The following is a 125337-nucleotide window of genomic DNA, read 5'->3' on the forward strand; positions in this document are numbered from 1 at the left end:
AATAAAATAAAATAAAATAAAATAAAATAAAATAAAATAAAATAAAACACTTGCACAAAGGTTCTTGTTCAACTCTCACAACTCTGGGAAGTAGACAGGGTAAAAGTTATCATGCCCATTTGATAGATGAGGAAACTGAGGTCCAAAGAGCAGTGACAGCTCAGGGTCACCTGGTGGCTCCATTTATTCCTTCTTCTTCATATATACGCTATGCTTTTGCTCTGTGGCAGACCCAGCGCTGGGGACAAGCAGGGGACAAGACCATCCCGTGCACAGGGTGCTCCCTGTCTACTTGGCGATTCTGACAAGCGGCAGCTGCAGCGTCCCGAAGCGAACACCAGCACAGGAACCCCAGGGGGCTGAGAGGCCCGTGGCCAGACTTTGCGGGGCGGTATTTCAGGGGAGTTCAGGGTGGGAGCTGGGGAGAGAGGGAGTTCCAGGCAGGGCCTTGGCCAGCCTCATGCTTCCTGCCTGGCCTCCTTACGGAGCTCCTTCCTGGAGGATTTAAGACTATGTTGAGCAGTTGTTTTAAATTTCCGGGCAGGGGGCTGCGAAGGAGGGGGTGTGTGCGCAGGCCGTCTGGGGTGTGGGCTGCTATTTACCAGGGCCCTTTGTGGGATGCAGCTCTCTGGGCTGGAGGCTCCCACAATTGCTTCCAGCTGGGCTGTCAGCCAGCCGGAGGAGTGGGGGGTAGCTTGGGAATGGTGGGGGGAGCAAGAGAGTAGGCCAGGGGCATGAGGGGTCCCTTCCAGCCCAGTATCCCCTCGGCCTCCTTGTGCGGCTGCTCTTGTTGGGGTATCAGGCCCGGCTGAGCATCCTTGAACGCAAATGTGTCTATAAACTGGGAATCCATCCGGCCTGGACATTTCTGAGCTTTATGGCCTTTATGCACTTAATCTTTCATTTCCTCTCCCCTGCTTCATCTCCCCGCTCACTTCCCCTCTTTCCCCGAGAGGAATTGCTTGGCTCCCCCTCCCCCACGGCCTGTTGAGGCTCCCTGGCCCTTTTGTCAGAAGCTACCTGTGTCTACAGCTGTTCAGGCTCCCTTGGTCTCTGTCTGGGTCCACCGTTCACTCCCTTTGCAACAACAGTAGTGACGACACAGGCCTGGCATAAACCCCTCTCCTGTGGCTCCCCAGCGCCCGTGGGGAAAACTCCTTAGCCAGGCAGCCGACACCCTGCAGCCTCCTCTCTCTGCTCCCCTCCGGTCTACCTGAGCTCTCTCCCTTGCTCATGTGGGGCCCTCACCCAGAATATCCACCATCTGTCTTTCCCCAGTGAGCTCAGGCGTCACTCCCAGGGCGGGTTGGGGCCTGTCCTCGGTGAGCCTGCAGCCTTATTTTCTGTAAAAGGAGAACACCATTTTGGTCTCGTTTGTCTTACAAGCTTATTGATAGATGAAGAGGGGAAACAGCTTTGGAGGTTGTCCAGGACTGTATCAGTTTGAGGGGAGGGAGGCTAGATCCATTTGGGGGGATCCTACTTTCATGGAAACATATTACTTTTACCTCAAGAAGTCATTTTGTGCTCCTTCTTGATGGAATCCTAGAACCGGATTCTGGAAGGGTGGCTGGTCTGTGGTATCCCAGCACCTGGCCAGGGTCTGGCTCAGGAACCCTCTCATATGAGAGGTTCTCCAGGTCTTTCCCTTCATTTTATACCAGGGAGACCAAGGCCCAGAGAAGGAAAGGAACACACCCAAGGTCACACAGGAAATCAGGGCAGAATTGGGAGCAGTTTCTTTAAAACTTACTAAGGCGGAACCTGGGGGCTCAGTCAGTTAAGGGTCCAACTTTGGCTCAGGTCATGATCTCACAATTCTGTTCGAGAGTTGGAGCCCCGCGTTGGGCTCTGTGCTGACAGCTTGAAGTCTGCTTTGGATTCTGTGTCTCCCTCTCTCTTTGCCCGTCCAGGGCTCATGCTCTTTCTCTCTCTCTCTCTCTCTCCACCACCCCCCCCCCCACCTCAGAAATAATAAACATGAAACCATTTTTAAAAGTAAATAAATAAAATTTACTAAGAAACTAGTTAGTGAAAAGAGCCCCTATCTGGGAGCCAGGAGAAAAATAGGTTTTAGCCTCAAGTTAGCCCCTACCCCAATCTCAAACAAGTCCTGTGAGTGCAGTCCTCTTAGAACCTCTCCGGCACCCTCCCCCACCAGGTTTCCTTCCTGCCAATTCTGATGGTGGGGGTTGGGACTCTCCTCTGCGGCCCCTCCCTCCCTCTCCTCCCGCACAAAGCTCTGGCAGAGCTGGGCCAGGCCTGGGGGGGAAGGTGGCAGGTCCCAGCTGCGAGGCCTGGTGGATCCCACACTCAGAGAATGAGCTTGCACAGAACAAAGAATGTCAAATGTCCCTTTTGTACTGGGGGTGGGGTGGGAACAGAGCCCTGAGTCGGCCAGGGAAGAATGGAGCAGGATGGGTATGTAAGGGCCAGGATGGTAGGATGGAGTGAGGGTGTGCTCTCTGGGGATCCGAGAGGGTAAAAGGTCAGACACGAGTCTCTAGTCTGCCCTCCCAGGCCCAAGAGTGCTTTGGCATCGTGGGGGCAGGGTAGCGGGGAGCCACTTGCCTGGTCCCACAGCTGATGGTCACTAGCTTTCTCATTGCATTTCTTTCCACCCCTTGAGCACCAGCTGTGGAGCCGTCTAAGGGGCCCAATCTTCAGCAAAACCCCATGTGGATGGCCTGATCACTCCCATTTCACAGCAGTGAGAAGTGACTTGTGTCTAGCTACTCAACTAGGGACAGGCAGAACCAGAATTTGAAATCAAGTCTAGCTACAAGCCAAGGCACTTATCACTTTTCCCTCGAGGGCAAAGGTCACTCCCGGCCAGATTTTAACTGGACAAAAGGATCTTCAGAAAGGTGAAGTGACTTGCCTCGGGCTACCTGCCCTCTTTGGGACAGGGACTAGCTAGGCCAGCCCTCCCACCTGCCCTGACTGGCTTCAGCCCTGAATGACTGAGAGCCTTAGGACCAAGGAGATGCTCTTCTTCCTCCCGGGTCAGTTTAAGCTCCCGGCTGTCAACTAGGAGCCACCTAGGAGCCTGGAGACTGGCTCCTTATCAGTTGTGTGGTGCCAGTCAGAACATCTATGCTCTTGGAGACTGAGTTTGCTCCCCTATAAATAGGTTCTGCCCTGTAGGGTGACTGGGGGCGGTCTAGGAGACAAGAGAGGCAAAGGTGAGTAGCACTGACCAGGTCTCCGGGCAGGTGAATTGTCCTCTTCCCTCCTTTCGTCTTCCCTGCCTCCCTCCTCTTCTTGGCTCTTTGGTCTTGAGGTCAGATCAGGCCTGATTAATAGGCCTGGGAAGCTAGTTCAGCAGGGGCTGGGAGAGACAGGGAGCAGGAGAAGGAAGGAAGCAGGAGAGGGGACAGAGAAGAGCCCAAGAAGGAGGCAGAGTGAGAGAGCCTGATCTATCTTCAGATTCCTGTCCAGAGGCAGGAATTCATTTCTGGAGGCTCACGGCACTGTTGTCTCATCCTCTAGAACCCTGGATTACCTATCCGAGAAGGAACCATCCCCTGTTCCTTACACCAAATCATTCAGATGAGACCAGAAGCGGGCCTGGGGAAGGCCCTGTCCTAGCACTGGAAGAGCCTGCTGGGACATTCCCATCTTGTGAACCCACTGGTTGAGAGGGGGCCGGAACAGGGGTGGTGGTATAGCTTTGTCCTGAAGCCAGCGAGCACCACGCGGTTCTCCCTCAAGCTGTTTACCTGGGGGTGGCCCTGGGGGTCTGGAGGAGATTATGGGAGCTCTAAGGCTGAACAAAGTCCCCCACGTTGGTGTGTCCTTGGACCCAGGTCTCCTGGGGTCTGTTCCACCTACACTCACATGTCCCCACCTTGCACTTAGGGTGAACACTTAACACTCAAGGGAGTGGGGGACTGACTGCAGGTTGTCTCTGGCGGGCTGGATGGATTCCTCGCAGAAGATGCTCAGGCCCTTTAAAAAGAAATAAATAAATAAATCGAAGACCAGATTTAAAGTCTTGCCTGAATGCTCCCAGCCCAGCTTCTCCCTCCCTCCTCCCCCTGGAGCTCTGCAGCCCCCACTGCCTGAGCCCCTCCAGGGTTGTTCACCCTTCCAGTTGAGTGAGAAGAGGGGGCAGGAATCTTGTGTTTTTGAGGGCCTCCTATGCGCCGGGTGCTGTGCTGTGCAGCTTACCTTTCTGGCTTCAGACTTCTCCAGCCTTACGAGGTTACAGCAGGCGGTGTGGTCCCCACTTGTCCGGAGCCTGGCAGGAGAGAAAGGTTGGGCTGAGAGAGGGTGGGAAACTTGTCGGAGGCTGCAGAGAGGCAGAACCAGGGCTTGTCCTCAGGTCTTCCAAGCTTGGCTCAGAGTTCTCTCCTGTGCCACCCGTGCCCAGCATCTCCAGGATCAAAGTGCCAGGGCAGGCTGAAATGGGCAGCCATCAGAGCTGGAAGGGGGCTCAGAGACCATATCACGTGGCCTTCCTCATATGGATGGAGACTGTGACCCAGAGGAGGCAATGGGCTTACTCAGGGTTCCACAGCAAGTCATTCGGGGCACATGCAAGGTGCTGGAGGCTAAAACACGGTGAACAGAAAGACAAGATGCTGGTCTCATGGAACTCTTACTGCTGGAGGAGTCTAGCAGTGCAATTGGGGTTCTGATAAGGGAAGTTTGGTAGCCTCCCATTTCACAGAGCAGCCCCTAAGCCAGAAGGCTTCCTGGAAGAGGTGATTTCTGAGAATTGAATGGTCTCTGGTGACAGGCAGACAAGAAATGGTGGGGCAAGAATGCTCCAAGCATGGGAGCTTTCTCCAGTCTCCATGCCTCACGGAACCACTGGGGAATTTTAAGAGATGAAGTATGCTCTGGCTTAGAGTTGCCAGCTAAAATACAAGATGCCCAGTGATCGAAAGTTTCAGATAAACAACAAAAAATTGTTTAGCATAAGTATGTCCCATGCAGCATTTAGGATATACTTATACTAAAAAAAAAAAAAATTATTTGTCTGAAATTCCAATTTATTTATTTCTTTTTATTTCTTTTAAGTTTATTTATTTTGAAAGAGAGAGAGAGCACATGAGCAGGGGAGGGGCAGAGAGAGAGAGAGAGAATCCCAAGCAGGTCTCTCCCTATCCACCCTCCTATCAGTGCAGAGCCCCATTTGGGGCTCAAACTCAAGAAACTAAGATCATGACTGAAATCAAGAGATGGATGCTTAACCGACTGAGCCACCTAGGCGCCCGTATTTATTTATTTGTTTGTTTGTTTGTTTAGAGAGCATAAACTAAAGAGAGGGGTAGGGGGAGGAGAATCTTAAGCAGGCTCCACACTCAGTGCAGAGTCTGATACGGGGCTCAATTCCATGCCTCTGGGATCACGGCCTGAGCTGAAATCAAGAGTTGGATTCTCAGCTGACTGAGCCACCCAGGTGCCCCTGAAATTCAAATTTAACTGAGAGTCCTGTATTTTTATTTGCCACATCTGGAAACTTACTCTGGTTGCCATGGGGAGATTGGGTTGGAGGGTCTGAGGCTGGAGGCCAGAGGCAGCAGGGAGAGGGTGGAGACACGGGAGACTGAGTCTGAATGGAGTAAGAGGGAAAAGGAAGAGGCAAGGCTAGCAGCCTGCCATCTAGGCGATCAGGTTGGGGCATGGAGGTGGTACTCCCAGGGAGGATGGTGAGTCAGGGGGCATGGAGCGTTTAGTTATGGACGTTATGGCTGACATTCCCCAGGGCCCTCCAAGTGGAAGTGTTCAGGTGACAGTTGGGGACAGGGTGAGAAGCATAGTGGCTGAAGTGTCACTGGCAGGGTGGGGGAAAGGAGATTCCAGTTGAGAGGACAGCAGGGGCTGATGTGGCGGTGGCCCCCCTTGGGCACCCCCATCACGTGCCTCAGTTGTAATTGCTGGCTCAGGGAGGGGCTTGGGGGCCGATGCCCCGTTGCAGCTGGTTCTGGTCCCTGGTAGTACCACCCCAGGTCTACCTCTGCTAGTCTCCAAGGACTGGAATTTGACTTTATCTTCCCAAAGGTCACCTTGCCCACAGCCCTACCCCGGGGATGGACATTCCTCACATTCCGTGGCCCTCGCCGGAGGTGGTGGGTCCAGGTTTCCAACCATCTTCCGCTCCTCTTGGCAGGCCTTACCGAAGGCCTACTGTGCATCCCTGGGGTCTGGACCCGGGAGTCTGACCAATCTGTATTCTGACTCTGCCTCCCACCAGCTGGGTGATCTCTGGGCCAGTTACCTCCCCCTCCTGAGCCACACTGTCCTCACCTGCAAATTGGGGATCATTCAGACAGGAGTGTTGCGTGGTCATGTCTTTAAAAGCACCTGCCTCAGCACTTGGCATTCAGCAGGTGCTCTGTAATGGCAGTTCCCCCTTCGTCTCCTCTGAGACTCAGTTTCTTCATTTTGAAAGAATAATATAATCTTCCATGACAAGCCAGGGACTGGGCATGTGTGGGCTGTGATGGCCCACGAGGTAGCTGTGCGGGAGGCCTCAGAACGCTATACTTCCCAGGGCCAGCAGAGGCTGGAAGCAGAGGCTGAGATGACCTTAGCCAGGCAGGGCACAGGCAGATGAATGAATGGCTACAGTCTCCTTGATACGGCTGCTGGGAGCCAGAGGGCCTGGTGGGAAAGGCCGGTAGAAACAGAGGCAGGGGAGTCCACAAATCTGGGCAGCTGGTCCTCGGCTTCCACTCTGTTATCTAGGGTTCTCCTCTGCCTTCCTCCAGTCCCACCCCTGCTCCAACGTGTGGTGTAAATGGGGCCAAGAGGACATGCCACCTGGAGCCCAAGTTTATCATTCTAGATCATACTCCAGGTGCCTGGCGTCTGGAGTTCCCTGCCCAAAGGGCTCTAAGCCCAGGACCTGCGTCTATCCTCCCACCAGACTGTGCTGCAACCTTAGGCCTGAGGGCTGGACAAGGAAGCTGTTTGGGGGGCAACTGTGCCTGGGAGCTTGGACAGGGGGCCTGAGTCCACATGTCTGCACACAAAGACTTTAACAATAGATGGGAAGCAGGGTGGGGAAGAGAAGGACAAACTGGCAAGAGGACTGCCATTTGGTTTTTCTTTCTTTTTTTTTTTTTTTAATGTTTATTGATTTTTGAGAGAGAGAGAGAAAGAGAAAGAGAGAGTGCGCGCCAGGGAGGGCAGACAGAAGATCCAAAGCCGGCTCTGTGTTGCCCGCAGAGAGCCTGATGTGGGGCTCTAACTCACAAACCGTGAGACCACCTGAGCCAAAGTCAGATGCTTACCGACTGAGCCATCCAGGCACCCAAGGGGACTGCCATTTGAACTCTTGCCTCAGGCTGCAAATGTGAGGGGCGGGCCACGCTGTGGAGGGGCCAGTGCCAGAGGAGTCCCAGGGTGGTGGTTGGAGGCTTTGACCCAATGACAGGTCAGTTTTACCTACAGATTCCCAGACCCACCCATGGAAATTCATATTCTTGAATTTTGGAGAAGATTCTAGAATTTGCATGTTTAATAAAGATGGCCAGAGACCATGCAGGAGCTTTGTGCCCTTCTTACAATAACCCTTCAAGATAGATAGCTGGGAGGAAACTGAGGCATTATAAGAAGACTTGCCTAAGACCTCCTGCCTGGCAATGGACAGAGCTGGGATGAGTCAGTACAATATGATATCTCCTTGTACTCTCCTGCCCCTCCCTCACCCCAAACAACCCTCCCAAACCCCAAAACCTCAGAAAGTGATAACAGCACACATACAATTTGGGTCAGAAGTCCGGACAAATTCTACTTGGTTCCAGGAAAATGAAGCTTAGAATCCAATCGCAAAGCATAAATCCTCTTCTCTGGCCTGGTGAGGGGCCCCCACCCTCTGCTGACGCTGGGGCAGCTCTCAGACCCTGGCAGGATTTGTTACCATCCAGGCACTGATGTCCCCATGATGGTCTCTTCAGCCCAGGTCTCTGTCTCTCAGCTCCAAACTCAAGTGTTCTCAAGCTGCGTAGCACCTCCCACCCCCAGACCTGCCCCTCTTCTGGCCCTGCCACACTCTCAGTGCTCAAGCCAGCCACCCAAGTGCCCATGTCCATCCTTGACTCTGACCTTTCCAGCCACTTCCAGTCCACAGGTCACCATCCTGCCATGTCTACTTCCTTAATAGCCATGAATCTGTCCCCATCTTCCCTGACCTTGTATCTCCCCTTGTTGAAGCCTCACCGTCTCCTAAAAGGACCACGGGGCCCTCCAAGCCACTGCATATATGGCAGCTGCAGTGGTCTCTAGAAAACAAGGGACAGGTCATGCCTCTGTTCAAAACCCTTCAGCGGCTCCTGTCTCCGTGCCCTCTGACCAAAAGCCAAGCTTTTCTACACTCTCCAGGAACACTGAGGGGGCTTTGTAAGTCTCCCGGACACCCCTCCTCACCCCCACCCCTGCTATTTTTCACCTCTGTGCCTTTGCTGCTGCTGTTCCCTCTTCCCTTGGCTAACGGCTACTTCCTAAGATTCCATCAGCATGGCCTCCGGTAGGAAGCCACCCCTGGGACTCCCAGGCTGGGTTAGGATCCCTACTCGGCTGCCACTGCCACGGCTATCTTGAGCACTTGCCACCTGCACTCATAATAATAGCTGGTATTACTGAGTGCTGACTCCTCGTATTTTTCTTTATTGACCCATTTAACCTTCACAAGCACCCTATGAGACAGGTTCTATGATCATCTCCAGTTTCAGAAGGGTAAAAGGTTAGGTAAATTGCCCAGATCGCACTACCTGGGGATTTGCAACCAGAGTGGCTGGCTCCAAACAGCCGACCTCTCATCCTGAGATGCTGCCTCCTGCTGCACTGGGTGGACATTTGGGGTGGTAGGGGGGCAGGGGTAGGGTAGGGAGTGGGGTCCTGGAGGGCTTCTAGTATGACTTGTGACCCATCAGGATGAGCCCAGCAGCTAGCCGAGGTGGTGGCATAGGTAGGTGCCCGACGCCTGGCGCTCCTGCCCTAGTCTCAGACCGCTGCTGGGCTGTGAGGGCCCCCGGCGACCGGGGCCTCAGGCGGCCCAGCTGGGACGGGCTTGGGGCCAGATGGGCTGCACTGCTGCTGGGAGGCCAGGGCGGCCGGCCGGGGCCGCGCGTTGCCATGGGAACGAGAGGGGGCGGCCGCCCCGCCCCAGTGGGCGGGGGAGCAGGTGGCGGGACGGTGCGCAGGCTGGGGGAGGGGCCGGAAGGGGCCCGCGGGGGCCAAGGCTGGAGGGGCGCGCCCTGGGCTCCTCCTCCTCCTCCTCCCTGCTGCCCGGCTCCCGGGCTCCCTAGGCGACTCGGCCTGTGCCTCGCCGCTTCGATCTGGGGCTCCAGTCCAGACCTGGGCTCCCACTCCCCGTGCATCTGGGGCTTATCACTGCTTCTGTCTCTCCCTCCCAGCCTCAGTTTCCCCGACTTTGGAACGGAGGCGTTGGACCAGGAGATTTTCCCGCACGCTTCAGCGCACATACTTTTTATGGCTCTGGGATAGGGCCGGGAGGATTCAGGGTTGGGTAATTTCTCATCCTCTTCTTGGATGGAGGCATGCTCTCATCAAATGACGCCTGTCGTAGGACTCAGAAGAGGGGAATGTCTGGTGGAGCTTCGGAACCCAACCTCCTTCATCACATAGAGCGGGCAAAGGAAGCCCAGAGAGAGTGAGGAACCTGGTCAGGGTCACACAGCGAGGCTCGAGTCTCGGGAGTCTCAGGTGGAGGTCGGAGGAGAAACCAGGTTTTAGCTACCCAGTGCTCCACCCATCTCCTCCTCCCTTGGAGCCTCCCTTGGTGTCAGGGTGGGGGAGGGGCAGGTTGCTGTGGGGGAAAACAAATGCCCTTGCTCTGCTCTGCCAGCCCCAGCTGCCTGGATGGCACAAAGGCTGCCTGAGAGCGCAAACTTGAGGTAGGGGCTCCCCAACTGCACCAGAGACCCCCATGGTGGTCCTGCCACCCTCACATCCTCACGGTCTGCATCCCCCATAGCTGCACAACTCTGTGCCCTTGTCCCGGAGGCCCTGCAAAAGAGGTGTGGAGGTTGTGGCCTCCCTCCACCCACCCCACCCTAGTGAATGATGAGCTGGGACCCCAGCCAGCAGTTGTGGCCCCAGAGCTGGGGCACCACTCCTCCCCAGCCCCCAGTCCTCCCTCTGCAAGGCCCTGCTTCCTCAGGAATAAAGCCCCTTCCTTCTCCCTCCTGTAGGACCCCCTTCAGAGCGCTCCCAGCCTCAACCTGGGAGGGGGGCTGTTTGAGAGCGCTGGGTTTGCTTCTCTCCCCTCGCAGGAGTCGCTGGGGACTGGTCCTGCTCAGGTTCCTAGCTGATGGTGGTGGAAGGTGGTCTGGCTAGGGGTGGAGGAGGAGGGGAGCAGTCAGAGGCAGTCTGTACCTTTAAGGTACAGCTTGCTGCTGGAGTGCCACACACACACACACACACACACACACACACCCCACAGTCTCCCTAGCACACAGTCACGCAGTCACACACACACACACACACACACACACACACACACACACAGCTCTGTTCTCTCTCTCTCTCTCCCCCTCTCTCTCCATATGCACACTCCAAGGCTCTGTTCTCTCTCCCTCCCTCTCCCTCTCTCCTCACAGGCATACACACTCAGTCACACACAGAAGCATCCACACTCTCTGCCTCTCCCCAACCGCTCTCCCTCTCTCCCCAAGGTCTAGTTTTAAAAGACATGGGCTAGGGGAGGAAGGGCAAGGGCGAGGAGTTCTGACCTAGAAAATGGACCCTGCCTCCTTCCATCCCTCCCCCAGCCCCAGGAAAGGGGGCTTTCCCTGGCTGGTATCACTGCCCTGGGTCAAGGCTGCAGAGAGAAATGAAGAACCTACGCAGGGTGCGGGGTCAGGCTCTTGGAGAGGGAGGGAAGGGGCTGCTTGGCCAGAGGCCCAGCCTATTGGCTAAGAACCCAGGAAACAGGGGGAGTCTCCTTCCCCTACTCACTCAAGGAGAACTCACTTCTAGCACAAAGGAAGCAGGTTTAGGGACAAAAGTCCTTGGGTGGCTTAGCCATAGAAGGTTGAACCAGTTGACCTTTGACTTATAATGAAGGGGCCCTTGACCCTTCTTAGGCCATTTTGCACTTCCAGTCAAATCCTGGATTAAAATTCTGCCCTAAGCTTGGGATGAGAAGTCCTTTTTGCTTAATCTTAAAATTTTTCTTGCTGTTACTCCCTGTTGAGGCCGAGAGTACTCTCCCTAAGTGACTCTCAACCTTCTCAGCTCCATGTTCTCTCACTATTTGTGGGGAGCTCCTAGTCACCCTTCAAAGCCCAACTCAAAAGTCCCTTCAAGTAGAGGGCCTTCCCTGCGACAGTCCATTGGGCAGAATGAGTTCATTCCCATTTACCCTGGACATCTGGGGTTTCCACACTTTCTACAGTTCTAACACTTCCATGATTTAGTAGGCAAGTGTATACCTGATCTGTGGATGTAGTTTTTCTCACATTTTCTCATTTATTCATCATACTCTGTCTGCCTCTGTGGTGGGGATTAGGATCCCCCTTTCACACATGGGAATACTCTGGCTCAGATAAATCAGTTGAACAGCTAAATAGGATTTGAATCCACATCTGCCTGGTGTTAGATGTTGGCCTTCCCCGAACCCTGCCTCTCGCTGTTCTCCACAGGCACCTTTCCCTGCAGGAGACTCAACAGAAGAAGAGGAGGCCTGTAAAAGGAACCGATGTCACCACGTGGGCACTAAAATGTACCCTCTTCAGTTCAGCAGAGCTTTATCAAGCGTCCCCCTGTGTTGGGTGCTAGGATATAGAGACAAAACACACACTGTCTTCCCATCCTTGGGGACAATAGGCACACAAAGAGGCAATGATGACTTAGGGTGCTTAGGGCTGGGATGCTAAGGAAGTTGGAATCCCACAGGAGGCCCTGGCTCAGACTGGGGGCAGAGACTGGAGAGATTGAGAAAGGGCTCCCCAGAAATAGTGACAAGGGAGCTTGAAGCCAGGGTAGGAACCAGCCAGGTAGTGGGGCGTGTGCAGAGACAGATTGGGGATGTCACTGAAGAATCCCAGAGGTGAAGGGGGTCCTCAGAGGCCTTGGCTTCACTGGCCCAACACCCTGCATGGCTGCAAAGTAAGACTTTCTGGGAAGGGCCCTCCTGACAGCTTTTCTTGACTCTAGGAGGGTTGGGAGTCCCAGAGTTCCCTCCAAGAGCTCCCCTAGAATCAGGAGAAGGAGGTTAACAATGGCTTAAGACTGGCCACCCCAGCTTGGGGTTCCTTCCGTATCCCCATTTTTGTGGGGGGTGTGGCCAAGGTGCTGTAGCTGGTATTGAAATTTGCTGAGGGAAATTCCTTGGTAAATAGCTGATTCCAACATGAAATGCCTGGTGAAGAAAAGTAGGGGCACCTGAGTGGCTCGGTCGGTTCAGCGTCTGACTTAAGGTCAGTTCATGATCCCACAGTTCATGAGTTCGAGCCCAGCATGGGGCTTGCTGCTGTCCATGCAGAGTCCACTTCAGACCCTCTGTCCCCTCCCCACTCATGCTCTCTCTCTCTCTCTCTCTCTCTCTCTCAAAAATAAATAAATAAACAGTGGAAAAAAAAACTTAGGGCACCTGGATGGCTCAGTCGGTTAAGCATCCAACTTTGGTTCAAGTCATGATCTCACGGTTCGTGAGTTCAAGCCCCCGTCAGGTTTTGTATTGACAGCTCAGAGCCTGGAGCCTGCTTCTGATTCTGTGTTTCCTCCTCTCCGCCCCTCCCCCTCTCACGCTCTGTCTTCCTCTGTCTCTCAAAAATAAATAAATGTTTAAAAAATTTAAAAAAAAAAGAAAAAAACTTAAAAAAAAAAGTTAATATCAGCACCAAGACCCTAGGTCAATTTCCTAGAAAAATGGCTCATGTTAGACCCAAGAGTCAGAGGTGCCCCATCCATGATTCCCCTAATGTCCAGTCATTGGTACCCCTCCTCTAAGATTTTTCTGTATCTGCTTAGTGTTTTTCTTTAAATTAACTCACTGTACAAAACTTTAGCAAAGGAAGCTGTATCTGTACTCTAAATGTTTAGCTTTCCAAAAACAGAAGATAAATATAAAAAAAAAAATCAAGGAGAACGAAGCAATTCTAGCTTAGATACTCTTGCTTGCTAGAGGCCTCTCTTTGCTCTAAAGGGAGATTAGCAAGTATTAGGTGTTAAAGACGTACCAGGTTCAAACTGGGCTTTTCTCCTTGACATAATCAGAGGCAATAACTTTCCTGAGATGAGTTTGAGGATCCCTGTTTCTGTGTGGCCCGGCTTGTGGGCCATCCTGCTCAGTGTACCTGACCCACGCTTTGAGAGAGACTCGGCCTCAGTTGAAGGCCTGTGGTTCAGAGAGAGGAGGAGACATCTCCAAGGTCATTCAGTAAGGAAGTAACCAACAAGAGCCAAGGACCCAGGATTTTGACCCAGGGTAGGGCTGGTTGAAGAGGAGCTGGGCCCAGCACTGCCTCAGGAGAGAGAGCCCTGGGCTGTGACACAAAAGCCTGCCCTCCGCTATTGCCCAGCTAGATGTCCCCGAGCACGTGCCAACATGGCTCTGAGCCTCAGATTCTTCATCTCTGTGGGAGGAACTCCTCTCTCCCCACATGCTAGTTCTATATTGCCACTGTGACTTCCCAGAAGACAGAAACCCCTCGGGACCTCCCCACAGTTTATGACTCCCTTGCAGGATACGAACGCTCACCCCCGTCCCTGCCCCCATGATCTGACCCCTGCTCCAGCTCAGTCCCTTCCAGCCCAGCCACAGCCATCAGCTGAGCACAGGGCCTGGACCATCACAGGCACACGCCATGGATACTTGTGGAATGAGTGAATCAGTGAATACTTTGCCATGTGCTCTGTGCTGCCTCCTCTCTGCATCATCTGTTCCCTTTGCTTGGAATGCCCTTCTTAGTCTCTCAGCTTTGATTCATTTTCTGAAACCCTGCTTAGATGCAACCCCCCACCTTCTAAGAAGCTTTCCCTGAAACTTCCCAGAAGGGTTCATTACCCATTAATTCAACAAGTAACTATTGAGTGCTTCCTATGTGCCAGGCATGGGGCTGGGGGCTGGGGAGACCAGCATGAACAGGACAGAGGAGGGCTCTTCCCTCCTGATCTTCCGCGCTCTTCTGAGCCTCCCAGGACCCGGCTCCTGCTGCTGCTCTCACACTGACCACACCACATAACAGTTATTTGTACCTGTCGCTCCTGGACTGTATGCGAGCTCTCAGCTTAGGTCATCTTGGGGCCCCGGGGCCCAGCCCTCGGCTTGGTATGCAGTGGGTTGCATTATCAACCACCAGGCACTGCTCCCCCCCACCCCCCAAGCTGGAATTTATAGAACAATGTAAGCATCGACGGAAGCAATGCTGGCCACCATTTACTGAGCCCTGGAGAGCCTGCTCTGTGCCAGGTGCCTGACCCACGGTCTTCACCGCTCTGAGAGCGCACTGTAAGTCAGTAACTGTGAACTGGGACTCAAGCTGGGCCCTGTGGGCCAGGCTTCTTCCCCAGTGGGCCCCTCAGCCCTCCAGGAGCCTCTTCCTGAGGCCAGATTCCAGGAGCCTCCTCGTTCTGAGCCCTGCTCTGCACACCCCCATCCCCCTCAGCACTGGCCTGGCTTCCTGGAATTTGTCCTCCTAATTGAAACCAAACACCGGGGCTCCTCGAGGGCTGTGCCCCAGAGGCCCTGGTGGGTTTCTCTTTCCTGGCCTCCTCCCTTCCCCAGCTGGGGGTGGGGTGCTCAGCCCTAGGCAGCATTTGGGGGGGAGGCCCTTCCTCTGCACAGTGTGGGGTGGGGGTCCTCCCTGCTGCTGGGGTCTGAGACAAACTCGGCTCGCTCACAGCCTGGAGACATAGAAGGAGAGGGACAAGGAGGTAAGGCAAGAGGAGAGAATGGAGAGTGGTCAACGGGGACGGCCCCAGGAAAACCCCTGTCTTTGGCCAAAGGCCTGGGAATTGGAGGGCAGATTTGTGAAAGTCGGCTCCATCCAGACCTACTGTGTGACCTTGGGCTCTGGACAAGTACTTCATTTCTCCAAGCTTCAGGTTCCTCATCTGTACACCGATGGGCATATATGGAGCCCATCTCCCAGGATTATGGGGAACAAACAACAAGATTAACCTACATAAGTACCATGTGGCGTATGGTCGATGCTCAGTGAGACCCAGCCACTGTTACTGTCATGGGCGGTGGCATGGGCACATATGGCTGGTGGTAGGCTTGTTTGAGGATGTGTGGGGTTGGAGGAGGATGTAGTTGGAAAGGTCACTGGGGGTCAGTGACTGTTTGTTGAACGAAGGAATTCATTCAACTTTCAACAAACATTCGCTGGAGGCGTCCCCCCTGCACCGAGCCCTGGGACACACTGTGAGGGAAGCAAGGCACTGCCCTCAGGCGCATATTTGGGGGAGGGGTGGGCAGATGGTCAGGCCAGTTAAAGGCCATGACAATGCAGACTGATCCATGCTATGACAGGGAAGCAGAGGGGGCTGTGGGAGCCCCTAGGAGGACATAACCCAGGTGGGGGCAGGGGACAGGGTGGTCGGGGACGGCTTCCCAGAGAGAGCTATGGAGAGCTGAGATTTGGATTTGGATTTTTTCCTCCTCTTCCTTTCTGCACTTACTTCAAGCAGCACTTGTCACTGTGGGCCAGCTGGACGCAGGTGCCGCCCTAGGCAGTGGATCTTCTGGGAAGCCTGAGTGACCGCCTGCCCTGTGCCTCCAGCACCCTATGTTCCCCACCACGTTACCCTTATACCCATTCGCTTTCGTGTTTGTGCGCTGTGAGGGCCTGTCCCAAAGATGCAATCATGCAAGTCACAAATGTTTTAGGAAATAAATAGGGGTGCGTGGTTGGCTCAGTTGGTAGGGCATGTGACTCTAGATCTTTGCGTTGTGAGTTCAAGCTCCAAGTTGGGCTTAGAGCTTATAAAAACAAACAAACAAACCTAGGGGGAGTTACTTATACTGTACTTCGGCGCCTCAGTGGCTCAGTTGGTTAAGTGTCCGACTTCAGCTCAGGTCATGATCTCGTGTTTCTGGTTCGTGAGTTCAAGCCCCGCGGTGGGCCCTCCCCCACTCACTCTCTCTCTCTCTCTCTCTCTCTCTCTCTCAAAAATAAACAAACATTTAAAAAACTCTAACATAGGGGCGCCTGGGTGGCTCAGTCGGTTAAGCGTCCGACTTCAGCTCAGGTCATGATCTCGCGGTCTGTGAGTTCAAGCCCCGCGTCGGGCTCTGTGCTGACTGCTCAGAGCCTGGAGCCTGTTTCAGATTCTGTGTCTCCCTCTCTCTCTGACCCTCCCCCGTTCATGCTCTGTCTCTCTCTGTCTCAAAAATAAATAAACGTTAAAAAAAAATTTTAAAAAAAATAAAAAAAATAAAAAACTCTAACATAACACACTGTATTAAACCCAATAGATCGAAAATATTGTAAGCATGTAATCCATATAGACAAAGTGTTAACAAGCTAATGTATCTTCTTCTTCTTTGAAATCTGGTGTGTATTTTGCACTTCCTGGCACATCCCAGTTTGGATCAGCCGCATGGCATGCACTCCATCAGTCGGTGTGGTGAGTGGTAACCATAGTGGACAGGGCTGCTTTAGAACGCGGGTTCCTACAGGGCAGGGAATCTTTACTTTTAATCTCTTCAATGTCGAGAGGGGTGTTCTCAGTAGAGGGCAGAGCATGGAGGAGGACACGGGTGTGGAAGGAGAAAGTATGTTCAGGGAACAGCACGCCATTCGGTATGGCTGCACGAAAGGCACATGGGCCATGGGACTGCATGTGTGTCCGCAGCCAGATCAGGAAAGGCCCTGAAGAGTGCGCTAGGGAATTTGGATTTGGGTTATGTGGGCAACTCAGGGCCACACTTATTTATAAGCGGAGGAGTGTTGTATTCAGCCTAAGGCTTTAGAAAGAGCCCTCTGCTGGGTAGCACCGATGAAAATTTGGTTGGGACTAGTCAGGAGGCAGGGAAGCCAAGTTAGGAAGCTGACATCATCACATAGGTGAGTGATGACGAGGACTGGAGACATAGATTGAAGGTCGGGACTCAGAGACTGATTGGATGGAGGGGGAGTGGGAACTCGAGAGTAAGTCCCGGGTTTTTAGCTCGTGGAGCATTTTCTGAGCCGGAGTTCAGAGGTGGTGCCCCCTCCCTGTCACACATGGCATTCAAGCAGGAGCTGGACAAACACTAGACTGGAATGTGGGGCAGAGGGCTTATGTGCATCCAATGTGAGCTGGGCCTGGTGACCTGGTGACTTGGTGACCTCCCAGCCTGGATGGTATCTGACCCTAGGATTTTGCCGCGGGTATGTGCATGAGACACCGTCTGTTGCAGCTTGGGCATGTCGGTGATTTGGGGACCTTTGTGGTCTAAAGGTAGTTCGTCTTTTTGGACTTTGGCCCACAACTGGAACTGGGGGTGGGATATAGGCATGATGGCTATGTGGGGGCAGAAGTTCCATCCCCAGAGACCATGGGGGAAAATAGCCCTGAGGTCCATATGGACCTATATCTTAAACTTTTTTTAATGTTTATTTATTTTTGAGAGAGGGAGAGGGAGAGGGAAAGGGAGAGAGAGAGGGAGAGGGAGAATGAGCAGGTGAGGGGCAGAGAGAGAGGGAGACACAGAATCGGAAGCAGGCTCCAGGCTCCAAGCTGTCAGCACAGAGCTGGACGCAGGGCTCAAACTCACGGACCGTGAGATCATGACTTGAGCTGAAGGCGGACGCTCGACCAACTGAGCCACCCAGGCGCCCCTGGACCGATGTCTTAGAACCAGAGAGTGAGAAGGATCCTTGATCTTCAGCCAGCACCCCCTTCCTCCCCACAATTTGACCTGTGGGAAAACTGAGGGCTTTGCCCAAAGTCACACAGCAGGTCACGCCTTCTCCGAGAGGGGGTCCATGCTGTATCCTGCCACTACTTCCCCAAATCCCAAGTGCCTATAGTATCTGCATCTCCTTGCCCTTCCTGGGCACACACAAAAAATGTTCTTCAACACGTGTGGAAAGGGATCCTGGTCCTTTTTAATGAGGAGGATACAAAGAGAGAAGTCAGGCGGCTACCCCCACCCACGGTTGGAAGATTAAATGCTCCCCAAATTACACAGCAGATGCCAGGGCCCCGGCAAGACCCAGCTTGATAGCTTTGTGGTAACCTCAGCCAGCACAATTTTATTTTGATGTTTTAACTCCTTGTTGATATACAGACCTCTCACAGGCAGGAGAAATGGCATCCAGGGTTTCTCCCTTGGAAAAAACTTATCTTTGAACTTGTGCAACACACGCCCAATTTAATCAACCTTTTGGTCAGGACGCTTGGTCTGTCCTGGGCTGGGTGACAACAACCTCTCCTGCGAGGCTAAAGTACCTGAGAAGGAGGCAGAACATGTGGTGGAGGTGTTGTGCCAGCCTGGCCACTGTCTTGCCATGGGACCCCGGCTCGTCCTTGACTCTCTTGGGACCCCTGGGTCCCCAACAACTCCTTGGACAAACAGCTCTATGGGCAATCGTACATCCCTCTTCTGGGGTCTTTTTTTTTCTGCTTTTCAAATTTCAACCTAAGGTGCCTATTTCTAGAGGAGTCCCTGCGTCTCATCTGGGCCCCCTTCAGACCTCTATACACACCTGATATTCAGAACCGGAACCAGACGGTTTTGAACCACAGCTCACCCCTGAACCCCCTACTCCCTCATCTCCATGTGCTAAAGGTACCAAGGCATGTCCCCCATGTCCTTTCCTCTCTGGCCACACTGACTCTGCCTAATGTCACCTGCATTGCTGCACCCCTCTTTGGTCTCCATCCAGATTAGTTTTTTGAATGCTCAGGTCTGCCCTGTCATTTCCTGAACCAGAAAACTGGAGAGGTGAGGACCCCCTGCCCCATTGTCTGAGGGCTAAAGCCCTAACTCTCACACCTTCAAGGCCTGGAGCCCCAAGACCACTAGCCCCTGGCCATTTTTTTGTAACCACCCTCCCACCCCCTGTAGGTGTCCCATTCCTTCAACATGCAAATATTTGTTGAGCCCTTAACATGTGCCAGGAATTGTGCTGGGCGCTCAGGAAACAGGTGATGCACAAATGCCCAGAAAGTGTGTTTTGAGAGCTGGGGGTTTGGGGCTCTGAGGAGGGGCGAGGAATTGAAAGAGGGACTGGGCTGTGGCCAGCTCTCTTCTCACGGGTTTCCTGTTTACTATTAACAGCTGCCCATCCCGCCTAGCACACAAACGCCCCAGCAAACCTTGGTATGTTTTCAGACAGGCAGCTCAGTCACAAACGCGAAGCAGGCAACTCAAAATTCTTGTCTTCAGCTGCCTTGAAAATCTGCAAAGTAACCCCCTTTAATCCCTCCCTTCCTACCCCACGCACTCCCCAACTTCTATCTTGCTCTCCCTCCTTGGAGGACATATGGCTCCTTGAAGTTTTTGTTTGCTTGCAGGGAAAAAAAATTCAGCTTCCGTGTGGAGGGTTTTTCCTTTTTTTAAATTTTTTTTATTAAGCATCAAGAGACATAGCAATCTGCTTGCAGATACTGTACGTGCATAATTAATAAAATCTCATTATTTATTTATAAAGAGACACACGAGGAACTGGAGAATTAGGGCTATCCCCGTTATATATGAAGAGGGAGAAAAAGAGTAGGAGAGAGAGGCAAATACTTTTTGAACGCTAGATCCTTCCAGAGAGTGAATCTCTTAATATGCAATGAATAAAAAGGCATCTACTCCTTGCAGAAGTGGTGCTCTGTGCCCAGGAGGCATCGGAAAGCAGAAACCTGGTTCAGGGAGCTTAAAAAAGGAACAGGACCAACTCGGTGCTGGCAGTGCCCAGCAAGCCGCTTCGGTTTTGGGTAGTTGGCAGGAGAGCAAGAGGAACGGTGGAGGGCCTGGCCGCGGGGGAAGGAAGCTTGGGAACCAGTCTGGGGCTTCTAAAGGAGGGGACTTGGGCACAGAACCCCTGGTAGGTGGGGGAGAAACAGGCAATCACCTGGCGGGCACCACATAAATAACCCGGACACCGGCTGAGGGGAGCCCCTGGTTTCTCTGGTCCATTACAAGGCAGGTAACACTAACGGGGTGGGTGGGGAATGGCACTAGGGGGTTCTAAATGCCAGCTCTGCCCTTGGACCTCTGCGTGTCAGATGCCCAGCCAGGACCGCCAATATCAATAACCTAGCTTATTATATAACAGCCCCTGCGGCCAGGCAGGCAGGGGTCAGAGCCTCCCAGCTCTGAGTTGGGGTGGACCTTCGCTCTCCTCTCTCTCTCATTTTTTCTTGAGACTTGCTTTAAAATAGAAAACAGGCTTGTGCAGGAACCGACCCCATAGAAGGGGGTGGTTTGGAGGGATTCCCCCCACCCCTCAAGTGCAAGCAACTCAAGCGCCGGAACGCTCAGCCTTCTTGGGGCGGTGGGTTTCCGAAGGGGGCGGGGAGAAGGGCTGGGGAGGGGGTCGGCCTGGGCAGCAGCCCCCGCAGGGTTACCCGGGCGCGTGCAGGGAAACGTCTCAGCAATTCCAGCGCCCGAGCGGAGCGCGCGGGGGGGTGGGGGCGCGCGGCGCGGGGCACCTTGAAACCGCCGGCGGCCGCGCGCTGATTGGCCGAGCCGCCGCCTCGGCGTTCCAGCCAGGCGCCCCTCCCCCCGCGCCGTCCACCCCGGAAGGAATTTCCTCCTCTGGCGGCCGCTATTGTTGTCCGCCTTCGCTGTTTGGGTCGGATCGCGTAACCATAGTATCCAAACTGTGTCCACGCGGGGCCCCAGCCTGGGACCCCTGTGCCCCCAACCCCCCCCCTTCCCCCCGTTTTCTTTTTTTTTTTTTTTTTTTTTTGCAGCCTACTTATCATGACTTCATCGGACTCCGGGGAGCAGGGGAGGGGGATGGGGCAGGGGGGGTGAGCTGGCCCACTTCTGGCGGCCCTTACTTCGAGATGTTTTCAATTATAATTTTTTAAAAAGTCTGCTTTGTGGGTTCGGGGCTTTAAATTCTTCCTACTCCCCTCCCTCCCGTTAAACCTTTGGACCAAACTTGAATGGGGCTTTCCCTTCCCCTTTACCGCCTGCACTCCAAACCCCGACTTTGCTGCTCAGCTGGGGTTGGGGGTTTCGCAGCAGGGGTCACCCCCCCCCCCCCAAGCCCAACCCCTCAAATCTGGGCTGTGTTTCGGTCCCTGGGCCTGGGCTTGAGCTGGGGAAAGCGAGGCTGGTGGTGGGGTTGGGGACATCGGATACTATAGCTCCCTGCACCTCTCCAGTCCCGGGGCTCTTCCTGGGGTTTGGGGGATCCTTGGAGATGGATATGCGGGAGGACGTACGGGGTGGATGACCGCCAAATGTAGGGGGTGCTAAAAGGGATAAAGGGATGACGAGGGAAGCAGCTGACAGGTTTTTGGTACAACAAGCCCCCCCTCCCGCCCCTCAAATTTTTCCTTCGGATCTCGGAGCACAGACATCGTAGTCCGCAGGAAGCGGCAAGAGCCCGGTACCTGGCCCCCACTCCTGCAAAAAATAAAAATAAAAACAAAAGCCTTATCCCTGCGAAGTGCATTCTGCTGGGAGCGGTGGGGGAGCCAGCAGCAAGTCCGCACCGGGCCGGCAGCGCGCGGCGCGGGAGCCCCCGGGGCTGGGGCCGGCAGCGGGGGGCGGTGTGTGCGCTGGGGGCGTCAAACATTCCCAGAACTCAAGTATTCTCCCGGCGCCCGTTGGGGCGGGGGCAGCGGCGGCGCCTGCCCAAGTTCGGGGCAACACTGCCCCCTAGGGGCCACCGCCGGAGGTTTGCAGCCGGGGCGGCGAGGGACCTTGACATTTTGGGTTTAGTTCTGGACTCAGTCGTACCTGGGCGGCGGCGGCAGTGACCCTCCGGTGACCGGTGACAGGTCAGAAGAGTGCTTCCAAGAGCCAATTTTGGGGGATGGAGAATGAGGTGGTGCGGTTTGTTTACTCTAGAATTTTAAACTTTGGAAGAGAGTTGGCTACATCCTGCAGGCTTTCAGTGAGGGACTGGACCTTTAAGATCAATGGATGTGGTCCTCTGATTGTGTGTTTGGGGAAACTGAGGCCCGGAGAGAGGACTGACTCGCTTAGGGACATGAGGTTAGCACCCAATCATCCTGAGGTCCTATGGCTTCTTTGGACTCATAAAGTCCTCTTTCATCCCTGACTTCAGTGCCTTCTTGCGAAGAAAGGCATGATTAGGAATTTTACAAATGAGAGATTAGAGATATCTTGACTTGCTCAGTCACACAGCTGAGTGAGAACTCAACTCCCCTGACTTTCAGTCCAGTTGTCTATACTATGAGGACTTTGGGGGACTTGAACCATAGGCTCAGTTAGCGGGCCAGTCTTCTACTTGGGGGCCCTTGTGGCGCTCTTTACCCATCCCTGCCAGACCAGGGCAGAGGTGCTTGCTCCAGCTGAGGGCGTGTGAGTCTGTTGCAACCCAGGTTCTAGGCTCTTAAACTCGGCCTTATGTCTGGGCCTCAGTTTCCCCATCTCTAAAATTGGGGGGGGGGGGCAAGAGGACCTGGAAGGCATCTTGCACCTCCAGTGTTTGGTTAACACTATGCTGTTCCTCCTCTTTTGTTCCTCACGGCCCCTCTTCTCCTACTCTCCCTTGCTCTTTGGTTCGGGTCCGCTGGGCTGGCTTCTTCCGCCAGCCCTTCCTCCCCTCCTTGCAGGGCTTCTGCGGCCGCCCCGCCCCTCCCCTCCCCTCCCCTCCTGGCTGGCGCGGAGCTGACTGCGGGAGGGAGCGGTGGGCGAGGAGCCAGTAGAGCGTCAAGTCAGCCCTTTGGGAAAACAGGGTGTGTGGGGGGGGGGGGCGTGGGGGGCTGCTGTCAGAGGCTGCAGCTAGGCGATGGCGGAGCAGGGTCCCTGAGGGATATTTGTGTCCAAGGTAACTGGTGTCCGAGTTGGCTGCTAGCCTCCTTCCTCTCTCCCTAGAGATGCGGGAAGGTGCACTGGGAGTCATTCCTACTCCTCCCTCTCCCCTACTGCCCACGAACAATCAGGCACCAAGTCTGGTCCTTTCTCCCCTTGAATATCTCTCCAGTCCTTCTCTTCCCTCAGCTGCCACCCTAATCTGCCAGACTGCTGGTCTCCAGGGGGCTCTGAACTGGCCCCTCTGAGCCTTCCTCCACACTGTCCCCTGCCACTAGCCTTCTGTGCCACAAAGTGCGTCCTCCTCTGCTTCAATCCCTGCCCTGCCTTCCACCCCAGGCTGGTAGATCCTCTGTGACCTGGGCCTGCCCATCTCTCCAACCTCATTTTTGGCCTTTGTGTCTGGGACATCTTATGTGTCTTAGTGACACTGCATGTCGCTTCAGGCGCCTGTCCTGCTCCCTGGGCTCACACAGGTTGCCACACTAGGTCCTGCCAGGCCTTCGGGATACCGAGGTGAACAAGAAAACCACTCTTCCTTGCAGAGAGCTCACAGACCATGGCAGACACAACCAGCATGGTCATATAAGAATTGTTGGTGGAGTGCAGTCTTAAGAGGACCCTCACCCATCCTGGAGGGAGATCAGGGAAATCTCCCCGAAGAAGGTGCAGCTTGTGCTGAGTCCCAGGGGAGGGGGGAGAACTGGTCAGATACATGGAGGTGAAGGGGAAAGACAACCCAGGGAGAGGAATGACAAGGATAGGCATCAGTGTGGGCAGGCACAGGCCATGAGGGAGCATGACCCTTAAGGAGTCTAGAAAACAGTGTAGCCAAAGTGTAAGAGGACAGGGTAGTGGGGGGGAGATGTAGCTGGAGAGGGAATCAAATCCAGGTGGGCTTTGCCGGCCTGAGGGGCTGGGATTTCCATATGTAGGCCCTGGGGGCCCAGGGAGGGTTCTGAGCCCTCCCTCATCCCCCCTCCCCCCCCACCCACTTGACTGCACCCTGGGAACACCCTCCCTCTTGCAGTGAGGCCCTAGGAATGCAAAAATGACTTTTTTTTTTTTTAAACCCAGCCCAGCCCACCTTATTCCCTGCCTCTTTCCCGCGAGAATCTGAGAAGATCTAAGGAAAAATCAGATACGGTTCTTGCCTTCAAGGAGCTCATAGGCTGGGATAGATTAAGAATAAACTGGGTCAAGCAAAATGAAGAAAGCACAGGAAGAACTTTCTAAAATACATACCTAGTGGCCCTGGTCACCCCCGTGTTAAACCTCTTTACTGGCTCCCTGGCGCCCTCAGGGAGGGCCCTCTCCTTTGTGTGGCGCTTAAGGCCCTCGTGGTCTGCCCTGCTGGCCTCTCCAGCTCATCTTGGCCGCGCCCTTCACACTCCCTTTCCTCCAGCCAGCTGTTGTTTGCAGTTCCCCCAATGGACCACATTCCCTTCAGCCATCAGATCGGTGCGCATACTGTTTGCTTTGCCTGGAATCCCATTTCGCAGCACCCAGGCCTCTCGCCCCTTCTTATTCAACGGTGGCTTTTCAATGTGCCACTCAGGCATCCCTCCCTCTAGGAATCCCTCTATATGATCCCCAAAGCTGGGCTGGACTCCTCCCCCTCAATTCCCCTTGTCCCTTATGCCTTTTTTTTTTTTTTTAATGTTTATTTTTTGAGAGAGAGACAGAGAGAGTGACAGAGCACGAGCAGGGGAGGGACAGAGAGAGACACACACACAGAACCTGAAGCAGGCTCCAGGCTCTGAGCTGTCAGCACAGAGCCCGACGCAGGGCTTGAACCCACAAACTGTGAAATCGTGACCTGAGCCAAAGTTAGATGCTTAACCGACTGAGCCACCCAGGCGTCCCTCCCTTACGCCTTCTTTATCCCAGTACCCACCCCAGCATAGTTGAATAATCCATAGGAGACTGGCAGGCTCCATCTCTGATTTGCTCAGGAGGTCTCCAGGTCATACATACCTGGGGCACAGAGTGGATGCTCAGTTTAGTCTTTGTTGTTGAGAATAATAGTAATAGACCTTTACTGCCTGCCTGCTGTGTGGCAGGCTCTGTGTTAGCCTCTTGTCACTTTTCTCTTTTACAGCAACCCTATAATGTTGTTGACATCACGCCATTTTGTAGGTGAGGAAACTAGGACTGGGAGAGAAGAAATGATTATCCAAACAGTGAGGGTATTTGTCAAAACTCATAGAATTTACATGTCAATTATACCTCAATTAAAAAAAAAAAAGACAGGGGCACCTGGGTGGCTCAGTGGTTAAGCAGCTGACTTCGGCTCAGGTCATGATCTCGCCGTCCGTGAGTTCGAGCCCCGCATCAGGCTCTGGGCTGACAGCTCAGAGCCTGGAGCCTGTTTCCAATTCTGTGTCTCCCTCTCTCTGACCCTCCCCCGTTCATGCTCTGTCTCTCTCTGTCTCAAAAGTAAATAAACATTAAAAAAATTTAAAAAAAAAAGAAAAAAAGACAAGAAAACCACTATAGCAGGGTGCCTGGGTGGCTCAGTTGGTTAGGTGTCTGACTCTGGATTTGGCATCATGATCGCACAGTTTCTGGGATTGAACCCTGTGTTGGAGCATGCTTGGAATCTTCTCTCTCCCTCTCTCTCTGCCCCTCCCCTTCTCGTTCAGCATAGCTGGGATTGAGGTGAACTCAGGCAGGGCAGGGGAAGGTGGGCACCATGGCCAAGGCCCGGGGTCAAAACCTGGCACTTACCCTCACTTTCACAGCCATGTGACCTTGGATAGTATAACAGCCTTTCTTAGCCTCAGTTTTCTCATCTGGTAAAATGGGGATGTTTGTAGTACATACAAAGCTCTGAACACTGTGCCTAGCTCAAAATACATACACAATGTATGTTGGGTTTTTCTCCTTCTTCTTAACTGCCCCTCACTGGGCTCTTCTTTCCAGAGAATTCCATATGTAACCCTAAATATGCATATCTCTTTGTGAAATGTGTAGTGTTGTTTGGGGTGCTAGGAGGTGTTATTCTTAATCTTTCACCACCCCCCCGCCCCGACTCAACACTATGTGTTTGAAAATCTCTCTATGTTGCCTCCAATTGCTGTATAGTTTCTTGAGTGCACACCCAAGAAAACATGGACAAGAAAACCCATGTTTTAGTATCTATTCTCCTGGTGAAGACATCTATGTTGTCTCCACTTTCCTTCTCTCACAAATAATTCCTTGAAAAAAAAACACCCTTGTAAATGTGTCCCCAGACACAGATGGTGTCCCCTTGTGGACCTGTGTGAGAATTTCCCTGGGATACCCAGGGTTGCAACTGCAATGTTATGGGACACACATCTACTTAATTTTACTAAATATCGTCAGGTTTCTAGAATGACTGAACCACTTGGTGCCCCACCAGCGGTACAGGAGCATTCCCGCCTCCCTGCCTGCCTGCCAGCACTTGGTATTATCCACCATTCTAGTTTTTGCCAATATGACGGATGTAATTTGTGAGTGTAAGTAGGTCTTTATGCACTTGTTAGCCATCCGGGCTTCTCCTTCTGTGAATCACTTGTTGTGTGCTTCACACATTTTTCTGCTGGGGTTCCTGAGCTGTCTTCCTGTTGGGTGCTCCACGGTCAGCATGGAGGACAGCCTACAACAACTGCCTCAGAGCATAGCTCTCCTCTGGGGATGGGGTGATCAGGTTGGCTTGAAGGGTCCGACCTCTCAGTCATTGGTGTCACCGTCATTTGAATTTCTGTCATTTGTGAACCTTTTTTGAGTGCTCTTCTGGGGTCAGGCCCTGTGTGGGGTCCAAGGACTCAATGACTCAGGCTGGTCTTCTGAGAACTCACAGTGAGAGAGGCAGACTGGACAGAATAAGGTTGCTCCAAAGACTAAATGAAGTGGTCCATATGAAGCGCTTCCCCATCAGAACCTTGGTCCCACCTGATGGTCCTGGCTTGGGTAACCGAGGAAAACATCCATTACTGAATCCACGGATCCACTGGGAACTTCAGGGAAGGCAGTTGTGAACTTGGGAAGCCCTTTGTTTCAGTCTCCTGAAGGATGCCTGGGGCTGAGACTAGGGCAGGGGTGCTGGAGAAGTGCTTAACTTGGCTGACAAAAATGGCCGTGGGGGTTGGGGTGGTGAGGAAGGGGAGAGGCAGAGAGTGGAGGGGGAGGAGGGTAAAAGGGGACAGGACGTGAGGTGAGGTGAGGGGTGCGCTGTACAGAGACCAGGCATAAACCTCGGAGCAGAGTGCCTGACACTCAGTTTCAAGTCTCCAGAGTTGCTCCTCTGTCTCCCTAAACCCTCAGCAAAGCCCACTGTGTTCTCGTTTGCCTCCGGTGAGCGTTTTGTGGAAACTGAGGGAGGGGTGGAGTTTCTGGCCAAGATTCATGGCTTGTGACAGAGTCAGCCCCCACAGGCCGGTGAGAACCCCAAGGATTAATCAAATATGGCAGAAGCAGGATTTTGGAATCCGAAGTGATCAGGGAAATGTAAGTCAGCCCCTGGGGAATTTGCAGAAATGTGAAATGTGGAGGAGTTAGCTTCCAAGGGTGAATGGAGGGATCCTATTTAAATCCAAGTGGGTTTTGTAGCAGATTGTGTTTTCCAAAAACGGCCTCAATAATATCTTCTATCCCATATGCTCCTCTTCAATGTGACTTTGACATTCCCCGCCTCAAATCAAGGGTCAATATGTCCTCTCTTTGAACCCAGGTAGACCTTTATGACCAACAAAGTGCGGTGGAAGGACCCTATTTTTATAACTAAGGCCAGGTCATAAAAGTGCCATGCATGTCTGCTTTGTTTTCTTGGAAAGTTCGTTATGATGGAAGCCACCTGCCATGACTGCCCTAAAACCCGCCATGCTGTCAGGAGGCCCAAACTCATTCACACGGAGAGGTCGGAGAGCTCGTGCAGAGGGGTCCTGGGAGTCAATGAAGAGAGGGGTGCTCAGCCGCCCCCCCAGCTCTGGCCCTCTGTCGGCCGTCTCCAGTAGCACGTGCGTGGGTCCCCTGAGCCAGAACCGCCGGGCTGTGCCCCTCCTACATTGCCCACCCACAGAAATCCTGAGAGGAAAGAACGTGATTGTTATTTTAAGCCGCGAAGGTTTGATATGATTTGTTACACGGCAGTAGATAATCCAAACAGATTTATACTTATTTTATTGTCAGTCTTCTCTGGCGGACTATAGTTTTTGTTTTCGGTTCTATTCCCAGCACTTAGCCTGGAATGTACTATGCTCTACAGATATTTGTTGTATAAACGAATGCAAGTTAGCAGTCCATGAGCACAGTCCAGACGGGCTGTGGGAGGCCAGGGGAGCCTCCTAACCCAGGCTGGGGGATCCGAGAAGGCTTCCCGGAGGAAGTGATGCTGCTCTGAGTTTCTGGGCAGGGCTAGGCACTCAAGAATATCTGTTCCTCTTCTCTGGGCGCTGCTTGTTTGTTTTTGGCTCAAGTGAGGCTTCTTGGCTTGGTGTGTGTCCAACGGGCCCATCCCTGTGTCCAGGTTGGGGGGTTCCTCCTTCCCTATCCCTGCTCCTGCTCTCTTTTCTCTCTCCCTCTCTGGGTCTACGGACTCACTCTTGCCTCCTCTGACTCTGGGCCTGGCTGGAGAAAATTAAGTCAATGGGGAGGGAGGAGTTGACAAATAGTCGGGCTGGTAATTGAATTTTTTTTTCTCCTCTAGCCCTCTCTCCACCCCCCAGAGAGCAGGAGGAATTAGCTCTCTAGACAGTGGTTTTCCCTACTAAGGAGCTCTGGTGTTGCCTCCCCTTCCCAGCCCAGAGCAGCGGGGAAGGGAGGGAGGGGGCAAGCTGGAGCCTTCTTAGGATCCTCTGGGGCAAAGCGTAGCACAGAGGAGGAAACTGAGGCCCTGGGAGGGGTGGGATTCTCTGTGGGCACTAAGTGGGCTGGCGCCTGAGCTGGGACTAGAAGGGAAAGGCCACCCGGAGGCAGTCCTCGCTTGCCCTGCCCCAGGAAGGCAGGGCACAGGGAATGGAAAGGGCCCGGCACACACCAGGGGCAGCCAGCTGCAGGAAGCCTGGGGTTCCCGGTACCCAGCAGGAGGCAGCCCCTTTCCCACTGGTCAGGATTTCCTCGGCTGCGAAGCTGTGCAGCTGGTAGGGTGGCCAGTCTGTGGCTGTGCAGATCCAGCCGCCCTGCAGGACCTGGTCACCCTGCAGGACTGTCTTCACAGAGAGCACCCTCTAGGGGTGAAGGTGGGGGCTACTGGGTTGGTACTGACTCTGGGCAGAGGGTTGGCAGGACTGAAAATAACCCAGCTACGGGCTGAAAAAATGAGAGGTCTCTGGGATCTCACAGAGCTGTGAGAGTTATGGAGAGTACTGGCTCTTAGCTGGCCCTTCATCAATAGCGTCTTTTATTACCTCAGTTGTAGAGACCAAGTCACTGAGGCTCCCGTAGGCTCACATGGCAAGTGGCAGCAGGGGGATTCACACCCTGGGTGGCCTGGACTTCCAAGCCCTCTCTACACACAGGCTTCTAGGCTCCGTGGGAGAGGTGGCCGCGGAGGGGGGCGGGCAGCGCGAGCCTGGCCCCCTGGGATTGGGGGGGGGGGTGGTGCGAGCCTGGCTCCGCAGGGCAGGAGGAGGTACGTGGACCGGCAGGGGCAGGGCATTCGGGGCTCCCCCGCCCCCCAGACTCAGCGGGGGTGGGCGCCTCACGGCCCTGCCTCACGAAGCCGTGGCGGCTGCGGGCTCCGGGAGCGCTTGATTTATTAAGCTAATGTTCTAGCACATTTTCCCCGTCCCGTAATGAGCTGTTTCCACCAGGGGGTGTCTGCACAGCGACTGCGGGCTTCCGGCCGCTCCAGGAGGGAGGCAGGGCTGGCTGGCAGGCGGTCGGGGGTGGGGAGGGGGGTCGGGGTGTCTGGCCGCCCAGGGAGGGGAGGGGTGAGGTTGGGAAGTCTGGCTTGAAAAATCACCCCCTGGTGGGGGGGGGTGCTGTTGGGGGGAAGCTGGAGGCTGGTCCTGCCCATGCAGCTTGGGAGAGGTCCCACATTTCTCCCTGTGGTGTCCTGGCCCAGCTTCCCACCAACCCCAGGGGCCTGGGAGGGACCACTGGCCCCAGCATTCTGGCCCGGTTCCTCCTTGCCTCCCTCCTCCACAAACTTCTGTGCATTCTGAGCTCAGCCTGCTTACTGCCTGCTTGCTATCCACCCAGAGCAGGCATTTCTGTGGCCTGATGTGCCAGTTATGTCCTTTGCAGTCAGACAGATCTAGGTTTAAATCCCAGCCCAGCCACCGTCTAACTCCGTGACCTGGGGGGCAGAGGGCAGGGGGAATCCCTGACCTTTCTGGGCCTCAGTTTCCCATTGTAGAATTGGGATAAGAAGACGTATCTCGTGGGGTTATTGTGAGGATCAGTGAGAATGCAGCTTCAGCTTTGTGCAGGGTGATAACCCCAGCCTTGACCACCTGGCCTACTGACATTGGGACAGGCCTGCTGGGCCACATAACTGACCTCGGCATGCCCTTCACGTGCACAGCAGAGGTGCTAAACGCCGTGACCCTGAGATGGGGCCATACATGCAGCTGGTAACTCCAGCTGGCCTGGCACTTGTCTACTGACGAGACCTGGTGTCTCTGTCCTGTTCAGAGGCCTGGCTTTTCTCACTTGGGGCAGACAGTTCTTGGTGTTTGGTTTTAAGAGACCTGATTCAGTTTTTCCTCATCAAACTCGCATCTCCCCAGAGCCTGGACTCTGTGTCGGATTGGGTGACCGGCTCAGTAGCAAAGCTGTCCCATCCAGCACTCGTTCCTTGTGTTTGTTGTCTCTAATGGCATTTTTTCTTTAGCACGTGCCTGGCACCTGGAAGGGTGGGAAATGGGATGACTAGCTTGGGTCTCTTGAGATCGATACTCCCTGTCATGGTGTACAAGGCCCACTGACCTTCCCCAAGAACTGTTACCATGTTTTACAGAGCAGACTGGTTGGGCCTAGTACCTAAGTGACAGAGCAGGGACCGAAACCCAGTGTTCTGGACTCCCAAACCAGTGCTCCTTTCTCACTAAAGGTTGCTGAGGGAGCCTTCTGGTCTTCAGCAAGTTCTCAGGATGAAGGTGAGTTCTCTCAGCTTCCTTCTTACAGCAGGTTAACCAGCCTTGGGCTCTGAGTAAACAGGGAATTTTGTGGACCCTTTTAGGAAGGGCTAAGTTTGGAGGAAGAGAGGCTTGCAGGGGCCTGTTGCCTTGGTTCTTCCTGAATTCAGAACCTTCCTGAATCCCCCCAAGAGAAGGGAGCCACCCAGACACACGAACAACAAGTGGGATGGATTGAGTTAAAGCAGAGATGGACGTGGCCATTTCTGTTCATGCTTTATAGCAAAGAACCGAACAGAACCTGTGTTAGCCGTTCTGTTCTCCCACGCCCCTGCTCGGCTGCCTGTCCTGGGGGCTCCCCCGGCTCTGCCCTCCCTACACACTGCTCCCCTCCTTGGTGGCATCTCTCTCTCCCCACCCTTCACCATGCCAGCCTTTGTAAATGCTGTCCCCTCCTTGATGGCTTCCCTCCTCAGGGCTGGGGTCTTTGGGAATTTAGTTCTCTCCATCACCTCCTCAGGGAGGCCTTCCCTGACTGCCCACTCCAGAGAAGCCTTCCAGCCACCCCCATCGTCTTCCTGGGTTCTGTTGTCTTTGGGTCCTTATCTTTTTTTTTTTTTAATTTTTTTTTTTAACGTTTATTTATTTTTGAGACAGAGAGAGACAGAGCACGAACGGGGGAGGGTCAGAGAGAGGGAGACACAGAATCTGAAACAGGCTCCAGGCTCCGAGCTGTCAGCACAGAGCCCGACGCGGGGCTCGAACTCGCAGACCGCGAAATCATGACCCGAGCTGAAGTCGGCCGCTTAACCGACTGAGCCACCCAGGCGCCCCTTTGGGTCCTTATCTGAAAGGACCTTGTTAGTTGCCTGTTCCCCTCTAGAATTGAAGATCTGTGAAGGCAGGGACTCCGGCTGCCTTGGGCCCAGAATACCCCCTGGGAACGCAGTGGCGAATAATCCACTTTAAATTCCGTTCTTCGTTCTTCTCAAATTCACCTGTGCCCCAGCTCCTTGCACGCTAACTTTATCTCAGGACTCCAGGGACTTTCTGTCAATAGCAGCCACTTTCCTCACTATTGCTAACACTTGTTGGTGTTTGCTGTTAACAGATACTAGGAAGTGCTTTCTGAATATTAACTTACTGAGTCCTGACGATAACCCCTCGAGGTAGCTACCATTATCATCAGCACGCCCATTTTACAGATGAGGAAACTAACGCCAGAGGCAACGGGTCCCGTTTTACATAGTAAGTGGCAGAGCCGGGGTGGAAACCCAGACGATGGTTCTCTGGAAGCCCTACTCCAGACTGCTTCTAGAAGCAGCATGATGTCCTCACCTGCCTCTCAGAATGCAGCCTCCTCATGCCTGTGGAAAATGTGGACAAGCCCTTGGAACTTGTACCTCCCCCCAAGTCCCTTTTGAACCCCAAATGGTTTTTCAGAGAATTTCTTTGAAATACATATAATGTTTGTTCCCAAATACATATGTTTGGATGAGCAAAATAGTTTCCATCTTATATACATTTAACAGAAACCAGAGTAAGAGAAAGGACAGTGTTTGAAGGAGACAGCCTCTCCTGGAACCCATTGGAACTGGATCTGGAATCTTTTGTCTCTCTGTGGCCCTCTTCTTTCCCTTCTTCATGCTCCCTCTTCATGTGTCCTCTCTGGTCCCCAAGTGGACGATAACCTCCCCATGGCTCCTGAGCACTTAATATACACCTCAGTTGCTCACCTGGGAAGCCCGGGTCCCACGGAAGAGAGAGCATCTAATCGGCTGAGCTTAGATCAGGCAGGTATAGCTGAGTCGGGGAAAGTATGTGGGCATGGCTGGGCCGTGGGGCAGCTCCATCAGCAGGGTGGGCAGAGATACCAGCTAAAGGAAGGCAGGAAACTTGCTCTCTGGGCGTCCTTTCATGGAACATTTAATATGCCAAGCCGAGGTGTTTAAATTTATGCTGTGGCAGTAGGGAGCCATTGACTGTGAGCAGATAGTGGTGTGGTCAGTGTTTCCCTTCAGGATTCTGACAGCATGGGTCCTATAAATTAAACCAGAGGGCAAAGTACTTAGGCCTTCAGAGTGCTGGGGCCTGGGGGGGCATATTGGTGCCTTGAAATGCCCCACTGAAATGCCTACCTCCATATCTTAGGGCCTTTGGGAGCACGATGGGGTGGTCCATGAGGTCAGGAGAGGTACGTTTGCAGGTGTGGGGTGTCCGTGATAGCTGCCACCTGGCTGAGGGCTTGCAGAAGCTCCTGACGGCTGGGACGTAATTAACAATTGTAATCACTCCTATCGTGACATCATTAAACTCCAATCGCTCAGGCTGGGCAGCTGACGGGTGGGCCTGGGAGTCACAGCTCATGGGGAAGGCAGGATCATTTGTCAGCAGGCAGCAGATCAGCAGTGGGGACCCGAGTCTGTGTGGTGCTGGCTGCCATCCTGGGCCAGGTCAGGGCAGGTGAGGCTGGGCTCGGACTCTGAAAGGCTCCAGACTCTGCAGTGTTTGGTGATGGGTCTGAGCTGGAAGATCTTGAGAAATCATCTAGTGGATGTGCTCAGGAGCCCTGAGTGGGGGGTGCTTATTGGGGCATAGGTTGTAGGGCTCCAGGCGTCCCCTCCTTGCTCCAAACTTCTTTTCTCTAAATGGAAATTTCCTTTCTTTCTTTCTTTCTTTCTTTCTTTCTTTCTTTCTTTCTTTCTTTCTTTCTTTCTTTCTTTCTTTCTCTGTCTTACTTATTTTTGAGAGGAAGAGAGAGAGCATGCCAGCAAGGGAGGGACAGAGGGAGAGGGGGACAGAAGCCCGACGCGGGGCTCGAACTCACAAACCATGAGATCATGACCTGAGCTGAAGTCGGACGCTTAACCAACTGAGCCACCCAGGCGCTCCTAAATGGAAATTTTCTTATTGTTGATTATACACTAATATTTTTTTAAATGTGTATTTATTTTTGAGAGAGAGACAGAGAGACAGAGAGACAGAGTGAGAGTGGGGGAGGGGCAGAGAGAGAGGGAGACACAGACTCCAAAGCAGGCTCCAGGCTCTGAGCTGTCAGCACAGAGCCTGATGTGGGGTTTGAACTCACCAACTGTGAGATCGTGACCTGAGCCAAAGTCGGAAGCTTAACAGTAAGCTTAACCTACTGAGCCACCCAGGTGCCCCTCCGTTAGTATTTTTAAATTTTAATGTAATTTTTTCATGAGTATTTTTTTAAACTCTTTTTTTTAATTGGAGAGAAAGAGAGCAGGGGAGAGGTGCAGAGGGGGAGAGAGAGAGAGAGAGAGAGAGAGAGAGAGAGAGAGAGAGAGAATCCCAAGCAGGCTCCACACTCAGCATGGAGCCCGATGCATAGCTCTATCCCACGACCCTGAGATCATGACCTGAGCCAAAATCGACGAGTTGGACGCTCCACTGAATGGGCCACGCAGGCCCCGCCATGGTTGATTATACATGGGTATTGAGAAAGAAATCCAAATAATATGGAGGAAACACAGTCTTCCACGGTCCTATTTCCTACACACAATCATTGTTCAAGTGTGGTTTATGTTCCAGTTCCCAAGTCCCCTGGAGCCACCCAGGTTCCTGCCAAGATCCCTGCCATTCTGTGGGCTATCCCACTGGGCCTCCCAAGAAACCATCCATTTTGCTTAAATATAGATTGATGCTTTTCCTTCCAGGTGTGGTCAAACTCAAGGAATATGAAGTTCCTACCTGCCTCCCAGCCTGCCCACCCGTAGCCTACCCTCCTGGGGCTGGGTCCTAGGGTAACTGGCCACTTTCATTCAGCTTAGGGACAAACCAGTGTCCCAGTTCTGCTGTTGTGTGTGTGTGTGTGTGTGTGTGTGTGTGTGTGTGTGTGTGTTGCTAAAAGCAGAGGCTGGACTGTGTTTAGTTGGGCCTTAAGCATTTATGTATGATGGCTTGGAGGCCTGGGATGGGGCTGGGGTGGAAGGGAGAGGAGAAATTCCCAAACGGCCTGAAAACCTGACAGGAACTGAGGGATCTGGGCAGAAGGGTGGGGAAATCAAGGCACAGTATGTGGATGTGGGCTGCATGGGGGTGTCCTGTTTGTATTTCCCCTTGCCCGCCTGCTGTAGTCGCAGATTGTTGCAATGAACACCCTGGGCCTCTCTCTCCACCCCTCTTGCCTGTTCCACACAGAGGAAGAAGAGTGACCCGTTTGATTGATAAAATTGCAGGGAGCCTGACATCCCTGGGCCAGGTTAGCTTAGCTTGGGGCAGAATCACTGCTTTAACATGTGGTGAATTTGGACCTGAGGGTGTTTGTTATTTAATGCCTCATATCAAATTATCCCACAATGAAGTGGTATAAAACCATCCCACAGTCTGCTCACAGACTCTGTGGATCACAGATTTCTGGGAACTTCGGGCCAGGCGTTTCTTAAAAAAAAAAATTTTTTTTTTTTAATGTTTATTTATTCTTGAGAGAGAGAGAGAGAGAGAGAGAGAGAGAGAGCGCCTGCACGCAAGCTGGGGAGGGTCAGGGAGAGGGAGACACAGAATCCGAAGCAGGCTCCAGGGCTCTGAACTGTCGGCACGGAGCCCGATGCACGGCTCGAACTCATGAACTGTGAGATCATGACCTGAGCTGAAATTGGACGCCTAACCAACTGAGCCACGCAGGCGCCCCAGGGCTGGGCATTTCTTGTTTGGGGTCTCCTCAGGTGGAGTACAGGCAGCCTCTGGAGTGGATTCTCTCTTCTTTGGTGATCGTGGTTGGGGTATATGTCAGCAACTGGTGGCCCCCCCGCCCCGATTCCCCCATCTCACCCCTCCAGCAATAAAGCTGACCCTCCTAGGGCTTCTGTCCCCACAGTGCAGCGGTGATGATGGGGCTTCCCTCCCTGATCCCAGGAGTCCTGTAAGTTTGTAAGAGGAGTGTGGCTTGAGGGACACCGAGGGGGATGGCTGACAAGGGCTTTGCAGACATTTCCTGCCCTGGGCCCTGAATTCTTGGTACATGCTACTGCATTATAATCTCATGTTAGGGGGATTTGGGAGGTGGCGGCGGTGGTGGTGAAGGAAGAGGGGTGTGTCAGGATCAGGCCTGAGGATCAGGCAGTATGGGCTACCTGGAGTGGAGAGGGCTCCCATTAAACATCCTGTGGTAGCCGGCCTTCAAGATGGCCCCGGTGACCCACATGAACTGCAGGAGTGTCTGAATCAGGGCTGGCCCTGTATAGACAATGAAATTAGACAAAAGTGATAAGGTGGCTCCCAAGACTGGATCACAAAAGGCCTTGCAGCTTCTGCTCTGGATCCTTGGCACTCTCGCTCTAGGGGAAGCCAGCTGCCATGCCGTGAGAAGGCTGGGGCAGCCCTGTGGAGAAGCCCACATGGGGAGAAGTCAGGGCCTTTGGCCAACAGCTAGCACCACCTGCCAGCCACATGAGTGGGTCACCTTGGAAGCAGATCCTTGGGCCCAGGCAAACCTTCAGGGGACCGTGGCCCTAGCCGACATCTCACTGCAACCACGTGGGAGACCCGAAAAGAGAACTGCCCAGCTTCCTGAAATCTTGACCCACAGAATTTGTGAGCATAACGAAATATTGTGTTGTGTCACTAAGTTTTGGTCTAATTTGTTACATAGCGTTTGATAACAGATACCCCCATCTCCAAATACTCCAAGAAAGATGGGAAGGTGGTCCTTCACGAAGATGGTGGAGAGGCAGGTAAAAGAAGATAGAAAGACAGATCTCTCATAACCCCTCCTGAAGCTGGGGAGAAACCCAGGACCTGATCAGTCTGGAGCCCCTCAACATGGCATTCTCCAATGTTGTGTTAATGCAAGAGGGAGTTTTGCAAGGTTTTCCACGGTGAGAGGGGGCGGGAATTCTTATAGCATGATTAGGCCAAAGTTACATTATGACAAAGAATATGTGGACTCGACAAGGGTTTTCAACAGGAAACTCGTTTTTGAGGTGTGGAATGTGTCTGATTTTTTTAGGTGCGTGGGGAGGGAGCAAAACTGTTACCATTTCCATGACCTGCCTCCCTCACTAAGGGATCCGCACTTCCTGCCTCCCCTTAGCACACAACCTGGCAGGGAAGAAAAATGCCTTTGACTCAGAGGATGCCAGGGGCTGAGGAGTTCACAAGGCTCAGAAGGGGTTGTGGGGCACCTGGGACTCAATGGGATGAGGGGAAGGGAGGGCAGAGGACTGGATTTCAGGAGGGGTGGGGGTGGGGTTTAGAGGCCAGACAGAGAAAAAAAAAAAAAAAGCATTTGAAAAAAGTCATTCTACTAGAAAAATATTTGAAAAGCATCCATCTAGTTGAACTCCCTTAGGCCTCCTGTACCCTCATGTTATAGAAGAATGGGGAGGGGGTTCCTTAAGTTGTATTTCCCACAAGGAGGTCCTGAGGAAAGGATTTGAATGCAAGCCTGTTTGAGGGGGTGATCCCAGGAAGCAGAGGAAGGAGGGGGACAGTGACGGGGCAAGCAAGGCAGCTGGTAAAGGGTGTGTTATCAGGCCAGTCACTACTGTGAGCAACCGGCCAGAACAGGCCCCACCCTGTCATGCCACCCATGGGGCCAGGACGCTGGCATTGATCCTCAGCTCCCATGGGTCGGTGGCTGGGGCCGCTCCTGGGCCCTCCTGGCCTGCCCCCCCTGCCCCTGCACAGAAAGAAGCCCGGGGAGAGTTGGGCGCAGGCTTTCAGCTTGTCCTGGAGTGAACACAAAGGGATGTGGCTGGGGCCCTGGTGCCTGTGTAGATAGAGCAGGGGGCTCTCACGGAGTGCCCGGCCTTGGAGGTCTTTCCTGTGCAGTTAGGAGGCCCTGCCGGCCCAGGCTCCTGATTGGCAGACAACAGACTCTGAAGAAGATGGCTAGCTCCGGAGGGGAGGCCTGGAGAGTGTTGTTGGATGGTTGTTGGGGAAGGGGCTCAGGTGGAAAGTGAAGAGGAATTGGTTCAAATCTTGACTCAACCCCTTACTGTCTGTGTAATCCTTATCAGGCTTATCTCCTTTCTCATCCTTAGATTCCTTAGCTGCAGAATGGGTATTCCCCCCCCCCCCGCCCCCCGCCTACCTTGAATGCTTAGAACATTGTAGCGGGTATTGATAGCTTGCCTCCAAGCCCTCCATCCGTTCCCCCTTCTTCTGACAACATTTGGGGATCCCATCTGCCCCTGCTCTCAGTCCAAATGGTTTGGGTGTATCTTGGGTGGGACACCCATGGGTCCAGTCCGTCTGAGCATGATATCCCCTTAGCCATAGTGATTGATTAGTTCAGAGGTGGGTATGTGCCCTGAGCCCATCCAATCAGAGCAAATCCCATGCTTCTGTAGGAGCTCTTAGAAAAGCATATCTTAGGGGGCGCCTGGGTGGCTCAGTTGGTTAAGCGTCTGACTTCAGCTCAGGTCATGATCCCGCAGTCTGTGAGTTCGAGCCCTGCATCGGGCTCTGTGCTGACCAGAGCCTGCAGCCTGCTTCCAATTCTGTGTCTCCCTCTCTCTCTTCCCCTCCCCAACTCATGCTCTGTCTCTCTCTGTCTCTCAAAAAAAAAAAAAGAATAAATGTTAAAAAAAAAAAAAAGCCTATCTTAGGGTGTCTGGGTGGCTCAGTCCATCAAGCACTGATTTCGACTCAGGTCATGATCTTGCAATTCGTGGGTTCGAGCCCCATGTTGGGCTCTGTGCTGACAGCTTGGAGCCGGGAGCCTGCTTTGGATTCTGTGTCTCCTGCTCTCTCTGCCTGTCTCCCACTTGTGCTGTTTCTGTCTCAAAAAATAAACACTAGGTGCGCCTGGGTGGCTCAGTCGGTTAAGCGGCCGACTTCGGCTCAGGTCACGATCTCGCGGTCCGTGAGTTCGAGCCCCGCATCGGGCTCTGGGCTGATGGCTCAGAACCTGGAGCCTGCTTCCGATTCTGTGTCTCCCTCTCTCTCTGCCCCTCCCCCATTCATGCTCTGTCTCTCTCTGTCTCAAAAATAAATAAAACGTTAAAAAAATTAAAAAAAATAAACACTAAAAAATTTTTATTAAAAAAAAAAAAGTCCAGTGGACTGGGAGCTGAGAGGAAGAGAAGCTCATCACCAAGTGGAGCCTTAGAATGAAGCCAACACATGGGAAAGAGTAAGAACAAGAGATAGAGAAAGGCAGGTCTTAATGACTTTGCTTGAGCCCCTGAATCAAGCTGTGCCTGAAGCTGCCCAGTACCCCTTGACTTGTCAGTAATATGAGCCAATACACTCCCGCTGCTGAAACTTGTTTGTGTTGGACTTTCTGTCACTTGCAACAGAAAGATTTTTTTTTTTTTTTTTAAGTAAGCTCCACGCCCAGCTTGGGGCTCAAACTCACAACCCTGAGATCCAGAATGATATGCCCCACCGCTGAGTACAGGAGGAAAGAGGGACATGGAACTCAGGGAAAGCTTGGGCTCTTCATCCAGACAGCCCGTTCAAATGCTTGCTGTTCTGGTGACGGCCTGTGTCACTCTGCCTGCCTCACCTGGCTGTGAGCGGACATCTAATTCACCCTGTGTCCCGAGCGCCTGCCTGGCACAGAGGTGGCACCAGGGTGGACTCATGGGATGAAGACCAGTGAGAATGGCATTGGTGATAGAATCCCAAGTGTGTGTCCCTCCTCCCACCCATCTTCTTTCTCATTAGTGTTCAATTTTCTTCTCCTCTCTATGGCACAAAGCCTGTGAGCAGTCCATTTTCATTCCATAAGCAGTTGGTCCCCCCAAAAGGAGGTTATTTTTCTCAGTTTCCCACCAACTGCAAGCAGATAAAAAGCCCACTTTCCCTTCCCCTGCCCCCTGAAGCAGATGGCCGTGGAGATGTGGGGATTAGCCCACCTCTGCCATTTGCCAGCCGTGCGGCCTTGGGCAAGTGTTTTGGTTTCTCTGAGCCTCAGTTTCCTCATCTGTAAAGTGAAGATAACCCATTCTTTGTGGGGTTATGTGAAGATGAAATGACGTCCATGGAAAAACTGAGCACACTGCTTGGCATAAAGTTGGTTGCAGTAAAAGGGAATTAATTCCCCTTTTCCAGCCTCGGCCAAAGGTAGGGCTTGATGAAGAAAATTTCTGTGGATTGATTCCATCTGACCCCACATGTCCACACGTGAGTGTGTCCATGTGTGTAAATGTGCACGTACACTGTGCTTATGGGTATGTGCATGCCATATTTGCGAGCATGTGAATGTGTGTGTGTGTAAACAGAAATGTATGTATACGTACGTGTGCTTGTCTGTGCACATGAGAGCGTGTGTGTGCACATGTGGCTTCCCAGCACCATTAGTGGGAGGCATAATTGTGCTTTATGGCACCAGCAGCAGATCCGTCCCCCCAGCCATTAAGCTGCCTCCCTCCACTCATGTGGGGGCAGGGAGGAGCTGCACCCACGGTGCCCTCCCTTCCCCAGCTCTGCATGCTGCATGAGCACCCGGCCACCCCCCTCTCACCATATGCCTGTCTTTTACAGTTCTTTGGTGCGTGGTGCTCATCGAGTGGCTAATTAGCTAAATGAATTAATTGACATCCATACGTGTAATTAGCAAATGGTTATAAGCAGCTATTCTCCTTGGGATGTCTAAAATTTCTAGGGGTCAGACGTTGGGGGGGGAGGGTGCTTTAGGGAGTAAATAAAATGGCCAGTGTGAGTGCTGAGGACCTGCCTGGGGGGGTTCCACATGCCCCACAGCCAGGCTGTGGGGGAAGAGGGCCTGGGAAGGAGGGAAGAGGTGCCCATGAACCTGATAGAGGGAAACCACCTAACGGCCTAACGCACTGGGAATCAGGGGGTCTGGGTTCTGGTCCCATTCGTGCGACCTTCTCTGTGACCTTGGGTACGTCTCTTTTCCCCTCCGGGCAGCAGTCTCTGCTTCTAAGGGAGATGGTTGGGAGCAGCTGGTCTCTTAGGACTCTGCCATCTCTGACATTCTTCCTTACCTTACACCAAACTTTCTAACAACAAACAGGGCTGTGTAAAGAGGGGGTGATGTGCCCCCCCTTTTTTATTCCAGAGCACAACATCACCGTGCTCTCTCACAACTGTAGTGTATGTATGTAATACATCCTTGCACTCTGTTCCAAATGCCTTTGTCCACCTTCTCTGCCTTTAAGGTCATCGAGAGCAGCACGGTCCAATAGAACTTTCTGAAATGATGGAAATGTCCTGTGCTGTCCCATAGGGTAGCCACTAGCCACATGTAGATAGTGAATGCTTGAAATGTGACTAGTGCAGCGGAGGAACTGGATTTTAAATTTATTTACTTCGTTTTAATTGTTTTTTAATGTTTTTTAAAAGTTTATTTTTGAGAGAGAGAGAGAGAGAGAGAGAGAGAGAGAGAGAGAGAGAGAGATTGGGCACACAAGTGGGGGAGTGGCAGAGAGAGAGCAGTCTCCAGGCTCTGAATTGTCAGCACCAGCCCCACACGGGACTTGAACTCCAGAACGGTGTGATCATGACCTGAGCCGAAGTCGGATGCTTAACCGACTGAGCCACCTAGGCGCCCCAAATTTATTTACTTTTATTTGTTTCAATAGCCACATGTGGCTAGTGACTGTTATATCGGACGGCACAGCTCTAGATCCTTTAAGATCCAGTTCATCCACTTATTCTTTTATGAATTCATTCATTCATCCAAAACATATTTATTGAGTGCCTGCTGTGGCTAGGCAGTATGGAGGCTGCTGAGAATAGGCCTGCACGATCCCTGCCGTCACGACGCATTTATAGTGGGAGGAGATAGGAGGGAGAGGAGAGAAAAAAACAAATAGACAAATAAAACAATTGGAAGTTATAATAAGAGCTATGAAAGAAATCAACTAGGGACTGAGAGAAGAGTCCAGGAGAGACCTTCTTTAGAGGGGGTCCTCAGAAAATGTGTCTCTGATTAGGTGTCCTTTAAGGCAGGGCGCAAGAGATGACAAGGAGCCCTCCCAGGAGGAAGGGGAGGGTGCAACGGATCCTGAGGTGGGGAGGAGAAAAGAGTTGGTGAGCTCGAGGCCGCCTGCCCGCGAGGTTGGGGCGGAAGGAGTGCGGGGGCGGGGCCAGGAAGTGAGGGGCGGGGCCTGACGCCGCGGCCCCGGGGAGGACTCTGCGCCGAGAGCCAGGCAAGGCGGTGAGGGCTCCGGGCCGCGTGAACGCGCCCCTTCAGAAGCTGGCGTGGCTGCTCCGAAGGGGAAGTGGAGGAGGCTTTGAGGGAACCCAGAGATGGTGGCTTAGGGGAGGGGCCCAGGCCGGGGCGGTGTAAGCAAGGAGAGCCCGTGGGCGCCTCCACCAGGAAGCTTTCCCTGGCTCCCCAAGCTGGACTAGGCGCCTGTCTGTGATTATTCCACCCCACACGCCCAGCTCTGTCACAGCACTTTCACCTCTGGTCATTCCTTGTTTGTTCTAGGGGAACCCACCAGATGTGGACCTTTCCCCACTGGGCCATGTCTGATTCTGTGGCCACACCTGGACACAGGGCTCAGGAAGGACAGCCTCTCCCAAGCTTAGCCTGGGTGTTCCCCAACTCCTGGGAAGAGGCTGCTCCAGGAAGCTGGCAGTGGAGGTGGGAGAGGTGGCCCAGCTCCCCGGCCTCCTCTGCTACCCCTGCGGCCTCACTTTGCAGCTTAGAGCCTCCTTCCCATCCATGGCTTCAGCTGACTCTCCCAACAGTCCGACAGGTAGGTGGGGCAGTAATCCTTGTTCTACCCATTTTGCCAAGGAACAAACAGGAACCCCGAGGGGCCAAGCGCCTTGCCCTAGAGCAGGAGGACCAAGGCCAAGTGCCTTGCCCAGGAGTCTTTGAGGACCCAAAGAGGAGTTACCTCTTTGGAGGTTACACATTATAGAGATTTCCTCCATAGCTTTGAGTCAGACGTCCTGGGTTTGAATGCCAGCTGTTAGTTTCTTAGCTGTGTGACTTCAGGCAAAGTACTTAACCTCTCTGAGCAAAGAAGCATATGAAAAGATACTCTAAGGCACGCGTCATAAGGGAAATGAAATGAAAACAACGAGATGTCATTACACATCTTTTAGAATGGCCCAAATCCCAAACCCTGACAATACCAAGCACTGACAAGTGTGGAGCCACAGCCTCTCCTCCCTGAGGAGAGCTAACCCATAAATGCCTTTCAACTGCAGCATCGAGTTAAGGCCCAGGGTTTCTGGGTGGTGCACAGAGGTCTCTAAGTCAGGTCCAGATGTGGCTTATCTTTTTTTTTTTTTAATTTTTTTTTTTCAACGTTTATTTATTTTTGGGATAGAGAGAGACAGAGCATGAACGGGGGAGGGGCAGAGAGAGAGGGAGACACAGAATCGGAAACAGGCTCCAGGCTCTGAGCCATCAGCCCAGAGCCCGACGCGGGGCTCGAACTCACGGACCGCGAGATCGTGACCTGGCTGAAGTCGGACGCTTAACCGACTGCGCCACCCAGGCGCCCCGTGATGTGGCTTATCTTAACCTAGGGAAATGAAACCAGAGAAATGAACGTATGATACCTGCTAATCCCCTACTCCCAACATAAGTTGTGGAACCCATACATAGTAATTATAATTAACGCTCTTGTTCAGAAAGGGAAGTGATGAGAGATATACAACAGTGGACAGTGACTGTTAGCAGTTCTGAAATTCCAGCAGGCAGACATTTTTAGGGCCCCCTTCCACAGAGGTGGAAAATAATCTTTGGGGAGGCTCAGGTTCTACTTCCTGGGGACATCTCCCTTATGCATTGTTCTCTGAGACTCCTCTGCAGGGCTGTCTCTGAGGATGTTCCTTTCTCATGATCTTCCTTGGCCACATCTGAAGATACCGTTGGGAAATATACCTGGATTGGGGATTGGGTCATTTTCTCAGTCAACTTTCTGCCCACAGATGGCTAGAGACCCAAGGGCGATTTTATCACTTCATTGTTACAGTCTCTTGGCCCAAGCTGGCAGTTCTTCTGAGACTAGAACTCTCTCGCAAGCTTAGCTGGCTTCTTATCTGTTTGTTTCTGGTCAGTTCCATAGCCATTAAGCCACACCCAGAGCTCTTTTCTAGATATTCTTAGATTTGCTATGCTTCTTTGTTTTCTCATTCCCATAGCTCCTCTTTTGAAATGTGGGTATCTGGGGCCAGCGTGCTTTGTTGCATGTGCTGGTTGTTTTTCTGTTGTCTCTCGGCTCCAAGTATACCCTTGTATATTTTGGTTTGTGTTGACTGGAACTCAGCAAACATAACTTTCCAGGTGTCCTTGCCTGATGGCTTCCTGGTAGGTTTTTCCAGTGGGAGAATTGGCAGGAGATGAAAAGGTGGCAGAAGGGGAAACAGGACTTTCTTTCTAATTTCAGCACTGACTAGCGTCTTTCCAAGAGCAAAGAACAGCGGTAGCTTCGGCTTTCAGCTTCTTTTGGCTCTCCCAGCCCCAGGCACATCATGCAAGACCCCTCAAAAGTTTCAGTACCAGCCAGCCATGCCTCTTAGTGAAGACTGGTCCCATCACCAGAGGCTTGGTGTCCCTCTCAGATGTCCGCACACCAGCCCGTGGTCCCCCGCTGGCAGTCTGAGTAGCAGCCAGGTGGGGTTTCTCAAACCTTAGTTCTGCTAACCGTACCTCTTCCTGTTATTCTCCAGCCCTGAAGATAGTAGCTGCTTTGGCAATTACTATCATTTTGTTATTTCAGCCTTCCAACACTATATAACACTAATACCCTGAATTAAATCTTGAGACTCTTGGGGTGGCTTCTGTTTTCCTAACTAGACCAGATACAGTGGGAGAGCCCCATCTCTAGTTACCTTTTCTGAGCTATTTTGTCCGATGGAAAGATTTACTGGGTGCCATGCCTTTAACTGGACCTTTACTGTGATACTGACACCATAGTGTACTTAGGGTTTTTTGTTGTTGTTTTTTTTTTTTACATTTATTTATTTTTGAGAGACAGAGAGAGACAGAGCACAAGCAGGGGTGGGGCGGAGAGAGAGGGGGACACAGAATCCGAAGCAGGCTCCAGGCTCCGAGCTGTCAGCACAGAGCCCGACGCGGGGCTCAAACTCACAAACCGCGAGATCACGACCTGAGCCAGAGTCGGACGCTTAATTGACTGAGCCACCCAGGCACCCCAATGTACCTAGGGGTTTTAATAAGGGGGTGATGGCAATTTTTCTGTTTTCACTTAGACTTTCCACTCAAAATTCTTCTCAGTTTCATCTTTTATAGATTGGGACTGAGAAGCAATCTTGAAAGTCCCTGTCTCGACTCTTTCTGTTCCATTTCATTCTTACTTGTAAACCAGCTAATTATTTTCTTAAAGCATATCTTTCTTGGAGTACCTTGCCAAATATAGCTAACAGCAATCAATACACACTGCTAATGTTCTATTTCCAACCTCTTTCATTGAGCTACAAGTTTATTAGACCCATGAGCTCCCCTCCTACTTACTGCGGGACGTAGTTTCACTAAGTGTTTCATCACAGACTCTGATAATAATTTATTTGCCCCTCCCTGTTCCAATGCTAAGTCAATGCCACATATTTTGGGTTGTGTTACAATAGCATTCCACTTCTGGTAATCTCCATGTCAGTTGGGAAAGGCTAGATTATGAAGAGGTAACAAATATTCCCATCGTCTCAGTGGTTTAACCCAACAACGCTTTATTTCTCACTCACGCCAATGTGTCCATCAGAGGCCAGCTAGGGACTCTACTCCATGTTCTCATTCCAGGACTGAATGCTGCAGTATTGAATTCCAGTATTGAATGCTGCACATCACCATGGAGGAGATAAAGGAAAGAGGTAAACCATGCACTGACTCTTAGAGCTTCCAACTAAAAGAAAAGATGTAACTTGGCCAAAGCAAGTCACATGACCTAACTTCAAAGGGGTCAGGCATTTGCAATTCTACTATCACATCTGGGTGGAGAACAGCACTAGTACCAGTAACCCAAAGAACAACTAGAGCAAATTGGAATCGGAGAACAGAGGGCTCTATGAAGAAAAAAAATGAAATCAGTAAACCATATGATATGATTGAGGAGTGATAGAGATAACCACAAGTGTATGAAGAGCACAGAGAGGTGAACCTGTCCAGAGCTGAGTGACAATAAATTAAGGAAAATATTATAAGAAGTAATTAGAAAACAAAAATAATTACAAACTCTAGGAAAAACAAACAGCTCTCTAAGAAAGGAAATGTAATAGTACCCAATTGGCTCTGAAAAACTCATATTCCCCTAGCTGATAATAATGTAGACACTATATATTAGAATCAACCTGTAGTCAAAGCTTTGAAGATTTAATTATGGTCACAGGACAGAATTTAATGTGAACAACCTTGACAATTAAAAAATGCATACAGGGAAGCTGAGAGGTAGAAGAGGGAGAAGAGAGCTGACCGGGAAAGGAAAGGCCCTAATGTCCTCATTTTACACAGTGGGATATCAAGCCGTACTGTCTATAGATTATGGAACAACAGAAAAGTGCTATGTGTATTACTTGACTTTACAAAGGTCACCACAGATAGAATTCTCTTGGGGTAGGGAGAGAGAAGAATTATGGCAGTGGTATATGTTAATCCATCACTTGTCATGGAAAGACACCATTGGATAATGTTTAAAACTGATAAAGTGAGAAATTGCTGTATAAGCACATTATTTATAAAATCATAGGTAACTAGGAGAAATAGGTAAAAGAAAAAGTGGTTGCCTCTTGGGAGCAGGACTGATGGTTAGGAGGAGAGGGGTAGAGTACAATTGCCTTTCATTATAAACCTTTCAGTACTGTTTAATTTTCTTTTTAAAAAAAAAATTTTTTTTTTCTTAACGTTTATTTATTTTTGAGACAGAGAGAGACAGAGCATGAATGCGGGAGGGTCAGAGAGAGAGGGAGACACAGAATCTGAAACAGGCTCCAGGCTCTGAGCTGTCAACACAGAGCACGACGCGGGGCTCGAACTCACGGACGTGAGATCACGACCTGGGCCGAAGTCGGACGCCCAACCAACTGAGCCACCCAGGCGCCCCAGTACTGTTTAATTTTCAAACCATATGGATGGATAGATTCCTTAGGTTAAAAAAAATCATTAAAATACAATGACGTTTTAAAAAGGGCATTTACAAACAAATGAAACTGAAGATCAAGGAAAGTAAGTAACATGCTCAAGGTCCTAGGGCTTAGTGGCAGAGTTGGATTCAAACACAGGTTCTGTGACTTTCAGTCTAGGGCTCATTTCACTTGCTTACACAGCCATTTAACAAACGTTTATTGGATATGATGTCGTGTTGCAAGGGCCAAGGCACATCAGTCTTACACTGTTCATAGGTTGTACACAGTCTACTGCAGGAGGGCAGATGCTTCAACTAATCCTTCCAATGCAATGTGCTTACATGATCGTGTGTGCAAAATTTGAAAACACAAGTTATTTTAACTACAATCCGTTGAGGCTGCTGCCTCTTTCCACTTTGAATTCCTCATGGTAATACTTTTGCTTGTGTTGGGTGATGTTGGAATGGCTGCGGGCTTCTGTGAGGTAACTGAAGGAAAGTTGTGTTGGAAATCCGTTGAGTGTGGGTTTAGTGGGATAGATTTATGTGGTTCTCAGTCATTTCTATGTATGGTTAATTTATTGCTAGCCATGCTACTGTATGAATGAAATCATAATAAATGCTCAAGGGGCACCTGGGTGGCTCAGTCGGTTGAGTGTCTGACTTCAGCTCAGGTCATGATCTCACTGTTTGTGGGTTCAGGCCCCATGCAGGCTTTGCGCTGACAGTGTGGAGCCTGTTTCAGATTCTCTGTCTCCCTCTCTCTTTGCTCTTCCCCCGCTCACACTGTGTCTCTCTCTCAAAAAGAAATAAACATAAAAAATTTTTTTTAAATAAACATAAAAAATAACAAATGCTCAAATAATTCAAAAGAAGGCAGAAAAAGAGGAAAAGGGGAACAAAGAGTAGGTGAGACAAAAAAGCCCAGCAACATGGTAGACTTAACCTAAGCATACCAATAATCACGTTATGTGTAAGTAGCCTAAATACTCCAATTAAAGGGAAGAAATTGTAAGATTGGATTTAAAAAAACAAGAGCCAAATATATACTATTTATAAGATTATAAAGCATATACTTTAGATATGAAAACACAAATATGTTAAAAGTAAAAGGATATACAAAGATATATTATGCTAACAGTACTCAGAAGAAAGTAGATCACAGGGTGCCTGGGTGGGTCTGTCGGTTGAGCATCTGACTCTTGATTTTGGCTCAGGTCACAATCCCAGAGTTGTGGGATTGAGCCCCACATTGGGCTCTGTGCTGAACGTGGAGCCTGCTTAAGAATCTCTCTCTCTCTCTCTCTCTCTCTCTCTCTCTCTCACCCCTGTCACTCTACCCCACTCACTCTCTCTCTCTCAAATAAAATTATAAAAAATTAAAAAGAAAATAGATATAAGAGTAAGAATATTACCAGGAATAAAGACGGTCATTACATAATGATAAAGGGTCAATTCACTAATCAGTCATAACTGTTCTAAGTGGTTATGCATTTAGAAACAGGGTATCAAAATACATGAAGCAAAACCTAATAGAACCACAAAAAGAAATGTACAAATATATAATTATAGTAAAATATTTCAACACATTCAACATATTTGATAAAACACCTAGACAAAAAGTCAGTAAGAATATAGAAGATTTGAACAACACTCAACGAACTTAATCTGATGTTTATAGAATACTCTACCCAACAACAGCAGAATATGTATTCTTTCCAAGTGCAAATGAAATACTACAGAAGACTATATCTAGTGCAATAAAATAAGTATCAATATATTTAAAAGTGTTCTGATCACATAGAGTTAAATCATAAATTGACAACAGAAAGATATCTGGAAAATTTCCACACATTTTAGGACAAAAATATGCACTTCTAAATAAAATATAGGTCTAAAAGAAACCACAAGAGAGATTAGAAATGATCTTGATCTTAATGAAATGAAAACACAATATGGAAGTTTGGGGGATGCAGCTAAAGCACTACTTGAGGGAAATTTATAGCATTAAACACTTATATTAGAAAAAAGGAAATAAATTACCTGAACTTCCACTGTCATGAAACCAGAAAGTGAAAGCAAACTGAATCCAAGTAGGCAGAAGATAGGATATAATAATCAGAAGGGGAGAAATTAATAAATAGAAAACAGAGAGGGGGCGCTTGGGCGGCTTAATTGCTTAAGTGTTGGACTCTTGATTTTGGCTCAGGTCATGATCTCACGGTCGTGAGATGGAGTCCCACATCAGGCTCTACACTGAGAGTGCAAAGCCTTCTTGGGATTCTCTCTCTCCCTCTCCCTCTTCCCCTCCCCTCCTCATTCTCTCTCTCACTCACTCCCTCTCTCTTTCTCTCTCTCAAAATTAATAAATAAACTTTGTAAAAAAAAAAAGAGGGAATGTTGGCACAGCAAAAATTAAAAAGAAAAAAAGAGAAAAGAAAGGAAAAGAAAAGAAAAGAAAAGAAAAGAAAAGAAAAGGGGGACACTTGGGTGACTCAGTTGGTTAAGCATCTGACTTTTGGTTTCAGCTCAGGTCATGATCTCACAGTGAGTTTGAGCCCCTCATCAGACTCTGTGCTGACAGCAAAGAGCCTGCTTGGGATTCTCTGTCTTCTCTCTGAGCCCCTCAACTGTTCACTCTCTCTCTCTCTCAAAATAAATAAGTAAACATTAAAGAAAAATAAATTGAAAACAGAAAAACAGTAGGAAAAGCAAATGAAACAAAAATAGGGTTCTTTGAGAAGATTAATGAATTGATGAACCTCTAGACAGCCTGATCAGGAAAAAGAAGATCTAAATTACCAACCTCAGAAATGATAGAGGGATCACTACAGATCTAACAGATATTAACTAGATAATAAGGGAATATTATGAATAACTTCATCCAATAAATTAAATTTTTTGATGAAATGGAGAAAGATAAAAGTATCAAGTTCAGTTGAGAAGGAATAGTTAAGTTAAATAACTCTATATCTATTAAATAAATTTTATGTGTAGTTAAAAAGCCTCTCAGGGCATGTGGGTGGCTCAATCCACTTAAGCCTCCAACTTTGGCTCAGGTCATCATCACAGTTCATGGGTTTGAGCCCTGTGTCAGGCTCTGTGCTGACAGCTCAGAGCCTGGAGCCTGCTTCGGATTCTGTGTCTCCCTCTCTCTGTGCCCCTCCCTCACTCATGCTCTGTCTCTGTCTCTCTCAAAAATAAATAAACATTAAAAAAAAAGCCTCCCACAAAGGTAACATATTGATGACTTTGTTGTCAAATTCTACCAAACATTTAAGGAAGAGGTAATATTAATTTATAAACTCTTCCAGAAATTAAAGAAAAGAGAACACTTCCCAACTCATTCTTCAAACCCAGCATTACCCTGAACATATATTATCTATAGAACAATATAATGAATAGAGATGCAAAAATCCTTAAAAAAAATTTTTAACAGTTATTTATTTTTGAGAGACAGAGACAGCACAAGCGAGGAAGGGGCAGAGGGAGAGAGAAAGAGACACAGAATCTGAAGCAGGCTTCAGACTCTGAGTTGTCAGCACAGAGCCTGATGTGGGGCTCAAACCCACGAACTCTGAGATCATCACTTGAAGTTGGACGCTCAACTAACTGAGCCACCCAGATGCCCTGAGGTGCAAAAATTCTTAACAAAGATGTATGTATGTATGTATGCATTTGTTTTCTAAAGATTTAATTTCTTGGGGCTCCTGGGTGGCTTAGTTGGTTGAGTGTCCGACTTTAGCTCAGGTCATGATCTCACGGTTTGTGAGTTCGAGCCCCACATCAGGCTTTCTGCTGTCAGCACAGAGCCTGCTTTGAATCTTCCATTCCCTTCTCTCTGCCCCTCCCCTCCCTCCCTCTCTCTCAAAAATAAATAAACATTAAAAAAAAAGATTTACTTTTTAAAGTAATCTCCACATCAAATATGGAGTTTGAACTCACAACCCCGAAATCAAGAGTCATACATGCCACCAACTGAGCTGGCTAGATGACCTGCTTAACAAAATTTTAACAAATCAAAACCCACAATATATAAAAAGTAAAGTACATCATTTATGCAATGCATGTTATCCTAGGGATGAAGAATTTGCTTAACATTTGAAAAGTAATCAGTGTAATTCACCATATTGATAAGTTTAAAAAGATAAACCATTTTATCATCTCAATAGATGCAGAAAAAACATTTGACAGGAGCGCCTGGGTGGCTCAGTTGGTTAAACGGCCGACTTCAGCTCAGGTCATGATCTCGCGGTCCGTGAGGGCTGTGAGTTCGAGCCCCGTGTCGGGCTCTGTGCTGACAGCTCAGAGCCTGGAGCCTGTTTCAGATTCTGTGTCTCCCTCTCTCTGACCCTCCCCTGTTCATGCTCTGTCTCTCTCTGTCTCAAAAATAAATAAATGTTAAAAAAAAAAAATTAAAAAAAACCCAAAAAACATTTGACAAGAACCAACATCCATTCCTGAGAAAAACTTGTAGCAAACTAGAAATAGAAGAGAACTTCTTCAACCTGGTAAAGGGCTTTTATAAAAAAAACTAATGTCCTAAAGTTATACTTAATGGTGAAAATTGGGTGCCTTCTCCCTAAGATCAAGAGCAAGGAGAGGATGTCAGGATCTTACCATTTGTATTTAAAATTGTGCTGGGAGTTTCTAGTAAGGGCGATTAGGCAAGACAAAGAAATAAAAGGCATAGAGGTTGAAAATAAAAAGAAAAGCGGTCTTTACTTGCAAACAACATAATCGTCTGTCAAGAAAAAAATTTTTTTAAATTTTCTTTTTGAGCAATCTTCACACCGGTGTGGGGCTCGAATTCACAACCCTGAGATCAAGAGTCACATGCTTTACCAACTGAGCCAGGCAGATGCCCCAGAAAATTTTAAAGAACCTACAAAATGCCACTGGAAGTGAGTTTACTGAGTTTCGGATCAGATGCTTAATATTTAAAAAGTAATTGATTTCTACATACCGGCAACATTCTTATTGAAATAGAAAATTTTATTTATTTATTTTTAAGTTAATTTATTTATTTTTGAAAGAGAGAGAGATAGAGGTTGTGAACAGGGGAGGGGCAGAGAGAGAGGAAGAGAGAAGATCCCAAGCAGGCTCTGCACTATCAGTGCAGGACCTGACTTGGGGCTCAAACTCAGAAACCATGAGATCGTGTCCTGATCCGAAATCAAGAGTTGGACGCTCAACTGACTGAGCCACACAGGTGCCCCAACTTTTTATTTACTTTTAACTAATCTCTACCTTCAATGTGAGGCTCAAACTCATGACCCCCTGAGATCAAGAATCGCATGCTCCAACCAACTGAGTCAGCCAGCAGCCCCTGAAAATTTAAAGTACATTTATATTAGTATGAATATATGAAATACTTAGTAATAAATTTGACAGAAGATGTGTAAGACTTGTAGCTGAAAACTACAAAATATTGCAGAGAGAAATTAATGAAAACCTAAATAGATGGAGACATATACCATGTTCATGGATCAAAAGACTCAATATTATTAATGTCAATTCTTTCCAAATTGATGGATATGACACCATCCCTATCAAAATCTGGGCAAGCTTTACTTTACTTTATTTTTAGAAATGGACAAGCAGATTTCAAAATTTAAATGCAAATGCAAAGGACTCAGAATAGCCAAACTATTTTGAAAACGAACAAATCAGTAGGACTTATGTGATTTGGTTACAAGACTTCTATGTGAGAGTAGTTGGGAAAATGTGGTATTGATCTAAAGACAGACATGCAGATCAACAGAACAAAGTAGAGAGTCCAAAGATAGGCCTCCACACATATAGTCAATTGACTTGACAAAGGTGCTAAGGCAATTCAGTGGGTAGAATTATAATCTTTTTAACAAATGGTGCCGGGGGGCGCCTGGGTGGCTCAGTCGGTTGAGCGTCTGACTTCGGCTCAGGTCATGATCTCGCAGTCCGTGAGTTTGAGCCCCGCATCGGGCTCTGTGCTGACAGCTCGGAGCCTGGAGCCTGCTTTGGATTCTGTGTCTACCTCTCTCTGCCCCTCCGCCATTCATTCTCTTTCTCTCTCTCTCTCTGTCAAAAATAAATAAACTTAAAAAAAAAAATGGTGCTGGAACAACTGGATAGACACATGTCGGAAAAAAAAAAAAAAAAGAACCTCTATCTTTACCTCAGACCAAATATGAAAATTAACTTGGAATAGATCATAGTCGAAATGTAAAAGCTTGGGGCACCCGAGTGGCTCAGTCTGTTAATTGTCCAATTCTTGATTTTAGCTCAGGTCATGATTTCATTGTTGGTTCTTGGGTTCAAGCCCGGAGTCAGACTCTTGTGATTCTCTTTCTCTCCCTCTCTCTCTGCCCCTCCACTGCTCGTTCTTTCTGTGTCTCAAAATAAATAAACTACAAAAAAAAATTTTTTTTTTAATGTAAAAGCTAAAACCATAAAACGTCTAGGAGAAAGCATAAAAGAAAATGCTAGTGACTTTGGAGTTGGCTATTTTTTTTTTTTTTTTTAAAGGGAGAGAGAGGCAGGGGGAAGGGACAGAGAGGGAGAGAATCTTAAGCAGGCTGACGCAGGAGTTGACCTCATGACTGTGAGATCATGACCTGAGCCGGAATCAAGAGTGGATGCTTAAGCGACTGAGCCACCCAGGCAACTCTTGGCAAAGATTTCTTCAGTAGAACACAAAAAGTCTATGGTATAAAGTAAAAAAATTGATGAATTAGACTTCATCATAATTAAAAATCTTTGTTCTTCAAGAGACCTTACAAAAATGAAAAGATGAGTCCCAGATTTGGAGAAAATATCTGCAAAACATATATGCAACGGAGGACTCGTGTCTACCTATGTATAAACTTATATTTAAAAAAATTTTAAATTGTAGGGCACCTGGCTGGCTCAGTCGATGGAGCATGTGACTCTTGATCTCAGAATGTCATGAGTTTGAGCCCCATGTTGCAGGTAGAGTTCACTAAATAAAAAAAAGAAAAAAAAAAATTTAATTGTGGTAAAATATACATAACATAAAATTTACCATCTTAACTAATTTTAGATGTACAGTTAAGTAGTGTTAAGTATATCCATATTGCTGTTCAACCAATCTCCAGAACTTTTTTTTTCTTGCCAAACTGAGGCTACATCCATTAAACAACTGCTCATTTCCTTCTGCCCCAGGCCCTAGCAACTGCCATTCTTTTTTTTCTTAATTTTTTTTATGTTTATTTATTTTTGAGAGAGAGAGAGAGAGAGAGAGAATGGGGGGGGAGGCAGAGAGAGAGGGAGACACAGAACCTGAAGCAGGCTCTGGGCTCTGTCAGCACAGAGTCCAACGTGGGGCTCGAACCCATGAACCGTGAGATTATGACTTGAGCCGAAGTTGGATGCTTAACCAACTGAACCACCCAGGTGCCCCTGGCAACTGCCATTCTGCCTTGTTTCTATTGATTACTCTAGTTATCTCACATAGTGGACTCATACAGTATTTGCCTTTTCGTGATTGACTTATTACACTTAGCATAATGCCTCAAGGTTCATCTGTGTTCTAGCATGTGTCAGAATTTCCTTCCTTTTTAAGGCTGAATGTATTCCATTGTATGTGTGTACCACATTTTGCTTATTCATTCATCGGTCGATGGACATTTGTGTTGTTCTTACCTTTTGCCTATTGTGAACAGTACTCCCGTGAACATAGGTTGTACAAATATATCTTGGAGAGCCTGTTTTGAATTCCTTTGGGTATTAAAGAACTATTACAATTCAATAATAAGACAATCAACCCAATTTTTTTTAATGGGGAAAGATTTGAATAGACATTTTACCAAGGAAGATACCCAGATCAGTAAGTCAGTATACAAAAAGATGCTTAACAACATTAACGGACAGGAAAATATAAATGGAGCCCACCATGATGAAGCACTGTGAATCCACGGAAATGATTAAGGTTAAACTCGCTGACCAAGTGCTGTGAGCATGAGGAGGAGTTGGGACTCTCGCATGCCACTCGTGGGAATGTGGAATGATACCACCATTGTGGAAAAACGTTGGCAGCTTAAAAAATGTTAAACGTACACCCATCATATGACTTGACCACGCCTAGGTATTCCACTCCTAGGTATTTACCTAAGAGAAATGACAGCATATGTCCACACATGGATTTGAATATGAATGCTCATACTAGCTTTATTTGTATAACAGCCAGCAAATAGAAACAATCCAAAGTCTGTCAATAAGTGAATGAATAACCAAATTGCGCTATAACCATAAAATGGCATTCTACTCAGCAATAAAAAGGGACAAATTATTGGCGTGTGCAACATACATATGAATTGCAAAATAATTATGCTGAGTGAATGAGGCCAGACAAAAAAAGAATGCATACTGTATGATTCCATTTATATAGCCTTCTAGAAATGCAGCCTAATCAAGAGTGACAGAGGCAGATTATTGTTTGCCTGGGATGTGGGGGAGGGGGCAGTGTGGGGCAGAAGGGAGGGATTACAAAGGGCTATAGGAAGTTTTGGTGGTGACAATATGTTCATTACCTCTGTTGTGATGCTTTTGTGGATATATATGTGTGTATATATATATATATATATATATATATATATATATGTATGTATACATAATATGTATGTCAAAACTTGTCAAATTATACCCTTTAAATATGTGCAGTTTATTGTATGTAATGATATCTCAATCAAGCTATAAGGCAAAAAGAAATAAATTCAAGTAGACCCATAAAGAGAAATAGTATGTAGCAATGAAAATTATGGACAGATATTTACGATAATTGTTGAGAGAGAAAAAAAGCAGATTACAAAACAATATGTCCAATATGGTCACTTTTAAATTTTTATTATTTTTATTTATTTAAAAAATTTTTAAAATGTTTGTTTATATTTGAGAGAGAGAGAGAGAGACAGTGCTTAAGCAGGGGAGGGGCAGAGAGAGACAGAGACAGAATCTGAAGCAGGATCCAGGCTCTGAGCTGTCAGCACAGAGCCTGATGCAGGGCTTGAACCCACAAACCATGAGATCATGACCTGAGCTGAAGTCGGATGCTCAACCGACTGAGCCACCCAGGTGCCCCTGGTCACTTTTTTTTTTTTAGATAACCTGAATATCTATGGCATTCACCATTTGATTATAAAGAGTGTCACATTAAAATCAAACCATGGTTTATGCCAGCCCAGATCCATCCTGCCAGTGTGGGAATTCTCCTTCCCTGTAAAGTCCCCTGTCCTTTATGTTTCTGGGTGTCCCCACATGTGTCTCAGTGCACTCAAAAAGCGATCTCAGATGTTATTTGCTGTTGCTGACACCAGCCGAGCTGAGTTTCCTGCATTAATGTTGCTAGCGGAGCCAGAGATAGGCCCATGTCACTTGTCCGTGTGACCATGTCGCACATGCCAAGCCCCATGCGTGGGTTGCCCAGCAATCCAGCCATGCGACTCTTGCACCCTTAGGGGGCTCTGAGAACATGGCCAAAGCAAAGTAATTGAGAAAATGCCCCATCTTGTGTCATGGTCAGAGGTCCCCACAGGAGAGTTGCGTGGGCCCCAGGGGTGGCAGGATGATACCTCTCTTTGTTGCACACTGTTCTTTTCTCCAGGGAGGGGCAGGGACGGGAGGAGTTCAAGTACCAGCCTCTGTGAGGTGTCCGCCATGATTGACTCTCCACCCCTCCCATCCTGGTGTGGAAGCCACTTCCATTGCCAGACTCCTCCTCCCAAGATCTGGTGTCTTTCAGGAAGCACCACCATCCTCTGTCAGGTCCTGATGAGCGTGTATCGCAAACGTGAAAACCGATGGAGACTTTTCCAGGCAGCAACTTATGCCCATGGCCATATCATATATTTCATGTCACATCATATTACACTCTATAACATAACATATGCAGATGCACTGGGAGAGGGGGGAGGGGGGTCTCCACCTCCCTGGTTGGCAGGTCCACATTTTTCAGCTCTAGTCTGGTTGGAAGCACATGCCTTAAAATACTATGATTCTCTCTGAGCGGAGCGATCATGGATGGCATTCATTTTCTTTGTTCTTTTCTGAACTGTCCATTTAGATTTTTTTCTATCAATACTCATTAGGGCAAAACAGTGTGTCTGGCTCAGAGAAGCTGGGTCCCAGCACCCAGCTCAGTGTTTGGCACATAGTAGGTGCTCAGTAAAGGTGTGACCGAACAGCAGGTATTACGTTTCTGGACTCTGAGGGGCTGACTTAGCAAGAACAGGCAGCGGCTTTTGCGCCCTGGCGCCTGTCCTGCTCCACGTGGACACTGCCAGGTCCGGCGCCCACGTTTCCGCTTCTGCCCGGCGCCCCGGGACTGACGCCTGGCGGGGCGGGGTGTCTGGCGCCGGCTCAGTGCCCTGGCCCTCTGCGATCGCTGCTGCCGCTGCAGCCCGGGGCCGCCCCACCCGTACCGGGGAGGGGAGGGGACCAGAGTCGTCGGGAACTCGCCCAGGCGCCCCCGCCCGCCGGTCTTTTACCCGCTGCTTCCTGTGCCTCCCGCAGCCTCTCCTAGCCTCCCCCATCAGGCTCCGCTTTGGGACCTCGCATGCCCGGTTCTGAGCCTCTCCCCGCGGAGCTGCTTCCCCCGAAGTTCCCAGCAGGCTCCCCCCGCCTCCGCCCTGCAAGCAGTTGGGTCTAGAGGGTCCCACCACTTGGGTAAGACCCCGCCGCGCCCCTCCCCTGCCTCCTGCCTGGGAAAGACTGCACTCCCTAGGATCCCCCTGCTGCTGGCTGCTCCTCAGCCCCAGCACACTCTCTAGGCAGATCTGCCTCTACCCCAGGACTGGGCTCCAGACAAGCCTTTTGGTGCCTGATACACTCTTGCTTGGGCAGGCTGAGGCATGAAGAAGCGTCCTGGGATTTGAGCTGAGCTGGGCGGGCCTCTCACCAGGATGGGGGAGGCTGGCCCTGGGAAGGGCCTGTGGACTCACACTCCAGAGGGTGCAGCCGATGCTGACTCACTTAGATCTGGGGTGGGTGGGGGAGCCCTAGCCCTTGTTGTGAGTAACCTCTGCACAAGGGTCCAGTGTGAGGCTGGCTGGGCCCAGGAGTTCGTTCTGGCCCCAGCAGATGGAGGTGCTGAGAGTGGGGCAGGAAGGGCATGTTTGAGCCCACTGGTCAGGATGGAGTTTAGGATTGGCTGGACAGGTTCAGGACTCTGTTCGTGCATCCCTAATCTGGCCTCCATGGCTTGTTGGCAACCCCCCTCCCCGCCCCCCTCCCGCCCATCTCTACTACCTGTGTCTTCTCTCCTCTGCACTGTTGACTGGCTTCCCACTGCTTTCTTTGCCTAGTTTCTCCACAGAGGGCTGTAGTTCTGAAGGGCCCTGGCCTTGGAGGAATGTTGATGTCACCTCTACTTCCTGTATCACCGCCTCCTTGCTTTGTTCCTTCCTCCTGTCCCCCTTCTGTTTATCTCAAAACTTCCTTTATTCTGCCATGACAAGCCGAAGGGGCCCCCAGAAGGAACTGGAGTCTTTAGACTGGAGAATAGGAGAGAATGACATTCCTGCACGCATCCATTCTTTCATTCATTCATTCATTCATTCATTCATTCATTCATTTGATCATTCATGTACACGTGTGTTTATTCCCATTCATTCACTCACACATTCCCTTGTTCTTTCACATTCAATTATTCCTTCATTCTTGGGACACTTATACTGAGCATCTACTATGTTCGAGGCCCTGAGTGTTTGGTGGGGGCAGGATACTCTGATGAATCAACTCCATCCCTGATGTCAGCCATTCAAGGTCAAGAAGGAGAAATTAGCACAAATCAGCCCAACTTAAGAGAAAAAGCAGTATGAGAGATAAAGCGCTGTGAAGTGTGTGCGTGTGTGTTTGTGTGTGTGGAGAGGGGACTGAGAAGGAGGATGGAATTTTCACTTAGGAGGAGCTCAGAAGATTTCCTGGAGGTGGTGCCATCTGAGCCAGGCTTGATGGGGCCCAGGGTTGGGATGTAGAGCTATCAGAGGGCATCAGGGAACAGCAGGAACAAAGGAAACCCCAGGTGTGTGAGGGGACAGTTGGGAGCTCTTTTCATGGCTTGAGACTATTAGAAGAAATAAGTCTGGATGGGGAGGCCAGGGCCCGGTAGAGGACAGGACATGTGCTCCCATCTCTCTTCCCTCTGTCAGGCCAGGAGGGCAGCCGCGGTCTGGGTGACCCAGAGCCACGATCATGGGGAACTAGCAAGATCCTTGTGGCTATTAGAGTTCTTTGATTGTTCAGCAGTCTTAGACGGAGTGAGCCCTTCAATCTTGGATGTAGGTAAGTGGAGCCTGGGGTAGTAGATGTGTGTTTGGAGCAGGAGAGAGCTCTAGGTTCTAGCCCATGGAGGGGTTCAGCTAGGGCAGTTCTGAAAGTGGGAGTTGGAGTGGATGATGTCAGAGGTCCCCAGAGAGTCTGTGGTCCTATCTGGAAAGGCAGAAGAGGGAATTCCTGGGAGTTTGTTTATGTATTCATTCATTCATTCCCTCCTTTGACCCTATACCACTTCCTGACTGACTTCCTCCCTCCCCCCTTCCTTCCTTCCTTCCTTCCTTCCTCCCTCCCTCCCTCCCTCCCTCCCTCCCTCCTTCCCTCCTTCCTTCCTTCTTCCTTCCTTCCTTCCTTCCTTCCTTCCTTCCTTCCTTCCTTCCTTCCTTCCTTCCTATCAGTACTAAACTCTTGTTCTGGACAGACCCTGTGCTGAGGACTCAGGTGACTCAGATCAACTCCCTGTCCATGTGAGTTCCCAGTCTCATGGGAGAGACAGATCCGTGCCAGAAAGTGACAACCCAGTAACACTGTGGTATATAAATGGAGGTGACTCCACTGTGTTTTGTCACCGAGTGGGGTGGTACAGCTGAAGAATTAATGCAGACATTTGTCTTCTAGCCAGGAAGGCCCCATCTGTGGGGCCAGATGAAGGATGTCACGTGGGAAAAGAAGTGTTTGTGGCGGAAAATACTCAGGGTTCCTGGGGCTTGAAAAGCAGGCTTTCCCTAGACACGGGAGTCCCCAGAGGCACACTTAAGGACCATGCCTTTGGGCCATGGGCACCGCAAGCTCATTCCACACCAGAAATGAGCCTGCAAGATTTGAGAACCTCTAGAGAAGTTCTTGGTCAGCATAAGCTGTAGGCGGTTGTGTGGAGTGGTGGTTACACTTGTGGGCTCTAGACTTAGATCAGAGTTCAGATCCTTAGGCTACTCTTATCAAGTGCATGCCTTGGGACAAATGACGCTTTGCCTCCGGTTTTCCTCTGTAGGAGAATGATAATCATAGTACCTTCCTCCTAGGATGAGTCCTGAAGGTGGTAACCTCTATGACGTGCTTGCCCAGGGTGTGTGAGGAGAGCTATGACGATGGCAGTGATGATAAGAGTGATGTACAGTCAAGAGCTGTCCCACAATCTCTGGGTCTCATCCACCCCAGCTGGAAAATGGGAGGGCTGGCCCAGCTCACTGGCTCTCAAAGTATGGTCCCTGGACCAGTAGCATCAGTATCACTTGGGATCTTATTAGAAATGCAAATTCGGGGCGGCTGGGTGGCTCAGTTGGTCAAGCATCTGACTTCGGCTCAGGTCATGATCTCACCGTTCGTGAGTTCGAGCCCTGTGCCAGGCTCTGTGCTGACAGCGTGGAGCCTGGACCCTCTTCCGGTTCTGTGTCTCCCTCTCTCTGCCCCTCCCCTGCTTGTTCTCTCTCTCTCTCTCTCTCTCTCTCAAAAATAAACATTAAGCACAATAATAAAATAAAGAAATGCAAATTCTTGGGCTCTCCTGGAGCTTTACAGGAGATGTGGCCCAGCAATCTGAATTTTATTTAAAAAAATTTTTTTAATGTTTATTTTAGAGAGAGAGAGTGTGCACTAGCGAATGAGCAGGGGAGGGGCAGAGAGACATGGAGACCCAGAATCCGAAGCAGGCTCCAGGCTCTGAGCTGTCAGCACAGAGCCCGACGTGGGGCTCGAACTCACTGACCCTGAGATCACGACCTGAGCCCAAGTTGGACGCTTAACCAACTGAGCCACCCGGGTGCTCCGCAGTCGGAATTTTAAAAAGCCCTTCACATGATTCTGCTGCAGGCTGAAGTTTGGGGACCACCGACCTCACTATCACTTAAGACCTCTTCTGTATCCACTTTTCCAGGACTGTGATTCATCTAGGCACGTGGCATGTTTCCTATGTTTAGGGCCCTGGTCTGGGGGCTGATGGGAGAGGGCACAGAGATGAGTAAGATATGGTGTCAGCCCTGAGGGGGCTCCCGAGTGAGTTGGGAAGGGGAGGCAGATCCCTATGGAAATATTCATTGAAGTAACGGACCCGACAGAACTGCCAGAGAGACACGAGTCAGTTCCATAATAAGGAGCAGAGAGGAGAGAGACCTTTCTCTTTCTCTGCAGAGAGCTCTGGTTCTCTGTTGCTTGTTCCTGACAGTATACTGATGCAACCTTGCTGGAGTGCCTCTCATAAGTCTTACTGAAGTCTCTTGTATTTTGTGCCTTGCTGTGGGGTGGGGTGGTCAGGGGTCAGGGGTGGTGATTCTAGACAACTTCTCACACAGACTTTGGGTAGCTCACTTTTCATCCCTGGCTTCATTGTATCCCTCTGTAAGGTGGGGGGACCAGACTGAGTCCAGTGAGTCTGGGACATTATGCACTGCTGGGGAGGGGGCAGGCTGGGGATCAGAACCTCTCCGGGTTTCCATTCCCTCATCTGCACAGCGGGGCCCTGAATTGCCCTGGCCGCCTGCCTGGATCCAGTGAGATGAGCTTTCCCTTCTCTGGGCTGTTTTTCTTACCAGTCGAGGGAGGTCTCATGATTCCTATCCTGTTCACTTCATGTGGCTTTTAGCATGTGGAACATGTTCTTCATTCTCAGAGCTTCTTGAAGCCCCAGCCCTGTTGCCTGGCATTCAAGGTCCTCCTCGACAGATTCCCAGCTTTTTTTTTTTTTTTTTTTTTCTCCTGCAAGATGAGAATCCTTACTGTCTATTACTGCATCCTGTTCTGTTCCTGTTAGGCCTTCTATCTCATCCCTCTTCTCAGCCTATCCAAACCCATTCAGTCTTCAGGCCAGAGAGCACCACCTCCTCCAGGAAGCCTCCTAGATTGCCCCAGCCCTCCGTGCCCTCCTTGGACCATCTTGCTGTCTTTTAAGGTGTGACTTTAATTTCTCACTTGGTGACACTGGACTGCTGGGTCTGTTATTTCAGGGGAAGCCTTGAGCTCACAGGGGTGGACATTAAAGCCCTTGACTCCTAGAGCAGGGAGGCCCAGAGACAGGAGGGAACTTGTTGGCAGTCACACGGCACATTAGTGAGAGAACCAGGCCCAGAACCCAGGTGTCTTAGGCCCGGGGGCGGGGGCGGGGGGGCGGTGGAGATATCACTAGGTGTGTGGGGAATGAGCTAGAGGCAGTGAAGGGCAGAGGCCTCAGATCCGGCTGACCTGCGTTCCAACGTGGCTTTGTACTCAATAGCCGTGCCACCTGGGGCGTGTCACCTACCCTCCCCAAGGGACCTTCCGGTGGGGTTGGAATGAGGACCGGCACCAGGCCTGGCGCACAGTCGGTGCTTGGTTATTGTGAGGTGCTCATTATTACTCCCGATCCATCCGTCCATCCCAGCTCCTCTGCCTGGCTCTCGCGTACCTTCTTCTCTTAACCACCGAGGACTTTATTTTATGGCCCCGTCGTGAAAAGTCCAATGTCAGCGTCAAGGCCTCCTCGTTAAGCCTCTTGCAGAAGTGAGAGGGAGAAGGGAAAATCTGGGTGGTCTGTAAGTTGGCAGTGGCTACGGAGGGCCCCGGGGCGGGTGCCCAGGGGGGCTGAAGCCTGTGAAGCTAATGAGGTGAGATTTAGCAGATGCCACTTTAAGAAAAGTCACATTGCTCATTGTAAGGAAACGAGGGGGTGTGCCCTGTCCCTGGCCAGTAGCTGCACTGGGCTGCACTTGGGGGCAGCACTCCCAAGGGTGAAGAGTCCTAGCAGGTGGGGCTGGTGTCTCTCTGGGAGGCTGCTGGCAGTTCCCTGGCCTCCTGCCACCTTCCAGCCTGACCCTTGTGGACAGATGGAAACCTGGTGACCATTTGGCCAGGCTAACTGGCTGGGGACGGGAAGGTGGGAACTCCGGCCCCCTAGGAAGGACCCTGGAGCAGAGAGACCCCCTGAGAAGGATGTCAGGGGCTGGAAGTGGGCCGGAAGCGAGCAAGTCTGGCTGTGGCTGGAAGCGAAGTGCAAGTCCGGCTAGGTGCCCAGTGGGCGGGCACAGGGCCCCCTGACATGGCTGGGGCCCAGTTGGCAGCCTGTCTCCTTCCTCTCCACCAGGCGGGCACAGGAGCCTTGGGAGGGGGTGCTCTGGGAGGAGGGGGGGAGAGGGCAGTGTGAGGACGGGCAGGACTCAATGATAACAGCTGGGCTCAGGAGGGGCGGGAGCTCCGGAGGAGGAGCAGGAGGAGAGGCCGACAGGCTTCATTTGGAGCCAGAGCCTGGCTGTTGCTCAGGTTACCAGTGTCTCTCTCAGAGGGTGCGACCAACGGTGTGACCAGCTGGTGGGGTCTCGCCGCAATGATCCAGAATGTCGGAAATCACCTGCGAAGGGTATGGAGGGCGGTGGGCTGGGGGCTGATTGGAGGCAAAGGAGAGGGGCCTGGAGGTTGCGGGGGTGGGGGTGGTCCCGAGAGAAGATCGAAGTTTCCAGTTTAAGTCAGAAGTTCTATGGCTTCTCTCTCATTTTCCACGGACCACTTTCCAGCTCTCTTTGAAGGAGGAATGGCAGAACTCCTGGGCTGGTTTATTAGAAGCAACAATCCCCAAACCAGCCCCAGGGGCCGTTAGCTCCCCCGAGGGCTGGCTGTGTCTGCGCTGGACGCTGTCTGCGTCTGGAATTCTATTCTGGGGGTGTGGGTTTCTCCCAGCGGAGTCCTGTGCGTGTGTCTGCTGCACATCTGAGCTCCGTGGCTGTGTGTCGCGCTGGAGTTCAGGGCTCGAAGGCCTTGACTCTGAGACATGTTACAGGGCTGGGGAGGGGGTGTGTGAGTGGGCGAGGGTGTGGCAGGACCAAGCCCGGGATTCTCAGGGACAATAACCTCTTTCAGAGAGCAAGCTTAGGACCAGGCGTGGGCTGTTGGAAAGGCGTTCTGCAAGGTGTCCTGGCAAGACCACGTTTCCCTGGAATGTCTTAACGAGGACTTTGGAGCTGAGATTAGATACTGAGGCATGGGACAGACCCAAGTGTTCATCATCACCGCCTGGCGGGATCCTTTGATCTGGTGAAATGACTGGCAGGGGTTGTGCTGAGCATAGAGTGGGTATCCTCTGAGGATGTTTTCAGGAATGCCTTTTGTGAAAGGGGCAGGGGTGAATACATCTCTTACTTATCCCCTCCCTCCGTCTGCATGACGGCCGCTCACCTCAGACCTCGGCACCCTCACCCCCCAGGACGCCTTCTCCCTGCTTCCCCGGTTCCACAGCCGGCCCCTCCCACCGCCCTCCCCTGGAGGGATGCTTCTAACAGGGACACGTGATTATTCCCCACCTGCTCCGCCGGCTGCCTTCAGTACAACGTTCACATTCCTTACCTGCTACCAAAGGCTCTTGGTACTCTGCTTCTGCTGCCTCTCCCCCCTCATCCTTCCTTCCCCACCCCTGTGCATTCAGCGTGGTGGCCATACTGAACTGCTTGCCACTGCCTCAGTTGACCACGTCTGTTCTCCTCTCTGTGCTGTGGTCCATACTGTGCTTTGTGCTCGGGTGGCCCCCAGCTTCTTTCTGCCCCCTGGAAGATTCCTTCTGGGCCCTCAGATCTCAGCTTAGATGCTGTCTCCTCTAGAAAGCCTTCCTAGATTTCTCAGGGCACAGGGAGCCTTTGTGTTAGTGCCCATCTCTCCCACCAGCCAGTGAGTTCCATGAGGCTGCTCTTGGTGTGCCCGGCGGAGGGCTGAGCGCGGTCAGGGTCTCAGACAATGCCTAATGAATGAATGGGCACAGGCAGCTTCTCAGTGAGGCCAAGGGTGGGATCTGAGAAGCAAGGTCCCATCTCCTGAGCACGGGGCAGAGAGCGTTTTCCAGGCGAGGCTATGTCTTGGGCGCTGCATGACTTTTTTCCCATTGATCCCCATCAGTAACTGGGGAGAAGGCAGTGGAGAAGGGATGTATCATCATCACCGTTTTACAGAGATAACAGTATCATAGTAGCAAATCTGTACATAGTGCTGGCCACACCTGGGCACGATACCAAATGCTTTGTATATATTAATTCATTCCGTTTCCTGCGAGGTAGGTACAGGTATCATCCCCATATCCCAGATGAGGAAACTGAGGCTCAGAGGGGTTGAGGACTTGCCCAGGCTCAGGATCACACTGGCAGGAGGTGGCAGAGCTGGGATTTGAACTCAGGCAATCTGGCTCCAGAATCTGAGCTCTTAGGGAGCCCGAGGCTCAGCCCAGCAAAAGCCCAGAGTGAGATTCCAGCCCACACATTCCGAGTCTGAGCCCAGGCAGCCTTTTGCTTCCCCAATACTCTCCTGCCCGCTCTCCTGAGCCAGGGAGTGGAGGTAAGTATGGGGGTGGAATTGGGCTCATGAGGTGGCATGGGGGACCTCGTGCCGGCTGAGCACACTCAAGCCTTGATTGCCACCTATGGACCATCTCCTGCATGCAGATCTGTTTTTTCCTGAATTCTCTTAGTTCCCTGGGAAATATAGGACAGTTTGGGATGATTTTCTGGGTTGTTACCAAAGCTGTTTTTTTTTTTTTTTTAATTTTTTTTCAACGTTTATTTATTTTTGGGACAGAGAGAGACAGAGCATGAACGGGCGAGGGGCAGAGAGAGAGGGAGACACAGAATCGGAAACAGGCTCCAGGCTCTGAGCCGTCAGCCCAGAGCCCGACGCGGGGCTCGAACTCACGGACCGCGAGATCGTGACCTGGCTGAAGTCAGACGCTTAACCGACTGCGCCCCCCAGGCGCCCCCCAAAGCTGTTTTTAATGAAAAGCAAGCAAATCAAAAAACCCACTGGGGACAAAGAAAGCCAGGTTGACTGGGAACAGAAGGGAGGCCTCAGATAACCCGTAAGCTTTGCCTCACAGGCTTTGGGGGCCCTTGTCAGTATCCTGTGACACTACAGACACGGGCGTTTTGGAGTTAGGTGGTTCTGGCTCTTACCTGCCACTGGGTACCCAGCGAGCTCTCGAAACGTGTGGATGAATGAATGAATGAGGCGGTGAGCCTGCTGCCCAGCTTGGGGAGCAGGGTGTGAGGGAGGAACGCTGCTTGCCTGTCGGGTGGTGCCGGGAAGGTCCTCCTGTCCTGTCTCAGTCCTTGCCTCTCTGAGTGGAGACCCTCTCCTTCCCCATCCGAGGTGTCAGACTGTACTGGGGACTGAGTCCCGCGCTCCTGGTCTGGCAGGGATCCGCTGGAGCCCTAGTGGGAAACTGGGAACCTCTGCTCAGCCTGCGTTCTAGCCTGGTCAAGGTCACCTCCCGGGAACTTTATTTACTCTGGGGAAGGTGATGGGGCTGTTTATCCCAGCTCCCCTGAGGAGCCCTGCACCCTGGTAGTGTTGCCAACAGGGTGGTGGCAGATCAGAAAGAGCCACGGGTATCTGCGCACATGCTTGTGTGTCCACCAACCTACACGCTGCTCCCAAGCCCTGGCAGTGATCCCACTGCTTTACCTTGAACCTGAGGACAGCTGGAGGTTCTCTTCCCCAGCCCAGCCAGCCCCCCAGGCTCACTGAGGGTCTAGTTCAGGGTATGAGGAGGTTTTAGGCACAATGCTTGGCCACCCCTGGATTAGAATCCTTTCTTCACCCCATGGCTCCCCATCTCTGGTTGTTCTCTGAGGTTCCCAGCCTTGACATCCTGGGGTTCAGGGCTTTGGTGAAGGGCTTGTGTACCATCTTGAGGTTGGTCCTGACAGTGAAAGGCAGGGGCCTGTCTGCCTGGAGGACCCCGCTGTGTGGTGAAGAGGGGAGACCCGCAGGAATAAAATGACATGACTATCGTATGGTATGAGGGCAGAAGCTACTGAACGGATGAGTGACTATGAAAGCTCAGAAGGGCGCTGTTGTGCCCGGAAGGCTTCCTGGAAGAAGAGGCAAGACTCAGACACTTAGTCTGAGCCTGTCCAGGAGCCCCACGCGAGCCCTGGTCTCAGCCACGGACAGACACCCTTAGCGGTCGGAGTCTGGAGGGCTCTTCTTCATCCTTCAACACCCAGCTCAGCCATTGTTTCCCCTTCCAGTCTGCATCCTGCCTGCTCCCAGAATTAACGGCGTCTCCTCAGGATACTGTGCTGATTGCAGTTGTTGCCTCCACAGGGATTAGCACGTGGCAGGTACTGAGTACTCTGTGATGAACCCAGGCTGCTGTGTGGAGACACAGTGAGAAAGTGTCGAGTCGTCTGCCTGGGGTTACGTGGCTCTTAAGTGGCACTGCTGAGATTAAGCCCAGATTGTTGGAGAACTGGGAGCTGGGCAAGAATAACGAGAGAGGTTCAGGGGAGGGCTCTCTGAGCTGGCGACAACGAGGCAGAAACCTAGCAGTTGAGATGACGGCCGGGGGAAGAGCTGGAAGAGCATTCCGGGCAGAGGGAACAGCATTCAGTTAGTTGCAGGCTCCGTGGTGTGAGGGGGCTCAGCGCATCTGAGCTACCGAGTGGAGGCCGGTGTGGCTTGGACAGGAGTGAGCATGGAAGGGACTGAGGTAAGGGTGTGATGTGCTGCAGGCTGGGGGTCCGGCCCTTATAGGCAGGGTTTGGGGTTTGGAGTGCTGGCAGTCGTATCGTCCTGCCCGCTAGCCTGTGTGGTCCTTGGGGACGTGCTGGTCCCAGACTTAGTGCCAAGGTACATAGTCCCTGCACACTGTGCTCAGAGAAGCTCAGAGACCTAGGGAAACACATCATCATGGCTCCTCTCTGTCTGGCCAGCGCCATAAAGGTCCTAGCCACCTTCCCATCCACACCCTGACCGCCCACAATAGGAAGGTGGCGATAGGCCCGGCACGCTGGCACAGACAAGGCGCGGAGAAGGGAGATGCTGTACCTGGGCTCGTACGGCTGGCGCGAGACTTGGCATCCCTACCTGCCAGGCCGAGACACCCCTCTTCAGCCCCTCTCCTGGCCAGGGCGACATCTGGAAACTCTGTGCGTCCAGAAAGTGGCCTCACTGTCACACTCAGACCCACCCCATCACAGCCGAGCTTCGCGCACTGGCAAATGCAGATTTGGGGCTGATCACCTGCCCCCACCTCACACACACCAGGGTTTGGGGACCTGTGTCTGGTCCAGGCCGGGCCAAGTATCACCAGCATGTCTGGACAGCTGCTCACAAGTCTGGAGAGCTCACTTTAGGGACACTGATTGTCTTCACCCTGTAGGCCTTCACTTCCTCATCTGTGAACCAGGTCTGTTCCTGTCGATCTTGCTAGATCGTTGGCAAGATTAAAGAGTTGGGAGGAGTGCGGAGCTTGGCACACAACTGGCCGTGGTAAACGTTGGTCCTTCTCTTTTCATCTCCACTGGACTTCAGTTCCCTTAGTTCAAAGCCAGGGTCAGTTGGCTGGATGAGGTGGTACAAACTAACTCATTGTTGGGTACCTGCCACGTGTCAGACACAGTTAGCTCTGCTGGGCTAGTGGTGTTCGTCTGGTGTGACATATAAGAAGACCAAGGCTCTAGCCCTGAGCCACTCGGAGCTAGTTAGAGAATTCAAAGTCTTGTCTGAGCCCAAGTTACAGCTGGGCAGGGGCCCGGGTGCCATGGCTGTTCTCCTTGTCCTGGGCCGACCTGGCCGAGCGGAGAAACTGACACCTCTGCCTCGTGCCTGCCCTGTCCTGTGTCTCCAGGGACAGATGGTGCTGTCGGCTGGGTGCTCTGCCAGCTCCCCTGGCCGCAGACCTGCGAGCTCCTGCCATTCTCCAGGAGCAGGCTCCTTGTGTGCGGGAGGTGGCATCAGGGCAGTGATGGAAAGGACCAGAGCCTTGGCACTTTGGGGACACTGGGATGAGTCAGACTGGACCTGTCCTTAGGTGCCCGCAGGCCGATGGGGAGACAGAGGGAGGGACACACCACTGATGACAGCAGAGCGTGGCCAGGCTGTGACAGAGGGAAGCCCAGAGGTGGCCCTTTACCAGCCGAGGGGGGCAGGGCAGGCTCCCTGGGGGAAGTGATGGGTTAGCATGGCCTTGGGGGCCTTTTCAGGTCAGGAAGCCCGGTCCAAGCAGAGGCATCCGTGCGTGAGATGTGGGAAAGAACTTGTTCCATTAGCAATGGTGAGAGAATTTGGCAGTGAGCCCTTGAGGAGTCCCTCTCTGGCCCCCTTGCCCATGTGATACGTATATCCTGCCTGGGGGCTCCTTCAGTAATAATAATTTGCCCTCAGCACATCAGACATTAATTAATTAATGTCAGTAGACATGAAGCATGAAGCATCTCTTCTGGAGAGGTGGCTTTGGTGGTAAAAAAAAGCAAAAGCCCAGCTCCAGCACCGAGGGCAGAGTGCCCTTAGGCAAGTCCTTCAGACAGCCTGGGTCTCGGTTTCCTTTCTTATACAAGAGGGATAATCGTCCCTCACAGAGTTTTGGCAAGGGTTACACGGTGGTATGGATACAAAGCCATTGTATAATGTATATAAAGGCCTAGAACATGGCAGGTACTCAAAAAATTATCGTTGGGGAGGGTGGGGGAGAAGGGGAGATGTTGGTCAAAAGGTCCACACTTAGTTATAGGAAGAGTAAGTTCTGGAGACCTCGGGCAGCGGCACGGGGACTACCGTTAACCATGTATCACAGACTTGAAATCTGCTGAGAGAGTAAATCTCAAGCGTCCTTATCCGCAAGGGTGACTGTGAGGTGACATGTGTTAGCTTGATTGTGGTCGTCGTTTCACGGTGTGTACGTGTATCACAGCATCACGTTGTGGGATCTAAATATATACAATTTGTATTTGTCCATCACTGGGACACCAGGGAGCCATGGGACCTGGCCCCGAGTTCAAGGAGTCTCTTATCTTCTCCTGGGTGCACCCACTTCATAGACTGGGAAGCGCCGTGCATGCCTTGTCCTGTCTGGCTGTTAAGAAGCCCGGCGGGTCGGCCGCTGGCCGCAGCAGCTTCTCTGCTGTGGCCCCGAGAGGCCCATCCCTCCGGATGGGCTGCGCGCTGCCCGGGGTGGGGGTGGGGGGAGCGGTGGTGACGCTGAACCCCGGGCCTCTCCACTCCTTTTGGTGACCTCTAGAACAGGCTGCGATCTGCCCCCGGGGTGTGGCCCTGCCAGGTGTGGCCCATTCCCAAGCCCAGGAAGTAGTCAGAGGTCAGGAAGGGAGCGGCCCTTAGGCCTTCCTAAAGCAGCCTCAGGCTTCCAGCACTCTCCAGGGCTGAGCTGAACCAGGTGGGTCTCCATTTCCGTTTGGTCCCTTAGGGAGGGTATGGAGAGACCCAGCTCCTGTCCTTCTCTGGGGATACTACCCGCTGTGAACTGTGGGTGGGTGGGGGCGGGGACAGATAAGTGGTCTGGAGTCCCAAGACTCTGGCTGGTTCTGGGCTAGAGGCTAGCGGCTACTTCTTTCTTAGCGTTCATTTCCACGTCTGTAACTTGGGACTGTGGGGTGGTCGTGGTCCCGGTCACTTGAGGCTGCTTTGTGCCAAGCAGGTTAGCACCATGCTGGCCTTGACACAGAGGAGCCGAGTTTTAAGATTGAGGCTTTGGGGGCGGTGGGGGACATGGGGGAGGGGGGCTGGAGAGAGGAAGGGGCCCAAAGACTAAGTGAGTTTGGGGCAAAGAAAGGGGCAAGCCCAGCATTGCTCCCAGCACCCCCACTCCGCACCCCAGGGCCTCCTGGGACTCTGAGTTTACCTGATCCCCACCCATCTTGCTTAAGACTAAGAGAAGGTGTGTTTCATTGTGCAAACTGATTCTCAGCAAGGCAAACAGGAGGCCGAGAGGGACTTCTGAGCCCGCTACGCCCTCTGGATGGGCCACTGTGAGGGTGATGATGGTGGTTGGGGTGCTGAGGTCCCTACAGCTCAGGGAGACGGACTGGTCAGAGACCACCCCACCTTCAGCTCTTTCTCATATCACCCAAAAGGCAAACCATGGAATATCTCCAAAGTGCCAGGCTTTGTCTCGGAAGTCCCACGGGCTGTGTGACGTAATCTGCCTCCAGGGCTGGCCATGCCCCCTGCGGCACCCCTGCTGGGCTCTGGAGTCACAAGAACCCAAGCCCCTCTCCCCTCTGCCTTTAAAAATTTTTTAAATGAAATGAAATTACGTTTATTTAAGATATTAACGTTTGGTGTCTTAAATGTTTGTTTATTTATTTTGAGAGAGAGAAAGAGAGCGAGCGGGGAGGGGCAGAGAGCGAAAGAGAGAATCCCAAGCAGGCTCTGTACTGTCAATGCCAATGTGGGGCTCGAACCCACAAACAGTGAGATCATGACCTAAGCTGAAACCAAGAGTCAGATGCTCAACCGGCTGAGCCACCCAGGTGCCCCTATTTTTTTATTTTATTGACAGCCCGCCAGTGGGAGGGAGGGGCAGAGAGAGAGAAAGAGAGAATCTTAAGCAGGCTCCACACTCAGTGCAGACAGAGTCTGATTCAGGGCTCCATCTCATGACCCTGGGATTATGACCTGAGCTGAAATCAAGAGTTGCTCGGTCGGTTAAGCATCTGACTCTTGGTTTCGGCTCAGGTTGTGATCTCAGGGTTCATGAGTTTGAGCCCTGAGTTGGGCTCTGAGCTGGCAGCGTGAGCCTACTCGGGATTATCCCTCTCTCTCTCTCTCTCTCTCTCTCTCTCTCTCTCTGCCCTTCCCCTGCTTGTTCTCTCTCTCTCTCTCAAAATAAATAAATAAACTTAAAAAAAAAAATTGGATGCTCAACCGACCAAGCCACCCAGGTGCCCCTCACCTCTGCCTTAAAAAAAATTTTTTTTTAATGTTTACTTATTTGAGAGAGAGTGAGAGAGAGAGAGAGAGAGAGAGAGAGAGAGAGAGAGCGAGCAGGGAGGGGCAGATAGAGACTTGCATGTTCTACCCACAGAGCCAGCCAGGTTCCTCTCCCCTCTGCCTTTTACTGGCCATGTGTCCTTGGGTGGATCTTTCCATATTCCCCGAGTTTCCTTTTCCTCAACTATGAATGAGGACTCCTGCTTCAGAGCGGAGTGGAGATTCAAGGACCCACAAGGACTAGGCCTGGCACACAGTAGGGACACAATAGATGGCAGCCATAGATTTCTAAAATGGGATCTTCCAGCTCCTGAGAGGGCAATTCTTGGACAGCCTGTCTGTTAGCAGCTCATTGGCTCAGAGAAATCCCTCTCCTCCTGGCTGTGTCCCATCAGCATCCAGATGAGACCCCGGTACCTCCTAGCCTCTAAGCCAAACAAGATCCCTCCCCTCTACCCATGTCCCTCCCCTTCCAACTACTTTCTGGTTTCTTTGCTCCCCTGTCCTAGAAAAACCTCTGCAAGAGTTTTCTGTGGTCCCTGCTTCCACTTCTCTACCTCTCATCCTGTCCCTAGTCCGTGACTCCTGTCCTCGCCCTCCCTCTGCCCCTTTATAGCTTCTCTGCTTACCTGCTGGGACAGCTCAGCACCCCGCACCAAGAGGCACCCCCCTGGAGACCCACTCTCTCCCGGTGTCTTTGCAGCTCACCCAGGGTCCCTGTGGTCCCCTCTGCACGCTGCTCCCTCCCACCGACTTCTAAATAGCTCTGTCTTGCTCTCTCCTTGGATGATGTCTGTCCTACTTACTGTGGCTGTGTGGCAAACTACCCCCACACCTAGTGGCTTCAAACAAGACCCGTTTTATTGCATCTTGAGATTTTGTGGGTCAGGAATTTGGGCAGGGCTTGGCTGGGTGTTGGTGGAGGTTACTTGGTGGTATTCAGCTGGTGGATGGGCTGGCCTTGGGAATCCAAGATGGCAGCACTGGTATCTGGTCCCGGGGGAGGAATGGCCAGAGGACTGGGCCTCGCTGAGACTGGCCACCCTGCCGTTCCTCTGGCAACCAGGCTTGTCCCTGTTCTTCCTTGGGATCTTGCACCCTCTGTTCCCCTGCTTGGAACGCTGTGCCTCCAGAGCCTTGCATGATCGCTCCGGCTCGTCATTCATTCGGATCTGGGCCACGAAGCCTCCCTGAGTACCTAGCTCAAATTAGATCTCCTCGTCCACCCCTTTCTGTCTTCATCTCATCCATTGTTTCTTTTAGTACCTTTTAGTCTCGAAAATGATCGTGTTCCTTTGCTTGTTTATCGTCTGTCCGTTAGAGAACATGTTTAATGTTGTATTCCCAGCATCTTGAAGGGATGAATGGGAGTTTTAAAAAAGATTGATGTTGATCCGCAGCCAGAATTGGCCTCTTTCTAACCTTGTGCACCCCTGTTTGGTCTGTGTGTGTGTGTGTGTGTGTGTGTGTGTGTGTGTTTAGATTTTATTTTTTAAGTAATCTCTATACCCAATGTGGGGCTCAAACTCATGACTCCAAGATCAAGAGTCACATGCTGTACCAGCTGAGCCAGCTGGGTGTCCCTGGTCTTAGTTTTGTATTTTACTGAGACCCTCCTGTCTTCTGACCTGGCCAGCCCTCAGATTTGTAGCCTGAAGCCCGTCACCAGGCCACATGTAATACAGCCTCCTTGCTGTCCCTCTCCTGCCTGGTTGTCCTCCCGTGCCACCCCTCCCCTGGACTCCCCCTCCCAGGGCTGGGTCTCACCCCGCTGGAGGCTGCCTCCTTCCTGTCACAGAATCCCCTGCCCTAAACACACCCCCACCTTCCACCGTCACCACAGCAGAGGCCTTCAGCAGCAATTGTCACTGTTGTAGACGGATGAAATCGTGAGGACACGGCCATCAAGCTAGAGCCACCCCAGCAGCCACCTAACTTAAAGAGCGACAGAAAAACTTAAATGCAGGCAGATACCACGAATCTCGTTCATTTCATCCGCTTGGTTTTATGTTTATATGTTACAGCCTTTTAGGTGGCCATCTGTGACTGGGTTTGTCTTCATTACAGCCATTTGGTCAAATGTTGAACGGACCAGACAAATGTGACACTCCATTGGCGATACCTCCAGGTTTAATTTAACACATTTCCACATTTTTATTGAGCACTTACAATGTTCTGGGTCTGTGCAAACGCAAAATGCACAGAATGTGTCTATTTCTGTGGCTCAAAGTAAATGGCTTAAGGTTATCCAGGGAGACTGAGGAGGGGCCAGGGTTCTAACATAGCTTCTGTCCACTGGACCTTGCTCCGGCCCTCCCGCTAACCCCTTGTTTGTTTCCTTCTCTGTGTCCTGCTCATTGTTTCCTCAACAAACCTTTCTCGAATTCCTCTGAGACAGTGTAGGGCATGTGGGGACAGGTATGAGAAGGCCATCTTGCAGCTGGAGAACTTGGGGCTGAGGGAAGGTTCTGGAGTGTGGTGAGTGCCTGGAGAGAACCATTGGTGCACCTGTTCAGCACAGCAGCCTCTGCCAGAGTCCAGGCCCAGCTCTGGGTCTCTACCCCTTCGGCCTGGCGACTCAGGGCCTTAGAAGCAGCCCCTCGAGGTTGGTGTTCCTTTGCTAGGCCTGTTCTGAGGCCTGGTTCACGCCTTGCCGGTGTAAGGAACGCGTCCATAGATAACGTCAGCCTCTCACTCAGGCCACTCTGCTTAGGGATGGTTTCTTGAACACTTCAGGGAAGAAAACGTTGGTGTGCTGTGTGAAAGGTGGGCCCGGGGCAGGCAGGAGAACTGGGGAGCACTGGGGGGGCCTCCTGCTGAGGGTGGGAGAAGGGGCCCCACCTGCTGGGGAGGACGGGACCCTATCCCTTGCACGAGGGGCCCGCAGGGGCTGGAGAAGGAGCTGGGGCCTCAGAGGGGCCTTGGGCTGCCAGCTTCCTGGGCTGGGAAGTCCCAGCCCGGGGCCAGAATACTCCAGCAGGGCTGAGAGCAGCTGAGGCCTGAGGAATGTGTGCAGCAGGGGAGTTGGGAGGGGGCGCCTTCCTGCCTCTTTACTTCTCCCTCTGCTGTCTCCTCCCTCCCAGCCTCTGTGCTGTGACCCCGTGGTTTCCTATTCTCTCTCTCTCTCTTACCACCTTTTCCTCCTTCTCTCTCTGTAATCTCTCTTCTCCCCACTTCTCCCTTCTGGCTCTTTCTCCCTCTCCCCTTTGCCATCCTGGAGGGGCTTGGGGTCAGGTGAAAGGGCTTGCTCGCAGGATCTTGGGTGCCTGTTGCCAGGGTGACCAGAGGCAGGTCTGGTGGCAGTCTTGGCTCTCTGTCAGGGAGCACAGGCAGGGCTGTGATGAGGGGAGAGGCTGGGCTTTCTCTCATAGTCCCCACAGAGCCCACCTCACTGCCACGGGCTCCAGCATGGGGGTGTTGCCTGTGAATGTGGGTTTCTGGCTGGCTACTATCAGACTTGTCTCCCCTGAAGGGCCACACAGTGGGGGCCGATCGCTCTGGGGGTCAGATTGCCTGTGTTCAGATCCCTCCTACCTCTTTCCGGGGTTTACTGGAGGTAGGCGGAAGGGGGTAGCCAACAGCCCCAAGGCGGGGAGCGTCAGGGAAGCAGCAGTGAGTGGTGTGGGGGGCACAGAAGAGCTCCGACAGGCAGGCCCACTCCTCAGTGGAAGGGTGTATGTCAGAAAGGAGTGAGCCCCCCGTCTCTGGGAGTGAGCAAGCTCATGCTGGACCCCTGCCGAGACATGCGGTAGCTGAGACTCTTGGACCCGAGAGAGGTAGTCTAGCCGACACCAAGTGTCCTGAGATCTGAGGATTCAGAGTACAGTGTTCAGCTCTGAGAGCTTGCGGGTTCCTGGCCGGTGGCGGCCACCTCCCTCCCTCACAGGCTGCTGGGCCTTGAGCATCCGTGGGACAAGTGCCTTGACCCCAGACAGGGAAGGGGGAACGGGTAGTGATTACCATCGCTGTTGCCTGCAGTGAGGGTAGGAGAGCATGTGTGTGTGTGTGTGTGTGTGTGTGTGTGTGTGTGTGTCCGTCCTGGAAGGGCCCTCGACTGTGGCACAAACGTGCGGGATGCAGCAGTAAGACGAGAGTGGCCGAGCAGCCTCGGCCTTTGAGTCAAACAGACTTGAGTTCCAGCCCCAACTCTGCCCTTACCGAGCCTCTATTTTCGCATCTGCAAGATGGAGAGAGCAACAGTGGATAACAGAGCTGTGTGTGAAGATGAAATGAGATGGTGCATACAGCACAGTACCTGGCATATGGTAAATATTTAAAGAAGGTGGGAGGGGCTCCTGGGTGGCTCAGTCAGTTGAGCGGTGGTCTTCGGCTCAGGTCGTGATCTCCTGGTTTGTGGGTTCGAGCCCCGCGTCGGGCTCCGTGCTGACAGCTTGGAGCCTGGAGTCTGCTTTGGATTCTGTGTCTCCCTCTCTCTCTGCTCCTCCCTGCTTGTGCTCTGTCTATCTGTCTCAAAAATAAATAAACATTGAAAGAAATTTTAAAAAAAGACGGTGGGAGGGTGACTGCTCTCAGTCTCCTCTGCAATTTTATAAATGAGGAAGGTGGGGCCAGAGAAATGAAAAACTGTGCTCCCAGGCCATGGGTCCTTCGTCGGGGGGCACACTGCCAGGGCAGGGCCCAGGCAGTACAGAGGGGTGGGTGTGAGGGTCCTTGCAGGGGGGCCACACGCAGCCAGTGCCTCGTCCTCCAGCTTCCACACAAGCTCCCTCAGTGTATCCCCTTGTTCCGTGCGACTTGCCATCTAGACCTTGGCTCCGGGAGGACGGGGCCCACTCCGGCAGGCCCCCCTCCGACTCACAAGAAGCGAACCACCACCATTTACCAAGCACCTGCCATCTGCTCCCTCCTTTCCACCTCAGGACAGGCTGCAAAGTACTCCTTTACAGAGAGGGAGGGGTGCATGGGGGTGCCTTGCCCTTGAACCGGGAGGAGGGGAAGCAAGTTGCCTGGGACCCCTGCGCTTCTGAGGGCAGGCCTGGGATTCACATGTATTCTGCCCACCTCCGGAACCCACTGTCCCACGCTGTCTCCGCTCCCCATGGTTCCATTTCCCCAAAGTGAGAAACCAAGGCCGCTGACAGCCAACTGCCCCCTCACATGTGCACAGCGCTTCACAGTTAGCCGGATGCCTTTGGTTTGGGGACCTCCCTTAATTCTCACGCTACTCTTGGATGCAGATGGGGTGGGGGTATTTGGTTTTTTTCTTCCCCCCAAGGAGGAAACAATTTCTCAATAACTTACCCAAGGTCTGCCTGACTCTGAAGGCCTTTGGACAGAGAGCCGCCCATGCCTGTCTCCCCGTCCACACAAGCAAGCAGTTTGTAATCCATCTCCAAAGCCCTTCTCACCCTCACAGTGGACGAAGGGGCTGTGGTACAGATGGAGGCTAGAGGCCAGCACTCTGTGCTTCAGAGCTGGGGGACCTTGGACAGGACTTGGGACTTCTCCAGGCTCGGGTCCCCTGTGTACCTTCCCAGGGACAATGCCTCAAATATGAGGTATGAATGGGAAAGCATTCAGAAAATGCCCTCCTCACCCAGTCTGGCCCCTGGCAGGCTTCTCAGTGGGACAGGGGGAGTTTTCAAGATGACCTGGCTGAGGGTAGGTGTCAGATTTCAGACAAGGTTATTTTTACCCTTGGGGGTGGAGGGAGGCAGGTGGTGTTTAGGCTCTCTGTTCTAGAATGGGGTGAGGGTGCAGGAGTGGGAGTGGGGTCTCTAGTGGGGAACCTCACCTGACCTCATGGCCGGCATTCTCCCTGGGGTGAGTGTCTACATGGGGTGACACTAGTGGCGGTTGGGGACCCACTGAACAAACTCATTCACTTGGTCCACAGTGAGCCAGGTGCTGTGCTGGGCCCTGTGGACTCCAGGAGGAGAAAGACAGGGCTCCTGCCTGTGGTGTGTTCTGGTCTAGGCCACCCAAATACTCCCACGGTGCACTGAATGTTGTTGGAGTGGAGAGTATTAGAGAGGGGAGGTACGTGGTGCCAGGATCATGAGAGTGGGGAAGAGGTGATGGACACGAGGGGTGAGTAGGTTTTGCAGAGGTGAAGAGCACTCTAGAGAAAGGGACCAGCATAAGCAAAGGCCCTGTGGTGGGAGGTGTGACAAGCCCCTCTGCGGGGCCTCATGGGCCTTGGTAAGGAGTTCTTCCTGTATGCCAAACCCTTCATGGTTAAAAAGAGTCTTGGAGACTGTCTAGTTAAATGTCCCACTTGACAGACGAGCAAACTGAGACCTAGACAGCTAATCACGAAACCTAACATTTTTACCATGCTAAACACTCTTGCTTCCAGTATCTTTTTTAAAAAAATGCATTTGACATTTTATATTTAATTTAAGTTAAATTAGCAGACTTCCCTATTATTTGTCTAAAATGGTTACTCTTAAGAGTTAAAAAATAATATTAATTTATCAAGGTGAAATACACATAATGTAATTAACCATTTTCAAGTACAGTGCAGTGGAACTTAGTACACCCACTACCTCTATCTAGTTCCAACCTTTCCATCACTTCAAAGTGAAGCCCCTTAACTTTTAAGAAGTGTCTCTCCTTTCCTCCTGGGGACAGGAGGACCCTGGTGACCACCAATCTGCTTTCTGTCTCCATGGGCTTATCTGTACTGGGGAGTTCATATAAATGGAACCATTCACTGTGTGACCTTTTGCATCTGGCTTGTTTCACTTAGCATGATGCTTTGAAATTCATCCACGTTTTATGTATCGATCATTCCTTATGTACCAATCACAGCTGACTAATGCTGTGTTATATGGATATACCACAATTCGTCTATCCATTTATCCATTGACGGACATTTGGATGCTTTCCACCTCTTGGCTGTTATGAATAGTGCTGCTATGAACATGTGTGTATGTGTATTTGTTTGAGGCCTTGTTTTCAGTGCCGTTGGGTATATACCTAGGAATGGAATGGCAAAGTTATATGGTGTTTCTATGCTCAGCTTTTTGAGGACCTGCCAAACCGTTTTCTATGGTGGGTCAAACATTTTATATTCCCCCCAGCAATGGGCAGGGGTTCTGTTTTCTCCACATCCTTGCCAACACTTGTTACTGTCCATGATTTTGGTTATAGCCATTCTAGTGGGCTCACTGTCTTTTATCATCCTCACTGTAACTTCAGGTTCTTTTATTATCCCCATTAGGCAGATGAGGAAACTGACACGTGGAGAGGTAAGATAATTGTCCAAGGTCTTCTGGGGATGAGGAACTGATAAAAGTTCCATTGATGTTCAGTTTTGTCCCATGTCCCATGAAGCTCTACTTCTGGAAGGATGGGGCTACCCTGAGGAAAGCTTGTCCTTAGCTCAGAGTTTCAATTGTACCCCATACCCCACCTCCCTTCCTCATCAGAGTGGGGGTGTAGGGCAGGATTAGAAGGTTGGTGGCCCTCCTGTCCCCCTCTTTCATACTGGGAGAGCATAAGAGCTGGCTGTCAGAAGAAGGGGGAAGCCCAGTGCCTGATCAGCCTGTGCCAGACGCTGGGCTCTGGACGGAGACTCAGGGTCCTGGCCTCTACTCTTTTTGGTCACTGACTGGTTGCATGTTTGGAGTCATTTGCTTCCTCTCGCTGAGTGTCAGACTGGAAGAATCTCTTCCATCTTCCCCGTCTCCAAGGCCCTTGAAAAATCTGTAGAAATTCTGTAGAGATGCAAGTGGACTTCGGCTGGCTCAGAAACAAGGTATCTGAGTTTGCTCATCAGTAAAATGGGTAGAACAACAATGCCTCACGGGGCAGATGTAAAAATTACTGAGATAACACATATGAAATTTCTCAGCATAGAACACGAGGCACAGCAGGTGTTCAGTAAATGTTAAGCAAGGGGCTGGTGTAGGAGACGCTTAACACAAAATGTTGGTCTCGTGTTCTACCTTTCCCACCCCATAATCGTGAAAAAATGTCAAGTGCCAACACAGCCTGTGGCCAGAGGCAGAATGAGGATGTTTGTAGAGGGCACTGGGGACCATTGTTTTATCCTATAGAATGAAGATACAATCTCACATTATATGACAATCAGAAGCCGATGGGACAGCCCCCTGGTGTCCTCCTCCCGGCCCTGAAGCTGGTTTCGTGGATGGGAGCTCTCTGCTTTTAACTCTATGAGTTTGGTACCCACTGCTACCCCTTTTCGCCTTTTTTATGTCTGCCGGGAATCTCAAGGTGAAATGCAATTCTCTCTGGCGGCATCTTTGTGCAAGTGGATTCCTAACATAATCCTCTCTTCCCTTATTTGGTTCTGTAGCTTTGTTTGCATTTCAGCTCTGGGTGCCTGTGGGGTCTGTGTGCTGTGCATGTGCAGGCTGCCTCAGAGCCTTTTTTGGGAGGAAGATGGGGGAATAGGCCCGAGGCGGAATTTAGGATGTTGACAAATGTTGCCTGCCGCTTTGCTAGTGGGAAACCTCCAGGAGGCCACCCTGTTTCTCTGAGAGGCTGGATTCCCGCTTTGTGCAGACAGGGCGTCTAGTTTGGATGGCTTCCTCACACTGCTCGGAGTGGCCTGGCTCAGACAATCAGGCCTTTCATGAGGCCTGGCCGGTGGCTCCTAGGGTGGGCCAAAGGCTGCTTCTCCCTGCCCCCCTGGGGCCTGCCTTCTGGTCCCCACCCCCTCAGGAAGTGGAGAGGGAGGAACATGGGCTTTGCAGTCTCCTACACAGGCCTGAATGTCTGTTCCGCTGTCACTGGCTTTTTGAATTCTCACCAAACCTCTCAAAGGGGCTAACAACCCCTCACAGGGTTGCCCTGATGTTCTGGTGAACTCAGACGAGAGAGTACTAGGTAAACAGTCAGTGTGAACTATGTTTGGGATCTCTCCCAGCTATGTTTCTGTGGAAAGCCCCAACTCGGCTTTATAATGCTAATAGTAAGTGCTCAATAAATGTTGGTCATAACGGGGGCGGGGGTGGGGGTGGGGGTGTGGTACCTACGAGCCTTAAACACTTAATCTTGTTTCATTTCATCCCCACAATGACATACGTACCAATGAAGTGCATGTTATAATCCCATTCTTCCAGCCCAGGAAACTGAGACCCACAGAGGTTGGGCAGCTTGCCCAAGGTCACGTGAGTTAGTTGTGGAATCAGACTTGAACTCAGGCCAGACGGACCCCGGTGGCCTGTGTACAGTCTCGTGTCATGGTGGGTCGGTTGAGAGGTCACACAAGCCTGCTCTTCGCTGCCAGGATAGGTGGGTCTCCTCTGCTCTAGGCCTGTTCCAGATGGTTCCTGAAGGCACTAAGATCTCCCTCACTGGTCTTGTTTCCTGGCTCATCACTGTAAGTCACAACCTTCTCTGGGAGTTTTTCCCCGGTTTCCAGAGACTCCTTGGCCCCTCTCCCTCTGACTCCACCCACACAGGTACCTAGTACTTTCCTACCTGCTTCTTTTTGCCCTCCTGGTCCCATCCCCTGAGCCACTGTTGTTCTGTTCCCCCTTCGTGTCCTTTCTGCCCCTTAAACCATCCTGTCTTCACATCTCAGCTCTGGGACTGCTCCGTCACCAGCATTTTCCTTCCTTTTCCTCTTCTGTAGGTTTTATTCGGCACCTGCTCTGTGGTAGGACTGAGTCTGTCCCTGTCCCAAGGGAATGCCTATCTGATGAGGGGGGTGGCTGTCAAAACAGTGACTACGCAGTTTGGTTGGGGCTGTGATGGAGACAGACGAGGCTGTGGGGCCAGGGAGGCCCCAACTTTCTTTGGGGAAGAGGTGGTGGGGGCTTGAAGAGGGAGGAGGAAGAGCTTGCCCGGCACACAGGGCAGATAAAGGGATCCTAGGCAGAAGCAGCACCCACATGGTGGGGAAAGGAACTGGGTAAGAGTGGTGCTCTGAGGAATGGCATGTGGTCTAGACCTTGGGAGAGCAGCTGCTGGGGCCCTGGCAGGAGCTTTATCCTGAGAGCAGTAGGTAGCCATTGAGGAGTCTTGAGCAGGGGAGGTGTCTGGTCTGGCTTGCTCTTCAGAGAGGTCTGTGTGGTCCTATGGGACAGAATGAAGTCCCACAGTTTGGGGGGGTGGGGGGGGGGTGCTTGGGGGGGGGGGGCTGTAAAGGCCAGACCTAGTGGGCCTGCAAGACAGGGTACAGAAAATTATGGTTGTCGTGTTGGTGGATTTGCTGTTTGGGAAGATCCTTCTGGTGCTTGTGGAAGCTAGAAGGAGGTGGAGAGACTGGAGGCCTGGGGACAGGCTGCGGAGACAGTCTAGTGAGCGGGCAGTGCCTAGCCAGGGCCTGAGCTGTCAGGGCAGAGGGGGAGCCTGAGAGTTTAGGGAAGGCAGGTCACTGGGACTTGGTACTTAGGAGAGAGAGGACATCGAGGTGGTCTGTTTGTGTGGGGTTGTTGTCAAATCGTCTAGAAGGAGCCCTGGCCCAGGGGCGCTCATCCTGGCTCCTCAGCTCTATGACCCTGGACCAGCCTGTCCCTCTGTGTGTGTCAGTCTCCTCAGCTGCGAAGGGATTGGGCAAAGTGGCCTCTCCTGCTCTGACGCAGCAGGTCTGTGACACGGGATGCCTCCTGTGGCCCGGGAGGAGGGACGCAGAGCCCATGGTGTAGCCAGCTGAGACCTAGTCTGGGATGACCAAATCTGGCCAGGTCTGCTGTGGTCTGGGCCAGCCGCAGGCACGTCTGCCATCTGAGAGGGTACATCTCTGACCCCCGGCTCTGCCCTCCTTGTCAGCTGTCTTGGCTCAGCCTGCCTGGCTGCTGCAGTCCCTGACTCCATCCAGGGCCTCTGCTCTCCTGTGACTGGCCCCGGGAGGAGTGGCCTGGCTCTGGGGCCCCATTGGCCAGAGCTTGTCTGGGCTGCACACGCCCCTGTCACCCAGGCTGGCTGCCTGCCCACCTTGGGATAGGAGGAGGGCCAGCCTGGCCTGCCATGGTGTGGGCAGACTGCCTTAGAGCCAGAGAAGGAGTTGGAGTCTGAGAGGCTGTGCCTGGGCCCGCCAGTGCTACTCTGTCCCTTCTACTCGTGCTCCAGCCCAGGGGCTCTGGGCCCCTCTCTTTGAAGAGACAGGGGGACAGCCACAGCAGGTCTTGGCCCTCAGTTTGCCTGGGAGCTCAGCCCTGCTCAGAAGATCACGCTGTTTCCTGTCTGACAGGGTGACAGGACTTCTCAGCTTCCATTTCAATGGAAATGTCAGCTGGACATGCTAGAACCCTGCGGGGTTAGAGTCCGGAATCCTGAAACCAGAACTGGGGGTACCTTAGGGATTGGCAATCTTCCCCTGCCTCTGCCTGCCCAGCGAGTCACAGATGAGGTTCAGAAGGGGAGGGGACTTAATCTGGAATCACATAGCACCAGAGGGACAGGGCTAGGATTTGAACTCAAGTCTGCCTCTGATCGTCCCTCCACAAACCTTTGGTGAGGGCCTACTGTGTGCCGGGACCTGCTAAGCGTAAGCACTAAGCAGGAGCTTCTCAAAGGGAATGGACCAATTTATCTTTGTTCTCTCAATGTTAGGTCCAGGGTAAAGGAGAAATGCTTGGTGAATGAATGAATGATTGAACAAGGCCAAGATCCTGCCTCCAGGCATGTACAGCTCAGTGGGAGGGCAGGGACTCTTTTTCATAGAATAGGAAATAGGAGGCTGGTGGGAGTGGAGACCGAGCAGGTGAGAAGCAGAGGGAGGACTGGAACTCAGTCCGGACCGCTGGTCTAGGGCTTTTTCCGTCCTCACTTTCGTCTTTTGTAAAATGGGGTCAGCAGTCCTCACCCTCTACCTTCCTTGGGAGGATCCAGTGAGGTGGCAGATGTGAAAACAGGTTTTGTAAAGCAGAGGCATAGTGTGTAGGGCTTCCCCGTGTGTATGCCTGGAACTGCCCAGAAACCCCCCATGGTCTGCTCCCTTTCTTCTGACCACTCACCCTCTGCGTCTTGCCTCCCCCATTTCCCTAACTTGCTCTTTCACTTCTTTCTGGAATGTTCTGCCCAGAACCCCTGGTTGTGGCATGGGTTTGGGAAGAGCGTGGGTAAATGGAATCTGTCTGCCTCCTCCCTCCGCATCTCCCACACCCAGAAAGGCAGCCACATCATACCGCGCCCCCCCGCCCCCCTCCCCGGCACGACAGGCCGGAAATGCCTTGGCAGTGGTTACCATGGTGACGGGTCCTGCTGCTCGGACCACAGTGGCCTGCCAGACGCCGACAGGAGCCTGCAAGCCTGGCAGCCTGGCACCCTGCAGGCCTCTTCCCAGGCTGCTGGGGCTGGGGCTGCCCTCCTGGCACTGTTGGTCATACCCAGGGGCTCTCGGGAACAAGATGCCTCTCTGGGAACCCAGAAGCTATTCTGGGTCAGACAGGCCTGGTTTGAATCCCACTTCTGCCCCTTGGGGGTCAGTGACCTTGAACGAGTCACCCTGGCGTGCTTTGAACGTATTGAATTAGCTACGGGAGCCTCGTGGGGGAGGTTACTCAAGGAGCACGGACTCCAGCACGAGAGCCGTCCTTGACCCCGTGTGCGTCTGTGGTAGGGTCAGCATCGGGTCATGGCACTGGTTGCTGCTGAGTCCAGGCTCAGGGCCCTGGATTCTTCTCAGCCCCAGGAGCAGACCGTGTAGTGTGGGGGGTAGGACCTCGGGCTTTGCAGCCAGACCTTGTGCCGCAGCCAGACTTTGCCACGTACTGGGACCTCCATTTCATCACCTGTAAAGCGGGGGCCCCTGCCACCCAACCCCCCTTTTTTTTTTTTTTTTTTTTTTTTTTTTTTGCATGAATAAAATGGAATCAGGACATGCAAAGTGCTCAGAAGAGAGTATTTGCCGCTTAGTAAGTGCTAGATCAGTATTGGCAGCGGCTGTTATCATTGCCGTGAGAATTGGACCTTGTGTCACTTTTCTCACACATGCAGGTGTCCCCAGCTCTCATTCACGTCCTCTTAGGGACAGTGGGCCAGAGAGACGGGAGGCCCCCCCCCCTTCCCCAGCCCACCCCATCCAGGCTGCTGCCGGGTGCTCGTCTACCCCCTCCGCCCAGGGAATGAGGCAAGCCGGGCCCTGGGCAGAAATTTCACCTCAGTTCAGGAGTTTGAGGATTTTCTCGGCTGCTTCTCCAGCTGGAAGCTGCTGTGGCCCTGGCCTGGTTCAGACAGCTGCTCAGGGACTGCGTGAGCGCTCCTAGTCATAAAGCCAAGTGCTCGGGACAGGGGGACACCCAACGGGGGTGCTGCCTTTGGTGTCGTCTGCAGAAGGAAGGAGCCCGAGGAAGGGCCCTTTGGGGGCGAAACAGCGGCTGCTTCTTGGACTACTTTATTGACAACAGATCCCCAGGCTTGACTACCAGAGGGCTCACCAGGCCTCCCTGCAGAGAGAGGGGGAGTCTTGCAAGAATGAGGGTCAATCTGAGGCAGACCTTGAGCCAACTGGCCCACGAGCTGGAGGGAGAAGGATTGAATTCCCCTCCCCCTCCCTGAGGTCCGAGGTCCTGTGAACATGGGGAGCTGGCCAAGAGGAAACTGGGTGGAAGCGGCATCCAGCGAGCCTCCTGGGGTCTGAGAGTGGTGGCCACTCTTGGAGTTGGGGTCTGGTGGGAGGCATCCCCGGGGCGCCGTCTGCTCTCCCTGTGGCAGTCGGGTCTCCGGTCGGGCGGACCCGGGAGATCCTGCAGTGAGCTGACCTGCCGTCCCCACCTCTTCCCAGGGCTTCGCCTCCGTGTTCTCAAGCCGCCTGTCCCGGAAGTCAGCCTCGCACGCAGAGAAAGACGACGGTGCCATGGCGGGCGGCGAGGGGTACCGGAACCCCACCGAGGTGCAGATGAGCCAGCTCGTGCTGCCTTGCCACACCAACCAGCGCGGCGAGCTGAGCGTCGGGCAGCTGCTCAAGTGGATCGACACCACGGCCTGCCTGTCCGGTGAGCCCGTGCTTGGTGCAGCTGTCCTCCCACCGGTGGCCCCACCACCCAGAGGGGAGGCCTCCATTATCAGAGGCGGTCACTGGCCCTCCCGAGCGCCGTGCTCCTTCCTCATCCTGCCCTTTGCTCGTACTGTTCCAGCCGCCTGAGATGCCCCCTCCAATTTCTCCACGCTCAGCTGGGGCCCGCCCTCGCTCCCCCAGACCTCCACAGCTCTGTCCCTGCACCTTCAAATGTGGCTGCTCCGAGACTGGCCCGAGAGTGCCCTGAGCAAAGGCCACCGCTGCCCACCTTGCTGAGTTGAGTGGAGCTGAACTGAGCTCTGAGTACTCTCCCACCCGCAGGGAGCTCACCGTCCAGTAGGGGCACAGATAGGTGATCTACCTGCCCCCCAGCACTGGGAAAGAGGCAGAATCGGGTCTGTGGGAGAACAGACCAGAAGCCGTGACTCAGCCCTGGGGACAGGGGAGGGATTCCTGAGGGACTAAGGTAGTGAATGCAGTCCTGCCAGTAAGAATGACTTGGGCAGGGAAACAGAGGTGGGTGAAGGTGACTGGACCGGGGTACGGCACCTGAGCGGGCCGAGAACTAGAATAGCCCAGTGTGATCCTTCATTCATTCAACAGCTGCTCATGGAGTGTCTCCTGAGCCAGGCACTGTTCCCAGGCTGGGGCACCGCAGTGAACAAGACAGGCAAAAATCCTTGCCCTCAAGAAACTTGCAGTCTGGCAGAAGGGAGAGACCCCAGATGGACAAAACCTGGATAGATAAGCAGGGTCAGGGCGCAGTAAGCGAGGTGAAGAAAACTAGAGAAGGGTGGGTGTGGGCAAGGAGGCACAACCTTGGCCTGACATTTGATCAGAGGCCTGGTGACAGGGGGATGATGCTAACCCACGGCTTTCTTCTGATGCCAGCCGAGAGGCACGCTGGCTGCCCCTGCGTCACCGCCTCCATGGACGATATCTATTTTGAGCACACCATCAGGTAAGTGGCCCCTCCTGCTCCTTGGTCCCCCTGGTCTGCCCACCACCAACGCAGGGCTCCTCCTCCCTCTCCCCACCTGGTCAGCCTGTGAGCCGTGCAGAGCCCTGGAACCTGACTTGACAGACCGAGGGCCTTTGCAGAGCAGGTAGTGGCCCATCTGCAGGGGCTCTGGGAGAGGCACGGGCTAGGAGCTGGGCTGCTGCTGGGTGCTGCGGGGTGGGTTCCCGCGGCCAGGTTTGGAGTTGGACGTTGCTGAGGAGGCATCATGGGGTGCTGTGTGACTTTGGGGTGGTCAGTCTCTTTCTCTGGGCCTCAGTTTTCTGATCTGCAGAATGGAAGGCATTAGTCTTAAACGGTGCATATCTTTTTGAACTTGGACATTCTCTATGGGTCCTTGGTCACTTGTAGAATGTTTCCTAGGCAAGGTCCCTTGGAAAAGCCTGAGTTATAAACTTGGGCCATTCAACTTCCGCTTACATGCCTCCAAGAATGAGGAGTTCACTATGTTGCAGTTTGTTTTGTTTTGTTTTCTAGTTGCTTTTTAAAATGTTTATACTGGGGCACCTAGGTGGCTCAGTCAGTTAAGTGTCCAACTTTGGCTCAGGTCATGATCTTGCGGTTCGTGGGTTCGAGCCCCGCGTCAGGCTCTGTACTAACAGCTCAGAGCCTGGAGCCTGCTTTGGATTCTGTGTGTGTGTCTCTCTCTCTGCCCCTCCGCCGTTCATACTTGCTTCTCTCTCTCAAAAATAAATAAAATTTATTTAAAAAAAAAATTAAAAAACCCCAATAAACTGTCTACACTGATGCAAAGCCCTCAGCCCAGCCTTGCAGGGGCTGCATACGGTGTTTTGGCCTCCACTCCTGCTCCTAAACTCACCATCAGTGTCTAGGACATCAAATGCCAAGGATTGAGTCAGGGCTTTCTGGGTACCAGCACGTTGAGTTAAGGAGAAAATGTGGCCAATTCCTGTCTTCGTTTATTCGGTCCTTTGTCACTACCTGCGCCTGTTCCAGATCAAGGCCCACGCTGGGTTTCGGGTATGCAAAGTCAACTGGAGCATGGTCCCTGTGCCCCAGGAGCTCCCATTTGTGCAGGTGTAGAAACAGAATTTGAATTCAAGGGGTATGTGCCATGCTAATCATGATCTCTGACACATGGGTGCTTTGTCATACTCTAAATATCTTTTATTTTAGAGTAGTTTTTAAAAAAAGTGCTTATTTATCTATTTTGAGAGAGAGTGGGAGCGAGTGCACAAGTGGGGGAGGAGCAGAGAGTGAGAGGGAGGGGGGGAGAGAACCCCAAGCAGGCTCCATGCCATCAGCGCAGACCCTGACACGGGGCTTGATCCCATGAACCATGAGATCATGACCTGAGCTGAAATCAAGAGTTGGTTGTTCAACTGACTGAGCCACCCAGGTGCCCCTAAAGTAGTTTTTGATTTACAAAAAAAAGTTGTAGCTCAGAAGATCATACAGAAAGTTCCTATATACCCTACAGCCAGTTCCCCTGTTATTAACATTTTAATTGGTGCTGTACCTTTGTCACTATGAATGAACTAATATTGATGCTTTATTTGTAATGCTTTTTTAATCCATTAACCTCTTTAATCCTCAGAACAATGTTGTGAGGTTCTGGCTATGAGTATCCTCATTTTACAGGTTAGGAAACTGAGGCACAGAGAGGCAAAATAACTTGCTCAAGGCCGGGTAGCTAGCGGAGGACCCAGGAACCCCGGAACTCTTATTCTTTTTTTTTTTAAATTTTTTTTTCAACGTTTATTTATTTTTGGGACAGAGAGAGACAGAGCATGAACGGGGGAGGGTCAGAGAGAGAGGGAGACACAGAATCGGAAACAGGCTCCAGGCTCCGAGCCATCAGCCCAGAGCCTGACGCGGGGCTCGAACCCACGGACCGTGAGATCGTGACCTGGCTGAAGTCGGACGCTTAACCGACTGCGCCACCCAGGCGCCCCAGGAACTCTTATTCTTAACCAATGGGATGCACTTTCTGTATGTCTGGGGGCGAGTGTAATGGCATAGGGGGTAGTTAAAGGGGGCTTCCTGGAGGAGGTGTTTGAACTGGCTCAGTACCATCAATACTGTATGTAGGGACACTTAGAAGGCAAGGGGGGCTCTGTGTCTGGGCCAGTCCTAGGTCTCTGCTGCCAGTGCAAGTTCTGGCACCCAGAGGAGCTAGGGAGGAGAGGGCTGGGGGTGGGGAGTGGGCATGCATGGTGGGTGGACCTGCCACAGGACTCCGAGAGTGAAGGTGAGTCTGAGCCGAGGAGGATGTGGGTGGAAGGGCAAGCCAGAGAGGATGCTGGGAAGGAAGGCCAGCTGGGGATGGGGTCAGGAGCATGGCTGGTGGTCAGGAGAGGCCTGGCTGCACCTGAGGAAAACTGGAGAAGTTGTTTTGTTTGTTTGTTTGTTCGTTTGTGTTTGTGTTTGCCGTTTAAAAATATTTCAAAATGTATCTCTAAGTGGTAGGAACTGCTTTTGTTTTTTTCCATTTTAAAAATTTAGTATTCTATTAAAAAAAATTTTTTTTCTTTTAACATTTATTTATTGTTGAGAGATAGAGCGTGAGCAGGGAAGGGACAGAGAGAGAGGGAGACACAGAATCCAAAGCAGGCTCCCAGGCTCCGGCTGTCAGCATGGAGCCCAACGCGGGGCCCGAACTCAGGAACTGCCAGATCATGACCCGAGCTGAAGTCAGACGCTCAACCAGCTGGGCCACCCAGGCACCCCTATTATTCTATTTTTTAAAGTTTTATTTATTTTGAGAGAGAGAGAGAGACAGAGCGAGCGAGTGCAAGGGAGCCCGGGGCAGAGACAGAGAATCCCAAGCAGGCTCCGCGCTGTCCATGCAGAGCCTGACGTGGGGCTTGATCTCACAAACCATGAGATCATGACCTGAGCTGAAATCAAGGGTCGAAGTCTTAACCAACCGAGCCACCCAGGCGCCCCTGTTTTCATTTTGTTTTGCTTTACGGTTATCTTTGTTGTCCAAGCCTAGATACAAATAAGGTTGCAACTGATTGCTGTGTCCCTCAAGTCTTTTTTTTTTTTATCTATAGGTGCTACGCCTCCCCCCAGCACCCTGTCCCCTCACCACCTCTCTCCTGGTCATCTGCCCTCTTAGTTCTCCATCATCCGGGTTTTGCTGTTAGCATCACTGTGGTGTCATTTAACATGCTCCTCTGTCCCTTGACAGTAAATTGGTCCTGGGGAAGGGCTTGAATGGGGCTCAGACTTGTTTGTGGGAGCTGCCTCTGTGATGTGAAGATCACCTGGAGGGAGTGTCGGGGGGCTGGAGGCTTAAGGTGGCCCCCTAGGAAGTTGGGCAGTGGCCCTGGGGAAGGAGTGACCCTGGGGAAGGAGCCGGTTTTGGCTTGAGCTGTGGGATGGAAGAGTCAGGAAGGAAGCAAAGCTCAGGAGTCCAAATGGGTGTCTGCTTGGCTTTGGAAATGGAGGAGGGGGTAGGAGGGGGGTAGTTGGGGGATGAAGAGGAGGGGGCGGAGACACAGCCGCCCCAGGAGGACGACGACTCGGCCGCCCCCGCCGACGCCGGCCCCGGAAGAAGAGACACAAATCTCTCTCTTTTTTTTAGCACCACAGAAAATAGACTGTTATTTTTATTTCAGGGATCATGGAATTTTTTTCCCAATTTCTTATAATGAAAACTTTCAAAGTTATAGAAAAGTTGCATAGTGCAATGATCACCACCAGCGAGATTCAAGAATTAACATTTTTTGCTACATATGCGTTATCTATATATGGATAAGTAAATACACAGACTTCTCTCTGTTTTTTTCTGAACTATTTGAAAGTAAGTTGCAGACATCATGACACTCATCCCTCCATATGTCAGCACGCATCTCCAAAAAACGATAGTCCCTTCCACGGGGACCAGTTAGGACCGCTAACAACATGAACAGAAATGGACAAGTCCTTGGCACACGTGAGCTCCTGTTATTCATGGAGCTCCCGGCACCGGCTCTGTCTTACCTCCTCTAGCCTGACCCTCAGTAGTCACGCCTTCTCTGTACTTTACAGACAAGGAGATAGGTTCAGAGAAGCAAAGTGACTCATCCCAGGTCACATGACTCAGTAGTGTGACAGTCACGGTAGAGCTTGGCTGGAGCCCAGGCCTTTGTGGCTCTTGTCCACTGCCACCCCTTGACAGGCAGTCCCCTTGGAAGGGACCCTTCCTGGCCTTGGGGAAGAGGCTGTGCCTTTGGGAAAGAAATTAGCCCTGTGCTGTCCATGTTTGTGGCCCAGGCACAGAGAGGTGAAAGGACTTGCTCAAGGTCACTCCAGCCTCTGCCTCCTCCTCATAGGCTATCAGCTGGGCACACTCTGTGCCTCCGGTTAGACACAGAGCAGGTGAGGTGGCCCCTCTAGGGAGTCTGACTGTTCATCTGGACATGGGAATTATTCCAGAGGGACAGACTGCACCTGGAAAAGGTGGGGCCGGTGTAGTCAACAGAACAGTCTAGAACCCTGACTCCGTCACTTTTTAGCTGGGTGACCTTGGGCAAATGGCTTACCCTCTCGGGTGTTCAATCCACTCTAATGTAAGCTTGTCAAGCTTATTTGGAGACTCTAATGAGGTAATGCTTGGGACATCATAAGCATTCTTGAAATGTTTCCGTTTTCCTTCCCACCCCTTGTTTATAGTCCCTTGCGCGTAGTAGGCATTCAGCAGATGTGGGATGCGTTCATTCAGTAGGCCACTGTCTGTGGAGGACCTACCCTGTGAGGTGTGCTAGGCCTTGCAGTCAATGGTGAGCAAAGCAGATGCGATCCTTGCCCCAGTGGAGCTTAAGGATTGTGGGGGAGACAGAGGCCCCCTCTGTTGAAGTGTTGGGAGGATGAACCATATTGGGCTTTGGGTGGGGGCAGGTTCCCTGAAGAGGGGACTGTGGAGCCACAAGCAAAGAGAAGCTTGAGCATTCACTGGACAAGGGGGAGATGAGTGAAACCACGCCCCCTCTCTCAGCCTCCACTCTCCCACCTGTACAACAAGGTACTAACACTATCTTGCCAGCTTGCTTTGAGGACTCGGTGACATTGCCGATGTGACCATGCTCCGTAAGCCATGACATTTCTCTGCCAGTTGCCTTCAGCAGAGGCCCTGCAAGTATCTGGGGCCCCTCTTCCCTCACTCTATCCCCAGTGGAAGGCTCACCTCCTGCGCTTCTCTCCCCAGTGTCGGACAAGTGGTGAATATCAAGGCCAAGGTGAACCGGGCCTTCAACTCTAGCATGGAGGTGTGTGGGGTGGGTGCTGCCTAGGGGTGGGTAGGTGGGTGGGTAGGTTTTCTACCTCTTCTCCCTACTCAGCCCCCAGCCTGGCCACACGCACACCCGCAGAGCCCTGGTAGAGGCAGCAGAGTTTTGAAACAGCTGGCAGGGCTGGGGGGGATCCTAAGGATCTTCCTGTCCAACCCCCCTAGCACAGAAGTGAAACTGAGGCCCAGGGAGGGGAAGAGGCTTGTCCCAGGTCACCAGGTCACGTACATTCCAATGTGCGACTGACTTCCAGTCTCCTTGGTCTTCACCCTTAACCTAAGACTCTCTTCAGCAGCCAGGTGGTCACGGGAAAGCAGGGAAGGCAGCTGCCATGCCTGACCCTGGAGGCAGCAGGACTGGAGTAGGGAGAGCCTGAACTGCAGTCCGTTAGCTTACCTCCCATAGCCTCTGTTTCCCCATCTGTGAAATGGGAACATGAGTCCTATGCTGCAGGGTTCTTAAGTGATGCACAGGGCTCTGTGAGCTTTGGGGGAGCGACTGTATTTCCCACCTGTGGACGCCAGGCTCAGGCCATGTCCCCCAGCTGGGCCACTGAGGCTGGGGCAGCAAAGTCCTGACTGCCTCTGGGTATGCCCTGGGTACCCCCCAGATGTCTGTCTTTTCAATGTAGCCAACGTTTTACCTACTTTAAGTCCTTTGCTAGGTTCAGTCTCATTTTCATTCCCTCTGTAACCCTGTCAGGGTAGGTATGCTCACTCCCATTGCATTCATTCACTCCCTCATTCATTCATTCATATTTTAAGCAGGCTCCATGCCCAATGTGGGGCTTGAACTCATGACCCCAAGATTAAGAGTCACATGCTCTACCGGCTGAGCCAGCCAGGCGTCCCCATGCTCACTCCCATTTTATAGATGAGGAAGCCAAGGACCAGAGAAGGGAAGTGACTTGCCCAAGGCTTTCCAGGGATCCAGGGGTACAATCAGAACCTATCCCAGGTTTCTGGCTGTCTAGACTCAGTAAGTGATAGAAGAATATGAGGTCTGGCCAGGGGTGGGACTTCCTGTCTCGTTGAGCTGTGGAACCTCAGGTCGGGAGCTCTGTTTCTCCCCTCCTCACTCCTCCCACCCTTTCTTCCTCTCCAGGTGGGCATCCAGGTGGCCTCTGAGGACCTGTGCTCTGAAAAGCAGTGGAACGTGTGCAAGGCCTTGGCCACCTTTGTGGCCCACCGGGAACTCTCCAAGGTGGGGGCTATCCCCGGCTGCACAATGCGGCTGGACCACCCGGGTGCTTGTCAAGGCCAGCCAGGACCAGGGTGGTGAGGCTGGGGACTGACCGAGGGGTGCAGGTGGGGGTGCTTCAGGGAATCCACAGCCCCCAGAGGCGGCTCCCCCTACCTGTGTTTGGACCCCAGGCACCTTCCCTCTCTCCTCTTCCCCACCTACTCCAGTGTGTCTCACACGGGGATTCTTCAGGCCTCATCATTCCCTCACACGTCCTATAGATGCCCCTAGTCCTGGATGCCTTTGCCCAAGAAATGGGACTGGGGCATTTGGAGGGTGAAAGTGATATTATCAGTCAACACGGAAACAGGAAGATGGGGACAAAGAGGGCACAAAGACTTGTAGCTACCCAGCCGCCCCAAGTGTGTGACGATGCTGGGGCACAGGCACTCCTGCTGTTGCAGGAAACCCGTCCTGAGCACCCCCCGTGCCAACCCCCGCCCACAGGTGAAGCTGAAGCAGACCACGCCGCAGACGGAGGAGGAGAAGACCGAGCACAGTGTGGCGGCTGAACGGCGGCGCATGCGGCTGCTCTACGCGGACACCATCAAGGACCTCCTGGCCAACTGCGTCATTCAGGATGGTGAGAGGCCGTGGGTGCGGAGGGCAGCTGGCATGCTACATGCCCCCTCTGTCCCAGGCACCCAGTGGGCAGAGGGAGGAAGGGAGTCTCCTTGGAACGTCCACTCGCTGTCCTGATGGCCCTCTTGCTTCAAAGTCTGCTTCAGGGAAGGGTCTTTTTGGGCCTCTTGCTCAGCTCCTGGGAGCTGTGAAGATAGAATTAGGACATCAGGAAAACCCTTTGTTATCCAAAACGTGTTGGGGAAGGTACTGTTGAGCGTGGCCTTGAAGACTGTAGGTTGTTTTTTTTTAAAAAGCACATATATATATGAACACATAGATATACACACATAGATATATACACATATATACATAAATCATATAGATATAAATATAGAATAAAAAGCAAGATTCTCTCCCACCCAGAACCCAGGCTCCCTCCAGTTACTCATTTTGGAAGATCTTTCCAGAAGATTCCCTGCATATTTAAGCATGCTGTGTATTATTTAGCCCTCTCTTTTTACCCAAAAGGGAACATACAGAACATACTGTTCTGTATCTTTCTTCCTTCCCCTTGAAAGTACATGTTGGAGATTGTTCTATACCAGCACACAAAGATCCCCTGTGGACGAGGAGGATTTTGACAGATGGAGAGATAGGGAAAGGTTTTCCTGACAGAGAGCACAGGCTGGGCAAAGGCCCAGAGGGGTAACCTTGGATTCACTCACCAGTCTCCAGAGCGTTAGGACGTGGAGTCTTCCTTGAAACCTAAAGGAGGCAATTAATTATAGGACAGTTCAAAGTGGTCCAGCCGCCCAGGGTGGAAGAGAGCAGGTGCAACCAGCTGCCTCAGTCAAGCAGTGAGAGGGGCTCTGAGTTCTGTGTGCCTTATGTATGCAAGGTCTGGGGGCTATGGCTTGGGCCGGGGGGCTCCCAGCTCTTCCCACTGTCATTGAGATTCCCCAGGGCCACCGATCCACTGCAGCCCTCCTAAATCCCTCTTGTCCTGATAGCCCTTCCACGCAAAGGTTAGTCCAGATGCCTTAGCCTGGCATCTGGGCCCTTGGCGGGCCATGCAGCTTCACCTGGTGCTGTCCTCCTACTTGCCCTCAGCTCCAACCCAGCCACGGCCTCATTGCTTCCTGGGACTGTCCCACCTGCCCGGTCTCCAGACCTCGGCTCAGGCCCCCTCAAGCTCTCCCCTCCCTGTCTGTGGCATCTCGGAGCAGCCTGCAAGCCAGGCAAAAGGCCACCTCTCTGATGGGCCCTCCCTGACAAGTCTCTCCCTGGCACCTCTTTGAGTTGGGTGGGTGGGGATCGTATCAGTATCTGCTCCTCTGACCCGCAGGGCCCTGCCCACTCTCTGGCCTCTCCTGCTGAGGATCTCCTGATGCCATCGCCCCAGAGGGACAGGGCCTGTCGGGGCAGAGGGAGGGAAGAACTATCCTTTTGAGAGTCTGTCTCCTGACTGCGGTGCTAAGCACTCTCGGGTCACGACCATACTCCATCTGCATGACCCTGATGGGCTGGGTTTGACATCTGCCCCTTCACAGCTGAGGACACAGGTTCAGAGAGGCTTACTTGGCTGGCCCGGGTCACACAACCTGAACCTGAGGTTCAGACCCAGGTGTGTCTTCTCTCAAAGTGGGTGTCCCGCCCACTGCTCCGAGACAGCCTCCTCTCCCCCGTCCCGTGTCCTCCTGTTCCTCACCCAGGGTCAGCGCACGTGGTGCTGAGCCAGTAAAAGAATCTGGATGACAGAGATCGTGCTGGTGGCGGGGCCCCTGCGTTTGCCCAGTGGGAGGGCCTGCCCTTGGGAACTTCTCCCCTTCCCACCTCCCTCCCTCTGTCCTTCCTGGTCAGATCTGGAGAGTAGAGACTGCAGCTGCATGGTGCCGGCCGAGAGGACCCGCGTGGAGAGCGTGGAGCTGGTGCTGCCCCCCCATGCCAATCACCAAGGCAATACCTTTGGGGGCCAGATCATGGCCTGGATGGAGAACGTGGCCACCATCGCAGCCAGGTGAGGGGAGAGTGTGCTGCCTCTGCTTCCCTTCCTTTCTCTCCCTTCTTCCCTTGGCCAGCTCCCTCTGGGCGGGGAGGGGTGGGAACCCCCAGCTTGGCATTGGCATTCAAGGCTTCAGGAGCTTGGCTGTTCTGTTAGGGAGTGGTTTTCTGTGAGCTGGCCTTTCCTTCCTTGTCTTAAAAAAAAAAAAAACCCAGGGTCACCCGGGTGGCTCAGTCGGTTAAGCACTGACTTCGGCTCAGGTCATGATCTCATGGTTTGTGGGTTCGAGCCCCGCATCCAGCTCTGTGCTGATAGATGAGAGCCTGGAGACTGCTTTGGATTCTGCGTCTCCCTCTCTCTCTGCCCCTCCCCTTGCTCGTACTCTGTCTCTCAAAAGTAAATAAGCATTAAAGAAAAAGTTAAAAAAAAAAAAACAACCCCGCAGTCCCACCGCCTACATTGGAAATGCCAAGCCCCTGGGAGCTAGGGCCTCCCCTTGACCTGGCCCTGCCTGCTGTCTTCTTGTATCTTAGGCCCCCAGGTGCACGTCAAGCCATTTGCCCTTCCCCACCCCCTCCCGGAATTCCCAGCCTCTGCCTTTGCTCCTGCTCTAACCTGCCTCCATGCCACTTCGCTACTTTTGGTCTGCTAAAATCCAGGAAGCCTCTCTTAACGGTTCCCTTCTCCCTACGGGTGAAAATAATTCCTTCCTTCTTCTATAATCTCTGCACTTGTCTGGGGCTTGTTCTTCTCTAAATATTGGGGTCTTTTTTATAGTTATGATAATGGACTTTCCCTGACTGATGCCCTAGTACCTGCATGACTTTGTATTTGCGGGGAGTGTCTTCCTCAGCCAGGGGGATTAACCCTCACCTCTAAAGAGCCTGGCTCGAACGGCCCCTCCCCTGTGTTTACCCTGTGGGACACAGCGCATACGCAATGCCATTTTGGGCAGCCCTATCTACGTGTGTGATAAGATCTCAGAATAAGTTCACAGCGCAGATAGTCACGGCAGGCTTCCTGGAGGGGAGCTCTTCAGCTGGGCCTTGAGTGACAAGTAGCTTTGGGTAACCGGGAGGGGGGTGTTAGGTAGTAGAAGCAGCAGGTGCTGGGCGTAGAGGTTAAAGGAAAATGGGGAAGGGATTTGCCCCAAGCCCTGTTCTTTCTTCTGTCCCCTCAAGCTCAGCTGCTTGAGTGCACATAGACCTGACTGTTCTAAGCTATGAAAGGGGACTTTAGTTCTGTTCTTCTGGGCAGAAGTGTCCTGGGCCAGGTGGGAGTGGGGGGCCAGAGGGTGGTGCATGTGATTCTGGGCTGGGTCTGTGGATGGGGGCAGGGGGAGAGTCTGGCCCAAGCCTGTGGCTGAAGCACCGGGGGCTTTTGTCCTGTCTCCCCGCCCCCAGCCGGCTGTGCCGAGCCCACCCTACGCTGAAGACCATTGAGATGTTCCACTTCCGGGGCCCCTCCCAGGTTGGGGACCGCCTGGTGCTCAAGGCCATCGTCAACAACGCCTTCAAGCATAGGTAAGGGGAGGGACCGGCCCCCCCCCCCCCCCCCCCCCCCGGGGGCTGAGGGTTCTTCCTGACCCAAGAAGGGGCCCAATTGCAAAGCTGCCAGGGACGCTTCCCCTTGTAGACGAGGCCTGTGAGGTCTAAACCCTGCCCGGCTGCTGGGCCCCTTCACCATGACCGCGTTTCGGCTCTGCTGTTCCCTCCTCTGGATGCCCCAGCCCTGTGCCTCCTGCTGTCTCGGGATCACATCCTATGCTCTCTGTCTCTGTCTCTCTTCCCAGCCCCTGCCTCTGGGCCTGCCATGCTGTGCATGCTCAGATCACAGGGCCAGTGTTCTCTCATTTGTCAAATCCATTCCTACCTTTTCCCTAAAACAACAATTAGGTCCCAGAGCCCTTAATTTGGAATGAATCCTGCTACCTCCAAGAAAGCTTACTTTAAATATCTGTCTTTGTTGGTGATTTCGAAGATCATCGTGTAGTTGTTAAAAGTGAGGATGCCAGGCTCCCGGGGTTCGAGTTTGGCTCGCTCCTTACTGGCTGTAAAGGCTGGACTTTAGGCAAGTTTCTCACTGTCACTGAGCTTCAGTTCTTTTGTCTGTAAAATGGAGCTCACCACAACTACATCCTAGTTGTGAGGGTTCCATGAGGCGTTACTGGTGGCGTGCCAGGGAGAATGTTCAGTGAGGGATTATTACTACTGTCATTGTCATTGTTCACAGTCTGACCAGCACGCATCCTGTGGCTGTGCAGGGGAAAAAACCCTGAACTAGGAGCTGCGAGGCCCCATTTCCAGTCCAGCTTCTCTTCCAGACTGCTGTGTGACCTTGGCCCAGTGATTGCCCTATTCTGGGCCTCAGTTCCCCCTCTGCATAATGACCACATTCTGGGATCATAGAGCCTCCTAAGTGAGGGGGTGTGGGGGCGTGGACAGGTGTGCGTGCACATGTGTGTGGGTGCATGTGTGCGTATGTGCACGTGTGTGTTGGGGAGGGGACGTGGGCTCAGGAAAGTCTGTCCAGCATGGAAGCAGCCCTCCCTCTCTCTCAGCATGGAGGTGGGCGTGTGCGTAGAGGCTTACCGCCAGGGTGCTGAGACCCAACGGCGGCACATCAACAGCGCATTCATGACCTTCGTGGTCCTAGACGCAGACGACCAGCCTCGGACTCTGCCCTGGATTCGGCCCCAGCCCGGGGTGAGTGGCACCCTGCCCCGCCACCAGCTCCCCTCCCTCTCTGCCCAAGAGTGGGGGTGGTGCAGGAGTGATGGGCTCAGCCCTGCCCCTCTGCTGGGGCGCAGCCAGCTCTGAGTGCCTTGTGGCCCCTGGAGATGCCCTTGTGCAAGGCAGGCGCCTTGGCCTAGCTCATGGTTAGGTGTTGACAGGCATTCGTGAGCCTGCAGGGTTGGAAAAGCACAGGCTTTGGGGGCAGAGGTGGGTTGAAACTCTCCTCTTCCGTGTTCTACTGGGTGCCCTCTGCAAGTTTCTGGTCCCTGCCAGTAAAGTGGGTGTATCTACACCCCTGCCTCACAGGGATGTTGGGGGGGTGGGGCGCTGAGGGACACTGACCCTGTGCCTGGCTGAGCCCTGTAGGCACTCCGTAAATGGTGACCATTACGAGGAGGTGACAGGAGAGCAAGAAGCACAGGGATGAGAGTCAGGGGCTTGGGTTCAAAGGCTGTCTCTTTTTTTTTTTTTTTTTTTTAATTTTTTTTTTCAACGTTTTTATTTATTTTTGGGACAGAGAGAGACAGAGCATGAACGGGGGAGGGGCAGAGAGAGAGGGAGACACAGAATCGGAAACAGGCTCCAGGCTCCGAGCCATCAGCCCAGAGCCTGACGCGGGGCTCGAACTCACGGACCCCGAGATCGTGACCTGGCTGAAGTCGGACACCTAACCGACTGCGCCACCCAGGCGCCCCTCAAAGGCTGTCTCTTAAAAAATGCGATCTTGTGCCTCCTGTGGGCCAGTCCCCGGCTTGCTTCCGGGAGGCCTGGGGTGACCTTGGAGGAGCACTCCCTCTTGCTGGGAAGGCCCCCCACCCTGCCCGCCGGCCTCACAGGGCTGAGCACTGGCTGTAAAAACCCCCCACTCCGCAGCTGGGTGCTGGGCAGTTGACAGTGGTGGGGTGGGGGAGGGGAGGAACCGGCACATGAGGGACCGTGCCATTTAATGCTCACAAGTGAGGGGACATTAGAGGCAGTGAGCGAGAGGATGGGCTCCGGGTCAGGCCATCAGGGTTCTGTTCCTGGCTCTGCTTCTTACCCCTGCCGCCTTGGGCAAGCCACCAACCTTTCTGTGTCTCAGCTTCCTCCTCTGTGAAATGGGGATAACATGAGTCCCAACTTCAGAGGGCTGTTGTGAAGCTTATTTGAAATCTTGCCTGGGAAGTGCTTTAGAAGAGGCCTGGTAGCAGCAAGTGCTCGGTAAACGTGGCTTCTTCCTAGCATTGTGAATGCCCTTGGGGATCCCCTGGTGCAGAGGAGGAAATCGAGGTCCAGCGAGGGCAGGTGGTGTTCCCAAAGTCGCTCAGAGCCTGAGACCCTCTGAGCTCAGACTGAGCTGGAGCTCAGAGACTTGGCACTTTGCTGTCCAGGTTGCCTTGACTCTGGCTGCCCCGGTGAGACCTGAACTCCATTTTAGGGCTGAAGGACCTCCTTGGGCCCGTGGAGGGGCAGAGGGTAAGGGGAGCGGGGAGGAGGTTGCGAGCCGGTTGTGTTGCCCGCATTGTAGTCCGTCCCTGTGTCTCTCCCCAGGATGGCGAGCGGCGGTACCGAGAGGCTAGTGCCAGGAAGAAGATCCGACTGGACAGGCAAGTGTGGGTTGGGTGGAGGGAGGGGACACGGGTTCAGGGTCGTCCTCCTGTTCCCCAGGCCCCGGGCGACTCGCATTTCTTCAGTGCCGCCCCTGTGCTGGGCACTGGGCTGGGCCCTTTATATCCACGCAGCCTCACTACACTGCGGTCTTCCTGGTCCACTGTACAGGCGAGGACACTGAGGACAGAGGGGTTAGGTGGCCATGGGCACACAGATAGGAATGATGGGCAGAGTGAGAACTTGAACCTGGCCGGGTCTGGCCAATTCTGAATCCTGTGTTCCTTCCTTTGATTCTGATGCCTGTCGGGCAGACAAAGAAAGAAAGGTTCTGGGGCACCTCGGTGGCTCAGTTAAGTGTCTGACTCTTGATTTCAGCTCAGGTCACCATCTCACGGTTCATGAGTTCAAGCCCCGCATTGTGCTCTGCACTGACAGTGCTCTCTCTCCGCCTCTCCCCCACTTGCTCTCTCTCTCTCTCTTTCTCTCAAAATAAATAAATAAACATTAAAAAGGAAGGTCCTGAGAGGAGATACAGTTGCTCAAGATGCACAGCCAGGTGTGAATGACTCTGCTGTCAGAGCACTTTACCGACCTGAAAGTGCTGGAAATGTACTGGGGTTCACCATCTGCGTTAATGGGAAAAGGGTGCATCTGTGGAGCACCTACCAGTGTCCTCATGGCGACCCTGTAAGGCAGATGTGACTCCCAGTCCCCTGTACAGAGGAGGACACAGAGGCGCAAGGGTGAAGTTGCTTTAGGCAGAGCCGACTGCTCAGTAAGGGTGGGGGCACCGAGCCTGCACCCGGCGCCCTTCCCCGCTGCCCGGTCCAGCTCCACTTGTGACCAAGTCTGGATGGTCCCAGCTGCTCTTTTCTGTTGCCCCGCTCGCTAGTCTGCCTGGCCAGATAGGAGTCCCTCCCAGCCTGCTGGGCTGAGCACAGGGAGTGAAGTCTTCTGGAAGACATGGGCTCCCAAGGGACCATGGTTGTCTTTTCCCCTCTCCCAGGAAGTACATTGTGTCCTGTAAACAGACAGAAATGCCCATCTCTGTCCCCTGGGACCCTAGCAACCAGGTAAGACTTCCTGCTCTGATTGGACAGTTCTCAGGCCCAGGGTGGGGGCGGGGGGACCCTGACTCCCCCTTCTCGTCAGAGTGGGTTTGGAAGTGGTCCAGAAGGGGACAGGATATTATGTCGTGCCTCAGGACTGGTACAGTTAGCAAAGGGCTTTCCCCTGTCCCTCTGTTTGGCTGAGGGAGCCGAGGCCCTGAGAAGATGGTCACACAGTGAGTCTGCCCAAGGCTGGGCCTCCTGTCCCGAAGCCCAGGGCCTGGCACCCACCTGCCTTCAGAGTTCGATGTGCTTTCCCCCAGTCCAGCACAGCCTCAGCACAGAGCCCCTCAAGGGGAGAGCGTGAGGCTTCTCTATGTGCTCTGTCCAGGTGTACCTGAGCTACAACAACGTCTCCTCCCTGAAGATGCTCGTGACCAAGGACAACTGGGTGCTGTCCTCGGAGATCAACCAGGTAGCCGACCCCACCCACCCAGCAGAGGCGACTGATCGCAAGCAATAGAAATTCCCTCAAAGCACTCATGTCATAAGGGGATTTCTTAAAAGGATTTGGATGAGACCGTGAAACCAACCCAGTTATAGAAACACCGCTGCTCCCACAGGACCTGGAGTGGAGAACCCACAAATCTTCCTCTGCTGCCTGCCTACCATCTTGCCCCCAACCTCTCATCTCTGCTGCTCTCTGCCCTGCCGCTTCCTCCCTCTCTCTGCTCCTTCTTCCCTGTAGGGATGGGGACAGCGGACAAGCATGGGTTGAGGGAAAACATGAGCTTTGCCCATGCCCTGGGGAGAGTCACTTCCCCACCTGTGACATGAGGGGGTTCAGTGGGCGCCTGACTCTAAGGATCTACTCCATTGTTGCCTCAGTCATTGTTTCGTAGGATACCCTCCTGTCTACCTGTCCTGAATTCTCTCAACAGCCCATTTTCATGGGGATGGGACTGAGGTTCAGAGAGGTTGAGTCACTTTTTTACAGTCACACAGCAAGTCAGTGGCAGCCTTGAGCTTCTAGCCCTGGCCTCCAGCATCGGAGTCAGCCCCCCTCCGCGCCCCCCCCCCCCGCCCCCAGCATAGGTTGGGGAGGTGGTGCAGGAACGAGGCCGCCCTCTGTCCCATGCAGGTCCGCCTGTACACCCTGGAGGACGACAAGTTCCTCTCCTTCCACATGGAGATGCTGGTGCAGGTGGAAACAGTCCAGGCCTTCCTGCTGCTCTCAGACCTGCTTCGGAGGCCCGAGTGGGACAAGCACTACCGGTGAGGGCCAAGGTGCCAGTGGGGCAGGGTGCTTTTCTCAGGCCAGTTGGGAAGGTGGGCCTTCAGGGGTGTCCTTCTGTTGAGCCATCCCCCATTATGCTTGGCCCCTACTGGGCATCGTCGGGGCCGGCGGGTGGGAATTACAGTTATGCGTTGGGTGGGTGTCAGAGTCAAGGGCGTTCTGAGCCCTCAGGGAAGGGACTGAGCCTGGAATTGGAGTTGGAGGCCTGGGTTTAAATCCTATTTCTGGCCCAACTGGCTCAGGCAAGTCACTTCCTTTCTAGGTCTCAGTTTCCCTCTTCTTAAAATGGGTACTTGAAGCGTGGGTCATGCACCTGCACTCTGGATAGATCAGTGATTTTCAAACCGTGTTCTGTGGGGTCCTGTGTCCCCAAAGAAGGATCAGGGACCACTTGGGGTGGGGGGTAGAACGCTGAGGGGGCAGGTGGGCCCCTTCCCAGACTCAGGGTAACTAAAGGAATGGCCGATTTGATGAATTCCCCCAGTTTGCCAGCTCTTCTTATGGATATGTGCATGCATATGTTATTTTTGAATGTAGTGAGTTACTGAATATAAATGTTATTCCTGTGAATACATTTGTTCCCTGAATTTACTGATTCTTCAGGCGAATATTTTCTTCCTGAATTTAACCAAGGAAGAGAAATCTGTTCTTAGGAAAATAGCCAAAATTTCAGTGTTTAATATGAGAATGTTAAAGTTGAAACTGGTATTTTTTCAAATCCCTTTAAAGTCATTTTCTGTTGTGCCAACACCTTACTTTGGGGAGTTCTTTGATCATTTCTCCAATTGGCTGCTTATGAGGAGCCTGTATTCCTGAGCATCTCCATAGGGAGGGTCTGTAGGTTTGGCAAACTGATTTTTGACCAATTGCCTTCCCCTTTCAACTCCCATGTAACTCACCAGCGTGGGCCTACTTGTGGCTCTTTCTACACAGGCTTTCTGTTTAAGGTTTTGGTGCAAAAAAGGCTGTTGTTTAAAAAAAAAAAAAAAGCTTTGGTCTAGGTGACCCCAGGCCTGTTGGCAGTGACATTCTACAAAGCCGGGAGGTGATTTGGTGGTGGATGTTGGGGGTGTTGGGCCTACGATAGGAAGACTTCTTGGAGGAGGCAGGCTGGCGTGGGCCTTGAAGGCCAGGCCAGATCTTGACCCTTGGTGGGATTGGTGGGGAGAGTGTCCCAAGGGGAAAGGGAACCCCTAGCTGCTTCCTCCCACCCCACCGATAGCCTCTGAAGGTGAGTGAGAGAGCAGGGCAGAGAGTGGCGGGTTTGGACATGGTCGTGTGTGTTTCTGTGTGGATGTCCTTGTGGGTGTGCACGTGTGTTGGTGTAAGCCTCTGCGTGCGTACCTGGACACATATGTGCAGCATGCCCGGGCCCAAGGGACTCTGGCACCTGCCAGTACGAGCACATCTCAGCCTGAATGGCTTTGTGGCTGTGGGCAGGTTATTTTCGGAGTCAGCCCCTCATGTGTAGGGATACTGAGAGCACCTCCTGCATGGGCCGCTGTGGATTCAAGGACACAGTGCATGGAAAGCTCTTAGAGCAATGCCTGACACATGGCAGGTGCTCACAACCAGTAAACTGTCCCACATCGGTGTGGGCGTGTGCACCTGCAGACATGTACAGACACCGTGGTGTGTGTGTGCACTGGTGGGTATCTGTGTGTCTGTGCATGTGTGTACGCTCACAGGTGTGCATGTCTTTGTTCCCATGTCTGTGTCTGTATGCGTGTGCATTTGCCTGTGGACGCGTCTGTGTGAGCTCCTGTGTGTGCGTGCGTGTGTGTGTGTGTGTGTGTGTGTGTGTGTGTGTTCATGTGCAGCTTGGCCTGGCCTTTCTGCCCTCCTGTGGTCCCTGCTGAGCAATGTAGGTGGTAAAGTCCCCCAGACATTTGCTCAAGAAGGCTGCGGCATGGGAAAGCCTGGGCCAGTGTGACTCCCTTGAACCCTGATCTCTGGGCCTCCCTACAGGAGCGTGGAGCTAGTGCAGCAGGTGGATGAGGATGATGCCATCTACCATGTCATCAGCCCTGCCCTTGGCGGTGACGCCAAGCCCCAGGACTTTGTGATCCTGGCCTCTCGGCGGAAGCCGTGCGACAACGGGTGGGTGTCCGCCTGCTGAGGTAGGAGGCGGGCGGGGCTCGTTAACCCCCACCCGGGAGGGGGCGTCAGCTTAGCCTCAGAGCTCTGCTCTCTGCCCGCTGCGGACTTCAGGCACCACTTGGCTTTTCTGGGCTGCCGTGGCCTTGCTGTGGGTAGAGTGGAGGACGAGGGGACACATCTCCCCTCTGGCCACTTGTGCTCTAAGGCGGGGTGGCCTGTGTCCCTGGGGTGGTGAGGCTGCCTCACCCCGGTCATGGACAGGCCTTTGCTCATGTGGCCACCTCCTTGGCCTCACCCCCTGAGGGTGCCATGCTGGCTGAAAAGTGGGAAGGCTGCCTGCCCGCTGCGTCAGGATAGTTGGCATCACTTCTGCTAGAGACAAGCACAGAAGAATGAAGCATGAAATCCCAAAGTATGTGACTCCTTCGAGTGGCTGCAGTGGAGGGGCTTTTCCAGAAGATGTACAGTACAGCCAGGCTGGCTCCTGGCAGATTCAGGGCTGCTGACCCACAGGTGCCTCCTCTCTCTAGCCTGGTCCAGAGCCAGGCCTCGGGCCTTTAAGAGTTTATGGGCCTTAGACTCTGGTGAGAATGTCTGAGTGGAGGGGGCTCTGGAGCCGGAGCTGGGAAGAGCAGGCCCTCACCTCCTTGTGTGCCCCTCTCTGCCCTTTGTCGGCTCCAGGGACCCCTATGTCATCGCGCTGAGGTCCGTTACACTGCCCACGCACCCCGAGACACCAGCATACAGGCGCGGGGAGACCCTCTGCTCAGGCTTCTGCTTCTGGCGAGAGGGGGACCAGCTGACCAAGGTGAGGCCCGGTGTCCCCCCTCCCCCCAACAGTGCCCCCAAAGCCACATGCGTGTCCAGAGCTCAGTGCTGCAGGCTCAGTCAGTCCCATACCTGGGCCCCACCTGCCCCCCCCCCCCACCCCCCCAGCAGGCTCTCTTCTAGCTTGGGGCAGCCTAAGAGTGTCAGGGGCTGAAAACAAGCCTTCATTAAGATCTAATCTGTGCAGAGACAAGACTCCAGGGTCTCGGAGAAAGCTCTGGATGCTGAGGGCAGAGGCCTGGGTTCTGATCTAAAATTCAGCTCATTATTTATTTACTTATATACCTCTCTCGTCTGGAAAGGCTTTATACGGCTCTCAGGGCCCGTAAAACTCAGCAGGGCAGCCAGTGCTAATTGAAAATGCGGGGGAGGAGGCTGAGAGCGAGCGAGGGCGGGGGTACTGCAGCTCCCCATCCTTGAGGCACCGCTGCCTTAGGACCCCAAGACTCACCCCGGCAGGGACTAGGCTGGTGTTCGCTAACTTAACACCCTTAACCTGAGGAGCATCTCAGCACGATCCCTGGGCTTATTTCTAACTTGTTTCTACGACCCTGGAGTATCACCGTTTATCCACGCTGGGCTCTGGACACCCAGTCCCTGTCCTCCGGAACCTCCTTCATCTGCCAGAGGAGGCACATGATGACAGTGTCCTGTTTGTCAGTCCCCAGAACAGAGGTCAGGGAAGCCTGCTGGAGGAAGTCACAGTGTGTCACCTTCTGTGGCCCAGGGGTGCTGGCTTGTGTTTTCTGCCTTCCCTGCCCGCCTCATGCCCACCTGGCTCCCCCCCGGCCCCCCGCCCAGCCTCCCTGAGTGTGGCTTCCTGTCCTGCAGGTGTCCTACTACAACCAGGCTACCCCGGGCTTTCTCAACTACGTGACCACCAACGTGGCTGGTCTCTCTTCTGAGTTCTACACCACCGTCAAGGCTTGTGAGCAGTTCCTCTTGGACAACCGGAGCGATCTGGCCCCCAGCCTCCAGACCCTCTAGGCAACCCTCAGTGGCCACCTCCTGCCCACGCCCACTCCATCCGGTCCCCAGGGACGGGACACACGTGCAGTGCATTGAGGAAGGCAGGGGCATTTATTCCTCCCCGCCCCCTCCCCGCCCTGGGGGAAGCCTTCACCCAGGGGTCCACCTGCCCAGCACCACTGGGCGCTCAGTTCCTGCCAACGTCCGCCAGCAAGTCTTCACGGTAGCTCCGGGGCAGCCTGTAGTAGATTCGGGTCTTGTCCATAGCCCTGGCCGCCAGCAGCGCTGCCCGCACGGATGCATAGTTGCCCCCCAAAGGGCTGTGCTCCACCGTGACAGTGGCCCTGGGGGAGGCGGCCAGCAGCCTGGCCACGACTCCAGCCGTGTTCTGGCCCAGCAGTCCTGCGTGCAGCTGGAAGGACACAGGCTGCCAGAGAGCCCGGCACAGCTCCAGCATATCTTCAAGCAGCTGTTCCCTGTAGCCGCTGCCCAGCGCCTCCACGGGCCAACCCGGTGCCACTGTCACATGGGGGAAGATCTCAGCCACAGCCGTAAGCAACTCCTGGCCGTCCAGGTGGCCAGGGACTGCAAAACTGCCATGGGAGACTGTGGCCCCGATCCACACAGGCCAAGGCAGGTGGCCGAGTGTGGAGAGATGGGCCAGCATGGCCAGGGCTGGCCGGAGGGCTGAGGGCTCTACGTGCAGATGGACACCCCAGTGTCCAGGACGCCCAGCGAGCTGCAGCAGGCAGGACTCCAGTGTCAGGGCGGGGCCTCCCGGGGCACGTACAATGGGCACCGGCTCCTTGGCCGCAGGCTCCTGGAGGCTAACGTTCAGCAGGATCATGCCTTCTCTGTCTGGAAGAGGCAGTGCAGACAACGGTGTCAGGAGTTGGGGTTAGGGTGGGGTGTCAGAGGCCCTTGTGAAAGGGGTGGTAAAGGAGAAGCTGGTGCCCCATCTGCTGAGGTCTGTTGATTGGTCAAGGCTCCGGGTGGAAGGGTTGCTTTATAAATGTGCCCGGGGCTCATAAGGATGACGTGATCAGCTGCTAGCTCAGCTCTTGGTCTTTGAGCCCTGGGGCCTGTGCCTGCCTCTCCTGCAGCAGATATAGGTCAGGGCTCAAGGGCACTGAAGGCTAGGAGTCCCGTGCTCTTGATAGCCCTGTACTCCCCCACCGTGGCATCCAGCCTGTTGCCACGGTAACAGAGACCCTAGGTTCCTACCCCAAGCACAGGAACCCCCCACAGTTTATCTGGGAGCACAAGGGCTAAAGGCAGACCTTACCTGGGAGGCTAACCATTGCTGTTCTCCCGTTGCCCTGGATGTCAGGAACCAGCCACTCCACGCTCAGACCGTCTCCCCCGGGGGGCTGGAGAAGAGGGATCAGGCTGCCTCCCGTGTAGTAAATTCGCTTCCGCGTGGCATTCGCTGTGGGACCCCAAATTGCCAAGGTGAAGCGGCCACCATTCACGGAGTGCCTTCTGTGCACTGTGTCTATGCGCATTCTAAGCCTCACAGCAACCCGCCAGGCTTGCTTGCTCCAGTGGAGTCCACTGGAGATTATAAGAGACTTACCCAAGGTCCCACAGCCAACGAGCAGAGTTGCTGGGGTGGGAACCTGATGGAGCCCCAAGCTGGAATTCCCCCTCCCCTCCCCTAGATGGCGCCTGTGCAGGAATGTTGAGAACCCGATGGGTTCCCTTTGGGATGGCTTAACTGCAGGCTCTCCTAGGTTCAGGGTCAAGGGAATGAGGGGTCTGGACAAGGGAACAGGTAGCATCCGGGCCACTGATTAGTGGGTACAGTGAGGGGAGGGGGCAGTCTCTGAGGAACTATGCTGTAAGGGAAAAGTACATGGGGTTTGGAATTTGCTGGGTTCCAGTCTAAGCTGTGCTATGTACAAGCAAATGACTGTGTAGATTACTTAACTGCTCTGGACCTCAGTTTCCCTATCCGTAAAACAGAATCACAGCTTCCTGGAGATGAGGTTTGCCCAGCATACCATACCGAGGTCTGGCACACGATAGGTGCTTGAAAGGATTCCTTGACCCCGTTAGACCCAGAATTTTCCTCTTCCGATGCCTCGCCCCTCCAGCTCTGCTCCAGTGTCCACCAAATGCTGCTCTGTGCAGAATCCAGGCCCACCCCCCCCCCCCCCGCCCCTTCCCGCCCACCCACACCCTTCCCTACCGGCCAGCTGCTTGAACTGCGACAGGACAGGCTCGAAGAGGTCATAGTAGACTTGGTGAGAGGCACTGTTGTCTCGGACATAGAGGAGATCGTCCACTGACACGGGGTCCGAGGCGCCCTGCCACAGCGTCAGGCTGTACCTGGGGCCCAGAGAGCCAGCTCAGCACCTGCCTCGGCCCAGCAAGGTCCTCAACCCCACTCCTGTGCTCAGAACTGGACCCTAGCTAGGCAGGAATAGAGCGTCTGGCCTCCAGCTTCCCACCAGCCCCTTCTCCCTGAGAACTACCTCCTCCTCAGGGGCAGAAGGAGCCACAGGGCTTCACGAATGGAGAGCAAAAGCAGAGACTGAGAAGGACGGAGGGGATGGCCCGCCCTGCCTCCTCACTGGGAATGTCTATTTCTGGTCCTGTCTTAGGGAAGGGACAAGGACAGAAAGGGGTGGATACAGGGCCATGGGGGAGAAGTTAGGTGTGGAGGGGGAAGGAGACAGCCTTGAGACTCCTGTGGGAAGTGGCTGAGGAAGGTGGGGCTGGGCAGCTAGGAGCGGACTGCAGGAGTGCAGATGGGGGGGGGTCCCTCAATTCCTGAAGGACCATCCTGGGCAGAAGCTGCAGGTGCAGGCTGTGCAGGGCACAGCTGGCTCCCATGGGCAGAAGACTTTTCATTAGGTAGATGTTATCCACCAGTGGACTGGCTGCCTCAAATGGTAGTGAGCAGCCTGTCACCAGAGGTATACAAGCAAAACCAGGGCCGTAGTAGAAGATGTGAGCACCAGCGGGTATTAGACAAATGTGTTTAAGTGTCTGGAGGCATCAATGCCTGGGCGTGGGTTTGGTGGGTCAGGGGCTGAGGCAGGGGCCTGGGAGTTTTCACCTCTGAGATTGGCCCAGCAGCCAGCTGAAGTGGGGCCAGGCAGCCCGCACCATGACAGCCCGCACGGGGAAGGTGACCTTCTGTGGCAGTGCTCCCACCAGTCCCTGCATCTTTGCCACCATGGCTCTGGTGTATGTTCTGTTCGGGAACAGGGGCACATAGAGGGTGGTCCAACCCGGAGACAGGGTGGCCTCAGGATAGTTCTCCTGGACCAAGGCCAGAAACCTGCAGAGAAATCAGAGACACTGGTCTTTGAGAGCCTTGCCGTCCCCTTCCCCATCTTCTGGGATCCCGTCACCGTGCTAGGAAGTGACAAGACCCGGTGAATATAGAATATAAGGACAGAAGCAGAGTCCTGAAGAACATAAGTGACTTATTTAGGTCCTATAAATAAGGCACGGACTTTGGAGTCAGGGGTTCTAGGTTCCAGGTTCAGGTCCTGACTCTGTAACCTTGGGCAGCTCACTCAACCTCTTTGATTCTCAAAGATGGCGTCCCTTTTGGGACGGCAGGGCCTCTGAAGCGTCCCCATCTGGACCGGGGAGACAAGCCAGGGCCCCCAGATGTGGGAATTTGGACTCTGCCAGCTGTAAGTCTCTGAAGCTTCAGATTTTATTTTTCAATTTCATTTAAACTTTGCCCTGATAGAAATTTTAATAGAGAAATAACATGACCCTCTCCTCCCTAAACTAGTGAGTGAAATCGACACTCCAAGAAGATGAGCCATATTTATCTTGGGGCCACTGACTGCATTGTCCCAACTGCTGCTTTCCAAATGCATCTCAGTTTGAGAATCACAATAAACACTGGATGGATGGATTGTTGGCTGGCTGGCTGGCTGGCTGGCTGGACAGATGGGCAGATGGATGTTAGAATCAGAAAGGCCTGGCTTTGAATCTTTGCTTTGCAATCATTAGAGTTAGGCCAGTCGTGTAACTTCAACGAGATTGTTCTTCTGTTAATAAAATGAAAATAATAGCACCTACCTCATTCTCTTGATAACTCAAGTGCCTTTTGAAACAGGGGCTGGGCACATAATAAACATTCAACAAATTGAGTCTTGATTACTGGTCAGCTTTCTCTTCTGCAAAATGGGGGGAGATACTCCTAACTTGATGTTGCTATGTAAAGGTCAAATTGGACACACTCTCTTCTTTTGTGTGGCCCTTCACTATAAACTGTGGAGCACTATGCAGCTGGTGCTGGTGGCAGTGCCGGGATTTCAGGGGGGCTGGGGAAGGAGTTAGCACTTTTAGACTTTTTTCTAGCAGGCCAAGCCCTGCCTTGGTCACTGGGGATACAGAAAGGACTGGGCCCTGTCTGCCCTCCAGGAGTCTGCAGTGTAGTAGGGGCTATAAACCTGTCATCGCTAGTGACAGCCCAATGAAATCGGGGCTGTGTTAGGAGGGAAGTGTGGAGGAAGGTTCTCAGCAGCCTGGGATGTCAGGGTCGTTTTTGGAGGAGGTCATGACAGGGCCTAGCTTCATCAGGGAATGGGGGAAAAGGCAGAGAGAACAGCACGTGCAAAGGCTCAGAGGTCAGATGACAGGGTGTGTCTGGAGGTAAACTCAGTAAATGTGCCCTGAGCACTTTCTGTGCCAGATAGATGTTGAAGGAAGCGGGCTGGATGCAGCTGGGGCAGAGAGGTGAACACTCACTGTGTGGCATTGACCTCGATTGAGATGGGCACATTGGGGCCCCTCAGGATGTCGGCATTGATCCACACAGGTCTTCGGACTCTCCCGTCCTCTGTGAGCCGCCGCAGGAGGGCCAGGGAGGGGCCCACAGCCTTGAGGCTCTTGAAATCCAGTTTGATGCCTGTGGGGAGGGGGCCAAGAACTTGGGAAAATGGCCTCTCTCGCTCAGGGCAGAAGGAACCGGCAGACTTGACTTCCTGGAGCAGCAAGAGCAGGTATGGTGTGTGTGTGTGTGTGTGTGTGTGTGTGTGTGTGTGTGTGTGTTTGGGGCTGGGAGCGGGAGGAGGAGAGAAGCCAGGCACCAGATTCCAGCTGGGTGAAAAGAGGGCTTTCAAACAGGCAGAGCTAACCCAGAGGAAGGACCTGCCTCCGGGGAATGAGCTTCTGCCCCCGCCCCTGGGGGAGAGGGGAGGAAACAGAGGCTTGGACTTGGGCTGGTGTACGGGTTGTCAAGCATCTGATGAAAAGAGACCATGGTTCTTGGAAAGGGCAGGCTTGGAGGGTCCTGAGCCACCTGAGCCTGTGCGGGGAGTCACTTAGCCTGCAGGGAGGGGTGTTTGAGTAGAGGAGGGCAATCAAGGTAGATGAAGGGCCCCTGTGAACGCAGGCCTGTCCACTCAGGCCGGCGATGAAGAGAACTGCAGGGGTGAGGCTGGGAACTGGGAGAGGGGTGTGGAAAGCCAGGCCAACGAGATGACGCTTTGCCCGAGGACAGTGGGGAGCCATGCAGGGCTAAAGAGGGGAGTGGCATGACAAAATGGGCATTTTGGAAATCTCACTCAGATGTGCCTGGTGGCTGCGGTGGAGGGAAGACTAGAGCGGCTGAGTTTGGGGACGGCATGTGGCGAAGGGGTGAAGGACGTGGGGGGAGGGGGGAGGGGGATGCCTTGATGCCTAGATTCAGATGGCAATTGGCAAAGGGACCTGGGAGGGAAGGGCAGAGTTGGGCTCTGAACAGGCTATACCCAATTTGGAGGATTCAGGAGGGAACAACCTGAACGTGTTTGGCACTTTGCCACCCCCCACCTCACCTGGAATTCTCTGGGCCACTAGGGCCGGCAAGCTCAGACAAGGAGCCAGGGGAGGACCCGAGAGCTGGGGAGCTGGGGAGGGGCTGAGAGAGTCCTCACCCTTCTGTGAAGAAGCCAGCACAGCCTCCAGCCACTGCTGCAGGGTGTTGTCGCTGTAGATGGCTGGGGGGTGCGCCATGACGGGGACTCCTGTCTCATTGACCGTGTTGAGTCCTTCTATGGTGACGTCTGCCTCCAGGACCATGGCGTTGCCTGGGCAAGAGGCACAACTCGATCAGTTCCTTAAAAAAAAATTTTTTTTCCCATCACCAAAGCCTCATGCATTTATCAAAGAACATTTGGAAAATACAGAAAAGCAGGAAGAAAAACTTCATGCACATTTCCATCATAGTTCACGTTCGGATGTATTTTCTTCCATTTTTGCCTACATATGGTTTTTATACAATTGAGACCACACTACATTTGTAATTTTTGATCTTTTTCTTTCAGTATTATGGCATCTTCACAACCTTCTATGTCTTATTAAAAAAGGAAAGTGGCTACAAAAACTCTGGTTGTGGGTGCTCACCACGATTTAGTTAACCACCTCTTATTCCTGAGACATTTTGGTAGTTTCTAATTTTTTGCTACTAACAAACGATGCCTATTTTTATCCTGACTTTTGAATTATTTCTAATCCCTACTGGTGGAACTTGAGGTAGGGCCATGAAGGGTCATTTTTAAAGTGTAAATTATTGGGGTGCCTGGGTGGCTCAGTTGGTTAAGCATCCAACTTTTGATTTTGGCTCAGGTCATGATCTCGTGGTTTGTGGCATTGAACCCCGCATCGGGCTCTATGCTGTTGGTGAGGAGCCTGCTTGGGATTTTCTCTCTCCCTCTCTCTCTCTGCCCCTCCCCTACTCATGCTCTCTCTCTCTGTCTCTCAGAAGGTACATAAGTAGGGGCACCTGGGTGGCTCAGTCAGTTAAGCGTCCGACTTCAGCTCAGGTCATGATCTCACAGTCCGTGAGTTCGAGCCCCGCGTCGGGCTCCGTGCTGACAGCTCAGAGCCTGGAGCCTGCTTCGGATTCTGTGTCTCCCCCTCTCTCTGCCCCTCCCCTGCTCATGCTCATGCTCTGTCTCAAAAATAAAAACATTACAAAAAAATTAAAAAAGTAAATAAGTCAACATTAAAAAAAACTAAGTCTGTATTATCACATCACCGTCTAGAAAAGTTGTTCTGATTCATATTCCCACCTGAGGTACGTAAGCTTGCCCATCTCCTTGCACCCTTAACAGCACGGAGCATTGTTCTTTTCAGTTTTCAATTTCAATTTTTATTTATTTATTTATTTATTTATTTTTAATTTTTTTTTCAACATTTATTTATTTTTGGGACAGAGAGAGACAGAGCATGAACAGGGGAGGGGCAGAGAGAGAGGGAGACACAGAATTCGAAACAGGCTCCAGGCTCTGAGCTGTCAGCCCAGAGCCCGACGCAGGGCTCGAACTCACGGACCGCGAGATCGTGACCTGGCTGAAGTCGGACGCTTAACCGACTACGCCACCCAGGCGCCCCGTCAATTTCAATTTTTAAAACCCTGTCCTCCAGAGTTCAACCTAGGAGAGAGTTAAGGCCTTCCCAACGGAAGCAGACCCGGAAGACCCTACCAGGGTCACTCGGCATTTGGGGTGTGCAGTGGAGGGAGGGAGGGGTCACGTTCAGCTCTGCAGCATAACAGACACTTGGCATCAGCAGGAGCCCTTTCTCCTGGTTTGCACTCACAACCTCCTGACCTCTCACCTCTAGCCTGGTTCCCCTTGAAGTGCATTCTCTACACACAGCAACCAGAGTGAGTGTTCTAAACGTGTACGTACCTGATCACGTCACTTCCTATAAAAAACAACCAAACAACAGCCCCACCCGTTGCCCTTAGGATCAAATCCAAACTCCTTACCATAGCCCTTGTGGTCCTGCATGGCCAGGCTTAGGCCCTGACAAAATTTCCAAGCTCACCTTGAGTCCCCTCTCCCTGATCTCTAGGTTCCAGCCCCTCCAGCTTCTGCAACATTAACGTGCACACAAATCACGCAGGCACTCTTAAAATTCAAGTTCTGGGGGAGCCTGGGTGGCTCGGTCCGTTAGGCATCTGACTCTTGATTTCAGCTCAGATCAGGGTCCCGTAGTATGTGAGATCGAGCCCCACATGGGGCTCTTCACTGACAGCGTGGAGCCTGCTTGAGATTCTCTCTCTGCCCCTCCTCTGTGCGTGTGCTCTCTGTCTCTCAGACTAAAGAAATAAACATTTAAAAAATATATAAAAAAAAATTCAAGTTCCGAGCAGTGGGATCAGGGGTGGGACTGAGATACTGCATATCTAACCAGCTCCCTAGCCATGCCCATGCCCTTGGTCCATGGACCACACTTTGAGTAGTGCTAAGGCTCGAATTTGTTGTGTGCTCCCATCTCTGGGCTCTTGCTCATGGTTGTTGCCTTGGCAACACTCTTTCCTCTGCAGCTTTACTAGGCCACCTTCTGCTCATGTGTTAGTGTTGGCTTAAAATATCGCTTCCTCAGGGAGGCCGTGCCTGAACCCCATGCCCAGTCTGACTTAGTCACCTGCTTCTGTGCTACTTTTTTGAGTGCTTGGCCCCATGTAATTGCTCACTTAGCATCAACCTTCCTGATTGTAGGCACCACGGAGCAGGGTCCAGGTCTGAATTGAACATCACTTGAATTTCTGGTGCCTAGTTGGTATCAGGCCTCAAAAAAAAAAAAAAAACCAAAAAAAACAAAAAACCAAAAAACAACAACAACAAAGAGCTTCACAAATGGTTGTTGAATGATGAACAACGGAGTGAATTAATGATGGAAAAGTCAAGATCGACAAACCCAGGTCCAGAAAGGTTAAAGAAACAGCTTGGCCAGAGTCAGGATTTTTGCAGATTTCTCTAGAATCTAGGTGCCTGGATTTCCAGGAGGGGAAGGAAGGTGAGTGCCAGGCTGTCCCTGGCAGCCAGCTGGGCATTTCACATCATCGCATTTCATCCTGTTATAGATCCTACTTCTAGAGTGTGGGGCTCCCTGTTGGCAAGGTGGGGATGAGCCTCCCCAGGCCATGAAAATAGGACATAGGTGTTAAAGCACGTTGTTACACTGTAAAGGGCGTTATGAAGGCGGCCTTCATTTTGATGAGCACCAATTTCTTTCTCATCTTAACTTTTGGTTAAGATGCAGAGAGGGGGGCGGGGCAGGGGGGCGCCTGGGTGGCTCAGTCGGTTAAATGTCCTACTTCAGCCCAGGTCATGATCTTGTGGTTTGTGAGCCCCGCGTCGGGCTCCGTGCTGACCGCTCAGGGCCTGGAGCCTGCTTCAGATCCTGTGTCTTCCTCTCTCTCTGCCCCTCCCCCGCGCACGCTCTGTCTCTCTCTCAAAAATAAGCATTAAAATTTTTTTTTAAAAAAGACGCAGAGAGAGGGGTCCAAAAGGCTTGGGCCCCGGTGAGGCCCAGAGAAGCCAGGCCAGAACCGGGTGGGGGTGCAGGTAAGAGGGTAGCTCATGAGAATGGATGCGTAGCTGTCTCCTTCCCTATCCAGTGGGGGCCGGTGCCAGTCTCGGGGAGGCAGGGTGCATCAAAAGCCATCTCTGAGCCCTGGTGACCTTCTGATGCTGCCTCCCTTAAGGCGCTGTGAGCCCGTTGGAGACAAGGTCACATCTTACTCATTTCTCAACCTTCCCCTGGAGATCGACCCAGAGCGAGGGCCCAGCCGCACACTCAGTGAATTGGACTGAAGACCGGCAGAAAGTACATTCTGGACCTAACCTGCCTCCTTGGGATTGCCACCTAGGCCCAGCTTCTTCCTCAAAACAGCCTTCTGTCTTGTCTTGCCCTCGAGATGCTGAATCTGGGGGGGCCGCCGTGTTCGGGCGGGGTATGAGGAAGGGACAAGTGAGGAGGGAGGGAGGGCTGTCTCCTGAGGGGACAGGAAGCTCCCGAGGCCTCCCCCCATTCCACCCCGCGTGCCAGGAGGCTCTACACAGCACAGCCAGGCAGGACAGCACCCCGGCCGAGCGGGCAGGCTCTGGACCCAGATTGCGGCCTGCTGGTCCCAGCGCTCCTGTTTGCAGTCTGTTAACTCTGGCGGTTACTGGACTTCTCTGGGCCTCCTTTTCCTCACTCACAAGAATTATTATTTAATGGAGATAGCCTTGGTTAGGCATTCACCGAGTGTTAATCATTATTCACGAGGAGCTCACGGAACTAGAGTGACCGTACCTCCCCCTTTGCCTGAGATAGTCGGATGTATTTCTGGTGTCTCCGCACAATTGCCTTTCTCGTTCTTGCTTATTTTTATTATTTATTTTGAGAGAGAGAGAGAGAGAGTGTGTGTGTGCACAAGTGGGGGGAGAGGCAGAGAGAAGGAGAGACGGAACCCCAAGCGGCTCCGTGCCATGAGTGCAGAGCCTGATGTGGGGCTCAGACTCACAAACCGTGAAATCGGGACCTGAGCTGAGATCAAGAGTCAGACGCTTAACTGGCTGTGCCACCCAGGCTGTGCCCCATGTTGTCTCCGCATAATTTTCGGTAATGACTTCTTTCGCTATCGGAAGTGCCCTGGTTCGGATGACAAATGAGACGGAAACTCTACCAATCCGTATTCTGCAGAGGGAAAAAGTGAACTGCGGGACAGGTGACGTCACCTGTCCCAAATCACTCGGCCAGCAGGGGGCCAAGGTAAGACTTGAACCTGGTTCCGTCCGCCTCCCAGATCTTGGCTCTGGCCCCTCCTCTCCACATGGAAGTCATGTCCAAGATGATTTCACCAGCCTAACCTTGCCCCTGGGTCCCACTCGGTCCCCACCCCAGCTGTGGCACCACCCTTCTCCTAGAAGCCTACTCCGGGGCTCTGGCAGGACCCTCCGGGAGAAAACTGGGCCTGGGGTTCTCTCCGGACCCCCGAAGCTATGCTAAGGGGTACCTCTCCCTGCTGCTTGCTATTGGGCACTGCCTGGTTGGAGTCATTGACTTTCTTCTTGGCCAAAGTCCTGCTATAGTGGGGTCGGATCGCTTGTCTGCTACCCCAGGGCCGCTGACTGGTTGCCATAATCAGCCTGAACTGGAGACTCAGGGGCATCACACAATTCGCTCAGGTTTTCACAGCTTCTTTTTGATAGCACTGGGCCTCAAACTCACATATCTTCTGACTTCCACAGGCTAGGCAGGGACAGCTGTCAGCTGGCAGGTGGTGGAGGGGGCAGCTGGGACGGAGGGCAGGACACGATGACTTTGGAATCACGCATCTGGTTCTCACCACAATGCCGCCTCGTAGGTGGTGCTGTCTCCTCCCCACCTCTGCTCTCCCCCACCTCCTCCACCCCGGCCCTGGCCTGCCCCAGACCTGGCAGCCAGACTTACTGCTTAGGGCAGCCCCCATCTCCTTCTGGCTGTTGGCAGCGTGGTACCAGGTGACCAGCAGGCCATCTCGTTGGCTGATCTGGCCGAGGCTCTGAAGGTAGTCCAGCATGTCTGCGTCCGGGCGGCAGGCTGCCTCCTGCTCACAGCCTGGCATGAAGCCCAAGGGGTCCGTTAGCATCGGTTCTCGCCTCTGCCCGAGACCCCTGTCCGTTCATCCCACTGACCCTCCCTGGGCTCCCAGGGTGTGTCCAGCTCTCCATCTGACAGCGAGACAGGGGGTCTCGGGGCCATCAACGCTGTGCGCGAGAGAAATGTGTGGGCTCCTGTGCACAAGGAGATCCCAAACCAGCCTAGGCAGTCAGGATGTTCACAGAGGAGGGAAATTTTAAGGGGGCCTTGAGGATGGGTGCAAATGGGATAGGAAAGGGGGACTGGGTTGTTCCTGACAGAGAGAGCAGTATAAGCAAAGGCTGGGCCCGAGGAAAGAGGGTGGTCACCTAGAGGAATAACCACTGGCTTGCGGGGGACATGGTGTGGGCAGCATTGGAAAGGGGCTTTGTGATCAGGTTGTGAACGGCCATGAACGCCAGCAAAGGGGTTGGCTGTGTGCTGAGGGCAGCGAGGGGGTTTGTATTTAGCAAGATCTCACGGGCTACAGAGTGAGCGCTGGCTGGAGAGAGCAGGCTGCAGACAGAGGCCGTCTGCAGGCAAGCCGAGGCAGGGGTCAAGGACCCCGGAGGCCGGGGTGCCCGGTGGGCAGGGAGGGTAGAGGGGGCGCAGGGTAGAAGCCAGGTGCTGTGGCTACAGACACGAGGCAGAAGCGGGAGTGGAGGCTGCCCCCCAGTTTCCGCGGGAAGGGAAGGGGAAATGGACATGGGGGGAATACGAAGTGAGCTCTGTCTTCTGAGTCTGAGATGCCCACATCATCTTCAAACGAGAAGGCCCATTCAGGGGCCCAGGAGGGAGGTTCTGGGCCGGGTGGGCAACCGGAGCCTGGTGGAGGAGGAGGGGAAAGTTGATGGGGCCTTCTGCTGGGGACAGAGTCTCAGTGGGGGACGTGGGATGGGAGAGGAGGCTGTCAGAGTGGGCGACGGGGAAGCCAAGCAGGTGGCACGACAGGGAGGCCCCTACCTGGCCGGGTGCGTTGCTGCAGCACGAAGCTCAGGACCATCCCCAAGGCGAAAACCAGAACCACACTGGCACTGCCGACGAGGGCCCACTTGGTCTGACGGCTGGAGCACCACTTCTTACACGCCATGATGATCCTCTCGTGGGATGCCTCCCAGCTCCTCAGGCCCAGAGTCCCCGGAGGCTCCCTGTAGCTAGGATCCCGGGGGAGGCAGGAGCCCCATGCGGCATCCACTTCTCCACGGAGACACTCCAGTCCCCGTAGGTCAGGAACGTCTAGGTGCAGAGACCGCCCCTGAGGCTCCTCCTCCCTCCCTCCCTTCCTCCTCTTTCCACACCCTCTCAGGATCTTAACGAATCCAGCAGAAAGTCCTAACACCTCCACCACAAACTTTGGGCCCTTCAAGAGGCCAGAAAAGGTTGGACCAAGCCCCCGTCCCCTGCCTTTCTGTTCCTGCCTGGGAGTCGGGATACTGCCCACTCGACCTTGCTTTCCTGGAGATCGGAGCAGGAGTCTTCCCCTGTGCAAAAGGTGGCAGCTGGATCGTTCTTTTCCGTATTCTGCCCTGCCCCAGGAAGTCACCAAGGTCAGGCAAGGGTTGATGACAAGGACAAATTAGATGTGCCCGAGGCATATGAACTTTCCTTCCATCCCAGATTGTGGTTGACAGATTATCTACCTGAGATTGAAGCTGATAGGCTTGGCGTGCTGGCCTAGGTTACACAAGCCACTCCTGGGGCAGTGAGTCCACAGGGAAGGGGCTGAGTCACCACCTCGCTCTGAGGGTGTCCTGGGGGCCCCTGGCGTGGGAAGTAAGTTAGAGACTGTCCCTACGTCAGGGACCCTGGAATTTAAATGAGTCCAAGAATCACCTGTAAGGTACACAGGGACTTTGGTTTACAGAGGCTCACAGAGAAATCTATCAGGGCCACTGATAGATTGACTGATTCAGAAGCACACACACGTGTGTGCGTGTATGTGTGTGCGCGTGTGTGTGTGCCTGTTAAGACTATCTAGAATGATGAATGATGCCCAGGTGGGACGATGGAGGGAATCCGGGTGGTGCGGAGCATGTCGGGGAGGGAGTTTGGTTCAGATCTCGTGGGGTCATGGGGGTCGTGGGTCATCGCTGAGGAGCTACCCAGGAGGACCCTGGACACAGAGGCCTGGGGCTTGGGACCAAAGATGAAGGTGAGAGCATCATTTCCTGCCCAACCACAAAGAGAGAAGGGTCTTTCCAACCAGCACACTGTGTGTTGCTCGTCATTCTTGGGAAAGATGCCAGTGAGCTCTGAGCTTCCCTACCTCTCTTGGCTCTGAGGTTTCTGCAGGCTGCATCTCAGAGGAAGAGGGACCTTATCCAGCTGTGGCTTTCTGGTAGGCGGAACAGCTCTGAAATGGACACCAGGCTGCAAAGGACCCCCCTATGACACTTCACACGAGACAGATACCCAATTGGTTGGTGAGCCCCGCTCTGGGTGTGGCACTGTGCCAGGCTCTGGGGACCCCCCCCGTGACATATTGTAGGAGAGAAGAAACCAAGGGGTCTCAGGAGGCTCTAGCATCTCGTATGTAGAGCAGCCATTCTAGGGCTGGTGCTGAAGGAGGGGGGTTCAAGCCTGTAAGGATGTCAGACCCGGCAAGCGCCAATGGCAGGGCCCCCAAGGGGAGCAAGATGGGTCAGGGAGGCATGGGGGGGGGATTCGGAGCACAGAGGAGGAAGCCAGTCTCCTGGGTGGGGCAGGTGGCCTTCAGAAGAGGCATGGCCTGAGCTGACCTGGAGAATCATGGGGACAGGAACTAGGGGAGGATGTTCCAGACAAAGGGGAGTGCGCAAAGTCGTGTGGGAGAGGCCTTGCTTGGGGACACGGGCAGTGCAATGTGACTGGATCACCAGGTGGGAGTGGGGGTGCTCAGGGAGATGGGCCTAGGGGGGTGAGAGGCCTGGGTCACCCTGATAAAGAGCTTGGCCCCAACCTGCACAGGGTGGGGAACCTTCACCTATGGGAAAGCAGGAGAGACTTGCTTGGCTTTGCATTTTGGAGGCTGATTCTGGAAGTTGGTATTGAGAAATGGCTGGGGGAAGTTCCAACTATCCCTAACACCTGGGCCGTCTGTTTTAGCACCGCCTTCCTCAGCCGTGTGACTTCCCCCACTACACCACTCCGAAGGACAAAAGGCTCACTAAGGTGTGAACCCCAGGCTTTGTTACCTGGGTCACTTTGATACATTACAGACCAGAAACAAGAGGGTGTTAGGAAGCAGCAACATTTCAGATGGGGAGCAGGTGTCTTTTGGAAGGAGGCTCCGCCCACTGGTCCTGAGAGGTCCCCTCCAGCTTTCCCTGAGGCTGCCCCTCCTCCCCTCCTTCCCCAGGGGAGCTCATCAGAATGTGGGGAAATGCAGCCTTGAGGTTCCCCTCAAGGGAGGAAGAATGACTGATTGTTCCTGAATCCAGCTCACGAATGTTCAACTCGCACTAGCTGGGGCCCGCTGGACTTTGGGGAGAACAACATGGACGCTGCTTCTGAGGCGTTTAGAATCCAGTTGCCGTGTTAAGGACGTGGGAGCAGAGAGAAGGCCCCTGGCCAAGACAAAGCTGTCTGGAAAGCTCCCTGAGGGAGCCGGTGGTTGATCTGGACTTTGAAGGGTGGGTAGGATCTCTTAGAGACAAAATGAATGCTTATGATCTTCCCCCTTATAGAAGTGACATAAGAAAGATGTTGGAAAATTCAGAAACATGGAAAAAAGAAATTATTTGGAAATGAACGGTGAGATCCACTAACCAGCTGTAATTTGTCTTCATTTTGTTGAAGCTCCTTCCAGTCTTTTCAATGCACACTTATTATTAGTATTTTTGCTTTGTTTCGCCTTTTCTAGTGGGCGTATTAGTTTTCTATTGCTGCTGTAACAGCATGGGGCAGGGAGGGAGGCAAGAGAGGCCAGGGTAAGAATAAGACTCATTTCTGCGGCAAACACCTTCTTCTGCAAAGACCTTGGGTACCAGCTCTGGGCCAGGCTTTGGGTGCCAGGCAAGCAAAGATGAAAAGACATCATCTCTGTCCTTAAAACATCCTCGCTTGGGGCGCCTGGGTGGCGCAGTCGGTTAAGCGTCCGACTTCAGGCAGGTCACCATCTCGCGGTCCATGAGTTCGAGCCCCGCGTCGGGCTCTGGGCTGATAGCTCAGAGCCTGGAGCCTGTTTCCGATTCTGTGTCTCCCTCTCTCTCTGCCCCTCCCCCGTTCATGCTATGTCTCTCTCTGTCCCAAAAATAAATAAAAATGTTGAAAAAAAATTTTTTTTAAAAACATCCTCGCTATAATGAGGGAAATAAGCAAGTGACTAGAAATCTACAGCATGCTGTCATAGGTGTTCTGAGCTATGCTGCAAGAGCAGAGGAGAAAGCCTTAACCCAGCTGTGGGGAGGGCATCATGGAGGGCTTCCTGGAGAGATACCGCTTGCATTTTGACAGACAGGTAGGAGTTATACAGGTGAAGTGGGGAGGAACTATCCGCAGAAAAGGGGGCCCCCAGAAAAAGAAAGACGAACACAGCTTTCTCGACAGAAGAAAAGGCACTTTGGGTCCTCAGCTATCTTGTGAAAGAATGTAAGAACAAACAGCCGCCTCCAGGTCAGGACCTAGCCTCACCATATTCGGAAGTGAGGACTGACCTGATGTCCATTCTGAGTTCTCTCCGCAGGATCTAAACCCCTCTGAACACTGAGATACCGGACCCACCGGAGCCGGAGAATCGATGATGCTGACCCTTGCAGGTTCTCGAGATTTTGACCTGGACTCAGTCACCATCAGATGACTTTTGCCCCAGTGCCATGCTGTATTCCCCATTACACAAACCCTTTCATGGATTCCTTAGCTGAAGAGCTCCGCGATTTTGTTGGTTGAGGAGACACTGCTTTGGGAAAGGTCCCTGGTGTCCTCCTTCTCTTGTGTCAGGTAAAACCCTTCCTTTTCCTATTCTTTGCCTTGGCTGTGTCGTTGGGCTCAACACCAAGAGGTGAACCCAGTTTGGGGCAACAGAATGGAAGAGAAAGGAGACTCCAGATGGAGGGAGCATCGTGAGAAGGGATCATTACCGTGAGTTCGGAGATACCACCGAGTTGCTAAAGCAGAAATTGTGGAGGAGGAGACGGTGGGAGATGAGACCGGGTAGCAATCCGAGCAGTGTAGTGAGCTAGACACGCTAGTGGACAAACCTCCCGTGAAAACAGCTTAAATGCTGGATGAAATATAATAATCTTTTAAAGTGTATCTCTAAGCTGATGAAAAATGACACACAAACAGGAACAGGAGCTCTAAGAGGCAAGCAGCTGTGAAGGCTGACTTTTGTCCCGAGGAATTTGGCCAACCCCTGGTGATGCTGAGTTTCCACTCTGGTGGCTGTACAGATGGGGTGACAAGGGATAAAGCCTAGGGCCCCCTCCAAAGCGAGGATTTTAGTAAGATACATGAAAATGGAATCCAAAGGCTGCACTCTGGGTAAGGGTGCACCAAAACTGGTGGGTTTGGCCTTTGGTGGGTTAAAAATATTCCTCTGGGGGCTCCGGGCTGGCTGAGTCAGCAGAGCGTGCGACTCTTGATCTTGGGGTCATGAGTTCAAGTCCCACACTGGGCGTGGAAACTACTTAAGAAAAATAAACTCCTCTGAAAATTATTAACCACAGGCTGTCCCTCACACTGGTCCTTGGTCCAGATTCATACCGCCCAAGTGGTCCAAAACCACTAAATGGTGGAATTTAGTTTAAGGTAGTCGGTGGTGCCCCAAGGCAACCAGCAGAAGAAAAAACAAGTCTTCTCATGAGGAACATAGCTTCAACCAGGACTTAAGGAATTCCCAGGCAAAGAGTCAAGGAAAATGAACAGCTCAGAGTCTGCAACCCCCAAAACTCATAAGAAAACAAGGCCCCATGAGTGAAAATTGACAGAAAAGCAAACAGCAGAATCAGACCCACAAAGTCTTTAGAAGTCAAAACGACCAGACATGGGATAAAATAATGTGTTGAAAAAAATGAAAGCTGGCTTGAAAATATGAACAAACAATAGTAGATTATATAGAGTGACCAAGCAGATTCAAGAGGGAGCCAAACAGAACTTCCAGAAATGAAAAAATACAAATAAAATAAAAAAGCTTAATGGGAAGACTTAAGGTAACTTAGACATAGTTGATTAGAGAATTAGATAAGATCTATCCAGAAATCAGCATAGAAGAACCAAAGAGATAGGAAGTATGACGGAGAGAAGGACTAGCATGCATGTAATGAGAGTTGTAGAAGAATCGGAAAGAACAAGGGAAAGGCTATAACAATAGCCTATAGCCAGTAGCCTGTAACAATTTGTGGAAAAGCCTCCAAATGATTGAACACCAACCCCCAGATTTAGGAATCACAATGAATCCCAAGTAGGAAAAAATAAAATCAAAAGCAATCCATAACTACATACGTCATAGAAAAATTGCAGAACACCGAAGTCAAAGGTCTCAGAGGCAGCCAGAGATAATAGGTCAATCACTCCAAAGCTGGCAAACTGACTTCTCAAAGCATTGATGGGATCCAGGAGACAGTGTACTATCATTATTACTATTGATAAAATAAAATAAAATAAAATAAAATAAAATAAAATAAAATAAAATAAAATAACAGACACGCTAGAATTCTACATGCAGTAAAAATAGTTTCAAGAAAGAGGATAAAATGAAGTTGTTTTTCGCTTAACATTTTTTTAATGTTTATTTATTTTTGAGGCGGGGAGGGGCAGAGAGAGGGGCAGACACAGAATCCAAAGCAGGCTACAGGCTCTGAGCTATCAGCACAGAGCCCGATGTGGGGCTTGAACACATGAGCTGCGAGATCATGACCTGAGCCGAAGTCGGACGCTCAACTGGCTGAGCCACCCAGGCGCCCCAAGGTGTTTTTTTTTTTTTCCAAACAAAAAATAGCTTACCACTAACAAACTCTTCCTAAGGAAATGATAAAGGCCATTCTTCAGGCAGAAGGAAATTGATCCCAGATGGTGCATCCGAGATTCGATTTAAAAAATGGTCAGCCAATGTACTGGTTAAGCCTAAACAAACACAGATCACATAAAACAATAATGTCTAATTGGTAGGATTGAAAAGACAGACCCAGACTAAAATAAAGGATGACACTAGCATAGAAGTTGGTAGGCGGCTGGCTGGACCGAAACTTGCGGTTTTCGTGTGTTGTTTTTTCTGAAGCCCGATAACACTATTAGTTAAGTTTAGACTTTGCCAGGGAAGTATGCATGTTCACATGGCTAGCGTAACCCTGGGATAGGGAGCTTCCACGCAAGCAGAAGAGAGAAAAACAGAGTGAGAGAAGGAAGGCAAATTCAGTAATCCTAAAATGAGTAAGGAAAAAGAAAAATAAGAAGAAAATTTAAAAGGAGAGAGTCTACCTTTAGTAATGGCAAAGTGCTCCTATTGGACCAACCCTCCTGGACATAACAACTGTGAACTCTGGACAAAATATGAAAAACAGCTACCTGGGGGCGCCTGGCGGGCTCAGTCAGCAGAGCATGCAACTCTTCATCTTGGGGTTGTGAGTTCAAACCCCACATTGGGTGCAGGGATTACGTAATTAGAAAGAAAGAAAGAAAGAAAGAAAGAAAGAAAGAAAGAAAGAAAGA

At 52.5% G+C, this 125337-nt stretch overlaps 2 protein-coding genes and 2 long non-coding RNA genes across 11 annotated transcripts in view; 2 read left to right on the plus strand and 2 right to left on the minus strand.

Annotated features, from left to right (window-relative positions):
• The window catches only part of LOC121027171 (uncharacterized), an 11470-nt gene extending 3602 nt beyond the window's left edge, over positions 1-7868 (minus strand). Inside the window, exons 1-3 of one of the 3 annotated variants that reach the window (XR_005788584.1) lie at positions 7720-7868; positions 4174-4243; positions 3851-3951 (exon numbers count right to left, since the gene is read on the minus strand). This is a non-coding gene — a long non-coding RNA (uncharacterized LOC121027171). Of the gene's footprint in view, positions 1-3850; positions 3952-4173; positions 4369-7719 lie in introns of those variants that run through there. The other 2 variants (XR_005788583.1, XR_005788585.1) reach the window with 2 other exon arrangements.
• A 34249-nt stretch (positions 7869-42117) lies between these two features.
• On the plus strand, positions 42118-106559 carry ACOT11 (acyl-CoA thioesterase 11). 6 transcript variants are annotated; one of them, XM_040470356.1, is made up of 17 exons: positions 42121-42554; positions 45572-45642; positions 85492-85702; positions 86617-86686; positions 91899-91968; positions 93085-93183; positions 93670-93805; positions 95647-95803; positions 97192-97311; positions 98349-98493; positions 100054-100109; positions 101120-101186; positions 101554-101637; positions 102304-102437; positions 104428-104559; positions 105241-105367; positions 106219-106559. In XM_040470356.1, the coding sequence occupies exons 3-17, from the start codon at positions 85564-85566 to the stop codon at positions 106372-106374; spliced, it is 1692 nt and encodes a 563-aa protein (XP_040326290.1). In that variant the 5' UTR covers positions 42121-42554; positions 45572-45642; positions 85492-85563; the 3' UTR covers positions 106375-106559. The 6 variants fall into 6 exon arrangements, with proteins under 6 accessions (XP_040326287.1, XP_040326288.1, XP_040326290.1 ...); XM_040470353.1 differs by lacking the exon at positions 86617-86686 and having other exon boundaries at positions 42118-42554; XM_040470354.1 differs by lacking the exon at positions 86617-86686 and having other exon boundaries at positions 42120-42554; positions 91899-91959.
• Positions 106445-118951, minus strand: FAM151A (family with sequence similarity 151 member A). Its single transcript, XM_040470357.1, has 8 exons — positions 118675-118951; positions 117544-117690; positions 112248-112400; positions 111079-111238; positions 109421-109645; positions 108548-108687; positions 107642-107785; positions 106445-107214 (listed from the first exon to the last, which is right to left on the minus strand). Exons 1-8 carry the CDS (start codon positions 118799-118801, stop codon positions 106544-106546), a joined length of 1767 nt encoding a protein of 588 aa, XP_040326291.1. The 5' UTR covers positions 118802-118951; the 3' UTR covers positions 106445-106543.
• On the plus strand, positions 107678-110477 carry LOC121027175 (uncharacterized). The gene is made up of 2 exons (XR_005788586.1): positions 107678-110009; positions 110114-110477. It is a non-coding gene; the product is annotated as an uncharacterized LOC121027175 (long non-coding RNA).
• Positions 118952-125337: the final 6386 nt, after the last annotated feature.

The sequence above is a fragment of the Herpailurus yagouaroundi genome, unplaced genomic scaffold (assembly GCF_014898765.1).
Source record: "Herpailurus yagouaroundi ecotype Mexico unplaced genomic scaffold, PumYag 77, whole genome shotgun sequence".
NCBI lineage: Eukaryota > Metazoa > Chordata > Mammalia > Carnivora > Felidae > Herpailurus > Herpailurus yagouaroundi.

Excerpts from the sequence above, each read along its gene's own strand:
- ACOT11 (XM_040470351.1), top strand. The coding sequence starts at position 63,451 with ATGATCCAGAATGTCGGAAATCACCTGCGAAGG. Across the intron at positions 86,687-91,898 it reads TATTTTGAGCACACCATCAG|TGTCGGACAAGTGGTGAATA; the intron begins GTAAGTGGCCCC and ends TTCTCTCCCCAG. Across the intron at positions 98,494-100,053 it reads GGATTCGGCCCCAGCCCGGG|GATGGCGAGCGGCGGTACCG; the intron begins GTGAGTGGCACC and ends GTCTCTCCCCAG.
- FAM151A (XM_040470357.1), bottom strand. The coding sequence starts at position 118,801 with ATGGCGTGTAAGAAGTGGTGCTCCAGCCGTCAGACCAAGTGGGCCCTC. Across the intron at positions 111,239-112,247 it reads GCTGGCTTCTTCACAGAAGG|GCATCAAACTGGATTTCAAG; the intron begins GTGAGGACTCTC and ends CCCTCCCCACAG. Across the intron at positions 109,646-111,078 it reads ATCGAGGTCAATGCCACACA|GTTTCTGGCCTTGGTCCAGG; the intron begins GTGAGTGTTCAC and ends ATTTCTCTGCAG.